Source organism: Zonotrichia leucophrys, chromosome 2 (genome assembly GCF_028769735.1).
Source record: "Zonotrichia leucophrys gambelii isolate GWCS_2022_RI chromosome 2, RI_Zleu_2.0, whole genome shotgun sequence".
Taxonomy (NCBI): Eukaryota; Metazoa; Chordata; class Aves; order Passeriformes; family Passerellidae; genus Zonotrichia; species Zonotrichia leucophrys.
The window spans coordinates 52,894,571-53,038,749 of NC_088171.1; the positions used below are offsets into that span (position 1 = coordinate 52,894,571).

General features: G+C 42.1%; 2 protein-coding genes across 3 annotated transcripts; both read right to left on the reverse strand.

Moving 5' to 3' along the window:
• Nucleotides 1-436: 436 nt before the first annotated feature.
• Nucleotides 437-62,801, reverse strand: VOPP1 (VOPP1 WW domain binding protein). Its single transcript, XM_064703387.1, has 5 exons — nucleotides 62,356-62,801; nucleotides 18,429-18,487; nucleotides 5,170-5,247; nucleotides 3,024-3,160; nucleotides 437-778 (listed from the first exon to the last, which is right to left on the reverse strand). Exons 1-5 carry the CDS (start codon nucleotides 62,404-62,406, stop codon nucleotides 597-599), a joined length of 507 nt encoding a protein of 168 aa, XP_064559457.1. The 5' UTR covers nucleotides 62,407-62,801; the 3' UTR covers nucleotides 437-596.
• Nucleotides 62,802-112,822: 50,021 nt separating this feature from the next.
• On the reverse strand, nucleotides 112,823-142,004 carry BLVRA (biliverdin reductase A). 2 transcript variants are annotated; one of them, XM_064705002.1, is made up of 7 exons: nucleotides 141,872-142,004; nucleotides 125,342-125,469; nucleotides 123,628-123,747; nucleotides 122,905-123,002; nucleotides 121,370-121,477; nucleotides 120,795-120,966; nucleotides 112,823-116,032 (listed from the first exon to the last, which is right to left on the reverse strand). In XM_064705002.1, the coding sequence occupies exons 2-7, from the start codon at nucleotides 125,458-125,460 to the stop codon at nucleotides 115,759-115,761; spliced, it is 891 nt and encodes a 296-aa protein (XP_064561072.1). In that variant the 5' UTR covers nucleotides 125,461-125,469; nucleotides 141,872-142,004; the 3' UTR covers nucleotides 112,823-115,758. The 2 variants fall into 2 exon arrangements, with proteins under 2 accessions (XP_064561072.1, XP_064561075.1); XM_064705005.1 differs by lacking the exon at nucleotides 141,872-142,004 and adding an exon at nucleotides 127,572-127,595 and having other exon boundaries at nucleotides 115,298-116,032.
• Nucleotides 142,005-144,179: the final 2,175 nt, after the last annotated feature.

The window sequence follows — 144,179 nt, forward strand, 5'->3', positions numbered from 1 at the left end:
CCTTGCCACAACTCAGCCAATATTCGTACTCTAGTCACAGTGATTTTTATCAGAGCATCTTTCTGTTATATATCAGAACTGAAATGTAAAAGAAAATAGTAAAAGGAAAAGATGGTAGTCACAATTTCTGGTAAAATCATTGCCCTGCTGCTTCTACCTATATCTTCTTTGTCTGTCATTTTCCTTAGCTGAGGACATTTCTGCTGTGGGGTCTTAGGAGGCTGCACATCACTATGGGGTCACAAGAATTGCTACCAGTAACCTGCCACGACGCAATTAAAACCTCAATTGAAACAAACAATAAATAAAGAGAAAGACATACAGGTTTTAAATATAGGTTTCCATTAAAAGCATTACAAAGACAACTTCTCTCATTTTGAAGAAAAAGAAAAAATCCACTTCTACTTAAAAAAAAAAAAAGAAAAAAATTTAAAAATCACCCTTTTGCAAGTAACTTTAATGAGGAAAGGTGCAGGGAAGGGAAGGAGAGAGGACTTGGAGAATTAGCAAGTGTTCAAAAGGGCAGGTGCCCTCCATCTTGGTCATTTTGCAATTGCACCTTCTTCTCACACAGTCAGGTCAGAGAGCCAGAGTCCTCATGTGGAGGATTTCACCACCTGCTCATATGGGGGAGGTGGTGTGTTGCAATAGGAAGGTGGGGGTGGGTAAACCGGGTTTCCTTGTGGGGAGTTGGGCTGCACGTGGAAAGCCATAGCCATGGGATTCATCCCAGCTCCGCCTGGGTCTGTGTAATACGGCACTCCAGGTTGTTGTGACCCTGAAAGAAAGGAAAGGAGAGAAAAGGTATCAGCAACAGCACAGGCATCAGCCTGTGCTCTGCATACTCGGACAAGGTTTTTCAAAGTGTTCATCAGAGCAAAGACAAGGAGTCTTTCTCCCTTCCAGGAAAAAAACCAGGCTGGCAGGACTGCATTCACCTCTTCAGATACTACCAAAAAGTTTCAGTTTTGATCCAATGGAAATCACGTAGTGAAGCAAAGGGCACCACTGCCCCAAGCAACTAGCATTTCAAAGGGAAAACAGTGAGCCCTGTTCAGCTGCTGTGACAGAAAAGCTTTTTGTCTGCAGAGAGGAGAGGTGTGGGATCCCAGATGGACAAAGGAGTCTCTACTGTGGCCCTGACTCAGGTGTCAAGTCTTACAAAAGGACTTCAGAGATTATTTTGTGGTGTCCTGGATCTGCTGATAAGCCAGAGTGAAGCTCAGAGGGATAATTCCCCTCCCACAGTTTAGAGGTGAACCTTTGTATAAAGCAAAGAGCCAAGCTGCAGTCAGTCACTGCTGGCTAACACAATGGGACAAGATTGCTTTGCATAGATTCAATTTAGGAAATGATGTTGGAGCCTGCAGGGACAAGGAAAGGAAATATATGGCCACACACAAAATTCCTTGGCTGTGACACATAAGGAGTAACAGAGATTGCTTCCATAATAACAAAGCTGGTGTGTAACCCTCCTCAGATATCACAGTGGGTGGTGGAAGATGACTTAATGCAACTGAAGTCACAGAATATCTCAAGATCTAAGTTAGTTTTTTCTTTTTTTTTTTCTTTCTCTCTGTCTGTTTAAATAAAGATAGACTGGGAAAAAAGTCATGGCTGAGCAACAGGTTTTCTTCTTTTGGTGCCAGTCTGTGTTTCCTATAATGACACAGCTTCTAAGAGATCTTCCCCTTCCATTCTCCCAGTCAGGCTCCCAGAAGAGCACTACTCCCAGCAGATGCTGCTGGAATGGCAGAAGATGCTGCTGCTATCTCTGCAGGGAAGGAAGGACACAGGCAATGAGCCACATTTTGTGGGCTCCACCTCAACAGTGAATTGGCTACTGGTACCAAACCCAGAAGAGTAATTACTGGAAAATGGGAACTTGCTTGACTACTAATTCTCATTGCTTTTGCTGTTAAATATTTCTAGAACAGTGGAAAAAACTAAAAATAAAAAAATAAAATAAACTGTGGGGTTAGCTCAGAGCCCAAAACTTTAAAGTAACAGTAGTAACAGTCTGGAAGCAGGTGCCATAATCACGTCATCAAAGAGCTTGTGCTGATTTTATATTTGCCCACAATTAATGTTCCATGAAGTGCCATGAAAGAGTAAAACTGTGCTCTAAATTTAAATCTGGTGTTTATCAGTTCAGCCAAAGACATTCCCTGTTCACATAAACTTCAGGCTATTTTTCAGGCTTAAAAATATTAGTCTAGTTGGATTGGCTCCCCCCCAGCTGCAAAATACTCTCTGTTCAGTTAAGGAGAAAAACAGATGTGGAATGGGAGCCCTAAAAACCCTTAGAATTTAAACAAAGAAGTGTCAGTTTGTGTCTGTAACATCTTTTTAACCTTTTAGGCCTAGGAGTGTTCCCAATCAGAACTAGCTACCAGAAAGGAAGAAATTACAAACTTAGAAAGCAATTTTGGCAGAGGAGCCCTCACTAGGTAGGTCCTCCTGATGCTCACAGTATTTACTTACTCGAGAGACAGCAATCAGACTAACAAGGGGTAAAAGACCACTTTGGCACAGAAAGACTCCAGCACAGAACACTGAAGGAAAATTAAAAAAACCTGCTGGATGGCCAGATTGTGGAAGAAAATGCTAAGCTTCCTTCAGCTCTGCCAGATATTGTCAATTGTATTTAAAACTCTTTCTTCCTGCGACTGTTGAATTTGGACACCTATCATTTTGTCTGTGCTACAAAGGGAGAGCTTGCTAGCCTCTGTCCATGCATGGACACACACCTGTAAAGGTATTAGGAACTGAAAGAGAGCTGAAAGTTCTCTCATCCCGTGTGTTTCAAAACCCCTTCTGTACACTGCAGCTGAATTATGCTGTTGGAAATGCTGAGCACATCACTCACTCAGGAGGTGGATGCGTGTCTGAGTGCAGTGCAATCCCTTGTACAAATCACACACTGTCCAAAAACCAGTGAAACAACAGCCCAAAACCCACCCTTTTTTAGTGCCTTGGCCAAAGTAAGAAACCAGTGAAACTCGTTATGAGCACTCTCTGACCTGATGCAGTGTTGACTGGTTGTCTGGTATAAGACACATTAAAAGTAGGTTCTTCTACTAATGGAGGAGGGTACATCCGCCTTCGGATAAAGAAACCAGCTCCACAACAGAACAAAACTCCCATCATCAAAAGGAACCTAGGCAAAAAGAAGAAGGAAGTCAAAACTTGTATATTTAGGCAGCATTTAAATCCAGATTTTTCACTGAGAATACATCAGCCTACAACTTTTAACAGGATTTCTTAAGCAGGTTGTCTCTTAAGAGCAGGTCTGTCATTTGGGATAGCACTCATGGCTGTATTCTGGACATCTTCAGTGATTAGTACTGCTGTCAGTGCTCTCTGGCATGTAACCCAAAAGTAAAACACACTTGAACTTTTCAAAAGTTCAGGTTCACACATGACCTTGGCCACTGGGATGCTAAACTAAAATTCCAGGTTTGTAGTACAGTTTCAAACTGTGCCTCTTGGATGCAGGCCCCAGGATCACAGCATCTAGGCTGCTCAGGATGTTCGTGGAGTACAGAGAGGAATACTGTTCTGCATTTGCCATTTAAAGAAGAATCTTAGATATTCTTAAATTAACTCAACATTTTAATTTCAACTCCCATGGGAAATACAGTAGCTGGCACTTAAGCTCAACCCAGAAGACTGAAGCATTCAGTACTGAAGGCGACAGATTTTGCTTTGTGCTTCCTACATGGGATATTACATTCTCCATGAAAAAAGACATTATTTAGCCACAATTCTCCTTCTCTCAGCATCCTTTCCAACCTAATTAAACTGTCCTCATCATTTCCTTGCCCTGGTGTGGCAGAAACAAGAACATGCAGCAAGGGCACACAGATTTTGGTCTTTAGACAGCAGCTTTCACTGTGTTTTCCTTGATCAGTTACCAGACACTCCAGTGACTCATAAAAGCTCTTGTAAATTGGAATGGTTCCTCTGCCTGTAATTGCCATCTTGTTTCATGGCCTTTTACTGGAAGACAATGACAACTGTGCTTTTTTGGAAGGCAAGGAAGTTGGCCAGAGGCAAGCCTACACACCACGCTTATCTCTGGAAAATTCCCAGGTGGCTGAGAGGAAGATTGTGGCACAGAATGGCAGCAAGAGCTACTTCATGCAAAGGCTCAAACTCTGTTGTTGTTTCTACATTAGAAATGAGAGCAGAAGGAGGTTCTTTTTCCCTGAGCCAATATTTATACATTCCCCTTTGGCAGTGTTCCTGCGAAGGATTTTTTTCTGAGCAGAAAAACAGAGATTTACGACGTCACCCCAGGGATTGAGATAGAGAGCTCTTCACTTATATCAGTAAGGATTGTACACTGAAATCCCATAGTCAGCTTTGGGAAATCTCTGTATTATAGTATACATCAGGCTTCTGTTTCTCACTGTTTATTTGTTTCAGTTTTGAAGGCTTTTTAAAAAATCAATCTTCAAATTCCACATTAAATGCCTGAAAAAAGGTTTTCTAGGGAGCCTTTCCTTTCTCTCAACTGTAATGAGAAGGTTTTATTCAGGTGCTTTCTTAAATTCCACTCCAAAAGGAATTTACCTTATTTTTTCATTATGCATATAACAGTGATTAGTTTAAGCTTTATCCAGATTACTGCTGCTGGTTTCACAAGCTCAGTCTTTCTGCCTTCTTTTCCTTTGCTGTCATCTCCAGTGAAATCCTCATAGCCATAAATGTACCTCTCTTCCTTTTTAATTGAAGCCTCAATTCAGCTGGCAGGAATATATTAAATCCTGCCTAAAAGCACAATCCTGCTTATAGGATCCACTTTTAAAACCGAGTGCCCAAAAAAAAACCCAGGAAGAATGTTGCTGTTTGGCAGTAGCTGGGACAGGCATAAAGAATTCAGCAATTCTGGATAAAAGTGGAACTGCTGCTTGTACAAAGCAGCAGGATGCAGAAGCAGGAAAGGTCAGCCTGACATGACTAACCTCCTTTTTCAGTGTTTTCTTATTACATCAGGAGAATTTAATAAGAAAGAAATCAAATCCGTGCATTTCTATGTACACACATACCTTCCTACATACTTGCACCTACTGTATTTTAAAATACCAGGGCTGGCAATATCCTGATTTAAGTCTGACCAACAAGACGAGGACAAACACAAAATTCCAAGTGCCCTGCACCTACCAAAAATACCATAGTCGCTGGATAGAGAGAGCTCTTACACAGCATCGTGAGCCACAGCAATCCTCATAGGAGCGACATCTGGGGAGAAACAAAGACACAGGGATGTTGAGCGGCTGTCAGATTGAAATGGCATCCCCAACCTGACACCACTCACACCCCCAACCAAAGCATCATTTTAAGAAAAGACTACCCTTGGCCGGATAAAACTGTCATTCACATGCACAGCACAGCTCTATCCCTACTCAGGGACTTCTCCCATGTTAGTGAAACTAACTTCCTATATACTTAACCTCAAACCACCTCTAAAAGACCAAACATGGTGTTCAATTCTATATAAAAAAAGGAAAAGTTATAAAGAAATGCAGTATCGCTGCGTTTGCTTTAACATTAAACAAATACTGCAGACTCTCAACAGATGTTTGGAGTTTTACTGACAGGAACAGACAAGAACTGCCAGAATGAAACTGCCAGATCACCCTTTCTTTGAAATCAGCACCTTCCAAGCAGAGAAACCACTGAGTGCAAAGAAAATTCCAATTGTACCATTACTTGCAAATTTTATGCCCTTTTTTCTGCTCAGAAGTTGCATTGGACTGCAACTGCCAGCAAGTCCCATTATTAAAGCAGTCTTCTCTCTAAAAAACCTGCACACTTCAAATTAATATTTTGTATGCACAGAACATTTTCAAAGGTATTCCATCCTCAGTCATTGTGGGCACGAGGTACCACTGCACGAAAAGCAGGCACATACATTAAGGGCAACCTCTGAACAATTCCAATGGTAACTCCTATTCCCACACCAGTGAAACTTAGTAGGGAAAAGGACCAAGTTAACACAAAATCTGTGGTATGTTACAGACTTGAATGAAAATAAGCATATAGCAATAAGATTACCATATCAACCCACAAAAAGAAAAGAGTAGGTGACCACAACTGGATTGATCTTTTTAAGGGTGTTCACATCTGTGTGCAGAATGCACATATTTATTTAAGCATCTGATCTTGGACAGTTTGCTCAACTGCATGACTGTGCTCCCATATTTGTATGCAAACTAAAACCATGTCAACTGAATAATTGTACAGACAATTACACATTTACATGCTCAATTAACAAGGCTTCACTCAGAAAATACATTGTCACATAGGCTTCAGCCTCTAACTGGGGCCAGAGGAGATTGCTCTATGGATACATAATCAGTTGTTTTGCAAGTGAAAACAGTTACATGCTCTTCTGATGACAAATAAGTAGGATTTATTGAGGCAAGCCGGAGAATCTGACATGATCATCATAAAGTTCACTAAGACACTCGGGCACCCAGTTTGAGACTCAGGCCATGGAAGTTGCTCATGCCAAAAGAGAAAACACCCACTTTGCTGCCATTGAACATCAAAGTGACCCATCTGCAATTTTCCTTCTTTAAAGCTTCCCAAGACCCTGACAACTGCTCATACTCGAAACTACCAAACCTCACATAACTACTAACAAGACTTAGCAAGTCAGCATTAACTTCAGTCCCCTTGGGACCAAGAAATTAAGTATTCCTCCATGTTTCCACAGTGGTTCAAACCAACAGGAGCTTTCAAGACATATGTTGAAGTTAAGGAGAGTCAGGTTCCTTACAAAATGGGCTGGGAGCTTCTGCTACCACCAGAAGTGCTCATGGCACCCCTTTGTTCTTCAACATGCTTTGGTTGGAGCACTTAATCCATGGTGCACTTGCCCCCTTGGCTGATTGGATTTTGTTGGGCCAGAGAAGAAGCAGAGCCCATAAACCTAGAAACCCTTCTTGACTCCATTAGGGCAAAAATAAAAAGAAGGATTTTAGGAATGCGAGCAGTCCTTATCTCTACCTCTGCACACTGGCTCTGTCAGCCCAGACACCTACATCTGACCACACACAGGATGGGGAGTGGAGGCACCACTTCCCAGAGCCCCAAGAGCTTCACCTGTAATAAAACTTAAACAGAGAGGTCACAGAGACTGCACACACACTTCCCCCATGGTCACCCTTTCCTTGCTTATTTTGCACCTGTTTCCTTCAGAGCCAGAAAATATGGGAAATAGCTATTAATAATTATTAATATTAATAATTATGGGCATTCAAACCACCAAAACGAAACGAGCATCTGTAGAGGAATGCAGTACCTCAATCTGTTTTTTATCTTTAAGTTATCCAGGTTACAAGTCAGCACCATTTTTAAAGTCTCAAAGGCTTAGCTTTTATTCCTCCAAAGGAAGGCTAAAGCACCAGCTGGAAGGCAGAAAGGCTACACTGCTGAATATTTATGAAGCTCCTGAGACCACTGACCGACAAACAAACAGGCCATCAAGAGAAGTTTCAGGTGACTGAACTTTCAAATGGTTGAAAACAGTGATGCAAAGGATGGAAGAGTCTCTCATGGTGGCTCCAATTCTTGGCAGTCAGTAAGCTCTCTTACTGTAAAAGCCAGTGAGCTCAGCCAGCTCATCCCAGGCTGACCACTGCATTTGCTGGGTGGATCTGCAAAAGGATACCAGTGCCACAACCCTCACAACCCTCTGAGATCTGACACTGGTAACCTTGTCACTTTTTACCCATAAAACCAAGCAGGTGCTTTATTCTGTGTGCCTGTGAGAGTGGACACATGTACCCATATGTAGGAGCATGGAATCAAGGCTGGAATCAAGGATGATCCCAACCTGCTGTCTGTACTCCCCACCACCTGACAGCAGCACCAAAAAGGACTGGAAGAGTGAATATTCCATTTGGTGATACTGCCATCAGGCTACAGCACAAGCTCTGCTGATCTCTTGTTCTTGATTCTATGCACTGTGGAAAAACAACACAACTCCTGACAATATTCATCCCAATTACAAGACAATTAACTTACTTACAAAAGCCATATTTATTAGCCTGCAAAAGTCAACAACAAAATCAGCTTATTAATGGAGTAACATGCAAGCTTATGTATAATCAGTCTTTGATGTACTATCTCTCACTGCCTGACGGCAAATCACAGCAGAACTAAGACCCTGGTTCATTAAAAAAAAACATAATTAAGCACATGCACATATATTTATTGAATGGCATGCATTTTCTTTAAATTGAACCCATACTCTGGCTTTGCTTTACAAGGAAGGACCAGTGTGCCTAATGCCAGTTGAAGCAGAATGACCCTTACTAACAATCAGAACAGGACTGAACCCATCTCCAGAAGGCTTTTCTAAAGTCAATTTCCCTCTTTCACAGATCAGTAATGATCCCAAGAACTGCATTTCCCTGGGGCAATGTTCATTTCATTGATCTAAAGTTAACCTATGACACAGGAGAAGACACAATTAGTTGCTTTGCTAATCTGCAACTTCACCAAGAATACAATCTCTCTTTCAAAAACTGTGTGCAATGGGATTTATTATTTAGAAGGTGCATCTTTTCATTCATAATTCAGTGGAATAAAAGGACTGTATGTGCATGTCCAATGTCCTGAACTGCTGGCACACCAAGGAAGTGCTGTGTCACAGATCAAAGTTACACACTGTGTCAGGTCACAGGGACATGGTTTTTCTCTGGGTTCACACTTAAATCATGGCACTGAACTTCCTTCCTTTATGGACAAGCAAAGCATCATTCCTCATAAAGGAATATGGTATGACCCAAACCTTACAAACTCTTTACTTGCATGTGTTCTGTGGATAATAGCTGCTCAATGATATGGTCCAATAGCTCTTCTCCAATTACACCTGCATCTACACAGCTGAACAATTCCCTTCCCAGTAGAGCTGCTGCAGCAAAGAGCTGCATTCCCTACCACCACCACATCTTTGAAATGGAAGCTGTAATATTCTTAGGTTTTTTCTCTAGATGTTTTGCATCATATGGGCCAAAACCTGATTTAGCATTTAAGATGTTTGATTAGTAATGTATTTTGGAAGACTGAAGAAACCATAAATTGTCAATCCACATGTAGTGGCAGAAACCCTACTGCAGACACAGAGACAGAGGATGAGTGGGTGAAATAAAACCACAGCTCCACATCAACAACCAAATACAGTGAACTGCATCATCTCTAACCTCATCTTGTTCTGAAGACAGGCCTGACATGAATTCCAAAGAAAGGTTGCATACCAGTCAAAGGTTAAATGATTGCTGCACATATCTGTAAATTCTATGATACAAATTGGGACTCACTGAAACACAAGAAGCACTGGCAGTTTTGGAGCGGGGGGCAAGAAAACTGAAGGGAGTCAGGGAATGGTGCAAATGAAAATACAGCAGTAGAGCAAAGCTAAGAACACAAAGGAAACAGTTTGGGGGTTGGTAGAGGCATTAGATGAAGCTAAGGAAGTGCCAGATGTGGCCCTAATATTGGCACAGGCAAAAGACCAGAAGGATTCTTCAAAAGGGCTGCAAGGGATGAACTGCTGAGGCTGGGTCATCTCCAGGCAGATTCAATGCTGAGCCCTCAAGTCAGAAAGTTCAGGTCTGCTCCCATGGAACAGATGACAGCAGACATCTGAAGTGAGCACACACATTTACTTGTTCTAGGACAAAGGAAGTTTCAAAAATAAAATAATCTAATCTGCTTGCAACTCAGGAACAGAGAAAAAACAAATAGGGCTTGAGACAAAAAGTAAAAGCAGGCTTTTTTTATCAGACTTTCTGATAGTCACCACAAAGTGACTATCAGAAACAATTCTGATGAAGCTCTGAGTCATGGCTCTGCTGTCTATGAGGAGTGATGCCACTGAGGTACACTGCCACAAGACTTAGACCGGACAGATAGAAAATGGGGAAGATAACTGAAGGTGCACCATGTAATTGAGAAAGAGTTCTTTTTCTACCAAGTTTACTGAAACTTTTATTCATTTCAGACATTTCGTAAGTGCATTGCCATCTTCCCATAAGCAGCAGCCTTCAAAGCAAACCCATTGCCTGTACTGCTGTCTAAGGAAGGACGCAGGCTATTGGCTGCAGACATGGGGAAAACCACCACACAATGGAGGGGTTATCCAAGGAATCTGTTTTGCTACAGGAGCCCACAGAACGTGGAAACAGAAACAGAGAATCTAACTCTGCACTCAGGAGTCATACCTAAGCAACTATTTATGAGTCCCAAAGTGTTTTAGTCTCTCTCCAGAAAGATGCTGAAACACAAAAGCCACATCCTTCCATAGCATTGACTCAAGTGCTTGAGGAGCACTAAGACAGGCAAGGTCTTTGCTCATAGGGAACATCTGCATTCCAGCCTTGGTCTTAGGGTCATTTATGTCTCCTTGGCCTAATTTTCAGCAGACACCTGCAGGTACAGGTTCTCAGCACCCAAAAGCATTTATCTTCTTAAAAATAGCAAAGGCAGTCTCTCAGCATATGCAATAACAGTGCCTTGTCAAACAGAGGTCTGATATGTATGAATAGATAAGTTTATTATAAAAAATACAGCTGCTTCATAGATCAGTAGAGCTGTAACCTCAGTGCATATCTGTACTTAAGAGCAAAATCACTGCTACTGGTACTAAAGAGAGCACTAGAGATAGTTATCCAGGTACTTGGTATATCACACAGCCCTTATGTAAGAAAATGTAAGCCAAAAACAAAGGAAAAGGGCTGTCAGGTAAATTTTTTCTGCAGAGTAGAAACAAATGAGACAGAACAGTATTTCCTCAGATTAGAGTCCTGTCTGCTTTGACACAACTAAAATCTCCTAAAAGACAAGATACTTGGCTCCTGTCCTTCACACAGATGTGAAAAACAAGAGTAGGCAACAGCTGAAAAAGAGCTCATTTCTCAATTACTCTTTAGGTGAAGAGCCTATAAATATCATCCCTGTGCAAAAACTCAGCAGAATACAGTAAATCCTCCCCCACTTCTGATGGCATGAGAAGTATTTGCTCAGGTGCTCCTATCAAACCAATCCTTCTCACAATCTTCTGCTACCCAAAGGTTTACCATAACCCCAGCCTCTCTTTCCAGATCCCATGAAGAAAGCCACCCTGCAGAGGAACTCTCTTTGTTGTCTGTAAAGTACCACTACCTGGCTTTCTGGCCAGCACATATCCATCTAGAAATTTTCTCTGCTTCCTTTGTGGCACAACCTAGCAAGAATTGCAATGGCTTGGGCTTTGGCAATATATGGAGCCTTAAAGAGCCATTTTTCCACACAGGCTGCAGGCTTTTCTTTCACAGAACAAAGCAGAGAAACAGGATTGCTTAAGGCTCTGACAAAAGTAAGCCACAGATAATGTGTATGACAAGTTTGAATTTTCTGGAGGTGGAATTGTAAATTTCTTGGATCAACAGGAATGAGGAATCCTAGTTAACCATCGGGCCCCTTATAAAACAGATTAGTTCTACGTATTTCAAGCTGCTCCCAGTGGGCAGGCAGTCCTACTGCATCTCATCCCTGCTTTGGGAAAGCATAAGTCTGCTGGCAGGGGGCGATGGGTATCCACGAATTTGCTGTCTGCCTCAATTTAAAATACTCAAGCATAGTAAACCTTTTTTTCCTGCACCAAGCCACTGCATGATCAAATGCAGAGAAGGACTGGGTGGTAATGGCCAGCTGTTAAGTGCCATCAAGTTTTTCAAAACTTTAATTTGGGGTCTCCCTACTTAGAAAGTGTTAGAATTTCAAGATCACTTAGGCATCAGATGCACTCTGACACTGTCCACTGAAGCTCAAACCAGGTACAACCTTTCCCACTGACAGGAAGCCAGAAGAAACTGATTCTCAGTCTCTCATTAGGGTTCTTGCCTGGGACATGGAAGAATTAAGACCTGATGAGTATATCAAGTATTTCAAACATCTTCCATAGGAAAAAGTGAGGCTCACTCACAGTAAGTCACAGCTGTGGTTATCACATCCTCTGGAAGTGAGAAGGGGATGGGACTGAGTTCTCTGCTCCACCTCAGCCAGGGAAGGGTCTGGTCTCAGAAGAGTACCCCACTAGAAGAGAGAGGATGCCCTCTTTTCTTCTTTCCTCACCTTCTCAGAATTAGCAGCCTATACCTGGTCAGCCTCCAACTCCAAAATAATCCCTTAAATCTGAAATTAGGTCCATCACCTGTTTGATAGGTTGTGAAGGCTGATATACTAAATCCCCCTCCAGGACCTGCTCCTAGCAAGTTGAGCTGGGTGTTAATTTGGCAGCCTAATTCACCCCAGATTGGTTTAGATAACTGATCCACTGAAGGAAATTCCAGTTGGCAAGGCACCTACCTGCTGGGTAACTCTTATTTGGAGCAAGGAGTAAGCCCCTTCAAGGGCACTGACTTTTGAAGCCTTGACTTTTTGCACCACTATTGTTTAAGGCTGCAGAGGACTGAGCACTGGTGGTGGGATTCTGTTGCCTTTTCTACAGGTGGTCTGGTGATTACTGCTGTCTTTGTTGTCAACACAAACCATGTCCTTACATTCTTGCAATGAACCACATCTGCAATCAGGCCCTTCCTGGGGCTGCTCACTGCAAAAGTGAGCCCTGGAGGGAATCCAGGTCCCTGTTCACTGCAAAAGTGAGCCCTGGAGGGAATCCAGGTCCCTGTGTCTGTACAGTGCCAGCTATTCAAGGCGCCTGCAAGCATGCAAAACTATTACATTGCCTCCCCTCTCCCTCCTCCCTGGTGGCTTCAAACCAATGGAAGGATAAATCAGCAGCTATATTAGCTCCCTAAGCACACACCTGCTGACACTTCATGCAGCTGTAATTGCAGTGGAAAGCTAAGTGTACCATCAGAAAGCCAACTTAATTAACAGCAGTAAACACAACAGGATGTGGAGCACAGACAACAGCCACAATCGTGCAACACTCCCAGTGTCTGGATTGGGGTGGTTTCCCAGCCTCTTGGACATACATTGATGGAAGAAGTGCCCTCAGAGCTATCTGAGCAACAGCGAGAGAAAAACACTTTTTAATGTTTTCTACCTGGGACAGGTGACATTTTGCAGGTTCTTGATAATGCACAGAACTATTATGGACTGATCACAAAGAATAAAAGGACTCACATTCAAAACCAGCCAGATGAGTATGGCTGTGTGACAACAAAACTTAACATCAGCAAAGTAAGAGAAGCATGTGAAAATGCACAACAAAATTACTTCAAAATCCCTGAAAAACGACAAATTTAATATATTCCTCATTCTTCTGTACAATAAGAAAAATAAATTACTCTTCCCATGCAGGGTAGGAACATGTCTTAAACATGAAGAATAATACCTAACATTCATGTAGGTGTCTGTTAGTGTTCTTATACTAATTCTAAATGAAAAACTAAACAGATTTCATCAACACAAATGTGTACATGTGCAGTTGTCTGCTGTATGCAGTAAACTGGTTTTTATGGCCAAAATAAAACTTTGGCCAAAATACACTACCCTAAAATTATAGCACTTCCACCTGCTTTCAGCATTAATTCACGTCCTGCTTTGGATAAGAAATAGAAGGTAATAAGAGATACCCATCCTTTCTGTTCTGTGCTTCACATAATTACCAACAGCAATGGTTAACACTTTCTTCCAGAGAAAAAGTTCATGTTTTTTTCTGGAGGTCTTTCACCTAGTAGCATACCTTTGAGAAGTCAAGACCTACCTAAGACATGGAACCCAGGGCAGAACTTAAATGCAAAAACTCAGTATTTAGACCTAGAAGATTATACAGGCTACCAAGGAGGCATTTAGAAATCTTCACATACACAAGTAGGTGTGATGTTAGAAAAGCCAAATCTCACCTACACCTATTAGTTGGAAGGGACACCTAGTGCAGCAAGAAGAGCTTCCACCACTACAATGGCAGTGGAAGCCATCTGTGGACACACCAGGGAGTGGGAGATGTCATTTACCCCAGCTTCAGCATGGCTTCCACACTGTCTCCCTCAACATTCTCATAACCAAGTGCACACCTTACAGCCTGGACAGGCAGGCAGCTAGATGTGTTAAAAAAAACCCAAAAAACAAACAAACAGAAACACCATGGTGAGGCTCAGAGGGCAGGGGATAATGAGTGCCCCTCCCTGTGGGTGAGTCCTTCACTGACCCAGTGGCACCAGCCGTGGCATATCTATTGCTGTGGACACAAGCCTACTGCTCACACTCAAAAACATTCCTGCTGTTTTATAAATATGCCATGCAGCCTGGCAAGGAGAGGATTAGAAACATGCATCTGGAATTTATCACCTCATTAAAAGCCCCAGTATGATGGTAGCTAACAACTGAAGGAAAAATAAACAGAAAAGACCTACGGGACTGATCAGTCATACTAGGAAATACACTTGATTCTGCAGTGAAGGAGACATCCACAATCATTCCAATCAAACTACTACTCATCAGCAAAGCATAAGGCAGCCTTCCCTCTCCTATTCATGCCCAACTTAGAAATGGAAAAACAACTGGAGTATCTTAAGTGCTGCTGGCATCTGCCTACAGGGAAGGTGGTTTTGCAATCCAATGCATTCTCTATGTTACTATTCACATCATTGCCATGGAAGAAAAGTACTTTGACTGTTTCTTCTGCCAACCATCAGCACATCTGAGATAAGGCTGAGCTGGCTTACTTAAGTGAGAGTGGGATGAGGATGCTTGTAGAGCATCAGTCGAGTCTCTTGAGACAGCTTTAAACTCTGAATCACTTTCTGTGCATCCACACAAGGAGAGGTATGATCTAATTCCTTAAGCAAACTCAGGAACAACTTGGCTCCCTGCTTTTCCAAAGGATAAGAATTAGACTCCGATGACTAAATCCTTTCTCTGCTTTATATTTGCTCACTTATTTTTCTAAGTCACATTTAAAAAACATTTTTGCTGAAGTAGTAGAAAAGTATCTAACTGACAAGAGTCTCTGGTGACTCAGGCAACAAGGACATGGAGAAATGGTTGGATGGGTTAGGGAAATAAGTTAAGAGCAGTCTTTGAAATTGTCTGTATTAAGGACAGAAGACCAGCATATGTCTCTCAAATTCTTGGTAAACTTTCCATGTTCACTTCTGGTCTGAAATACGCTGTATCCTCCTCCCCCAGGAGAGGGAAAAGATTTTGGAAAATTATTGATTTCTCAGTCTAGCCTTAAGAAAGGGAATTATATTTGGAAGAAACATGCTTGAATTAAATTAAAGCTTATTGATGATATATGAAGGATGGAATAACTATTTTTATAGGAAAAATATTATTTTTAAAAAATACTAATACCATTAAATAATTGGACAGAAAGATGTATCATTAGTTCTGGAACTGTGATCTTCAACCTTTGCCCTAGTTGTTAAGATGGAAATCATAAAAGACAAGTTTTAAGAAAGTTTTGAACAGTATCTCTAAAAGATTTTTCTTTTTAAAATTATTATGCTGGAAGGCAGATTGAATAAAAAAAAAAAAAAAAAACCTGAAAAAAACTAAGCTCCAAAAGAGGAACTGTCATATAATTGCAAGTTTTACCCACCCAAATCTAGCTGAATTTCCAGAACACTTCTTTTGGCACACTGTTCCTCTGGCTTAGCAGACACATTCTTATCTGTCTTTGGATGGCTGAAGTAGAGCCTTTACAGGAAAGATTAGCTCAGCTATCTTGCCTTTAAACTTCTGAGAAAAGCAAACCACCACTTTATATGACAGTCCACCAGACCTCTATTGCTCTGGGTAATTTAAAGCGAGGCAGGCACCTTCCAGGAGGACGTGCCTACCCAGAAGTGATAAGGCTGTAGATGGGCCAGTTCAGGGATACCTCTGTCCCAGCATGCCACACTGTATTTGTGAATAGACACAGCACTTGGCATTTCTGAGCTGACATGCCAACCTTTTCATTATAATACCAACTGTCTCCGTTGGAGATGTGACATAGTGCCAGCATGGGACTGAAATCACAGGAAAATCATTAAAAAGGATTGCATTGCTGGCTTTCGTAAGTCTCCAAAGATAGTCTCGAGATGAAAGGAGAGACTACATATATTAGCTGGGGAGAAAAAAGTCTGTTCACAAAATCAGTGATAGAAACAAGGGGAATCTACTGCAAACTCCTTTAAATATAAATCTAAATATATCTGCTTGGTATGGACTGTTGCTACAGAAATGGTAAGATAAAATAAAACCCGTTTCACTAGAGCACATCCCAGATCCAGATTCGCACAGAGGAGGCACTCTCAGGACAAAGTTATGCATGATGCCTTTAGATAATTTAACATGTAACCATATGCTGATGGAGACTATGCTATTCATGCCTCCTCCCCCACAATATGCAGAATACTCCCTTCCTCCCATTTCACCAGTGTTTGCCAAAAACTATACCAAGCTGATTCAACACCAGCTCAAATGTGCTAAAATGAACAACTTTCTGTGGGATTAGCAAATTGAATTAATTCAGTGAAGGGTCAAACAAGTGCTGAAGCAATGGGACTTCGCCCTAAAATACTGAGATTGGAGTTGTGCCTCTGCTCCACCACAGAGGTGTGAAAAGACAGCACAGGTAGGAAGCAGCTGGGGACCCTGAACAACAGAAACTGACATTGCAGAAGTAACAAAGTAGAACAGCCCAGGCACTGCAGACATGCATGACCTTCCTACTGCTTTGATTCATCCCCCCTTTAACCCTGTTGGGCTGTGCACTCAAATACCCTCTCCCTGTTCCTTCACTTGTCACACATAGTATCTGTGCTCTGAGCTTTACCATCCCCAAATCCTTATCGCCTTTCCCTAGTGTTTCTTCTTGCCCACTTAAACTCATAATCACAACAAAAACATTAGCATTAACAGGACACTCATCATCCCTGGACAACTGCTAAGCACACACATCCTGCCCCTTCCCCCTTCCTTTTTCCATTGACTTCCATTATTCAGGAGAGTGGCAACCATGACACTTCCATGCAATGACCTGGCTAACACGGTGCTGCAGTAACTACCACAAAACACAGGATGACGAGTGACAGTCTTCTGATTGACTTGACAGTGTCAATAAAGAACATGATTTTTTTTTAGCCCCCTTTTTTTTGGAGGAATCTGTATGTACACAAAGGATCTGAACCCAATCTCTGGATACCCAAGCTCCAAGTAGCCACCCCTTTGTGTTGCCAAGGGAGACAAACACTATCTGTAAAATCACGTGGGCAGAAACCTAAGCAAAACACCAAGGTGATGATGAATAACACACTCCTGAATGTCAAGGTGCAGCGGGATTTTTGTAATTTTGTGACATCCCAGCTTCTTTCCCACACTGCAGAAAAGCAAAATAAAATGTAGGTGGAACCAAAGTCCCATTGTTATTAGCATGCAAAGAAAATGAACTTATTTAAATTCCCCCATCTGTTTTGGCCAACCACTTATGAGTAACTCTCCACATTTCAGTCACCTGAAAAAAGGACAGTTCTAGGCACAAACACTTCCTAAGCAGTTAATATCCAGGATCACAGATGATCAAATCATGGTGTTTCATTCTTTCTGTGGGCTTTGTTTTGCAACTGGCTTCCTAGCTGCTTTTTGTCTCTAGCATTTCTCTCCTCCTTCTGGCAGATGAAGCGGAGGTGGAAAAGAAAAGGGAGGGAAGCTCTTGGGTAGCATAAGGATTACAATAATTTCCAATCCTTCAGCAAGAAAGAGCTTGCTCAGGGAACAGATAACCTAATGCTTTTCCACCCTGCTTTTTTTTTTCTAACTTATGTTTACAGTTGTTTGCAATTATAAAGTTACACAACCAGGTAGAAAGTTTACTACGTTTATCTCCTTTCTGCCCCCAAACCCACAATGAATGTACCTCCCATCCACATATTTCCTCCACTTTTTTTGCCATTGCTGTGGGCAATATGAAACAGAAAACCGCAATTAGAGAGATCCTCAGTCACATACCTACAGGTCACTGACATTTGGTTCATACCCAAGCTTGATGTGAATGCAGATGCCACTCATCAAAAGGACAGTTATGCCATGGATAACAAATGATCTCAACTCCCTAAATTAAACAACAGTAGTAGCACAGGGACAAAGTTACCTCCAAAGCATTCAAGGTATTCTGTCTGATTACCTGTCCTTGTTCAAAACAAAGGGAGAACTGTCTTCACATTGGTCTACTTATGTTTCCTTTCAGTGTTCTGAAATAAGAGCTGTTCAAGTACTTGAGTTTTGTTTTCAGTTGGAAAGGTCATCTGGGGTGTGCAGCAAAATGAATCTGTACACTTTTACTGCATCTTCATTTCTGATTTTGCAAAAGTCTCAGATGAGTTATAGAAAAAGTATAACTAGTAAAAGAGTAACAGTCTAAGAGCCTACAGAATCTAATTCTCTTTTGAAAAAGAAAAGCAATGACTACTTACATATAATATGTAGGATATAATCCTTCGAAGTACCAGCAATGCTTTTTGGCCTCTGTACACTACAAAGAAAGAAAAATATGGTATTAATATTTACATAGGATGATTTACAGCCATAAACACAAGTTTAGAGTATTTATAAATACTGTGACTCCGAGCAGCTAGGAGAGGTTTATATTCCCAAAGATTTCCCAATCCAGATACGCACAGCAAGCGGGAAGTCGGTTCACGTAAATGGCAGCATGTCCTGCCAGAATTCAGATGCCTCACACAGGGCTTTGTCTGCGGGGCCCCACCAGCTTCCCACAGCTCCCAAACAAGTCAGTACATTTGGCACAGACCCAGGATCCAGCTGCATGTGTTCCCTGGCAGAGCTGCTGCCTTAAAACCACGGACAACTTTAGAGCCCATGGTGGTCATAGCCCCTTACGTGACATCCAAGGCACAAGCAATGTGATGATACCACACGTATGACTGCACAGTAAATTCAAGTTACAGGGAATTATTCATCTTGCTGGATGTGTGTGGCATGCAGAGCCAGGCTCAGGAAGGAGCAGAATGGAGAACCATCTCTCCCATCTCCTCTTCCTACAGCTTGGAAATGCCTCAAGTGTTCATTAAAGCAGTGGGGAAAGGAAACTGCTTTCTGCAGCTCAGAGGTATTGTTCTCTTTTGCAGATTGCCCTGCGAAAGGCCTGGACAGGCATTTCCTCAGCTGTGTGTGCCAGCGACGTGAGAAGTGCTCATCCTTACGGACACTGCCCGAGCACAGGCGGCAGCTTGGAACAATAGCGGCCCCAGTAAAGAAAACCAGATGTCAAGCTCAAACTCTACACAATGCACCAAATATTTCTGTGTATCCCACTGACATCACTAGCACAAAATGCCATCTTCACTGCAGACACGGCTCCAGCAGCTCCCCTGCAAGCTGGATCATCCCATCAGTCTGGGCAGGGCACTGTGGGACACCCACTGCAGAGCTGTGAGGAATATCTGGGGTTTTAGCCACAATTCCCCCTGCTGCTCACACCTGACACCTGACCACAGAGAGCCACTGGCACACTGCCAGCGTTTGGATCATTCTTCATGTTCACTTGGCAGCTCACCTTTAAATAATAGCTCGTTTAAGTTTATTAGCCATCCCAAATCCCAGAATACTAAATGAATCCAGTTAAGACAAAGACAAAGTGGTTTTAGATCCTTGAGTCTCACTCTTCATGAATAAAAAAAGGCTGCAAACTCCTTAATGAGTGTCTGATGAGCTAAATCACAGACAGATCAATTACAGCCTGTGAAGACAAACTGCTATGGATTAAATTGTTAAGAGTGGTACAGGAGGTTGGGGGAGGAGGAGGAGGAGATGCTTTTGAAGCATGTGTTGAGGCCTTTTTCCAGTAACACAACAGGCTCACACCAGTCTTCGAGATGCACAAGCTTTAGCTTATGCTGGAAAGACCAGGCCTCTTTCCCTGGGATAAACACAGCAGAAACTTTGTTTCCCTCTCAAACTGATGCCACGGCCCAGGCAGTATATTCAGGAGGACTCTTTAGCTTCTACTGAAGCAAGTGGTGTTCAAAGATCCCTCTCTGCATTCACTCTATTCCCTCTTTGTCCTCCTTCAATGTTTCCAACTTTTTAACCCTTCCTTACAAATATTTTCACCACCTAGCTGTTTCCTCTGACTCTAAAATTAGAAATATGTCAAGTTTCTCTCCATAACACCATGCAAACCCGCATGCATCGAAAAACCCAGTAGCATGCTGCCAAATTCACTGAAAAATACTTTGGCTCTTCACCTTTGATGGCTGTAGATCAGCAGAAATTGGCTCAAATCCAGTGTCTGCAGGTCATCCCCCTGGGAAGCCTCATTTCAGAGTACAGCTTGGGGTGGCGCTGCCATTAAATGTTTTTCCTTCCTGCTTCTCGGCCAGTATGAGTCACCATTTACCTCAACAGCCTGGAAGCCTTTTGTCAATCTCAAACATTTTAATTGATGCTTTCCCAGAAATGTTTCTGAGTACGTGGAGCCTGCACACCCTTTGTAAGTGTAAAGCAGACATTTATTTATATTCAGCACTCTCCCCCCATATTTTAATCTGCTTCACAAGTTCTAAAATTAATTGGGAAGATTCCACCTTCCAACATCTCCCTAATGTAGGATTTCTGTTTCTGCCTCTAAATAATTCTCTTTTTAGACAGCCAATATGCTTACTGCTGTCACAAGAAAGGCTCCAGCCTGGGAAAGTTCCTTCCATCTTACAGGGCTTAGATACCTGCTCTAAACATCCTTTGGTGTCCAGATTTAGCTTTAAATTGGCCCTGGAAGAGCAGGCACCAATCCCAGTTCTGCCTTTTTTTAATATCACAGAGCTACGAATGCTGCATGGCAGTTATTCAGCTCTCCTACATGGGAATCGGGCAAGAAAATCCAGTGGCCTTCAAATGTGAGCAGCAGAGCCAAATGTGATGCACATGACATGTCAGACAGATTTACACGCACAAGGGCAAAGCGCCGAGCTCCCTGCTCCGCTAAACTCCCACCCATCTCCATGGCAACTCTACTCCAGGAAAGCCTGACACAAAGCAGGCGGCTACTAACCACCCTCTCCACTGCTGGTTAGCAGACTTTGCAGAATTGCTGCTGAGAGCAAGTGGAGAATGTCACTGCTGCTAAGGATCTCAGTGCCTTTAGCACTCAGGCCCCAGAGAGATGAACGGGGTCAGGGTACAGATTAGCTTTTCCCACCCCACATCCATCCTCTGAAGAAGGCTATGATAATCCGCCGCTTGCCAAGACCCAAATTACTCTTCTGAGTGGTATTGGCCTCAAGAGCTAAGCTGGTGGAGAGCCACACAAGAGTAAGAGGAGACATGTGCCATCAGCATCAGGCTCTCATGTCCTTGTGGCTGTTGGAGACTATTAAATCCTCAAGGATGCACAGCTGGCAGGAACTCGCTGCAGCCCACAAACCAGAGGCAAAGGGAAGATTAGTCATATTGCTGCCATACAATAGGACCTCACACATCAGGAAGGCTGCCCACTCTGCCAGCTCCCATTTGAAGACAGGCTGTATCTCAGGCTTTCTAACAAGCATTCATTCATGTATTTAAAAAGCCATTTACCCATTCACTAGTAGCCAAAACAGTGTGTCTACGGTTTTGTAACTAAGATTAGGTACAGCCCTACTGATACTTCCAGCTTTTCTAGGGAAAGGACTACTGTACATTTCTCTTATAAAATTTTCCCTTCTATGCCCTTTAAGGATTTGGCACAGCTATAAAATATAAATATGAGAGTACATTCATTTTTAAAACAAATTATGCAGGTCTAATTAGGTGTGCATATGTAATCTTTAGAGAATTAATGGTATGTGAATTAGCCAGATGCTTGAATACATTCCTTAAGTTTGCAAAGAAAAGGAGAGAAAGAAAAAACACAAGACTTGTTTTTTTGTTTGTCTGATTTTAAATAAATCAGCATCTGTCTTGTAGCCTGTTTTCTCTGCAGGACTGTTGCAATGTGAATTGCAAGCTGTCCTTTTCTGTGGCCTCTAAATTAGTTCAGATTTCCTTTTAAAAAGGACACCTGCTTCCTGCCACAGACTGATATTGCAAATGTTACGGCTGCTAGTAAGAACAATGAGATATAGGAGTTACTAAAACATTATCCAAAGACTGGTTTTGATCACACCATAAAATCAGAACACAAAATACATGCACATGGCATGGGGAATGCTAGAGCAGGCAGCCTGCTCACTGAATGTCAGGTGGTACTCCACAGATAGGATTTGCAGGATTTGCAGAAATACTATCTCTAGCAGAAATATCCCTCACATGGCACATCATTATCTCTCAGCCCACAGGACAACAAAAAGAAAATAGATCTGATCAATTAATTACTCTTTGTAATCAAGGGATTCACAGCCTGGGCCTTCAGTGGAGGTTTGGAAATTAATAACAAAAAAGTAAAAGCAAATAAAGCCCCATGTGCATATTCCAGCATGAATACAGTACAGTCCAGCACGAGTACAGTCCATTTCTGTTATGGGTACCAATGGAAAAAGCAGCCTGCTGTGGACAGCCATGCCATGGAGGGCAGATGGAGGGTGATTGCTATCTGTATGCTGAAGGGACATGCAGAGAGAACTGGTGACATCTGCTCAAAGCCAGATTCTGTAGAAGGCTGTTATCTGTCACAAGGCCAATGAAAACCTATCAGTTACCAGCAACTGAGGGTGAGCCTTTCTCTTCCATTATGTATTACACTTACAAGGATCCAAGGTAGATTCAGAAGAACAAAACCAGGTATTTAACAGTGACCTGGTATTCTGGGGTGACCTGCTTAGTGGCTGTAACCTGCCACTTAGCTGGGTACATGTTATACCTTATTAGGGTTCAAGATGATCCATCCCCATGCCAGTCCTGTGGCTGCAGCCTCTGAGGCTGTGCTTGGATTAATACACAGAAAAACAGGAAGAAAGAGCTAGAAGTATCTTTGACAAGTATAATGCTACAAGTATCTTAATGTTTCTGAGCATCACACAATCGTATTGCAACAGCCAGAACTCTGTCTTCCATACTGTTGGATCAAACTAAAATCTGAGAAAATGGGAAGGAAAACACCTTTCTCACCATAGGGCCCCACAGCATCTGAGAAACAACTATCTATACCTGTTGCCTCTCTCACAGAAGGCCACTTGCAAAATTCAGCTCTTCCCTGGTTTTATTGGTGACTGCATGCAGCAAATACTTGATGAAGCTCAGACAAAATGAAGATAAAGTCCACGGTGCAACTCCAGACTAAATAAGCAGTTCCAGAAGGCACATTATTGGCTACGAATCACAATGTTTTATGGGATCTGACCTTTAAAACTGCATCAGTTTTCAGAACAGTATCCCTTTCAGTGCCTAGACAAGAGCTGGAAGCATTATGAGATACAAGCTGGGCTGCATCAGAAGAAACTTGTGTGCTGAAAGTTTGAAAGACTGTTTGTGCAGACACAAGAATACGAGGCATCCTGTTCTTCTATTGCCAAGAAAAGGGCAAACTATCCATTAAAGTAAGAGACAGCATATCCTGAATCTGGAAAGTGCAGCCTAAGGGTGAAAATAGTTTGCTAGAGAAAACACATTTTGTTTTAGCCTTGCCTGAATCCATCAAAATTCATCCCTACTTCTTCCCTCATGATGCTAACAGCTGAGGTTGAAAGTTGCTCATCTGCAAAACTATTCCAAGACACTGAGCTAGCAGGCCATGCTACCAGTGATTTCAACATATACCCTTGTTGTGAAAGACAGGAGCAAATTTAGTAAAACTCAGGATTATGTTAAGGTATTTTTATTTAATGAAGTAATGAGAACACGTCAGGAAGCTCTTGTATAAAAAGATGCCAATCCTTTATCAAGCTTTTCCTCCCATTTAACAGTAAACAGAACAAATACTATTTCAGCTATACATCTCTTTCACCAACGCCAAAATTACGAAGTCATATAACTCACAGTATAAATAATGATTTTCATATATTTCATAAGGAAATTAAATGGTTTTGGTTAAAACAACTGCTTTTAGTTAGACTTTTTGTCTGTTCTCTAAGGAAGAAGATAATATTGCTGATAATAGGATTCATAAAAGAAACAACTTTTCCACCTTGAATTAATCAGAATGTTTTGCAACAGCAAAAATTTCAGCACAAGCATCTAATTCTTACTACTTCTTCTGCTGTTCAGAGCACATGTATTAATTATCATATTTTTTATTTAGAATTAATGTGAGTTTAGCATTAGATAGCTTCCCATCACAAAGCATTATTTTACATTTAGATCTATTCACCTTTCCCAGAGAGGAAATACAAATATCCCTTGTGTTCCATTCTACCATTTCATTTCAGGAACCTGACTCATTTATTTGTTTAATTTTCTTTTCCTTTCTTTTTTTTTTTTTTTTTTTTTGGCCATTATGCAGCAAATTGCAAATGCGCTTCAGTGCCAGAACAATACAATTTCAGTTGAATATAATTCCTCCATCCATATACAAGGGAAAAAGGAAGAAATAACAGGCAAAGCCCATATTTTTGTATTTCAGAGCGCACGCAGGGAGGGCGCTCAGCACCGCGGACAGCGCCCTCCCTCCCGCAGGGCCCCGGGGCTGCTGTGCCCTCCCGCAGCCCGGCCGGGCAGTGATCCCTGCACCGACCTCACCCACACCGCCGCCTCTCTCAGCTCCCTCTCCCTTCTCACCTACACCTGCTACCAGCAGCCACACCTACCAATTATCTCTTGGCATGTGGGAGCGCTTCTATGAGGAATTAATAAGCACAACTACCACAGAATCACGGAACATCGCAACTTGGAAGGGCCCCATGAAAATCATTCAGTCCAGGTCCCTTTTCCTCACAGGACGATCGGACATTACACCATATGGCTGAGAGCATCATGCAGATGCTCCTTGAACTCATACAGGCTTGGTGCCACAACCACTTCCCTGGATAGGCTGTTCCAGCAATCTTCTCAGCAAGGAACCTTTTCCTACAATGCAACTTAATTCTATCCCCTCACATCTTACTGCTGGTCACCAGAGAGAGATTAGCACCTCCCATCCACTACCCCTCTTGAGGAAGTTATAGACTTCCATGAGATCACCCCTCAGCCTTCTTTTCTCCACACTCCACCAAACCAGTGATCCCAGCTTCTTATTGCTTCTTATTACTTGCCCTCAAGGTCTTTCACCACCTCAGGCACCTCCTCTTGATGCTCTCTAATAATTTTATGTTCTCTAATATTGTGGCACCCAGAACTGCACACGGGACTCCGTGTGGAGCCACACCTTTCAGTGCAGTGCAGAGCAGGATATTGGACCAGCCAGCAATGCTGTGCCTGATGCATCCAGGACACAGCTGGCTCTTTTGGCTTCCAGGGCATACTGCTGCTGACTCATATCCAACTTCACATCACAGCCCAAACCACCATCAGACCGCCTTGGATGGAACAGCTGTACTCAGTCTTTTTCAGACTGTTTGGAAAGCATAGTTATGATAGTTGTCATAGTTGTGTGAAATAGCCAGCTCAGTTCTACACCAGAATATCAAACCCGATGCTTACAAAAGTGCAAAGAGAGCCTCAATATCAGAGAAGTTTAGGACTTGCTTTACCTTCTTCCTTTCATTTCTACACTCATGAATGCAGCAATAATTGCACAAACATAAAAGGTGGGAAGTGGAAGCATTTAAACCTTCCTGGTGGAATTGACCTTGCACTGAAAGTTCTAATGCTAGATCTTCAAGAAAGCATGAGCCATGCCACATACTGAAACATTTTCACCCAAGGAAAGCAAAACAGACAGCATTCCACTGGAGTCTCTGCAGCTTCCAGGGGGTAGTGGCAGACTTTTTTATTCCAACTGCAAGTAAACAGATGTAACATTTTCCCAAGTCCACTTGCAGAGGTTGATCCATTCCAAATGGTACTGGACAGGTTCCACAGCTCCAAAATTGAATTTAGCTTCTGCAATTATTCTTTTTCCTTTTATACATGCATGAGAAATAAAACCAAGGGTACTATTATTTGCATTCTTTAACTACAGAACAAGTCACATCATAAAACAACCCACAAAGTAGGGCGCATGGGAGGAAGGGATCACTTGTCAGGAACTGAAAGGAAGACCATGCCAAGAGTGAGGACATCACTATTTCCACCCTTAGTCTCTTTAAAAATTATACCATTTTTATTATTATAAATTAAATTTTTCATATAAAATGATTTGGTGATACAATGTTTTTACTTTTTGCCTCTAATGAGCACCATGAACACAGAAACCAAGCCAGCTTTCCTTGCCTAAGAACTGGAAGCTTGGTTCATCTCCAGCCTCAACACTGAATGGGCACTTCCTGCTGGAGGGAACTGATGCTATTTAGGGCACTACTAAGAGAAAAGTCTAGTTTTAGGTTTCCCCAGTTTTTATCTAAAATCATGCCAGACCATGCTGAACTGGCAAATTTGCCTGTTTTCTACATGCATTTCGTTCTCACACTTTACCACCCCAAGAATGAAAACAGCTCTTAAATTACCTAGTACTTAAATCCTCAGGCATTGTCTTTCATCTACCAAACTAAAACAATAAAAGCAAAGAAAGACTGAGCAAAAGAAGATTAATTCAGACAATTTTCTTAGTCATCTGCAGTGCAGACAAGACCGAGGCACTTAAAAGCACTGCACTACAGATGCTGGTGAGCTAAGTTATGACAGCCCTTCAAAGGATGCAGGAAAATGGATTTCTTGGATGGTCCCTAGGACATAGGACAGCTGCTTTGGGAGTTCCCAGGCTCTGTTCTGTTGATGTTATGCAGCTCCCACGTGCTCATTTGTCCCACAGAGAGAGACAGCATGAGCTGAGAGGACAGAGTGCAGCTGCAAAATCACAGCAACTCTTGCTCCCCACCCTAATACCCTTATTTTTCATTCTTGACATTTAATCCGGGGATGCACACCTTCCTCAGATCCTTCTTATGAGGAGTTATTGGAAAACAAAACTTTTTTTTTTATTCAACTAAGACTCTTATCTTTTCCATTTTCTGAGGTATTTATTCCAAAACTGCAAATACTGGATCAAGAAATGCTTTGTGCTTAGAAGTCCTGAAAACATCTGTAACACCAAAGACATGAAATCCCCAGCCTCAAAAAAAAAAGAAAAAAAAGATGCAGAGTCCATGAGCAATCACACACCCAGTGGTGCAGAGAACAAAAGAAATCAATAATAATGAAATATTATCTAAGTACTGTTCCTATAACCTGGAAGATAAGAAATGCCAAGGCAAGTTCTCACCTTGAAGAGGTTATTCTAGAACCTCATCACGTTTAGTGTTGGATTGTTTTTAGGAGCATCTGTTAATTTTAAATCAGATTACACACGTCACGTGTATATTAAATTAGTAAGCATTTGAACACAGTGGAGATTAAAGAGGTTACCTTGGAAACATTCTGATATTTGAAAAGCAGTTTCTAAAAAACCCTGGCAAGTAAGAATCCAGGTACTTCTTTGAGAAGAGGCATCTACTTGAATGCTTTGTTGGGGGAAGCTTCTTACTGGGGCAACTCCCACTTGCTTAGCAGTGAAGTCAATTATTACCTACACACTTACAATAACAGCCATCATTACCGTGTCCTTCACGTCCCCGCAAGGCCACTCAGTCTCTCAAGGGGAAAGCAACGATGTATAATTGATTGTACAGGTCCAATGTGGTTTAATCACCATACTGGGACTGGAGAAACAGTTCTAAAGGAAACTTTAGTTCATTTGTTCCAGCTACATTAGACTAACCACCTTGCAGTAATTGCTGATACTCAGATAGCAACACAGCAAAGGCAGGCATGGTCTGGTCTGCAAGGCTGGCTCACCAAACAGGGCTGTCATACAATCATCTCCCTGTCACAGTCCAGAAACACATTTGCTCTGGGACTCAGTTACTGGAACACTGGGAGGAGTTTATGGGCTTGGGTTCACCCAGGCTAATAATCACATTTTTCTATTCTTGCACACAGTCTCTTAAAGTTCCTACTGATCAGCAGCAAACACATCTCTGTCTCAAGCCAAAACCCTCTTCACAGGAAGAAACACCTGAAGAGTTAACTCAATGTAATCTGTACTTGTTGAACAAGTCAATTCAAGGTTTTTGGGAGATGCTGACTTGTGGCTTTTAGGCAGACACTCACCAGGTAGACTGAAACATCAATGCCTTTTAATTTAAAATAAGAACCTAAATGGACTCCTATTCAGACTGTCCAATATACACTACCATAGCAATAGCATATGATTATTGAACTCCAGTGAGACAAATCCAACAGCTGTACCCCAGAACTACTTATTTGAGCAGGAAGAAATACTAAGCATTTGTCCTTGAACTATTTCCTGTTAAAGGACTAAAATAGCAAATAAAGTGATAATCCTTTCAGGCGAGTAACAATGACTACTGATGGTAAAGCATTCTTTCAAATGAAGTGACTTCCTACATAAGACCTTAATATTTGCTTTTCTTTTATTAGGAGCCTGAATGTACCTAAACAAAAATCTACAATGTCCCAGACTGTCCAACTTCAACATAAACCACTAAGAATGTGACAAAGCTCTTCATTTAAACCAAAAGTACACAAGCTTCGGCATTCTTCTAAATGGATCATTTCCTTGCTTTGAGTTTTCGCCCGAGTTTTATCAGACTCAAAATAAGCTTCCTGGAAGAAGAAGAAAAAGATATATTCTTAAGATGACTGTTTAGAAAGAGATACTGGACACACATAATCAGACAAATTTGCACAACCTCTTTGGTTATGTATAGAAGCCACAACTTGGCTCTTACTTCCTTTCACCCCTCAAGCCACTCCCTTCAGAACCTGATGAAGGACATGCAGGATGTGGGTAGCTTGTTACACGCCTCCTCTCACTGGTAATCAGCGCATGCCCCTCGTTCAAACATCTGTCCATATACACGGATTTTTCTGGGACACCATCAGGCTTTCAGCTTCCATTAATAACAGTTAAAATTCAAATGCCCTAGTTAGCACTGCTGGACCTCTTGCTACCATCCTTGTGGTCTGTGGTTCGTGTGATGCTTTACTTTTTTCCAGCTTGCAGATGATAGATCATATTTGTGTGTTGGGAAGTTGCTTGAAAATACATAAAAAAAATTTGGGATGCTGCAGTGAACTCTGCTCTTTCCTTTGACACAGACAACACAGACATCAAAAATCTTCTTACTAAGGTTATTTCCTCCCAAGAAATATCTGAGGTTACCTCAGGGATGTTCTGCAACTGAGAAGTGCAAGAGTAAGATGAGACATAAATGAAACATTCGCTCTTCTTTAACACATGGCCTGCACTCCAAAAAAGCTCAAGATCCTTGCCTGGAGGTATTGCTATGGATGGTTAATAGCATGAAATATGGCCATAAATGTTTAATTTATAAACCTAGCAGCTAGAAAATTATTCAACTAGACTGAAAGTGCTGAGGATTTTAATAGTGCCTGCCCACACTAAGAGATGGAAATAGCACCAAGAGCTCAGAGATGAGCACAGACACACTTGCATATTTTGGTCAGTGTTGATAATGTTGCATAAACTGAACTTTCGGAGAAAATTTAATCCCTGTGCATGTAGTGGGCAATTCCAGAGATTTCAAGGGCATTGCTTCTGCTTTCACAGGATATGGCTTGGCTTGCTGCCTCTCTCTTCACAGGCCTGCCAGCTGCTTTTCCAAGTGCTGGGTTCATCTCAGTGGGGAAACAGCACTGCAGTACAAAGGCATTAATGCTCCCACATTTCTCCAGGGCAATTCTGCTCAGGCAAAGGAGCCTTTATACTGTAACTACAAATGCAAACTCATGGACGAGAGAGAGAAAGAAAGGATGGAGCAGCAGGGCAGAGAAGCAAGGAAGACAATGATGTGCCCATGAAAACCAGAAAAATATGAAGTGGGATAAAACCTAGGGCTAACTGGAATAAATGGCACTGACTGAGCCACAGCCAAGCCTTCTTCCCAGCATGTTTCCCAATAGGCTTCAGAGGACAGAAACCAACAGGGTGGCAGCCAAAGAAATCACAGAGGTAGCCCCTGAATTACTGGCTGCTATATAGGAATGACAGCATCTTGCAAAGGTACTGATGAAGGGACAACTCCTCTGGCTTTGTCATTTTTATACTACAGACAGATACCTGGTACACCTCTCCTCCATGCAAGGCAGCAGGTCCAATTTTTCACCTACAACCAGGTTTTGTGCCTTGAGCCCTTTCCAACACAAAAGCATGACACCATGAATTAGCTACAGCTCCTCGTGCAAGCCCAGGGCAGAAATCTTTTTATGATCTTCCCACAGTAAAAGGCAAAAAAAAAAAAAATATCTGTTTTTGTGTAGTGCGCTTAGTCTCTAATTTGGGAAAGGAAAATCCTAGAACCTCACCATTGACAGGTTGCTTGCCTTTGGCTCATGCTTGCCATTGCTCTTTTTCAATGAGAAGATGAAAACTTCTAATAGCTTAGATGCAAGGGTGCTAACCCATGTCAATAAAGCCACTTTCATCTAAAATAGCAGAAATTTTCACCAGTTTAGAGACTCCCAAATCAGACACCAGATACCGAATAAAGGCTGAGGCTAAATATATCAACAGGGCTCCATAAACAAAGAAGACTCTTCTTACTATTCACAGTGGACCCATGCAGCAGAAACAGGTTTAGCTCTCCCCTAAAATTTTAAGTTACTGAATATGAGCAGCAAATCATCGCCTTTTTTAATTTCCACTCAAATCCAGAAATATACCAACCCATAATCAACACTTTCAAAGGAATGCCTAGGATCCCCATAGTGGTATGCAGTTTTCTAAAATGATGTCCAGCCCAATGAAAAGATCTCTGGCCGTGAGTTAGGTCACATAACCAGAGCAAAGAACTGGACCACCTCTCTCTTCAGTTAAAGGGAAAAAATACATTCTTGCCAAATTGCTTTTCAAATAAAGAAACAATGCACTTATGCCTGGTTCTTACAGTTGCTCTAAGGAGCATTTTCTTGAACTTTCAGAAAGGCTAAGGCTCTGCCTTGTCATTCCTGACACATGATCATGAGACTTATGGGAAGAAATTCAAGCCACTGGACTCTTGAAGGATACTTAAGAAATCCTGTTTAACAATCATCCTCTAAAGCTTTCCTAGCTTGACTTCAGGGCCTCATCCAAGACCACCAAATGGAGTGGCTTTTGGAGATTGAGGCTTATATCTCTGACTAGGAGCACAAAACATAAATAAAATGGAAAATTGCTGGCAGCAATCTTTTCTAAAGCCTAAGACAGATGCTATTAGTAGCAGGACTTTTAAAGCAGAGGGCTGACTGTGGAAAGTGCCAATTACCTCACCAGGCACTAAGGTGCCACTAAAGTCCTCAGAAATTCATACCAGCAACCCCACTAAGGGGCCCACAGAACACTGAGAAAACTGCTAGGCAACCCTTGGTACTATTTGTTTTATGGATGCTTTTGTTAGGCACTGCCCTTTTTTAAATTAAAAACAAAAAATCAGCCTCTTGGGGGATCTATTTTCCTTTCCTCTTCTGACTTCAGCACAAACACACTAGAAAAATTAGAGCCACAGTACAAATAAAAATAGCTGAAGAACTTGCAGCTGTTGTTAATTTCCAAAGTATTCAACGTTGCCTGTTTAATGATGGAACAATATGCTCCAGTTTCAGTCCTGGCACAAGGCTATCTGAGCAGCAGGCAGATATTTTAGCTGATGTGAATGCCAAAGGCAAGTCAACGACTACAGCAAGTAGAGAAATGGAAGGAGGACACAATGTAAACCACTGGATGTCCACACCAAACATTTTCTCCAGCTTTTTGTTTCTCATTTAATGCTATTAGTTGACTCCCCAGATGGATAGACCAGGCTTGCAGACTTACTAGCATGCTTAGCAGGAAAAAAATGTGCCTAATAAAAATTCATGAAGTGGAGAACATTTTTACAGCTGAAGAGCTGATTTTTCTATTTTAAGTATAGGGTGTTTCTGGTGTGAAATGATTTACACAGGGAAGCTTTGCTCACTTATCTCCCTGAATAAACCAACTTGCGTATGGTCTGGATGAGTGGATTTCCCGAATCTCATACAGAACAAAGCAATAAAGCATTTGGTATTTGTAGAAGAAATTAAACAAAACATGCCTCTTAAGCTTGGCAAGGAGAATCTAAATACTAAAAGCACTTTTGAAACACTGAAGTCAGATGCAGCAGAAATGCTTTCTTAGTTACACCTCTTGAAGCTCTGCCTTCAGTTGCTAAGCATCTTCTCATGCATACCCACTCACAAAGCAGGCTGAGCACAATTAGCAAAGAGACAATGCCTATAAATTCACACACAACAGCAATGAAGTACAAAAGAAAAATTAAGACTTTATGTACAGGATTAACATTCAAAGGCTCAGAAGTGACTAGGAAATTGGGAAACAGCTGATTATTCCTGGAAATACAGAGCTTCCATCTTGTTGGGTTTCATTTGCCTCATTCCCATGCAAAAAGGCAACAGTTAGAGGTCATAAAGTCAGAGCATTTAGGAGTTAATATCTAGTGGAAAAAAAGAAATTATTCTCCTCTTGTTAAGGGCTCACTGACAGAGAAAAATTTAAAACGTGGTAAGTTACAGTTTTAAAAGAGGGGGAAAATAGAAATTTTAAGTAAGTCAAAGCTTGTAACATTGCCAAGAGCCCTCTATTATGCTCAGATATGGTTTTAATTTACTCAAGAGAGGGAATAAAAAGGCCCCAACAATCCACCCTTGGCCCAACAATCGCAAAAGCAAAGGCTCAGTTCAACACTCAACAGAGCAGAGACTTGGTTTCAGGTAGTTCTATATAAATAAACTGCCCAGCGAATGTGAAGGAATGGGGAAGAAAATGGCCTGGTTGGGTTGAAAAGCAGACATAAATAATAGTTTCACACATAGCCCCAAGCCTTCCTGCAGGTAAAGAATGGGAGTAGCTTAAATCCTGTTTAAAAAGGCAATGGACAGCACAGATGTGGCAACGCCATCACTGCTGAGCACTGTGGTGGTTTGCAGGGGTCTCAGAATGAGGGAGAGATGAGGATCTGACTCCATGTTTTAGAAGGCTGATTTATTATTTTATGATATATATTATATTAAAACTATACTAAAAGAATAGAAGAAAGGATTTCATCAGAAGGCTAGCAAGGAAAGAAGTGGAATCATAACAAAAGCTTGTGACTCAGAGAGTCTGAGACAGCTAGACTGTGATTGGCCATTAATTAGAAACAACCAACATGGACCAATCACAGATCCACCTGTTGCATTCCACAGCAGCAGACAATCACTGTTTACATTTTGTTCCTGAGGCTTCTCAGGAGAAAAAACCCAACAAAAGGACTTTTCATAAAACATGCCTGTGACAGAGCAGCTGAAGGCAGGCGGAGCAGGCACCCAGGGCCAGCAGCACTGTGCTCCTGCCCTCAGCCCAGCGTGCAGAGGAGCAAGCAGCTGGACTTGGTGCAGTCTGCTGCAAAGGGACAAAGCAATGGTGAGAGCTATGGAGAACCTGTTGGAGAGAGTTTGGTGTCCAGCTGCTCCCCAGGCTTTTGAGCTCTCCCTGACTTCATCCTGCACATAGGAAGTGTCCTTCCTGCTCCCCTCCCCCTGCTGTTTAACAGAGCAAAGCCACATCCTTCTGGTGCCCACAGAGACAGCAGTGACACGGCTGAACTCGTTATTCATGTTTGATACTTGCTCTGGCTGTCCACAGCTCAGTCCCTGCACGTATGGCTGCTCCCGTGACAGATGATATTTGCACATAATAGGTCACATCACAGGACAGTAAATGCATCAAGGCATACAGGCACCTATCCAGCCAGGTACAGAGCTGCCAGGATATAGTCCCCAGCCATAAAAAACAGAGCCTTCATTGTTTGAAGCAGGAGTGGCTGCTACTCAGAGGTCCCTGATAGGGATCATTCACTGTATATTCTCTGAGAAGGTATCAGCTTCCTGACATATTTCATTTTCTCTATAAAGAAAGAAACTAGATCACAGAAGTGATTTTATTCAGCTTTTAAATCTAGTCTTAAAGCTACCAGCAGAGTGAGCAACTATCTGGCCACAGAGAAATTGCAAAACTAGATAAAATTAGGGAAACTGAGGAAACCTCCAGAAACAGAGAATCACACACCTGGCACCACAGCAATGCTCATGCACACACTGCAACACAAAGGTGATGTGTGGAATGGGTGAAACAAGACCCTGTTCATCACTGACAAACCACTTAAAACAGAGGGTTTGGAAGTAGAACTTAGCTGGCATTACATCAATATGAACATGCACAAGTAGTGCTTGTATGGCAGCTTGGAAACCTAGGGATCAGAGGATGTGCTTCACACTTCAAGCCTCGTCCAGCCAGAAGCTTCCAGTGAGATTTCAGGGCTTGCAATTACATCACCAGGTAACTACTAAAGGGCTAACTGTGTTTTCTTTTGATTAGCAGGAGAAGTGGTAGGGATAAAAAAACAGGAAAGAAAACACGCCTCACTGCAGGGGAAAAGCCAAAATGAAACCCTACATCCAGAATGACTAGATCTGAGAGATGATTCGATGACTTATTCCAGGCACATCCATATGGACTGCTCTTAGAACAGTACAACGTCCATTTAAACAAGAAGAAAAGAAAGAAAACATCATCAGTTGAAATCTTTCCCTTTGAAACTGAAATCAGCAGGGCTTTGCAGTGATATACTGAAATCCTTTACATGTTTTTGTGTTGACTTTCCATAACTCTCTTCAAAGAGAATGAAATATCAAACTTTTTTTCTGTAACCATGAGACTACAAAGCTCCCTGCTCATTTGTTAGAGCAATCATAACCCCTTGACTCTAGCAGCTGATCTTGGCAGTGGAAAGGAATATCACCAATGTGAGACTGACAAATAAATGGCAAAGATTACTAAAAATAACAAACCCACAATGCACCAAGACACTAAAAATGATCATTTGGAAATTCTTTGTTCTATTTCAGATTAGCTCTTCAAATTTAAGTCCAGCTATCACAGTAAAGGCATTCTTAATGGGTTAGAAACGTCTGCTTTAAAACAGACATCGGGAGACTGGAAACAACAAGACAAACATTCTTCAGAGTATAATAGAAGAAATACAAAGATCCATCAAAGGAAGCAAGAAGAGAAGCACACGAAGCCAGGACACCAGACTGTGAACTCTCAGATTGCAGCCAATGACACTGATGAACACAAATGAATCAAAGAATAATTAAATTTTAAAAATATATACATGCAACCACATGCATGTAGATGACTGGGAGATGTGCTACAGGGATAATGAAACAAATCCTAAGAGAGAAACAATATCTGGACAAGCAAGAAAGGTGATGATGCTGTGCTGTTCACCCACTTCTGCAAAAGCAGAGAGATGGAAAGGAAAAGTCCATATGAACTTAATAAGTGCTCCTCTGGCTTACAGGGCAGAGAAAGAAGCCTCAGTTCCTTTATAAGACTTAATGCACAACTACCAGAACACAGCACATAACAGAGAGAGATTAATCTTTTCTGAGCTCTGTTTCAGGAAAATTTAATCCTCTCTCCTGTCCTTTTACTGTCCCTGAGGTCATCCACATCCCTCTTCCAGCATCTGTCTTGCTCTAGCTGGTACTACATTTTAACACTGTTTCAGTAGACCAGAGGTTGTGGGGAGCACCCATACTCAGTGTACATCTTAGAAAAGTTTGAAGTGCAGAGAGTTCTTCCTGGAAAAGAACGATCATGACATCTTTAGATTCAGCAAGTAAAATTAAAAAGGCAGAGTTTTTGTTTTCAGCTTTAAAGAAGGAAAACAAAGGAAGAGACCGCAAAGAAGAGACAAAAGCTCTCAGAATTTCGTATGGCTTTTGCAGAGATCTCAGGCAAAGCCCAAACATAAAGCACCCAGAAAAAGGGTGTCAGCAGAGCAGAGGTCTTCTGACCTGCCCATCTGTGAGGTTTACCACTCAATGGAAAGTGCCAGGGTGCAGCCACCCTCACAGGCAGCTGTGTCTGAAACCAGACCACAGTCTGCCCATGCAGGTACCCAAACGTGAGCAGTGCTTTTGTTTATCTGGCACAGCAAAACACCAGAGGATAATGTATAAGCAGATGGTACTAGTTTATGTCTGTTGAGGGCTGATAGGTACTTTTACAGATTCTGCATACCTTGAAATACACAGTATAACAACTGCATAGGCATCCTTCAAGGCACACTTTACAAACCTTAGGTGAATAGAAGGCTCACAGGATTTTTGCTGTTGATGCTGTAGCTCAGTACCAAAAGCTCCACGTGTTGGGTCCCATGAGATGCTCCTTTTCCCAACCCCCACAGCCAGTGAGATAATCAGAGAGGCATTCCAGCAGAGACATCCTGAGGCTCCTTTGGGCCTGGGGGGAAGACTCCTGCTTTTCAAAGCCAACATACCGTACCTGGCACATGAGGCATAGTGCTGCAAACACATAGTCTGCTAACATTGCAGGGAGAGAGCTTAGGAGGCGGCCAGATGAGCCAGTCTCATGCATGAAATGCAAAACTCATCACAACTCTGTGCTTGCAAGCTAACTGGGAAAGCTCCTCTGGTGCCTAGGCAGCTGCCAGCATTGCTGGAAACACTGCAAAGGATATTTACAGAAGACAAAGCCAGAATGTAAAACAAATTATGAGAAAGTGCCGACTCCTCAACCTCAAACAAAGAGCTCACAGCAGCCAGTGTGCATATGAGTGGCTCTCTGGATCCACTGGCACTTGGTTGACTTCTTTTCAGAGCAAATTCTTGGATTTGTCACTGCCGTTTTCTTTTGTCAAGAGCCAGTAATACTGTTTTGCTAATGGTTTATGCAGGAGTACTGGAGCCAGCAGCTTGCACACTGGTTGCTTTTATTGGTCTATTAAAATGAAATGAAGCTGATACTAAAGCGTTTATAATCATTTAGGTTACTTCATTATGAGTTCAGGGCAGAAAAGCAACCAATGGCGTGTTTCACAACTGAGCAGGCAAAGTACATCTGCCCCTCACTCTGAAGGAGAAATCCATATGGACTGAAGGAAAAATCAACAGTGGGAAAGTTGGTTCTCCAGAGTTTCTGCTGGTAGACAGCTGCTTGCTGTACTTAGCACCACAGGAAAAAAAAAAAAAAGAAGGGAAATAAATTCACCAGAAGTAGAGTTTGACAGAAAGTCTGCCAGGATGATTGCTAGTGCACATTTACATTGGCTGCATCCAGAAGCCCACATCAGGAACCAGGACATGGCTGCACAATCACTATACAAAAAAGGAATAGGGACTATCAAAGTGTAAAACAAAAGACACAACAGAAAGCAAGATGCAAAGAAAGGGTAAAAACAAACAATGAAGCAATATTTCTTGTCCTGACAGCAACTGGTCTCCATACAGCCCCTCAACTGCTGCCATGTTTTGCATTCGTGGCAGGGAGTCCATGGCAGGAGCTGCAGATAAACAAGGGAGGAAACTGCAGGTGTTTACTGAAAGCCTCCCCCAGTGCTTGGGAAAAAGGCAGGATGAAGGAGGCTTATCAAGAATTTCACAGATTTATTTGAAGGCTAGGTTGGATTTAGGAAGAAAACACTAGGAACAGGATGATAGTACAGGAATGCAAAAAGTCTTATTCTGACCACTTATTTATGTTTTCATCCAAGCAGGAGCAAAGCAAGACCATCTTACAACATCATGAACATCAAGGAAACCATCAGATGTATCAAGGAATCTCACACCAGTTTCTTTTGCCAACAACCAAACTAAACACTACTATTCATGTCCCTGTGTTTCTGCAAGTCTTCCTTGGACTGTAGAGTCAAGAAATACTATGTACCCACAGTAATCGCACTAGCCTTGCAAGCCTTCAAATATTTTTATTTGGGATTTCATTCTCAACAAGTCACTGCTCATATTCCGACAAGAATAGCAAATTTTATTTTTTAATTTTTTAATTTTATTTTTTCTACATTTCATCTACACTGACAGGTTTGCAACTTGATTTTCTGGCCCCACACAAACAGAACAATATTTTAGCATCAGGCTGTCACATAATAATTTCTCCTCATCTTTTTTTTAAGCTCTATTAAGTGACATTCCTGAATTTGTAGAACAATTTTGAAGAAACCTAGGAACTAAGAAGAGAGTTGGTGGTATAATACTATTTTCCATTCATAGCAAAACAAAAAGAGTACGTGTACCAATGGTTCAAATTCTCAGAAGAAACTGAACCAAGATTACTGTGCTTGAATTTCATATGCCATTCATTCAACTAGCTCAGGTCTAAGAACAGCATTAGGCCACTCTTCATTGATATGACATAAAGTACAGATCACCAACTCCAAGTATCAGATGTGCTTAAAACTGCCCTTCTCAAAAAAAATTACTAGTCATACATCAGCAAAATACAGTAACACTAAAATGTACAAAGACCTATGTGAACCAGGCTGCATGCAGTTAAATTAAAAAAGAAAGGGCAAATCAGAGAAGCAACATGTCTCTGAGAAAGTAGCACCCAAAATCCTTGTGGTTTTCCATAAGGAACATTAAAATCATATGCATATGATTTATCAAAAAACCTCTGTGCTGATGAACAAACTTAGAGTTACTACAGGCTCCTACCTGGAGTCAAAAAAAAAGGCAACCAAACCCACCAGGTAAGATCCATGGCAGCTGAACTTTGACTTGCAGTATTTAATGTAAAACACACTCAAGCATCAGCTGTTAACAGCCCAGCTACATAATCTCACTGCTACAACATAGAACAAAGCATACAACCCAGTTCCTTCACCAGCAGTTTGAGTCCAGACAACCAAATTAATGTTCGAAAGGATCAATCAATTTTCTCTATTTACAGTCATATTGGAATGGATGAAAATGACAAGGACATGAATGTTAAAAACCTGCAGAATTTTCAGTTCCCCCTGCATCTCACCACTTTCACCACAGTGGCACTACTGGGATGGCAGGGTTAGATAAGGAAGGCAAAATGCAGAGTAGAATGTGTTTTGAGGATTTTCCATTAATCTCTGACTCTCAATATACATCCCCAAGTGGTCAAATTTTCCTACCATCTCAAGGGCAGAGCACAATTAAGAGACACCAACAGCCTGGAGGTCTCAACTTCACCTCGTGGCCTGTCTTGGCATGGGTGCCTTTGCCATCTCTCAGTCCAGCTGTGGCACTAACACATATACCATATTGTGATATACCATAAAGGCATCAGTGGCTCCGAAAATCCCACAGGCACCAAGCATCAAACTGTACTCCTTCAAGAACACAGGCTAAAAGCTAGAAAAGATGACCAACACCTCATCCTGACTCCCCCCAAACTCCCACACTCACTCTCCACCTCAAACATAACAAAACAAGTACAACTTTCTCTCCTTTGTCTACAAAAAAGTTTCATAGGATACAAAACAGCCTCTTTTATGAAAATCTACTCAGCTCACTGGAAGAGGACCCAGAGCAGATATTGGCCATGCTGTTTGTTACACAAGAAGACACCACCACAGCAGTGGCAGGACAGCTACATGGAATAAAATTTAATTCTAAATAATAGCTACAAACCACATAATAAAACTTCCATTATGTAACACAGCTCTGAAGAGCCAGCTGTGATGATGAGCATCCTTTATGCCCATGCTGCAGAAGGGAGCTGAGCGTTGGCTGCAGAAGCAGGACGTGTATTCCAACTGGCTTCTGACAGCTGCACTTACCCACACTCCTTCAGGCTAAAATCTGTCCATCTCCTCCTACAGGTACACTCCAGCATGCCTCTGAGCACTGACTTTTGAAAATTCAACTAGACTATTTCTCTCAGAGGAGGTGAGCACATGATAATTTCCCCCTCAGCCAGCCCCATCAAAAGCAGTGAGGCTCCAGGAGGCACGAGTCAATTCGTGCTTTTCTGGTGGGTTTCATGCTCTTTAGCTCTCTCTGTTGAAAAGTCCTTTACTCCACCAAGACTCCTTGCAGAATAAGGGCACCCAAAAGTCAGCAACGCTACTGAAATCCAATTCAAACCAATGAGCAACTTTATTACAGTTTTTTAAAAGCGTAGAAATTAAAATCAGCTGTATTTTAAAGATCAGTTTGATCTCTTTTTCCATACAGGAGATGAATCCCAAATTTTCAGCAGATCCTAGTCACCAATTTCTCCCCTATTTTAAAGTGCATCACTTAGTTCTTATTTTTGCTTTCCAAGAAGTGCTTGTAGCTAGCAATCAGATGAACAGGGAGGGAAAACTACAATGAATAATCAAATGGAGCAGCTGCCTTTCAAGAAGGGTTTAAAAGGTTTGGGAGCCTTCAACTTGGAACACAGATGCCTGGGTGATGAGGAAAAGCAAGGTTGAATGCACAGCTAAATAAGGCCAAGTACAGAACTATTATTTGCCAAGCCCTGTAACAATAGTTTCAATGAGTGTCCCTTTTCCTAGCAGGAAATTCATTTAAGAAGTACTTTTTTACACAGCACACAGACAAAATCTGAAATCTGTTGCTGCAGCAAACCGCAGAAGACGACGGATTCAAAAGGAACTAGACAAATCCACAGAAGGCAGATCCAAACCAGTAATTAAATCCAATAAAAAGGGAGCTACACCCTAATATCTCTGATCCAAGTGGTCCATATGTTGGGGAGGCATGAGAGGAATGGACCTCAGACAGTGGGCAGTCTTGTGGCCCTTCCTGGCACAGCACCTGCCACCATCCAAGACAGAGTACAGACACAGACAGACACCTGTCTCACCCATCTGATTACTTTCAGTCTTGCAGACACTTGTATTTCTCACTATACAATTACCAAGAGCTCAATTAATAAATGGTGTGAACAGAACAATATTTTGGTCTGTAACTGAAGGTGAAGAAGGCAAAATCTTTTATAAAGGTGCAAGAAGAAACATCCTTACAAAGGAGGACAACAGAATCCATTTTCTAGTCCTCAAATAAATTCAGAACACCAAGGGGATTTTCAATCTTGCTGATCTTGACAAAGGTTTTTGAAATAAAACCAGCATGGCAGCAATATAACTTTTTTCCTATTTCATATTAAATAAATGAAATATTCATCATTCTGTATAATCACCACTTAATTGAGTTTTAACCACTACCACATATCTGGGGGCAAGCATGAAATATTAATTACCTAAAACCTACGCAAGATCTATAAAACATTTCAGACACATGATCTCTGACCCTACAGAGTTTAAGAAGCAAACCAATCAATCCATCAAAACACCTTCTGCAAGTTCATACATGGAAAAGTTATGCAGTATTCAATACTCCATTAAATATTCAGACTTCCTCTGTATAGCTGCAGCCAAAGAATGCAAACCCCATGATTCTGCAGATTTATAAAACCATAAACAACCACTAAGATCATCATATGCCTGCAAGACACAGACCATGCAATCAAACACAAAACCACGACAAGTAGGAAGAGCATCTCCTCTCACCCCTGCAAATGTCCCACTGAACTTTATGGCCTTAGAGCTGGCTGGATGAGGATTCAGAAAGGTGCTCCATTTTGACCAACACCTCCCAAAGAGCAACATAACACATGGATGGGTCTGGATGGTAGTTTACTGAGGGTGCTTTTCCTGAAAGCATCATCAAAAAATGTGCTGAGTTTGGATGCGGTAGAGTTAATTTTCTTCACAGTAGCTAGTTTGGATTTGTGTTGGAAACAGTGTTGATACCATAGGGATGTTTTAGTTATTGCTGAACTGTGCTTACACTGCCTCAAAAGGCCTTTTCTGCTTCTTGTACCAGTGAAGAAGGCTGGGAGTGCACAAAAAGTTGGGAAGATACAGTCAGGACTGTCTAAAGGGATATTCCATGTCATACGGAGTCATGATGAGCATACAAAGCTGGGGGAAGAAGGAGAGGGGGGTGTTCAGAGTGATGACTGTTATCTCCCCACGTAAACATTCTGTGTGATGGAGCCCTGACTTCCTGGGGATGGCTGAACACCTGCCAGCCCACAGGAAGCTGTGCATGTACTCCTCATTTTGTTCTGTGTGCACAACCTTTGGTTCAACAGCTCAACCCATGCTTTTTTCTGACTCCTACCACTGATTCCCTTCCCCATTCTGCTGGGTGAGAGCGAGGAAGAGACTGTGTGGTGCCTTGCTGCTGGCTGGAGTTAAACCACAGCCAGTTTTGGTTGGCAGCCTGGGGTTTGAACATTTGGAGATAGCAACAGGTTAGACTGAAAGGGGCTAGATGGAATTCTAGATAAAATTATTGCTGTTTGGCCATTTATCAGCAGGCCCCTGTGCCTGCATGGCTTGCTTGCCTTACTGTATGCCAGGGTCTGGTGCTCATTACTGGCTGCCCCTTGCTCTCACTGCTTCCTGTACTGCTGTGCTCTTATCATCTCACCCTGCTGTGCCTGGAACATCCTGATAACAGCTGTGGCCATGCCCTGGGCTGGCAGATGACCAGAGCATCGCTGCTGTGCTGGACAGGCTGGAATTCCAGTGTGACCCCAGTCAAAGGGATTGTCACCTGCGGATGAGTCCACACCAGAGCAGAACTCCCCAGAGCACCTGTGGTTACAGATAAGCCCATGCCAGAGTAGGTACTGAGCTGTGCTTATGTCTGGGCTGCAGCAGGTGTACCTCCACAGGGATTGTGGCCAATGGATAAAAGGCCATGCTGGAACAGGCACAGCTCAAAGCAACTCTGCCCATGTGCATGCCACAGCAGGCACACCCTGGCACATAGATTAGGCTCCACCTGGAGCAAGTACAACCCTAAGGAATTGCAGTTTGTGGATAAATCCAAGCTGTAGCAGGGTCAAGTTCACTGCACTATTAAACCCAAGATCTGGCCCAAAGGGACCAGAATTATGTTATGGGAATTACAACAGCAGAAACCCCCAGAACCAATAGAGGGCAAACCTTACAAGGAACAGTGCAAATGCAGCAGTGACCTGAGCTGGTTGTGGTGCCCAGTAATTCCATGCAAGTAACTCCACACCATCTCTCCTGTCCTGAGTGCTCCCTATAAGAGATGGAACCCCTTAGCCATGGACTAAATGAACCCAAAGTTCACTGACTAAGGGAATGATACCTACATATTATACCAAATGATGTGAAGGAAGGGTGGTGGGGGTTAATGAGGATGTATTGGATAGTGTGGGACCTAAGCATGATGTAAATGGGATGGAATCAGCAGTACAGAATGTGCTGGTTTTGGCTGGGGTACTGTTATTTGAGTCACAGTAGCTACTATGGAGCTATGTTTGGGATTTGGGCTGAAAACACTGTTGATAACACAGGAATATTTCAGTTACTGCCGAGCAGTGCTTGCATGGAGCCAAGGCCTTTTCTGTGCCTCACTATGCCTCAGCAGGGAGCACACTGGGGATGCACAGGAAGCTGGGAGAGGACAGAGCCAGAACAAGTGTCTTCAAGTGACCAAAGGCACATTCCATACTATATTGTGTCATGCTCAGAATATCAGGTGTGGGAAGAAGGATGAAGGGAAGAAATTCAGAGTGACGGCATTTGTCTTCCCAAGTAACTGTTATGTGTGATGGAGCCTGGGAATGGCTAAACACCTGCCTGTCCAGGGGAAGCAGTGAATAAATTCCTCACTTTGCTTTCCCCACAAAGCTGTCTTTATTCCAACCAGGAGTTTACCAGCTTTGACCTTTCTGATTCTCTTCCCCATCCCACCAGGAGAGGGTGAGCAAGTAGCGGGTGGTGTTTAGCTGCCAGCTAGGGCTGAACCACGGCATGAAACACAAAACACTTTTTGTGCTTTTAGACAAATAAAAACTGCTGGAAGATATTTCTCCTTTATAACATTTTCTGACAAACTTAGGCAAACATCTGGAGAACCATGGTGAATCCATAATTTCTAGATAACATTGTGATAACATTTCTAGGTAACTTTGCTTGGAGTTACAATTCATTTGAAGACAAATCTCAGATCAAAACTGCACGGATTTAAATAGAACTTACTTACTCATTGCAAAATTGTGTACCCAGGTTCCAGAATCAAGGTGCAGGAGGAACAGGATAGCCCAGCTCTGGCAAATAATGGATGAAAGTTTAACCCTACACAACGGCAATGTCTGTGGCTCCCTAAGATACAATGCCAACTGTATCACAAGTCAAGCACTGCCCAAGGCTTTTCAGGCCATGAGGAATGTAGATACGATCAAGGCCATTAAACAAAGCAGAAAAAAGAATCCCAGAAGTTAATCTTTCTCAATAGAGAGTGAAACTGATACCCAGACCTTTTTCACTTTTTTAAAAACAAGGTTTTAATAAAGGCCTTAAGTTCACTAGCTAAAAAAACCCTCCTGACTGTGAAACACGACAGAGTGAAAGAGGGCCCCCAGCCCACAGTCAGAGAGAGCATTGCTTGATGTGAGAAACAACATATTACATGGCAAGAGATAATTTTGTGGTACTTGGTCATGACCCTTAGTACTCAGTAAAAGGATACCAGGGATCTCTCTTCCTCATCTCTGTGAACAGTAGGATCTGCTCAATTCAATCTACTGAAACCTATCTCTTTCCTATGGCTTTTAATCCATGGCTTTACTCCACAGCTTCCAAGACTAGCTATGAATAGAAGTTATAATTCCCTAAACTAAAAGAAGAATATGGGACAAAAAACACAAAGAAACATGCCCATGCCTGTCAGCAGATCCAACAGCAGAACCCCACTTTCCTAAGTGACACTGCCTTTAGCCACCAGGCCATATTTTTAAACTGCATCCTACAGAGTAAAGCAGATCACAAAAACACACTGGATGGAAAAATATCTTCAAATACACAAAGTCACGAATGAGGAAACTGAGTATTTTTAACATAAGACAAGCTCTAAAGAAGTAAGGGTTTTTTTTCTAACAACAGTTAAAACTGGGTTCTTCTGCATCAAACAGAAAGTCATCCTCATCACCAGGATTCATAATCAACTTTGCCAACAGCCTTATCTGTGGGGCAGAGCTCTGAGGAGGTGGGGAGCTTGGGCTGTGCATCCACCCACAGATGTATTCCCTCCAGGTCAGGTTTGAGGCTTATTTGCAAGGCACACATGTAGGCAGCTTGTTTTGAGACTGCCTGGTAGCAGAACAGAGAATTCTTGTGGGACACTGTAAAATCCAGCACTATTTATGCACATAAAATTGTGATCAGAGGCTCAAGATGCAGGGTTTCCTCCAAGCTTAAATCTACAGTGTGCAACAAGAAACCCGGAGTGCCAATTCCACACATTGGTAGAAGGAACTGCAGGACTGATGCTGCTGATATGCATGCTTTTATTTGAAAACTCTTCACCTTTTTTCTTTTGGTTTCACTGCACAGATCACTTGGATGGTCTCTCTTGCCAAAAGAGGAGGCAGGTGTTAAATCAATCCTGATTTATCAGCCCTGTCACCAGCCACAGAAATACAAAATTGGAAAACTGGACTATGCAGAAAAAATTATAAATCATTGGATTATTTAAAAATATTCAGGGGAAAAAAACCAAGCAAATAAAACCAATTAGAGCAGAAGACCCAAGACAGACTTAGGAATGTATAAACTCACCACTTAATGTAGCACACATCCAGTTCCATGGACATTTCATCAGTTCACATAAATAAAATTTGAAATAAGTATCTAAGACTGCTTTAAGATGTTCACTAAAGGAAAAGGACAGCAGCAAAACCAGCCCCAGCATGAATTCCCTGACCTAGTCCCTATCAGACAGGAAGCAGCTGTACTGCTACTGAGAACCAAAACTCTTAGCCTAAATATTGTGTGGCTCTGTTTTAGAACAGTCTGTAAGGCTGGAAAAGCTTTACCAGGCATTGCCCTCTCTGTATTCTCCATTGTACCACCTGCCCATCTCCCTAGCTACTGGAGAGGAATGGTGAATATTTGTAATATATCTCTCCAGTACTGCCACAGTCCTTGCCTGGGTGTGCAACATTCAGGACATTGCCATGAGATGCTCTCAATACAAAAAGGAGAGAAGACAGATTTTTATGAGCTGTTTATTAAACAAATATTTTATGTCATCATATGAATTACGTATGTAGCAGCAGGTAAACTCCAGATAGTGCCAGCTTGATATGAAACTTCTAGAGAAATCTTTGGAGAACTCTCTCATATTTGGGGGCTGGCCATATAATTGTATTTTTCAGGTCCTGACACTGTGCTTCTTGCATTCCTAAAGCAAAAACAAACAAAAAAAAATGTTCCTTTGGGTTTTTTTGCATCAGTTAGGTGTCCAAAAGGACAGGTGTGCAGAACAGAGAGGTAGAAGGGGAAGGGTGCAGTAGCAATTGCAGTCCAGATCCACCCAGCCCAGCTAATGTGTTCTGCCAGCATATACAAGTCTGTTTTCTAATCTCCCACCTATAAGGACTCAAGCCTCTCTTGCTCTCCTGGAAGTGAACAAAATTGAACTTCAGGCAATTGGAGGAGACAGAACCTCAAACTTTTGTGCTGGCAGCGTTTCTTTTCAACACTGAAACAGAGCGCATATATTTATGCACTCTATGCATTTGCATGAAATGCATAAATATAGGTACAAAGACCTATTTTCACCAGCATCCTATCTCTATCAAGAGACAGCAGCAAAATTTTTGGGATACTGTGTAAAAAGCAGCAAGGACAGAATTATCTCTTTCTCCAACACACACAAGCAGATGCCTCAAATTCCCCATGTAAACACTCCCCAAGACAACACCACTCTGTGTTACTGCAACCAACAGACCTAATGTCTCACCCTTTTCTGTCTTCCAGTTTCTATGTTCAGTCCCTGAAGGGGTGTAATCAGAATAAATGCTGCAAACACAGCCCTCTCTCTTCAAAGAGTGTCTAAACCACTGAGCAATTGTGAAGCTTCCCACCTAGCTTAGCACATATTTCCTTTTTAAGTGGAAAATAGAGATAATGTCAACAACTGACATATAGCAATTCTAGTACACCCCATCTAGACTAGGAACTCTTTCAAGGACTCATCCAGAGGACACAAAGGAGACAAAACTGGCCTCCCACACCCTGGGTGAATGCCAAGCTTCTCTGAGAAGTTCCACTCTCATCACACATTGTAAACCCGGACTTTCAATCCCCTAGGTTTTGGAAGCGCTTAAACAAAAACAGCCTTTGGAAGTTTGATACTGTTTTGATGTGCTTTGACTTCTATTTTAACCTAATCTACTCAGTGGCATTGACCCAAGTTTGTAAAATATTAGAGTGTTTTAGGACTGCATTGTCAATGAACAGATTAAAAGAAAAAAAAAAGTGAAAACAAAGAACCCCACACAAGCTTTAGTTTCTGAGGTATTTCAGCGTGCAGCACTATGAAGACAACAATAAGTTAAACAGATTTAGTCAGCTATCCGAAGAGGTGAGATGCAGGTGGACACTTTCATTAATTCATTTTCTACACAAATAAATACTGGCATCACTAACAGGCTGAGGTTAATTAGATCATCAGAAAGTCATTAAGTCTGCAAGACAATTCCAATACAAGTACAGCTGAGTGGTAAATGTGCAAATGCATAAAACAAAAGACTTAGGGTAAGAATCTGGAGCTATCTATTGATCTCAGATTCACTACTAACAGGACACACTGAATAAACAAAATGGTTGCAATTTGTTAATTCCTCATGGAGAAGAGTCCAATCCAGGAAATTTTCCTCCAGACCACTCACATGCCTGTAGAGATTCATGCCATTGACAAGATGCCTTGCTTGGAACTTCCAAAAAAATTCCCATGTTTATAACTTCATGAAAAAGAAGGGCTTGTTGCAAAGTCTTTATTATAAAGTCAAACCAATTGTCTTATACTGAACTGGGCTAGGAAACCAGGAATGAGAAATCCTAAGTTTCTAATTCTGCTACAAACACCCTGCACAACATTTTCAATACTTTCTGCCCACTTACTCATCTGTACAAGGCTACACATCTGGACTGGATGTTACTGGAACATGCCATGACAAATTTAATATTGCTTAAGTACTATGAAATCCTTCTGTGAGAGATGGCAAACAAGCATACTTTTTGCCATTACAATCAACTGCAAAATTCTGTCTTCCCATAAAAATCTAAGTATTGGCAAGGACTTCTGAAGCATAACAGCATGAATTGTTCTTTATTTGATTACTTGTGTTTGAATAAAGCATGAAGAAATACCATAAATGAGCAAATAGATTTAATCTAATTTGGAAGATGGATAGTTGGAGAAGCTGTTACCATGAATACAGAACATATATGAGTATAGGACATCATTAAGAAAGAATTTCTCCTCCAGAACAACACAAAGCACTGACAGAGCAAAGAACAGTGATTTTTTTCAGCAGCTGAAGAGCCAGGTATTAAAGTCAGGCACATGATGCAGTTTTGCCACCTCCAGCCCATGTTCTAGGAACACGGATCCAAATGTGAACACCTCTGTCCCTGCAGGAGCAGGCAGAGCAGGCAGGAGCTCTGGCAGAAGGATGCCAGCCCTGCCAGCTGTCACCAGCACACCAGTGCCACAGGCACAAAGGTGGTACATCCCTGCCATCAAATGTGCAAAAACACCTGTCAGGCTGAGGGAGAGTCAGATCTGGACACATCTGGCATAGACATGAGATCAATTCCCTTGGAATAGCCATTTGCTCCTGCAGATGGCTTCAGAGTCAGACCTCAGTCCTTCCTCAAGATCTGGGTATTTATAACCCTCACACACGAGGAGGCAGTCACCTTCAGAGAGATGTCCAGGGAGTCACCAGCAAGCCAAGATAACACTTGCAAATACGGACACTGAGATTCCAAGTGTATTCCCAAGTGTATCCCTACCACAGGAAAAAGGCTGCCAAGCTTTCTCTAGGCAGTATCAGGAAACCCAGTACTAATTGTCCCTTCATAACCTTGCTTCATGTCATGTCAAAATGTTCTTGCTTGAAGGAAAGACCTTTTACAAAGAGTTCCTGCTTCCAAGCCTCTCTAGATCTTTTTAAAAGCTTGCTGCAGGAACATTTCAAGGGGGAACTTCTTAGAAGTTATTAATTTGTCTCCATCAGGCACTTCCTGACAGCGGGATATTTGCAGACACTGCTCATTTTTTTTCCTCCATTGGACTTGCTTTTGGAAATATCTTTAACTGAAGCTATTTAACTGAACTCAAGCGTCCATAAGAAATTTACTATCTTCACAACCAATTTTCTTCAAAGGGAAGAGATGATCAATTAGAATTGGAGTTCAAACTCCAACACATGGAGCCCGTTCTGCTGCTTCCTACCAGTGAGAGTTCTGCCTTCACACCCAGTACAACTGGGATGCTCCAGAGGAACCCCAGGGTGTCTGTCACACACCAACAACCCACATGGTGAAAACCTGCACCTGGGGGTTCCAGAACAAGGAGGGTAACATTACACTAAAGTCAATCAGAGTACACATGCTGCATGTGACACTGCTAAAGCGGACAAAAGTAAAGCAAAATCTTGTATGGTGTCTCTGCACCAAATGTAAAAACTGCCTTCATACCTTTTTATACAATACTTACACACCTTGAACTGTCTTATCCTCATGAAACTAAGAATTAATGGTTTTCTTTGATCCTAGGCAGGAGTTTACACACATACCTCTCATCAAAATTGATGCAAATGTGATACCATTTCAGTTTCACCGGTTTTAAAAAGTTAAGGAAACCAAAATTCATGTACTGTGTTATCTTTTCACTACTTCACACTTGCCTATCAGTCCAGATAGCATTATTCTTAATGTATCTGTACAGTTACAAATTAAACACTTCTCACTTTACAAAAGCTCCTGTAACAGCTCTAACACATCCTTACATGCTTTTGCACAAAACCTCTCAACTCTAGTCACATCTTTTTCCAGATGTGTGACTTGAGACTGAAAAATTAAGTCCATTAAGCATCTGAGAATGTACATGGCATCAAAATAATTTCATATTATCCACGGTCTGTGCCTGCCCTTGTCCTCTACAGTTCACAGGGTGCTGCACATGCAGTCTCCTCTGCCTGCTTTCCATCTACACTAAGCAACACCCATATGTTTATTAAGAATATTCCCCTAACACACTTTTGTCCTGACAACAGCAGCAGCAGCATATTCCAGAGCTGATACTCTACTAAAAGGAGAAGGCATAAACACCAAGGAGAAGGGTTCTGTACAAGACAGCCAACTGCAACAAGGAATCACCCACTCTGGGAAGGGAATTCTGGGGTGAAGCTGCAAACTAAACTCTCAAATCTCCAGCCTAACATACAAATATGAGAAAAAACATGCTAGGAAACAGATATTCAGGCAAAAGGGACAGAATGGAAATCTGTATTTCTTTCAAGGGAAAAGAATTTTAATTTTTTTAATCTGCATCCAACACCTAACTGCAGTATGTGGGAAATAGATTTATAAGGCACTTTTAAGGGCACATGGTACAGCCTTTCCTTCTGCAAGTAGGGAAAAGTAAAGAAATGACAGGAGAGGCAAAACCCACGTGGGAAGTGGTTGTGCCAGGGCTGAATCATAGATGGAACTAAAGAAAGCCTAGAAAAGAAATAAAAAACAAAAGCACAGAAAAAAAAAATTAAAAGAGGAATGCAGCAGCCAGGGAACTGGAAACTATTGCAAATCATGAAATCAATAACGCAGAAAAGAGAGAGGAAAGCCATCCTAAGCCAAGAAGGGTGGAACAGAAGTCCAGAGCAAGGATGGGAGGAGGAGGAGGAAGAAACCAGGTCAGAGCCGTAGGTGGAGAGAAGATTATGTGGCAGCTTGAAAGTAAGGTTAAAGAGCTTGAGCTTCAGGCAGCAAGAGATGAGGAGCTGAAAAAGCAATTCAAGGCAGAGAAGACATAGCTGTAGCAATGAGAGAAGGTGGCAAACTTTACCTTCAGGACAGTGAATGGGAAGGCAAATTGAAACCACACATAAGAAAACTTCAAAATAACCCCAAACCCACAACAAAAAGGCAGCAGCCACCCAGACTCCAGAAGCTGATCTGAAAACTACAGAACATTTTTGGAGCCAGGACTGATGTTCCCAAATGAACCACTGGTGCTCAGAGAGTTTCTTTTGCTCACTTCATCCCCTGCCACAGCCTTTCAGCCAGCTTCCTGCCTTCTCCCAAGCTATCCCAAGCTCACCCCTGCACAGCCTTCTCATGACTAAGAGACTACAAGGAACAGCACCCATCTCCTTCACAGTTTCTCCCTTGACTTCAATTAGCATCAGAGAGCTCTCGCTGGCTTTGGCACCATCTGGTAATTTTTTTTTTATGAGTCACCTTCCCTTCTGCAAGAAAGGAATAAACCCATGAACAGAGATGCAAGTAAGAGCGGGGCTGAAGCACACATGTTCTTCTCAGTTGTCTCAAAGCAGGCAGTGAGCCTTCTTGCTCCTCACCACGATCCTGGAAATTGTCCAGCACCTCCCAGACACTTCTCAGGGTTGGGTGGGGGAAAGAGGTACTGGCAACTTCAGCATGAAAACCAGACAGCTCTGGGAAGCAAGAGAAAGCAAAAATGGCCCCAATCCATGGAGAAGCAACATGTGTTCCTTTTTCCATCATCTGTTCTGCCTATGCACTGCACAGTCTCGTACAGATGCCACAGGCAGGTGGCACAGGCTTATCAAAAGCAGTTGGGCACCTTCACTGCACCTGTGGAGCAGGTCACACCACAGTGTGGAGCAGGGGGACCTGCAGCTGCTGTGTCTCACCACAGCCGCACAGGAGCAACAGAGCTGCAAAGTCTCTGCAAACACACACAGCAGGCACAAGTGTTTCCCCCTGTGCCACTGCCCAGCACCCACCTTTCCCAGCACTCCATCGCTGTGGATGGCTATCACAGAAATAAATGCATATTCACAAGCTATTCTTAGCGTTCACCAGAGAGGCGATTACCAAATTACCCAGTTACATAATCTCTTTTATATAATCACTACGATGCTTTTCTCCTTACGCAACGTGGCCAGTGGCCGTGGCTGGCTGAAGCAGCTGCTGCTCCCCCAAGGAGAGCTACAGCGGCAGCTCCGTGGGTGGGCACAGCGCTGCACACTGCAGGTGCTCAGAGGAGTGACACCGAGGGCAAGAAAACTTGCCAGTGTGTGCGCCTTTAGCCCAGGGCAGACACCACCATCCCTGCCCACAGGGCTCCACAAGCTGCACAGAGCAAAGGTCACCTGCACCTCAGGCTGCTTCAGACAGCAAATCCTCCGGGCAGCCTGTCCCAGCGCTCACTGGAAGCAAGTGGGATGTCTCCATTGACTTTTAATGGCCTTTGGACGGAGCCCAGGATTAGGGCTTTAATAAAAATAGGAAGTCAAGATTACTACAGAATTAAAACAAGCTTAATCCAAATCCCCCTGGCTTTGTGCCACATGGTGTGCCCACGGTTTTTGTCCACAAGGAAAACCAGGTGAAGCTGCAACCCAAACGTGTTCCCACAGGATGCCTTGGGACAGGCATACATGCACACACAGTTGGCAGTGTGGGTCAGCACAGCCACGCCAGGAAGTTTCACCAGCCAGGTTTTGGGCATATTCAAATGTGTCTCCTACAAGATTTTCAGGATCCCATGCAATGCCTTTTAGGAACACTGAGATGCCTGTTCAAATGATTGCCACGTACACGGTATAGTGAGACCCAACTTGCTAATATTAACCCTGGGCTTTAAGGAGTCAGAGTCAGAAGTATTACCCACAGCACATGAAAAAACAAATCTAAGACCTGGATTTCAGAAAACAGAAGCTCCAATATCTACAGATCACCTGCAGATTCTGAAACACTTCTCTATCACCATGCTGCAAGTTCAGCACTAAGTTCAGCTGGTTGCATGGTGCTGGCATTACGCGAAAGCCCCAAACTGCCTGAGGTTTTCCTCAACATTATGCAACTGGTAGTAGCTCGCTATTATTAGGCACTTAAGCCTCTCCTGCTCCCTAGCTTCCCTAGAAATACAGGTCATCCTAAGAAATATGCAGGGAAACACATGCAGCCTTAGAGTAGCACTGTAACATACTTTATGCAGGGACACATGCACACAAGTTCAGGAACAGAGACCGCTATCATTTCAGCTACAGAAAAAAAAAATAAAAATGAAGCAGCCTAACATCTACCGTTATCTTATGCTATCTCAAACTGCAGGATGACCCAGTTCTGGAGAGTTTAAACCTAATCCCATATGCTATTAGTATTTCTGTATCAGAGCCAAGAGATGTGAATTGCTTTAGTCAAGAAGCAGATCAGAGCAGAACTGGGGCCCCTGATGCAAAACCCCACAGCCCATCATGGCAGTAGGCTTAATTTGGGATCAGCCAGCATCCTCTGTACCACTGCTGCTCAAAACACTGAAAATCATGCTTATCTTTACTGATAAATGTTTGGATAGGCAAGACAGCACTCAAGATAGTACCATCTTATGTCAGCCTGAAAAAGAAAAGCAGACCTCAAAAAAGTAGATTTAAAACTTCCCACACACCCATCCTCCTCCACTTTTTTTTTTAGGTTAGACAATTGTCTGACCATCTGAAAGCAGCATGTTCAGAGATCATGTGTCCTCTCTTTTGGACTGAGATTCTGCCAAACTCAATGGCATTTGAACAACTGAAGGTGGACTTTTACACCCATTACCCTTCCTGCAATAGGTTAAACCCCTGGCTCCAATTGCAGCAGGGAAATAAGGCCCTGAACTGGGAACTCACACTGTAACAGGGCCAGCAAATTCCTGGATCTCACTTACACCAGTATTGAGAGAATTATCTGTAGCAATGAGCAATGTATTTTTCCCCCCAAGGAGCAGAAATGAAAGAAAACACTTTCTTGACTCATCCTTGCCTGGTTTTTGCATCAAAAGCTGAAGCACTTACAGTCACCCACCAACCAGACTGAGAAACACCACATTTACAAATATAATTTACATTTACAGATATAATGAAGAAATCAGAAAAGAATTCACTAAGTTAACAGGTTTTCTATCCACTTTAGTGAAGAGATTTAACAAAATTGGGAGAAACAAAACACTGAGCAACACCTGAGCAATTCCCCAGGCACAGACCCTTACACTGTCTGTTGCTGTATCACCACGTCTAAACAGTGCTGCACAGTTGGATATCAACCTCTTGTGTTGATGCTGAAGGGACTGGGCCAAAACCAGCAAGGTATAAACACCTGGTTATAAACACCTAGTTAGACAAGGATCTCCTGTCTAGAAAGGGAGAAAAACTGACTCTGACCAGGACACACTGAAGAATTTTGCTGGTGTACCTACAACTATCAGACATGCATGCAGCAAGACACAACTGTGCCAGCCAAAACACCCCAAGTTTGCAGCAATTCAAAAGAAGCCTATCTTAGCTGCTACACTCATTGATTTTATTTTTCTTTGCTAGTATATATTCCCTGACAGAGCTCCTAATTTATTGCCAACCAAACCCTCTGGATCACAGGCACACTACCTGCTCTTAACCCCACAGCAGCACAAGCCTGTCACTCTAAGCACACTGCTGGCAACACCAAGCTAAGCAGAGTAGGCCTACAAGAGCATCATGCTCCCTTGGGTGCCAGTGCCCCTGACTGAGGCCCAAAAAGGTGAACATGCACAACAAAATGCTCCTCTCACATCAAGAATAACACGTGCTACCCATCACCTTCAGCCTGCTATTTGTGGGATCCCTGCCACCTTCCCGACATGCTCACATTCCTCTCATACTAATTTCATTTCAGGGTTCTCCACTTCTTCATACTCCCAGGGAAGATCCAGACTGGAGTGCATGTAACTAGAAAGGCATCAGAAAACATAAAATGTAATTACCTTAGAAGGACAAATCTTTAGAGGTATTGGCTTCATTCCTGGAGTCCGTAGCCCTCACATCTTATTCCAGCAGCAAGACCTTGGAAGGAAGGATCCATCCCCAAAACTATTGCCAGCTCTTTAGTTGCCTGATGCCTATCAATGTCAGAGGTGGGAGACCAGGCCAGCTGGCACAGCATCTTTCCTACTTCAGCTGGAAACAGTGAGCTGCTTCCAGAGGGCTCATGTGCAGCCAGGACTGGAGTCTAGGTACGCTCCCATCACTCTGCTTCATCACCCTTCACAAATGGCCACCTTCCACTCCTCTGGAAACTTCCTCTGAACTTGGAAACTAAGGCCCAGATCACTTCACAGTCACTTTCAATGAAAGGCCAAGGGTTTGGGGTGTTTTTTAGACCTCCAAATGAGAGAGGAATGCTGTGTTTGTAGTTACCCTTGGCTGGACTTGAGGACAACAGTCCTTCCCATGTTCCAACTGATGCTGGACCTTCCCCAGAAGTACAGTGTCCATCCATGACCCTCTCCTGGCTCACAGAGGGAAAAGATTGGGGAGGCCATCAGCTCCTGGTTGTGCACTTCTGCTCTAAGAGACATGTGGCAGGTGATTTGGGAAAATGATAAGACTAATTTTTCCAGAATAGTATCTAATGGCATCTTTCAGACAAAGATAAAAAAAAAAAAAATCACACTCTGCTAGTTTTCCCTTCTAGCAGAGCACAGAAAAGGTTTCCATGATTGCCTTCCACTCCAGTACCAACGCAGCATCATCTAGGGACAGTTTATCAGTGGATGTGGCTGTGTTAAGTTTACCATTGGACTCAATGACCTTAAAGGTCTTTTCCAACCAAAAGGATTTTATGGTTCCCATTAGGAGATGCCTAATGTACGGAAACAAGAAGTGTGCTACCGAAATGAGCAGTCCTGCTCCAAGCCATACATTCTGTCTCCTCCCTTGCAGCAAGTCCCATGATGCTGTACCAAGGCACAAACCTCTGCTGAGCCAATGGAAAACGATTCCCTCTCACTTTTCTCCTCCAGACCCTTTTTTGTGGCTTAGTCATTCACAGCATCAGTGGGCTGATATGATCCTTTAGTGGTCCCAGGGTCACTAGAGCTGCAGGAGCTGCCAAAGGCAGGGATTAGAGACCACCAGCAAAAACCCACACCTCCACTGCATGAGATACAGATGAGAAACCACTTCTTGCTAGTTCCTGTCCTTTAAAAAATTTACCAGACTGAAAGCTGAGTCATTGAGAAAGAAGGAAGAGATTTTTAGTCGAGCTATTTAAAACACAGGTGTAGCTAACACCCATTTAGCATGAAGCTGAAGACACACTTCTGAAGAAAGACATTTTTAACTCAGCAGTGATAACTCTTCCATTTAATATGTGAGAAACCTGTCAAGATATATTGTTCTCAAAAAGGAAAAAAACATTCAAAAAACCCAGATTGTCCTCTTGTGACCTTCTGAAATATCAGGCACAGCATTTCATCTCATATCTTACTGTTCTGGTATCAGGAAAGTGATAATATCCACCATTTAAGACCTTAGCTTTCTTATCTTTACACACTATTTAATGCCCAAGATCGCAGGCTGTGTCCCCAGACTTCAGACAGACCTAAGATTCATTTCCCAAAAAACACCATTCAAGCAAATTTTAAAAAAAGCTTTTAGAAAGGCTTTGCCTCTTGCTAGTCCAAAGAGAGTTTATATTTGCCATAACAAACTCTAACAGGATTTCAACAAAACCTTCAGCAAAACAAACTCAGCTGCATTGCTGAGCATACAAAGCAACACAGTGCTGTCAAAAATTAGACAAAAAAAGTAAAATATGCTAGCTTTATGTAGTGGTTTTTCATATGGATTTTACTTTTCATATCACAACAAATTTGAAGTAAATTTGTAGCCACCTTGCCCCCGTAAGATACATTTATAAATACTTTTTAAATTATTTCTTTTAAATTCTGCAGCATAAGCTTAAGCATTAATCTCTTTCTGCCTGTAATTCAGCGTACACTGATGACCAGAGCAAGCCTCTATATGGGCATACTCACTGCAGTTTTTCTAAGCCTCTTCTTACTGGAGAAAACCAAAATGAATTTATATTAAACCAAAGAGTTTCAACTGACCCCTATTTTTACTGATTTTAGTTAAATCCATTTTCAAAGAGCACCTGAAGTCTAAGGGCTTGCTTTGGCCAAGTTTAACCTTCCAGCTACCTGCATTAGCTGAGTGGAAAATAGCAAGAGGAAAAAGAGTCAGACAACTTCCCTTTTATGAAGAAAGCACAACGGAAAGTGCTAAGTATTTTCGACTGCCGTAAGAAAATATAAACAGATTTTACAGACACTTCTTCTAATTTAAACAAAAAAACCCCACACCAACCAAGCCCAAAAAAACCCATTTGCAGCTACTCTTAGAGGATGCAAATGGCAGTCAGCCACCCATTCCCTACCCACCACCAACACGAATCTGTCTCCTCCTGAGCAGGAGCAAAGTGAGAAAAGTGTGTGAGCTCAGTCCTGCCGCCTGGAAATCACAGCCCATCTCGCTGCTGTCAAGAGGCAGCAGAGGCTTGCCAGCACCACTTGGATCTCCCAGCTATAAATCCTAAGAAAGCTCTTTCCTGCCTTCACTCTGCAATGCACTAGCTGCTTTGCAACCAGCTGCAGGAGGGTAAGTAAAAAAAACCCACAAGAAATTGTTTAAGCTGTTAAATCCGTTATGTAACCAAAACCAAAAAGGAGGAGAGGGTTAGTGGCCACATCTACACTAACAACTGTAGCAGAATTTTTGGGATAGATTTTTCCCCTTATTCCCCCCAGCCCCCACGGTGTGGTATCTGCTGGGGTCCCTAGGACAAAGGAGGAATTGATGAATCTGACTCCACGTTCTTAGAAGGCTAATTTATTATTTTATGATACTATAATTATATTAAAGAAATGGTATACTAAAACTATACTAAAGAATACAGATAGGATCTCACAGAAGGGTTAACAAGAATAATAATGAAAACTCATGACTGCTTCCAGAGTGCCAACACAGCTGGACATGATTGGTCATTAAGTTAAAACAATTCACATGAAACCAATCAACAATGACCAGGTGGTAAACATCTTCCAGACCACATTCCAAAGCAGCAAACACAGGAGAAGCAACCAGATAATTATTGTTTTCATTTCTCTCTGAGGCTTCCCAGCTTCCCAGGAGAAGAAATCCTGGTGAAGGGATTTTTCAGAAAACATGACAGTGACATCACTGAAAGAACATGAGTTAAAATATCAACAGGGCAGTATCCACAGTACTCCACAGAGAGGGACAGCTCAGAGACAGCAACACTGGTGTGCATGCACATTTGTACTTTCAAGGGTACATACACTCTTACAGTCCTTTTTATAAAGGAAAACCTAACCACTAATGGATAGAAAAAAATAACTGAAACAGGGAGGAAGGGAGGATGTAGTGATCCCCATAATCCTCACAAATTCTTGAACTCCACCTGTGCCTACCATGATTAAAATGTGTAGGCTTTTTCTTTAAGACTGGTGGCTTTCCTCATCTTAACGTTCTTGTTCCTACAAAGATTAAAAAAACAAAACCCAAACAAAAACAAAAAAAAAAACCAAACACAAACAATCAAACTAAAACTAGAAACAAACCTCTTCAAGAAGGACAGAAATTTTTGGTTTCTCTAAATTGATAAAATCTCTCCTGTTGAAGCCCACTTACAAAAATAATACTAAAAAGCTCAACCCAGCAGTGAACCAACTGAGGAGCACCAGCCAACTTTGCTTTTACTTAAACAAATCTTGTATGACAGACTGTCGGGAGTATTTGAATTTTCTTTCAAGATAACAAATTTGCAGATCCTATGACATGTCCATTTTCTTGTTCTTTTTTAAAAAGGCACTTGACTCTTGCCTAGTATCTTCCATCTGACAAATTAACAAGAGGACTCTACTGATCATTAGATTCTCCCAGATACAATATAGTGGCCAATCAGAGGTTTAGGCATCTAAAATTACTTGACAGTTTTGAAAGTTGAGGCTGCCCCAAGCTTCTCTGCAGCAGCAACAATGAAGCACCATTATTACCACTGCAGCACAGGCAGGGTCCTCTGTCAGCCTGCAACAGCTCTGTTCAGCTTCCCCATCCTTGGGCTGAGCTTCAGCTACTGAGCTCTCCTCCATCCAGCACTTCTGCAGCTTCTGAGAGGGAAAGCAAGCACTCAGTCTGAGAAGTAAGCCCCACAGAGACACTGGTGCCTACATTCAGGCTGAAAATAAGCTTGCTTCATCAGGGGGTGGGGGGACTGCCTGTTTAGTTTTATTTTTTCCCCTTTCCAAAGATATCACTATTCATTAAAGTCACATTTAAGCTCAGACAACCAAAGCCCTTGGGATCACTGATAAAAGAGAAGCAGAAAATCTTGATATACATGCTCCAAACTGTCATCACTTCAAGGATCTCTTCAAATCTTTTTACAAAACTGAGAGCCAACTGAGACAAAAGACAGTCCTGTTGTCAGAACCACAAGCCAAGCTAGCAAGCAAGACTAGTGGTTATTTGTGAGTGCAGAAATCACACAGCCCAGCACTGTGGGTATCCCAGTCATCCAGGCTCCTGGTGAAAAAGGGGCATTTCAAGCAACTGCAGTTAATGACACACTGCTAGCTCCAAGTAGCCAAATTTGAAAAAGACAGATAACGATTCAACAGTCTTCATTTCTTCCTAGGAGAACCAAAATTACCTGTCAAATTGTCCACCTCATTTTAGCTTACTTGCTGAACTGTTCAACTGCAATTAAGTCATGAGCAAAACACATGACATCTTTAGCTTTTCTCCCCTAATAATGTCTTCCCAGAGAAGAGCTTTCTGGGTCCTGGGGTTGGAGATTTTTCTTCCACCAAGGTCTTGGTGTTTGCAGTGAAAAAACCCTCGTCACAAAAGGAAACTCAAAATTAACTCCCCTCTCCCACCATCACAGTGCTCTGGGTGCGTTTCTGTAATTAGCACATCTCAAGCTTGTCTAGAACAAGGAGAGGCATTTCAGCACCAAGAGACAGCAATTTCTTATGTGTAAATCCTGCTTTGGTGGTGATGCCTTTAGTCACCTTCATGAAACCAGCCACCAGCACATGGAAGCTCCTTCCCCTGGTCCCTCAAGCCTCTCTTCTGCATCTTCTGCCTCTACATGAGGAACAGCAAACCCTCACCTGCTCGTGGGAGACTGCCACAGCAGCTACTGACGAGGCTCCAGCCTGAAAGCCACCAACACACACACTGCCCACATTCAAACTCACACCCACCATGAACCTGGTGTATACTTAACTGTGAAGGAGTTCATTCCTTTCACCAACATAACCAGAAATAGTGGTTTTGCAATACACAAACATTTTACAACAAGTATTTTGGGTAATCTACCCAAGGAAAACCCAGCTAGAACCAGTAAACTACTGCACAGTGCTCTGACAGACTAAATGAGTTCCTCCCCACAGCACCTGGGTAATAGTCAGAGCCTTTTGCAAAATGATGAATGAAAACCACACTTCTCAGCTCATGCTCTGTCCAATAATAACTAAGACCATGTTGAAGCTGCAAACAGATTTAAAACAATTACAACACTGTTATTTCAGATAATAACCAGCACAGAACTTTGTGCAGAAGACAGCGAAAGTTTCATGCACCAAAAACCTTCAAAACAACCAGATGTCTCCAATTAAGTTATTTAAACACCCAGCATTCTGTTTCTGGGCATGTAGAATACAGCCTTATTTACAAAGCCATCTCATTTTAATAGGCAACCTAAGAGCTTCCAAGACAGAAAAAAAAAATCCACAAAACCAGATGGCAAAACAAGCATTCAAGATTAAAGGAAAAGGGGGTGGGGGGGAACCCCACAATTAAAACCAGTAGAAAAGCTTAAATAACAGCACCACTGGCTAGATCCAATGAGGATTTATGTAAATTACTTTTTTCAGGCACGAATGATCTTTTTCAGCAGAATACACGTTAGGAGAGCAGACACATCTAATCAAAGAGATCCTGGAGGGGCGAAACCTTTCAGCGTCTCAGATGAACAATCCCTCAGGGAAATGGTGGTGTTTGTTTCATTTAATCGACATTCTGCTATTCCTGCTTTCTGAAGAGCTGCTGTGGAGTCAAGAGCAGTTGAGGGCTAGAACCAAGGCCAGGTTTAGAGCCGGGGAAAAGAGATGCAAATCAATTAACCTGTAAAGAGTTACACTTATTTACATTAAGCGATGATTTTGGCCTGAGTGTTTTAATGGCATGATGCTGGATGGCACACTGGGCAACACACCAGAAACCATTCATCTACGTAGGTGGCATAAACATGTAGTAAACATCATTTGCATGAATTACATCCATTACCAAAAGCAGTAACTACACAGACAGCGCTCCGGTTTCCATGTATGGGTTTGGTGGTATGCCGTTTTAAAAAAAAATAAATAAATTCATTTCCTGACTAAACTGCTCTATCACAGAGGCAGCACAGCTCTTTCACCTCTCTGACACTTTCAGCTACGTTGCCTGTGGGCTTTAAGAGCGTGGAGATGCGCCTAAGAGAAGCCCATGGGCGTTCCCGAAGCCAGCCCGGCGCGGTGCCGGCGGTGACCCCGCACGGAGCGGCACAGGGCACACGGCAGCACGGCTCTGTCCCGGGGGACACTGCTGTCCCCTGCCCGCCCCCAGCCCCGAGGGCAAACCACACACCAACACACAGCTCGCCCCACAAAACATCTGCCCATCCGCCCGCTGGAATAAAGAGCTGCTTTCCCAACCCCGATCCAGTGTCACCCCAGCCCCCCGAAGGGAGGTTTAAACTAGGCGATCTTTAAGGCGTCTTCCTACCCAAACATGATTCTAGAACTGCGTGGCACAAATCCCCCCTCCAATTAATGAAAGCTCCTAATTCACTGTTTGTTTGGTTGTTTTAAGTACGAAAGCTACGCTATCCAGGTTTTCCCAGAAGTTTAACCACGCTGCACGGTGCCGCCACGGCTCCCCGTGAGCTGATGCCGCCGCACCGACCTCGCAATGGACACTTTGCCCAGGAAATGAAAATAAGAGGATAACGAAAATAAGAGATGAGCCTTCCGTCTAACCCTTCCTGACAGGCTTTGTGTCCCCTGGACAGTCTGCTAGTGTGCTGGGAATGGGCAGCTCCCAGAAGCTCGTGCCCCTGCGTACGGGTCCCGTGTTACTCTGCTCCATCACACCGTGGATAATCCTGCTGTGCTCCAGCAGCGAGACCCCGGACCCCCGGCGAGCCCGGCCGCCGCGACCGCCCGTGAGCACCGCGCCCGCAGCCGCGCCGGGTCTCGTCTCGCCCAGTCCAGCCCGGCCCGGTCGGCAGCTCCCCGCACCCCTGACCGCGCACCGCCTGTGGAGCCGAGCCCATAGGCAAAGACATTAACCCCGAAATAAATCACCCCGGCCGGTGCGGGCTGCAGCTCCCCTCGCCAGCCGCGCAGCTCCAGGTCGCGACCGAGGGCGGAACCCCGCGGGTGAACCCGGGGCTGCCGTAGGCGCCGCTGGGCAGGGCAGGGCAGCGCTCCCCTCTCGGCCCACCTCACCTCCCACAGCAGCGAGAGCAGCAGCGCGACCCCAGGGTGGAAGCGCTTCATCTCTCCTCCTCCTCCTCCTCCTGTTCCTCCTCCTCCCGCGGCGGCGGCGGGCTCGCCCCTCCGCCTCAGGCGCGCACGGGCGCTGCCAGCCGCGCCATCCCCGACGGCGGGGAGGGAGCTCCGGGCGGCAGCGCGCACGGCGGGCTCGCAGCGGCCGGGGGAGGCGGCCGCGAGTAGCCCGCACCGGGGGCAGAGGGACGAGGCGGGGTAGAGCGGCGGCGGGGCGGGGAGGGAGGCGGGGAAGCCCCGCAGCAGGGCGAGGGCGGGCTGACCCGCCGATCCCCTCAGCGACAGCGGCGGCGGCCGGAGCCCAGCGAAGCAGGTCGGGGAGAGGCGAGGCGGAGAGCAGGGGTGCTGGGGCAGGCGGCACAAAGAGGCCGAACGCCGCCGCCGCCGCCACTGAGGGCGGGCAGAGGAGCGGCCCGCCCCGGCCCCGGCCCCGCCCCGCGGCCCTGCCCGGCCGGGAGGGGGCAGTGGTGGCGGATCCGTGACCCCGCGTTTGCCCCCGCATCTGCCCCTGCCCCGGGCCCCGCATCTTCCCCTGCCCCGCATCTCATCTCCCCCTGCCCCTGTCACCGCCCCCGCACCTGCCCCTGGCCGCAGGGGACAGTACCGGGTTCCTCCTTGGTACCGCGCGGGTCGCCCGTGACCACGACACCTCTACCCCGGAAGAGCGATCTTCTGGATTGAATCCAGAGGAGGCAACAAAGATGCCCAGAGGGCTGGAGAATCTCTCCTACCAACATCAAAAGAGTTGGAGCTGTTCAGCCCGGAGAAGAGAAGGTTCTGGGGACACTTTAATAAAAGCAGCCATTTATAAACCTACCTAAAGAGGGGTTATAAGAAAGATAGGGAAGGATTTTTTACCTGTAGCCATAGACCAATGGCAATGATTTGAAACTGAAGGAGAGTCGATTTACGTTGGACATGGAAGAAATTTTCTGCTATGAGTTTGGTGAGACACTGGAACCAGGTTGCCCAGGAAGTTGTGGATGCCCTGTCTCTGGAAGTGTTCAAAGCTGGGTTGGATGAGGCTTTGAGTAACCTCATCTTGTGGAAGGTGTCCCTCCCCATGGAATAATCTTTGAGAGTCCTTTCTAACTCACACAATTCTGTGGTTCTGTGATTCTATAAGGTGCTCCCTCTGCCAGCCTGGTGAGTGGGAACATGAGCTGTGTGCCCATGCGGTAACCTTTGGCATTTCAGAGAAGAGGTCTGGCCCTTCATTTCCTCAGCACACTTGGTAACAGCCCTGGGATATCATGACAAATCTTAAACAGGAGTGGAGGTACTCTCCAACTCCAGTGCTGATCTCTCCAGCTGCAGGTGGCTGGTGTAGTCATGCCTTGGGTGTTTCCTTCACCATGACTATCTTGTCCTGGTGCTTTGAGCCTCCTTTTCCAAGCCCTTTGCACCCTTACCACAGCTGGACACTGTCTGCAGTTGGAGGAAGGCACAGCTCTTCTCTGAGTTTAGGAGGATTTGAGGTCTCTTGCTCTTTCTTTGTAGGCAAACTAGCAACTTACTCCTCAGGGGAAAATCAAAATAGATAAGGGGGAGAACTGCCCCATTTCCCTTTGAATGGCAGACCTTTCCCAGCAGCATTTCTGAAGGAGATACACCTCCCACTGTCCTTTTGTGGGTTACCGGTTAAAAAACTACTATCACATCCTCACAACTCACAACTTTATTCACCACTTCCCTGTCATCGTAGTATTCAAGCAGGAAACTTGCCATCTCCATTGCAGCTAAACATCATCAGCTGGTTATTTTTTCCATACAGTGAACTTTGGGTGAGTTTACAAGCGTCTTCCAGCTGGCACCATTAATTATACGTGCTCTCAGGCCTGGGTCATGTGCTGTAAGTAAGGAGTAACTGTGTACAGGTTCCTGCACACTGCATGACATTGTGTACTCACAGGCAGCCTGCACAAGTGGCCACTCATTTTCATGCTTATTTTTGTCTCTGTTGGATGCCAACCAATCAGAAGCTGTGAGATGACTTTGACTTTTTCAGATGAATGCTTACATCTCTAGTTCAATTTGCTGGAAGGTCCCTAAGGAAATGTCAGGACCATCGCTTTGTCCAACAGTGAAGTCTGAATAAGGCAATTATACACACAGGTGTCCATATAATCTGAGTTGCAAAGTTACACTTTCTTACATCTGGCATATTGAGAAAGACACATTCTACACTGGGTATTGCCTCAGAGGGATCAGCTTATATTGTCTCAACATAACCATTCAAAGTCAGGCATCACTTCAAAAAGGCTGCAATGTATAGAAGTTTGAAAAAGATGGTTTTCAGAGCTCTGTGCTGATGTGTGGCTAACCCTAAACTCCCTTCCCATTCCTAATTTCTGTGTTGCATGACCTAGGAGACAGTGTTTTGAAGACACTCAATGACTCTTCATAGAGAAGATGAAGAAGAGCATAAAGATTTAGGGACATCAAATGAATCTGAGTGTCAGTGCTGAGCGTGAGTGCTCTGTGTTTCCAAGGGTGCTCTGGCAGCCTGCAGACAGGCAGAAATCCTGACAGCACAAATTCTGGGAGAACTGAGAAAGTACAAAGGCATAAATAAAACTTTGGAAAGAAGTCTGGAGTCTTGCAGCCTAAGGCACTACTACCCTTGAAGGCTGACCCTGCCAAAATTTTCAGCTGATGGCCCACTATCAAATGTGCCCAGGGAAGAGCAAGCTCTAAAATGCATTTCAGTTAATCATTAATACACAGATAACTACTGACTTTAGTTTGAGAACTAATAAAGGGCTAGAATTTTTTTCCTCAAAAAAAGATTTCAACTAAGGCAAGAAAGGCTGAAATAATTAACAGCTTTTAATCAATAGACAGATTAGCAAGAGTGAGATTGAAGAAGCAGTAGGCTGGAGGAAGAGGAAGCTGCCCAGTGTGGAAGCATGTGCCTCCCAGTGCATAATTCATTATCCAGCCTAGATAATGGTATGGATGCTCCATGCTATAAAAGTCTTTCCAGGCCCACATTAGCTGAAAAAGGAAAAACGTCTCCTGACCTCAAAATAAACAGTTTCATGTTCTGTTTCAGCTCCCCTTAGTGATGTCTTCTTTCATTTATACCTAGCTTCAAGAAGCCATCTTCATCCCCAGGGAAAGCCCATTAGCTTCAGTGGAGTTCAAATACAAATGAGCTTGGCTCAGCATGTGGCATTTTCTCAGCAGAAGTGTGAGCTGCAGCAGAGCCCCTTGGAGCTTGTCTAGGCGAGAAATGAACACTTTCCCTCCACCCTGCTGCAGCTTGATGGCGAGGCAGCTTGACACAACAGAGAAACAGGATAAGGCTTTTGTGGGAGGCAAGGTGCCTAGCTAAAAAACAGCCCCTTTTTTCACATCCTGATTCTAGTGTCTCTTCTGTTAGTGTGTTCAAAAAGCTTAAAACTCTGGAGCTTCCAGAATCTCTGTATAGAAACAAATATATATACTTTAAAATGAAATAAAACCGTTTCAGCAGCAGTAACAGTAACAAAGCTTTATTTTACCTGATTGAAGCTTGTAGTGCAGCTGAAATATTCATAATATACTGCTTCTCTGTGGAATCTTAGGTGTTCCTCAATAATATTGCCATAATTCTCTCACCAGTGGTTGCCAATATTAACATATTTCTTTTACTCAGCTACCTCTCTTTCCTGAAACATAAGAGCATATGATATTTTTTGAGACTGCCACTCTTTTGTCAATTTTTTTTTTTCAAACTGAGTAACAGGTAAAAAAATTCCTAGGGGGCACTCATAGTGCATATGCATATGGATGCGTGCATTTTGTAGATCTTATTTATTTTGAATATTTGAATATTTTTAAATAAGTAAAAAATAAACTAGTTATATTGAACGCTTCCTTGTTTCTGTTGAAACAGTTGTGTTGCTTCTAATACTATTGAGAAATTCTCAATTCCACGAGGGCTGTGTGTGAAGCAGGTAACCACTTTATTATGAACAAACAAATACATCATTTTCTTTTGCTTCCCTGCATGAACTGTAAATAATTATGTACCACTACAATTTTGTATTTAAAATATTTCACTACTTTCTTCACAGGTGCTGTTAAAAATTAGCCAAATCCTTAATTGCTTTCCAAACTCTCTATTTTAAGTGTAAGATCACATTAAATATATTTTGAGAGTTTGGAGGTTTTTTTTATGATTATGTAAATGGCAATAGCCTTTATCAGTAAGTTAAAGAAACCCCTTTTAAAGTGCATAAAATATTCAGTAAATGTTTAAAGCCTTTGAAAATCATCACTGGTATCTTTTAAGAACCTACACTAGCATTATTCATTAAAAAAAAAGGTAGGAAAAATATTCATGAATGCAGCAATAGCCTGCCAAGACAAACACAGCATTATATTTCTGCAGTTTCCGTATGTTGTTCAAAGCAATTTGTTTATCCAGGGTGTGTTTAAAGAAAAAAAAACCAAAAACACCATTGTTTTCTAACTATCAAGCAGCTTACACAAAGGTGTAGTTTCTTGGCAGAATAATGGTTAAATTATAGTCCAATTTCCCAGAATAAAGGCTAGGGGTTTTTTTTCATCACTTGCACCAGTAATTAATCATTGTGATTGACTTTAAATGAAACTTTAAAGGGAATATGACTCAGGACTTGTTGAAGTTTCATCAACCTACTCCAAATGTAGAAGCATATTGATACCAGTGCCTCTATCTTCAATAATTATATTTCAGTAAGAGTCTGTGGAGATTTAGAGAGATGATCCAGATGTAGTAGCCCTCTTACCAGTGCTAATGTAAGAGTTTATACCTCCAACAGCTTATTTTTTGTGTGGAAGGCTATTACTGAGCGCGGCACTGATTTAAAAAAAATGTGCCTGATTCATATTTAGGATTCTATTACATCCATTGATCTTCATTAATATCTGAAAACTGCATGTAGAAGTCACTTTTCCATCACTAATGACATTAAGTACACCTCACTGAACTGAAACAGAATGGCTGCTTACTGGATTATGCTATGAGACCTCCAAATAAAAATCCACAATAGCCATAGTCACTACTACAGTGGAAGTCTATGTCCACTTGAAAGAAAATATAACACATTTAACAGATATGCTGAGAAATAAAGGTGGAGTGGTTCTCTATAAGCTGCTCTACCTGGGCTCCCAAAGAGCAGCCCCACTGTCGCACACTGTGACTTTCAGGCTTTCTTGATGGAGTCGGATATTTGTCCATCCTATTAAAAAAAAAATTCTATAGCAAACAGTATTTTGAGAAGCAGCAATTACAAGATAAGCATTAGTATTCTGAAGGGCAAAGTTTATTGATTAAACATACTACCAATTCAACCAGAATAGCTGTGTCAATCAGATCAAATGCGTTTTTGTTCAGTTTTCTCAATAAAGAATGGAATTTTATCCCCTCAGCAAAGATACTAATGCTTGTGTTAGAGAACTCAGGAGCTGAGAGGGATTATGTTTTTCCTGGAAGATGGATCATTTGTAAATGCAGACTCTTTGTTTGCAGTCCATGGTGAGATGACAAACGTGCTTGCTGGAAGGATTAAGGAAGGTTAAGTTCATTCAGAGTACCATTACAGCAGCAAAGCCCATTGCCAATGAAACATTTAGGCTTTGAATTACTGTTTGGGCTCCTGTTATTGAATTCAGTGGATAGTTGGAAGTCTGAACACATGCTGTTGAATCTAGGTGTAGTGTGCACTGCCTCAGACCTGAGCATGGTGAGTACCAAACACTGTTAAATTAGAGCAATAACTTTCCAACCTGCCTGCAGTTTGTAAGGAGACTGAAGAAAAATATCTGGGCAGGTGATCAGACCAGCCCGGAGAGGAGGACAGGGCTGAACTGCACATATAGGAGACAGGGAGATCAGATGAAGAAATCTGCCTTTGGCCAGGCAGAATCAGAGACAGAAAACAAGTAAAATTTTGTCAGGAGGATCTGAAAGCCGTGAGAGGATAAGACAGAGCAGGGTGGGACTGTGAAGAGGAGTAAGTGGCACAACAGAGCACAGTGAACATAAGCAGAGTGGTGGCGCACAAGGATGGAAAAGGACTGAGACAGAGATTCCAAGTGGTGAGATGTGTACCACTGATGGCCTCTAAGCCCCAGAGAAACGGTGGTGTGGAGCAGATAAATGCACTTTGTGTCTTCCCTTGGGAATGTGAGAGCCTGCTCTGGAGGCAGAGTAAGGGAAGAGCAGGCCTTGCTTTCCCATTATGGGCAAGGGCAGAGCCAAGAGCCACTGCCTGCCATCATTGAGGTGGAATAGCTAGCTGTAATTTATATGAAAATATGTAATATACCAAGCTGCTTTTTGTTCCAGAGTGTTTATCAGGCTGCACAGTAACTGCAAATGGAAAAAAGGATGGTCTGGCTGAATGTCTGTATGTCCCCATCATTGCTTGCTGGCTTCCTGCATTGCTCACCACTTATTTCTTGTGCAGAGAAGCCACTTGATTTAAAAACATGGTTATTCTCCCTGAATGTTAAAATAGGAGGGATGAGGAGAGGAAAAGGATGTTGGCAGAGACTAAGAGCAAGAAGTGATCACTGTCAGGAGTATGTTGTGCATCTGGACTCTGGCAGTGAGTTCTTTTAGCACTCTGGAGAAGATGCCTGGGAAATGCAGTTCCAAGAATGTGGTGGCTTAATGGAAATGTAAAGCCATTCCCTGTGGCCCATGAGGACAAGACCCCTTGAATGAGATAGTCTGAAGCACTTTATTTTTGCTTTGTCTTATCTTCCTGTCTATGCAACGAACAACCTCTCAACTCTTACAGCATCCCCCTAGCTAGAAAATTAAAAGCTCTACAAGGTCATTGGTTACAGTCTGGAATAGTGAAACCTCAGCAATCCAATTTTTCTCACACCAGTGTAAATTAGGATTAATTCCACTGAAGTCAATGAGACAAATATAAAACTAGTGCAAGTGAAGAATCAGGCTTTAGATTTCAGCTTTAAGTCAAACAAAGAGATGAAGTTGCCTAATAAGGATTTTCTTTCTTTATTTAAAATAATAACCATTTCTGGATGGATTTTTTCCCTTCAGTCTGAAATTTATCTGTAGCATTTCTTCACTGCTAGAGCCTGGATATTTCAATGTGAAAACAAGCATCCCATTAAATAAAAATGGAAAAATGCATCAGTGGTCTGGGAATTACAGGCAATGGGTTTATTAACTAATGTCCTCCAAGCAATCTCAATTTTCTCATATAGTAATGAGATAGCAAGAGGATTAAGCTGTTGCTGTACTGAAAAAAAAATTAACACTAAATATATTCTAGAAATCACAAGGGATAAAATGCAATTGATGTCAGAATGACAAGAAATCCTAATACTAATAGGGTATCTGACCTGTAAAACAAACAATTTTCGGTGATGGAAAATACAAGGGTTGTTAAAAGAACTGTGCAATGATGTTGTTCACTTAGTCTGGTGTAGTAACTGTAGAGAGCCTCATGAGGGCCATTATTAAAAGAAAGATTGTTTAACCTTTCATCAGCCTTCTTGGAGATGTGCTGTCTCCATGTACAGTCCCCCCCACACACACACTTACCATGGCAAGGCAGGAAATACTTGTCTTACTGGTACCCCCGTGCCATCTCCGTGCCCATATGCTCCCATGTTTTACTGCTTCTAATTCTATCGGCTCCACTACACTACCACAGTTGCATAGAAATCCAAAAGAGGGCATCAAGCATATCTCCTGTCCTCCTGAAAATTCCTCAGGGACTAAAATAGAAGACAGAAAGTTGCTGGTGGTAGGTGAGTAACCTTTCCTTCTCACTTGAGTAATGGTCTGCAAGTGTGCCCTTGGGGTGACCATGAGCCCTTCAATAACACGAAATCTAACTACCAACCAAAGTTGTAAAGCAGTCTTGATGGCATAGCTTAAATAAAAATTTAGGGCAGACAGATCTGCAAAGCTGGCTGACATAGACAGCATGAGGTACAGCAGAGTCATGACTCATGTTCTTTAAACTCTGTACAGGGTTATCCACCATATGCTTGTGTGAGGTAATAAACTGACAGGCAAGGAAATTTTCAGGAGAGATGATGAGTCAAGGAAGGCAAATGTGGAATGCAGGAGGTTGAATGTAGGCTTTGTCCCTTGGGCAGAGTTTTCAAGTGCTTGTCTCAAAGTGAAGTTTCATAGTGCTAAACCATTCAAGCACAAAATGCAGTACTGATATGAGTGCTGGCATTAGTCTCACTGTCTAAATGGATCCTGAGAGGCTGTGGACAAGAAGGTTTTGGGTTTTCTGGAATATGAACAGTGAGGTGATTTCTGTGTCAAGAGGGAAGAAAGAAGCCCTAAGGATTATAGATTCAGTAAGTGTAAGATCTCTTCAGTGGAAATACTAGATTGTATGATTTTTTCACCCTTAAAAGGAATAAATAACTCCAACCCATCTGTTATAACTTCTTCAAGAAACTTGAGGACCAGAGCCAAGAATTCCTCCCTGGCAAAAGTGCAAAAGGGAGCATATGTGCAGGCACTGAACCTTGTAAGGCCCTGCATGAGGAAACTACCTTGTCTTTCTTTAGGAGTGCATACTGCTTATCACATAAATCAAGATAATTCCTTCAGCTGAGGAGCACCAGCTCACTAACTCAAGATGCACTCTGGCAGTCTGGTTCACTGTGTAAATCTAAATGTAAGGACTTAGTAAGCAGTAAAGTCTGTTGAAGTCAGTGATTTATTTTTTGCTTGGCCTTAACAAGCTGCTAATGCTATTCAGCACGGACAAACATCTCACACCTACCTAAACTCCACTACAGCATTTATTATCTCAGACACTCCTTCCTGGCTGTTCTGAACCGCTGCAGTGTGTTCTGCATTGTTAAATAACTTTCAAGCTGTTCTATTTTCACCTATGTTAGATTTTTCAACTGCACAACTTGCCTTGTGCTAGCACACATTTGCCTGACCCTCAGTCAATTTCAAGTCCTCTCATTGAAATCTGTATTTGTGCTCCCATACCCATCTCTTGTAATGCTTCCTTTCCCAGCTAGCCCAGCTTGAGAAACCCCTCTGTGAGCATGCTTCAGAGTGTCTTTATGTTTTAGGGAAGAAAACTAGGCTTGCTGTATTGAAGAAGAGGAAATTTGTGTTCATCTCTAGAAACCAAGCTCTGGAGCATAGCGGGCAGACCATGGTGGGGATAAATAGCACTGCTAGGATAGGGGCATGAAAACAAATGGTCCTTCCAAAAGGCCAGGGAAGCTGATAATCTTACCAGGCACTTGGTAGCAACCGCTCTTCCACAATGCCAGATGCTGAGGGATGAGTAGCTCATTAGTGCTTTTCTCTGAAAGTAAGAACTACATGGCATTCACATAGAGATACCCCAGGAGCATAAATTCATGGAACACTGAGGCAGAAACCCAATATGATACGTACATAATGCACAGAGAAGCAGGAACTTTCTTCTGCAGCCATATAGAAATGGTACAAACACAAGATTGGTTGCTTCAAAACTTCAAAAGAAAAAGCAAGAAAAACTAAGTCCCTGTTCATTGTCACAAGCCTTTCCATCCTCACTTATCCCATCCCTTTCTCCCTACTCTCTTTGCAAAACAGCAGCTGACCATACGCCAGGAAGGAACAAAATAATAGATCTGAAGTGTCCCAATACACCTCTAAGATGCAGCCGTAGCCCCCAAAATAACAAAACCATTCCACAATCAATGCAAAAACCATTCTGAGGTGCATTATCAGCAATAGATTGAATTCTTAGTAACAAACAGCAAATCATGCAAAAGAGCAGAAATTAGGTTTAAAACAATAGCAGTTTACACATTGAAAGATGGATCCAAAGAGTCTCTTCGGGCTGCAGCTGTGTAAGAAATTGGCTTGATAAGAAAGAGTTATGGTCTGATACAGAGTTGTGGGGAATTGCTCCCACACATCAGAGAAGTGTTGGCATTCTGCAGCTCAGCACAACAATCACTACACACCCATCCATTGGATATTGGAGTGACAGACTGCTGGATATCAACAGGCCTAAGAGCAATGCAGCTTTTACCAGAGGAGCCAACCACTCAGCTGCCATACACACAGCAGAGCCATACACAGCATCAAATGGCAATGTCAACATCAATTATTTACTAATTATCATCTATGCATTATTGTTAATAGTACGGGCTTTGACATTTGCAGGGATTCTGCCTGCAGAGTGATGCAGCTCCCAGGGTGAAGTGCTTCTGGACTCCATTCAGGGTGAATATCCATTATCCTCTTGTCCTTTTTTTAGTAGTGAGGAGAGGTATTTACAGGAACAATAGGACTGACAGGAGACAATATCCTTCTTAGGGAGACATTAGTCTGCTTTTCACTGTACAAAAAATCCCCACAGGTTTAAGGGCAAGCATAAGAAGTCTGAGCCAGATGGTATTCCAGAAGTAGCTCAGCATCAAAGTGTTTGCACTGTGCCTAGAAAGAGTCAGACTTAAGATGTTTTTGGGAGATGAGGCTGGTAACATTAATCACTCTTTGATGTCTGCTATATTCAGAGATCATTGACAGAGACCTTGGGCCTGTGCTAAGATATGGTGAGCAAGTTATCCACTGCTTGCAATCTCCAAAGCCTGGGATAAGATTTTTTTATCTCAGGCTTGAGAGTTTCCAGTATAAAAAGTCATAAGAAGGTAGAAATATTCTTGCTGCCAGTAAGCAATATTACTTTATAACTAACTAGATTCATACACATTTCAAATGAAGTGTGAAATCTGATAGCTAAAAATAAAACCAAATTATTATATTTCTTATAATTATATTTATATTTTTATTATATTTCTTATATTTAATATTTAATATATTTCTTATAATATAATTATTTCAAATAATTATATTATATTATATTAAAACCAAATTATTATATATTAAATAGCTGATAATTTGGTCTTGTTGCATCCTAGTAGGATATCATCAGACTTGCAATTTTAACAGTGTAAACAAACTACCTCTAATAACTCTTTTCACCCAGCTATTCTTACTGAAGGAAACGAAGACAAGCACAACATGTTACAGCACTTTTTCAGACCACTAGACCATCCTAATCTAATTTATGCTGGCAACCTTTAATTTTAACTAGGTCAGTTCACTCTCTGAAACCACAGAGAAAAGTATCCTGACAATATGAAACTATTAAGTATTGGAAATAATACAAATCTGAACTTGTAAGTAAGAGAAGAGCAGTGTTTGAATAAAGCTAGCCACAATGGAAATATTGTGTGAAGCTGCCAAAGGAAAAAGAAACTCACTTTAGAAAGAAAAAGGGAATTACTTGCATTGGGTGAGATCCAGCAAGCTATTGAACTCAGCGGGGGATCTTTGTCTTGGTTTCAGCAGGCTTGGTTTGGAGCGGCTGTTTCTCGCAGTTCAGAGAATCAATTTTGTTCTTTAACTCCTGAGACTGAATTGAACGAGTAAAACTTACTCTGATAATCTGGAAAGCCTGCTTGACTGACTCAAGGATGTTTAGAAAAACTGTGTGCAGCCCACCTCTAATGGTGGCTTCACTGATCTCTACTGAGTTGGCTCCCCAAGAACTCCTGGCTCCTTCTTCTACTCCCTGCTCTCTCAGATGCTCGTGGAAGGCACCTGATGCTGCTTCTTCCAGAGACTCTCTGGAGCTAATACTTATTGCAATATTCCTAACTTTCAGATTTTAATTAAATCAAATGTCAGTGGAATCATATTATTTTCGGATGGTTAGATTTTAATGATGTTTTAAGCTGATCCTTCACTCTAATGAAATAATTATATAATGTAGAGATGTGTGGTGCTATTCATCTGAATTAATAACATGATCACTTTTTGTACTGTCATTTGTTGCTGAGGAGGGAGAATATCAAGCAGCTTTCTCAGTCTGCAGATAGATGAGGCAAATTTCTTCCTGTTTGTGTTTACTGAAATGCCCTCTCCCTTACAGACGATGTCTTACTGTGACTATCCTTCACACTTCTTACACCCAAAACTCATGAAGTCTGTTTTGTTTCTGACTGAAGGTGCCAATTTAGCATTGTCAGGGCAGGTGACCATTGCCTGACTGCTTGAAGCAATACAAGCAGAGTACAGAAAGCTTACTTAGTTATAAGGAATGAAACATTAAAGCTTTCTGCTGCAGGCAGTCAACAAAAATGAATTTCAAGAAGCTTTGTGAATTATGAGAGAAAAAAGCTGTTTAAAGGAAGTGGGCATTTAATGCTGAGGTGAAAGGACAGGTCAACAGGAAAAGGAGATGGCAGCAGTGTTTTACCCGGTGGCATTTTTTCAAGGGCCTCTGTACTTCATTTAGGCTTTCATTCTTCTTTTTGATAATTATTGTGTATGCAGTGAAGTAATTAGAAAGATGTTTGGCGCTCTGCTGGGGCTTCATAAGGTATTCAGCTCCTGCAATCTGTCTCTGTGAGAGACACACTCTCCCAAGAAATTATCTGGAAACCACACAAGGGGCACCACAGGGAAAATTTCTCCGTGTCCTGGCAGTCACACACAGTATGAGTCTCACTTTTTAAATATTCATCTCTAACAAAGAAACAGAGTCATCAAAAAATATAGTTTTGTAGTCTGGGTACACGTGGAAAGCACTTTTGCCTCATTTCACCTGAACGTGGTTAACCCCTCCAAGTGGGTGTCACAGGGATGGACCTGAAGGAGCAGATTTCTACCTGACACCAGGCAGAACTATTCTCAGCCTAGTCTTATTGCAACCCTGCGTGCAGAGATGGCTTCCCAGAGCAAAGCAAAGTTGCCTCCTCTATTGTGCTTGCTCTCACAATTTATTATCACTCCATCAGTGCTGAGACCAAGAAACTCTCCCTGCTCCCTCTCGAGGCCACACCTTCCTTGCCCTTTGTTCTCCATCACACTCACCTGCACAGAGCCATCCTCAGCCCCAGGCAGCTTTGGTCAGGTCAGCTCTTAGCTGGTATTCTCCCAGCCCCTGCTGTTTTTACTGTGCAAAGGGACTTGTTTGGCCTGAAAGAGCAACAATTTGGCCTCTGGATCTAAGGTCTCCATTGCCACCTCTACATACAGCACCCCACATCAGCCCCAGATGAGGCAAAGAAGCTGCAGCTCTTACACTTTAAACATCAGCAGACCCACTTCAGGTCTTCAGGATGCATCATCCACCCAAACAAAGGAGCTCTCAAGACAACTCACTGTCAGGTTTAGCACGGCTCCATACTGAAGTCATTTATCTATTTAATTGCCATGGTTTACCAATATGTATGGGCTACAACCATTAATCTAAAAGGGATCTGCTGAGTCACCAAACCTAATTTCTTGCTTTTTCAAGACTCTCACTCAGTTCAACCATAAATTTAGCAAAATACATCTTTCCTCTAATCAAATTATGTTGAAAAACAGGGAAGAAATTTAATTTAAAAACCTTCTACAAACTCATCACTTGATGTTTGTCTGTTAGGAAAGCCACCTCAAATCTTAATTATCTTTCAAAACTAATATCCTGCAACTTTTTGCGATTTTACCAACCTGTGTTTCAGCCAAGTTGGGGATCAGTGTGCTGTAGTCCACAGCCCAGAACATACCTGTGTTTGCAGTACCCAGTAGGTTACAGCAGTTATATGTAACCTTGCTTCAGATAACTGAGAGGAGATGCCTTTCTGGGTTCTTCATCCACATCCACTATTTTCAGGGTTTCTTTCAAGATTTCTTTCAGGATTCACTGAAAGAGTTCCTTATTATCATACACTTTCAATCTGATCTGCCATCATTGCATTATCAGTTTTCATTTTCAGGAAATCGAAATATTTTCTATTTTCTGGAAATGTTTGAGGTCTTGCATTGATTTCCTACGGTCTGTTAAGTTTTTTTTTCTAGAATCTTCACCCAGTAGTCTTCACTGTGGGTAAGCTAAAATAAAAACTTTCTCAAGAGGCTTTTTTTCACAGTGGTAAATTCGGGGTTCCCCTTTTTTTGTAACCCATTACTATGTTCTCTACAATACTGGCAAAGGTTTTGTGATAGGATGTGAGCCCTGTGTGTATATGCTGTGAGTGTCTGGGGAGTTGGTGCAATTCATGCATTTTTGCATTTTTTTCTAATGGTGGAAAGTCTCTCTTTACTGATCATGGATGATATGCAATATTTACTGTCTCAGCTCTCACATGTCTTATCTCATTTTCAGAAGAACTCTATTACTTTTTTCATCACCATTTGTAAATATATCTATTCCTACTCCCAGCTGTAGCATGAGCTAGGATATAGGTAGAAAGAAAGCACTTTGATTCTGCTGTGGAGCTGTTGGCAATGTCCCCTTAAGGATCATTTTTGTATTTTTAGCAGCATATCCACGTGTTGAGTTTGTAAGGAAGGACCAAAAGCTTTTCAGGATGCTGGAAAGAAGCAGAGACCCAAGTGCAGTGTTGAAGCATGGGTGAGTCAGGATATGGCAAAGGGAAGTGGAGGAACTTGCAAAAGTTTCCTAGGAGGATGGAGAAAAGTGGATGAGCAATGAAGCAGGAGGAGGCCATGGTCCAGAGAGCCAAGAGTGGCCCTTTTAAGTGTATTTTCAATGTACTTATTTTGTGGTTCCAGGTGCCTATAACCATCAAACTCTTGGAGTAGAGGATAGTAATTATCAAGAATTCTCATTATCTTTATTTCAACTTACTTGACATTGAGAATCATTTACTGTCTCCTTCTCAGTTGTTCTCTCTCCCACATTTTTCCAGCAATGGTGTGAAAGGAAGAGCACAATCAGCCTAAGCCATTTTTATGAACTGACTTGTTCCGTCATTTTCCTTTGGCTAACCAACAAGAAATACTTGCAAATCCATCTGCTAAGAATCTGCAACTGAATTGCATGACACCTGGGTGGGAAGCTTAGAGGCTTAATAAAGTACTTTGCAGTTGCATAAATGTCGAGAAGTTCTAACATCAGTCAAAGTCTCTAAAATTAAATCCTATTCTTCCTCTTTCAGTTCCTGATGGCCAAAACTGGTGAGTAGCTACACAGATAATCCAGACATCTTTCTGACACACTTTTGACTGAGCAGCATTTTTGTTAGTTTAGCAAGTTTGTGCCCTTAGATTTGGGAAAAGGAAAAAGAGAGGAAAAAAGCATGACTTTAATGATTCACTAAGAACCAATGATAGAACTAGTATGATACATTTCTGTCCTTAGCTGAGCATTATGAAGTTCCACTCACTTCAATTTATATTCTGCAGTTAGACTAAAATGGCCTCTTGATGGGGGCTTTCCCCCTTTTAAATGCTGCAGCATTCTCCTTCCTCCTAATGCCCTGCCTCTGGTTGCATGAAGAGAGAAATTCATCATGTGGACAACTGGATACTATATCCCGTGTGGTATTAAGAATTAATGGTTTGAGGGTGCTAGAGGGCTTGGCCCTGCTTGATTAATTTTTTGAGTTACCCCACAAGTTAGTTCTTAAGCAATTAAACGCCATTGTCCATCACCCCTGGGAAATAAATCATAGCTGATCTGGACAGAGGAGCAAAGGAGAAAGATTGAGATTCGCCTGTCCGTATGACAATCATATCTTAACAACTTTCTTGTGTTTGAATTCATAGCAAATTTCAGCTATAATTCTTCTGAGACACCTGCAACATACTTTGGTCTTCTATTGCTGTTGGAGAAGATGATTAATGAATCTCCGCTTGTTATGTAAAAGTGAATAAAGCATTTGTTTCCTGATTTGTTTAAGGATCAAGGGAGCTATCATAACTTGCCACAAACCATATGGTTCTCAAGTGCATTTCTATCTTGTACATTTTTCACTTTTAATGAAGTCCAGATCAACTGTTTGTCTGTCAAATGTTCTTTCTGACTTGACACAGCCCTACAGTCCTAGCTCAATTTCCTTTTTCTAAGCAGACTCGAAATCCCCACTCACTCTTTCCCCTTGCAGATAAATAGATTGTTTGTTTCTAGTTCTCCTAGTATTGTCACAATAATCTATGTGTATAAAACTCCAGAACTCCTGTGCGTTTTATGGCTCCAAGTTTTAGCTGGGTTGCTAGCAAGTTTGTTAGCTGCTTCTGCTTAAGCAAGACCTTACTTTCTGTCTCTGTCCCATTTTCCACATTATTTTGAAGGACTTTTCCCTAACTGCTTGCGATGCTTATTCCAGGATTACTTTATATTTCAAGCAATCCTCCTGACTGTGGCTAATTTTGTCACAGTAGAAGCAATTATCTCAATTTCTTATTACTGCTTTTTCTGAGTGCCAGCTTCCTAGTTTTAACCAAATTTAACACTTCTTTCTAGCCTCCTCAGGCACTATAAAACAAACGAGAATCCCTCTTTTCCACCCAGCTTGGCACAGCCCTGTGCTTACAGCGTTGACTGTAATGGGGTCCCAAACTCCTTACTTTTACAGGAGTTTCCTCTCCTCTTGCCAGTGAAAATACTGTGATGAATATCCCAGGCTTCCAAAACCAAACTTGTCATGACTCCTACACTGAGCTTCACAGCCTGTCCCCAGCTACATTTGCCTGTTAAACTGCATGCAATCCCTCTGTCACTGCCTAGGCTGGTCTGAGCCTGCCCCACTCATCCCTGCACAGTAAGAACCAGCCATGTCCCACTGTGAGGTGGACTTCTAAAGGCACAGCCAAAGACTCAAACAGGTCTCCTCAGAGGCCAAGTCCCCAGGGAATCCCTCCCTGACCATGTACTTGGTGCTGTTGGGCACATGCACTGCTGTTCAATGAAGCCTTGCAAGCAGTGCCAAATACCGAACCTGAGGTGGCTCCTCATGGATCAGAAAAACATGCTGCTGATGCTCAAATCCATCTGAGCATTTCTCAGCTGGTCCAATCTGAGATGCCCAGTATGGACAATGCGTATATGGGGGGACATGAAGGGTGCAGGGCTGCTCACACATGCTGCTGTTACCAGGGGGTCACTTCTCTCTGCTCTAGCACACTGAAGTTGCTCAGCATTGCAGGGACATAACCAGCCTATCCCACCTTTGATGTTCAGCCTGAACAGATGCAAATAAGCAAACCTTTTCAAAGAATGAAAAGGAAGTGGCTTTGATTTTCTAATCAAGCATCGATTGCCTAATGTCACTAACATTGAATATAAGGGTGCTTTTTCAGCCTTAGAGTGTTCTTTCATTTTTCAAGCAGGCAGCTCTAGTCAAAGGATGAACAAACAAGCAATGACAAGTTTTTGCCAGGAACAAAATAAAAGACCATATCATGCATAGTCTGCTAAAAACTACTTTAATTTTTCCTCCATGAGTGGGAATTCTACTTGAAAAATATTTCAGAATTTATGCCTGTATGAATTAGAATTGACTTATTTACCCACAGAGCCCTTTCCACACAGGGTCAAATAACTAGCAACATAATTTGTCTTTTCTTTGATCAAAGTTTAATCAAACAGTAACCATGGGGATGTGCGGATGTAAAGGCAGAAAAATCAAACACCGTGAATAATACCTCTTAATAGAGGTTCAGCAACCATAAAGAAATAAATAGACTGTCGCTGTTTCTAGGTTCCTTGATCCAAACAGAAGAAAACACAAGGTTTTACTTGCATTGCTAATGCCACAGGATTGCAACTAGAGGAATACCTGGACATGTGATGTTCTATAGCAATTATTATTTTTGTCTAATTGCTGTGTTTTTCTGGAAGAGTAAAAGGTGATTTCCATTTTTTTATTTCCTGCCCAAGGTCTGTCAAAAATAAATACAATCCTGTATTAGAGATGGAGAGGTTTGAGTTACACACTCAAAGGCCAAACCCTGCAGTTCTTATTCAAAGGAAAATATTTCCTTATTGCAGTGGGAGCAGAATCTAATAAGCTGGTCTCACTTTTGCCACACACACACGTGTAGAAACAGAGAAATCCTCAAGCTTTGTCCTGAAAACTGAACTGCAGACTCAGCAAACAAACAGCACATAATTATTTGCTCAATTACTCTCGGAGCACAACATCCCATTACCCTTGAGCTGGCAGGGGAAGGACAGCACTCAGTTCTGATTTTTTAAAATGCTTTTTTCCATAGTTTTTTTTAAATATTTTTTCCATATTGCCAGATTTGGCAGATCACCATGAGACAGGAAATATTACCTTCCCACTTCAACACATTTTAAAATTTTAAATTTTAGCATGGACAAAAGAATGCATGTTCCCCAGGTAATGCCTCAAACAAAAAAAAAAAAAAAAGAAAAGGACAAAAACCCCATAAACCACAATGTCTTGGAAATATTCCAAACCTACTCAGTCTGAGCCAAGTATCTGGTGTGGAAAATTACAATCCAAATGGTTAAGAATTGCTAGAAGCAATTGCAAACAGATTTTCCCAAAGGAAAATGTTGGGCAACCTTACTGATAAGCGACCTTAAAAGTTCTGCATGAAATAATAATAAAAAAAGGAATACCAAGTAAATAATGCTTCTGTTTACATTGGTCCTGTCTCCTCCTGAAATGATGAGTGTTAACTGTTTAATGCCTTGCTACAGCCAGTCAAATAATAAATGAGAACTGATGGCTTTCCCTTAGAGTCAGTTGTGAGATTTTGTTGTCCACGTGGATGCACCCCCCTCTCTCACTTCACCCTCCTCCAGCACAGCAGAGGGGACACTGTGCAGCTCTGTCTCATTAGCAGCCACATCCTGGCAGCAATTTGTACCCTGGCTTTTTGAGGCAGGGGGGAGGATGAGAGAGCCAGGCAATTTAGTTTAATTGCAGCAGGCAGGCAGAGGAGCTGCACCCTCCTGCCCCTCTGCAGAAAGCGACCACTCTGCCCTGCGCCACCCCTGCCAGCTCTTTGCCTGTACTTCTGCTTAAATCAGTTAATAAGTCTGTTTATTAACTGATGCCTGCAGATAATTCCAATCTACTCTGGCCTCATTATGAGAAGGCAGACTCTCAGTTCAGTAATCTCACAGGGATAAGAGAAAACAAGGAAAGGAGAAAGTAATTTATGCACTTTAGGAGCTGCGGAAAGGCTTGAGAAACAGGGACTGCTTTCTCTGCTCCTACAAAAGACATCCATGAGCAGGAGGATGACTGGCCTTGGTCAGGATGTGCCTCAGCCTGCCTTGGTTAGTGCCTTTATGGTAGCAAATCCATCGTTTTCATTGTTTCCTTCCAAGCTGGGCGCTTGGTCATCCCACTGCTACAAGGAGATGGTGCAGCACAATGGTGATACCCTAACTTATAAAGAAACGTAAAATAAAAATTATTGATTTTAAAGCCAGGATTTTACTTTTGCATGATCTTTCTGCTGTTCATCCTATAAGCCTTGAGCCCAGCCTACCCCAGGCAGCTGTGAGAGGGTCAGAATGCAGAAAGCCATTACCTTCTGCTCCGGGAAAGGAAGGGAAGGGAAGGGAAGGGAAGGGAAGGGAAGGGAAGGGAAGGGAAGGGAAGGGAAGGGAAGGGAAGGGAAGGGAAGGGAAGGGAAGGGAAGGGAAGGGAAGGGAAGGGAAGGGAAGGGAAGGGAAGGAAGGGAAGGGAAGGGAAGGAAGGGAAGGGAAGGGAAGGGAAGGGAAGGGAAGGGAAGGGAAGGGAAGGGAAGGGAAGGGAAGGGAAGGGAAGGGAAGGATTTTTCTTAAAAAAAAAAAAAAGAGGCAGTACTTTTCCTGGGAAAGCAGCAGCTTTAAACAGTTGCCTTTTCCAGTTCAAATCCAGAACAATGAGTTGTAAAACCAAAAGCCCTGGAGCAGAGTGAAGCCTGCCACGTTTGCAGAGGCTGAGCTCCCAGCAGAGGCTGAACCCCAGAGCCCCACCTGGAGCAGCTGAGGCCATGCCCTGCTCTGCAGCTTGCTTCCTGCCTGCATGTGCCTTCCTGACTTGGTAAAGCCCTCCTGTTAAGCATGAATAATGAACCGATTTGGGTTAAAAATAACTTTCTTTTCCCCCTCAGCTATTTTTTTTTCAAACCAGATCATCCTCACAAATCCAGTCCACAAAGCTGCTCTGCAAATCATTCATCTAGCAGAAAGGCTGCTGCCAAAATGCAAGGGCAGAGCAAGCACTCTGGGGCTTAACACAGCATTTGCTGGTGATCATGTCTCAAGAAAACATTACTGCCTGCAAAACCCCACAGGTTAGCTGTACAGAACTACTGTGGGGCATTTGGTCAGAGGAGAAACTGCTCTTTCAGCTGCTTATCATTGCTTTTTTATTGAAGCCATTACTTTCAAGTATCCCTCTCTTCATCTAGTTCTGCATCTAAAATGAAAAATATACTCACAAGGTCTGCCTTCAAGTCCTCCTTGCATCCATATGATGTGAAAAGACCTGCAGCTTTTGGGGAATGCCAGGTCCCACAGCCACCCTTGAGAAGGACCCAAGCTCATTCCTTTCTGCATGGCACTGCCTGGCAGAGGGGCTGGCCATATTTCCCCTTTCAAGACACACATACACATCCGCCTGCACTTCCATACACTGTAGGGCCTTCTCTAGGAAGGCAGAGGGGATGCATTCCCAGCCAGAGCCCTGCCTGCCCAGTGTGCCTGTGCTAAGCACAGAAATCTGTGGAGGTGTGCTGGGGGATGTGATAAGCATGAGGCTGCTTTCCCTGGCTCCCACGATGATTGCAAACATGCCTTCTCATCTCTTCATGCTTATTACTTCCCAGGGCCACATCCTTGTTCCCTCTTGCAGCTTATGAAAGCTGTGACCATTTTTCAATAACGTCAGTGTGCATATTCCGTAACTATCCTCTGGTTTTATCTGCAGGCAGTTATTAAACTGCCTCTTTCTTATCTCTCCTTTCCTACACTTCTAAATATGTCACCCCTCCCAGTATCTGCTCTGCCATACTGGCTTACTACCTCTCTCTCCCTTCTTTCAGTCATGTATCAGCACTATCTCCTTTATGCAGCAAAACGAGGTCCACACTATGAGTGAGACTTTTTTTTTCTTCTTTTCCATTTGCTATTTTCACCTTGAGTTCTTTGCTAAGTCTACTTGAAGGAAATAAAATCCTTTCCCACTGTATAAGCGTCTCTTTGCTGGAATAGTCTCTGGGACTGATGGATTCCTATTGCCTTTGTATAATGCCCTTCTCAGAGCATGTACGAAGTACTTTGTTATCCAACGTGAGGCCAATTTCAATATCCCATGCTGTATAAATATCTGTCACACTTCAAAGGTGTTTTGTAAACCTTCAAGCAAAAGCAACTGTGCTGGCAACTCATAACTGATACTGCTTCAGCTAATTTTACAGGAAAACTTCCATTAGAATATGTGCCATTTCTGGCTAGAAAGAATATCCAACATCCAGCACCTGGTACAATTGCTTATTCTTCCCTGCAACAGCATTTCTTCTTCAAGAATTGTATTTCCCTTTTCTATCCACACACACTTCATATTTTCCTGAGGTGAGGCAAAATGCAGGACTTCCATCACTATTTTATAAAAGTCAGACTCCTTTACTCCTGTGCCATAAAACCAGGCATGTTATACTGGAAGTCATGAATCCATTACTCTTAGATATGAGGAAATGCACTGACTGTGCTATAGGGTAATTGCTCACACTGAAATAGTCTCTCATGTACATTCACTCTTAGAAATGTATTCAGTCCTAGTTCCAGCTCTCACTCTGAAGGCACACAAAGTGAGCACAGTTTAGTAAGCTCAGCCCAGCCACCAGGTTCTGCAAATGAATGGATTTAGGAAGAAGATATTGATTCATTTCAGCTGGGATTTACAGTGGTTTTATTGCACCCACAGCACCTGAAGCTGCCATCACTCTTTGGAGTGCCTGAAATCAGTGCAGCCCTTTTCATGAATGCCACAGATGCAATTATGCTCTCCTTTTACAATTTATCCAAATACTTTTTGCCAGACATTTGCAGCACATATACCTCAAACTCAGATTTGAGGAATTCAAAAATTAGTTTATCTGGATGTGGCTGCACTAAATACAGCTCAACATTTTCCTTTTCAGCATTTCTCATGCCTAGCATATTTGTTTGAATCCAATTTCTATCTCATTACCTTTACCTGTAAATACCCATGGATAAGATACCCTAACAGAAAGGCTGCTTAAGCTTTGCTTTTTGCTCTGGTGCTGTAAAATTATGCTCATTTACTTTAAGCTTGACCTAGGGCTTTTATCCACTGCCTTCTGGATCCTTGAAAGTCAAGAGCTTTGCTGCTCCTGCATCTGCCTCCATTTTGAGCCCCATACTGTGAAATCCTCATGTTTATGACACACAGGCATATAGTAATGCTGCATCTCCTTAGCCAACAAACATTCTTCTGTCCAGCATCTCTGCTTTCATGCCTTGGCTGAGCAGTAAACAGGGTTAATCCCAAACCTGAGCCAGCTGCTCTGCACTGCAGTTTTTCCTAAAAGTGCTATCAAATCTCTTCAGTGCAAAGCTCCAACTCCTAAACAGCATGGTCTCTTCCATTCTTCTGGAGCCATTAGAATATCTTGACCCATATCCTAACCAACTTCTTTTGTATTTGAAATCCTCTTGCAGAGCCCTTCATGAAGCCTGTGACATTCCAGTGTTGAAGCCTTCTGTGTGCAGCCTCAGCCAGAGCTCTCTCCCCACCTTCTGCCAGTGACAGCTTCCTTTTCTATACAGGACACTTAATGGTCTCGCAATTCCAAGTATTTTTTGTCCAAACTCCAAATGTCATCATCCTGAAAAAAACACCAATAAAATAATTTTAAAAACCCCCACCTGGCTGCTGGCAGGCAGTTTGGTAAGCTTGTCAGGGCTAATTCCAGTTTCATGTAGTTTGAGATATTAATCTTGGGCTGCTATGCTAAAACCTGTAGCAGGCACATCAAATATTATACTTCATTATTATACTTTGTTCCACTCCAAACTCACTGTTGTTGACAAAAACGTGTCTGTAGCTTGAGAAACCTACATTTTCAAGTCCAAATAACAGCTCTTTCTTTGTCTGCATCTTCTGTGAGAGGGTTTTCCTCCATCTGCATGCCAGATTCCAACTCACAGCTTTTAATCAATCAGTTATAATCACACCACATTCAATCAATAGATATCTGCCTCTCTCTAACCCCAAATACAAAATATTCCCACCTCACCTCCTATTCTTCCAGCTTCTCCCACTGTGAAACAAGCCCTACCCATATTACATATATATTTTATCCTCTTCATTCTCCTTGTCTTCTTATTGAAAATTTCATGAGTGTTTGTATAAGATGCGAAAAGAATTTGACAGCTTTTTTGCTTGCATTAAAAGAGAAAGTATTTCTGGTAACCAATCCTATTATTACATTATGCCTAGTGGGATAATCATATAAGCATTCCAACCTTTTAAGCAATGTTTTTTACATTTTTTTTCTGTTAATCATCTTTTTTACTCAATAAAAGCAGGTGGAGTAAAACCCTCTCTTTCTATAGTAACAATATGTGATGTCAGATGGACTTTTCAAAACTCTGCTCCCTCCCCATCCTGCCAGATTTTACTTCAAAAGGATCAATGCCAATCAATCCAAATGCTTGGAAGATCTCTTCTGTAGGACTTCTACCTACAGTGTTTAATACAAAATGTTGTGCTTTCTTTTAGGAACCATAAGGAACAAACAACTTTAGATAAATAATTTCATAAATGGTGACACTAAGTTCCATATTTATTATGTTAGCAGTTTCTCAGGTAAGATCTCCATTTACAACTAACATCATTCCTTTGGCTGCAAGCATAACAAATGCACTCTGCAATCTGAGAGGAGCCTGACTCTTGGCAATTCTTTTGTCAATAAGATAAAAATGTAGCAGATCAGACTCTGCTTCCAAATGAACTTGTGCATGAGGGAGCTTACTTTCATCCTGCAATTGGCTGTTAATTAGGTATGTTATACTAAGGAGACCATAAGGCTGAAAGAAAATCTTACAGAATTTTTGTAATTAATTAAAAAGTATATTTAAGTCCACAGCTTGAATTAAAATATACACAGGAGAAGGAAAACCTTTCTTTGATAAATTTCACACTACTAAGGTAAGTATTTGAATGATTAAGATCTGGGTTTACATTTGGGAGCATAGATCCACCATTATTGTAACCTTTGGTAGTTTCTAGTTGAAAAACATTTTTGCCACTATTACACAGTGCAATGAGAAGAACCTGAAATTATTTCAAAATAGCATGCTGCTGCCAAGTAAGAGTACCATAGAAAATGAAATATCTTCAGAGAACATGGCAAGTATCTCCAGCACAGTAACACAACTTGGTCATGGGCTCTAAATAGTACCTTCCCTGTGGGTTGAGTAGCTTCTCATTGCTGCTTTCTACAGCAGGTCTCAAATGGAAGCACTTTGTGAAATATGATTTAGTTTTTTATCCTCTAAAATAAAGAAAGGGGAACGATACTGGTGAAGTCCGTTCTGGAAGTTGTGATTGAAAGCACACTAGAAAGAAGGTGCCTGCAAAGTATGGAGAAGCAAAAATAAAGCAAGAATTAAAGAAAATGGGTAAGAGAGAAAAGGAAGCAGCATGGGGAATCAAGATCCTTAAAATAAAAAGCATTATTATATTTTTAGCATGTAAATATGTTCAACTCACAGCCACAATTCAGTTGTAGTTCCACTGTAAAACAGTGGAGCATTGTGGTTTCTGTCAAGGTCTTCATAGTGCAGGCAGGGAGTCCTGTTTGTTTGCATGGGCCAGCTGAGCAGATGCAAGCACAATGTCCTGTATCCCTCCCATGTGAGGTTCCCCACCAGTGAGGTTCCCAATGCCATTGCTGAGATGCACTCACTGGCCTGAGCGTGCTTGCACAGAGGCACACGTGACGCCACAGCAACAGCAGACCCCACCCCTCCAGCACAAACTTACCCCTGGTCTGAACCACTATTTTCAAGGTTGGAATAAAATCTTTAAAGATGGTTATTTTTGAGGAAAAATTCTGATCGGTGTAGCATCTTGGTAGCATATATAGAAGAAAGTAATTTCAATAATCCAAAGGTTTCTATTTGTAAACGTGATAGCCCCTCACCAACACAACAAAATACTGTATAGAGTTCAATCTTCAGGATATTGATCACTGCACACATTGCTGCTTACTTCAGGGTGATCTTCAGAGCACTATTTTCTAGGGTGGCACTGAAGATTTAGCTGGCATGCTTACACAATCTATAACCCCATGGTTTACCTGTCATATGTGTGCCTCAGAGTTAACTATCCAAGGGAGAGGTTTGCCAAAGGTTTTTTTCCTCACACAGGGCTCTGATGCTCGGCAGAAGTCAGGCCTGACATGGTGATTTTCTGTTTGTGAACATTTTACATTGCTCACCCTTCCAGCACCAGCAAAGCTTGGTTTCCATGCTTTTATGTCTGCCTCTGCAGCCTCCTCACCCCTGGCAGCTGCTCTCTCCTGACTGCTGGGAAGATCTGGGATTTATTCCCAGACAGGAAAGCCAAGCTAGTGACTGCAGAATTAAGTATTTCCTTTTATTCTAACTTTAGGAGAAATGTTTGGATTTCTGCATCCTGTAAACCGATCATTTCTATATGCCTAATATCTCTGCCTGTCTTGTGTTTATCACCTGGTCACTGCTCCTCAAACTTCTTCTCAGGTGGCCTCCAACAGAACAAATTGTAGACATTGACCCTCCAAGTCCCAGGGGCCTTACAGGCACTCTTGTTCATAAAAGGCACTGTCAATCATTTTTTATAAAAATATTTTCTGCTTCAGTCAAATCAGATGAAGGCCACCGTTTTCGGTCTCAGGCTCTTTAGGCAGAATTTCTCCTCTGGCTTTGAATGAGTTCACTGCATATCAGCAGCATATAAGAGATGTGGCCAAATTCCCTTCTCCTTTACTGCAGCTGCTAGGGAAGCCAGGACTGCATCAGGCTGCTGTTTAAAACCTCAGCCCCTGTTCACAGCTGGATCCTGAAGCTCATCCTGAAGCAGCTGAGCACCACTGCGCTAACCCTCTGTGAGACAGGGCCTTTGCTGTGCTGTCAGAGCAATGCAGTCCCTTTCTCCTGCTCCAAAATCTGCAGGTGTTCCTATGCCTGAGGCCACAGAAGGACCCAGCAGCTCTGTCACTGGCCATGGCACTGGCAGCTACACAGTTTCTCCAAGTAACCCTTCAATATTCACGAATAGAAGAAATGAAAGGGCAACTGCTTGTGCTTTCTCAAATGAAGAGCTCCTGGCAAGTCTTCCTAAAAGCATCAAAACCCAGAAAAAGAAATTCAAAACATGTTAACTCTCTCTAGCTCAAAAAATCCTAGGCCCTAAATTACCCAAGAGATTCATTTTTTCTTCCTATTTTTCTTATTTGCAGTCAGCTGGTATTTTTCCCAAATTAACACATTGTTCATGTTTTTAGACAAATATAAAACTTGGATTTTCTTAATACTGAGACTCACCTCTGCTGAAATCATGAGAGCAGCTTTAACACTGCATATAGCTTTAATTCTGTATTAGGAAGCAAAAAAAAAGTGAATCTGAGTTAACAAGTATGTCATCCTTGCAGATGTGAAAGAAAATTCACATAGTTATGCAGGACAAAAATAATTGGCCATCAGGCCAATATCAGGGCACACCCAGCTCTCTGGCTAAGCAGAATGCATCTCAGGTGGTGCCAGGAGAGCACTTTGCACCAACAGTGGTGCTAATTTGATAAGGAACGTGCTAGTCTGGGGATGATGTCTGGGGATGAGCCTCTGCCTAGTGTTTCCTGGCAACCCCAATGTTTCAGACATCTTTTCATTAAAATCCTTTCATTAGGATTTTTTCCTGCTGAAGCTGAGAAGTTTCAGCAACAAAATATAAACAATGGTTATCTGCTGCTGTGGAATGCAACAGGTGGATCTGTGATTGGTCTCCTGTGGATGTTTGGATTTACTGACCACTCATGGCAGAGCTGGGTTTCTCTCTCTGCTGAGAGACAGATCTTTGTTATTCATTCTTTTCTATTCTTAGCTTAGCTAGCCTTCTGAGAACTTTTCCTTCTATTCCTTTTAGTATAGTTATAATGTAATATATATGTCATAAAATACTAAATCAAGCCTTCTGATCACGACGTCAACATTCTTGTCTGTCTCCTCCTGAAAACCCCTGTGAACACTGTCACACCCCAATGCCTTTGTAGGCCATTGAGCCATTTCAGCCACATTTGACTTCATACCCATCTGGAGTCAAGTTTTGGAGAAAAGCAGTGGGCTCAAGAAACTGAAGGGCACAGCACACTTGGCCTCTCCTGTGGGAAGCATTTCACAATGAACTTTGCATGCATAAGAGGGAATTAAGGAACAAAAGGCACAAAGATTGGGGTAAAGCAGGCTTTATTAGCTCTGCTGCTCATAGAACAGCTTGTATTTGACACTGGGCAATTATCCAGCCAATAATGACACCTTCAACAAAAAGTGTAAGATGAAGACAGGGAAGGCTGTTCAGTTACACATTATCTGACACTTAAAGCCATGCTCCACAACAATTTTTAATATTGGGTTATTTTTATCTTGCTGTTAATAAAAGAATCCAAAAGATAACTTAGGTAAGGAAATCAACTGTGAAAGTGAACAAAATAATTGCCTTTGCAAGGGGCTGAAAGAGAAAAATAGGGCAGTTTAAACAGTTTGTATTGATCAGGTGAGTTGGTACCTTATTTTCTGTCTTTTTTTTCCCTGTAAAGAATACTTGCAGAATATGCAATACAGTAACAGCTATTTCTCACAACTTTCCTCATTTTAGGCCTCAACACTATTTTGTTTGCTGGCTTGTTTTTCAAACTGATGGAAATAATTAGGGAGGCCCTTAAAAGACTTCTGTTTCTTTTGGCTGATTTCATCCTTAGGTTTGTGTCGATAGAAAACAAAACCAATTCTTGTTAAAACCTAATAAAGGCATTAGGGTTTTTTTCCAAAAATATGATGAAAGAACACCTAGTGAACCAACTTTTGTGATGGTTCTTGGAGGCAGTGGAAATCTTGCATGAGTGCTGCTACATGAATTGCCAGGCTGCTTTGCAGCATGGTCCTCATCTTGCTAAGGGCACACACACTTCTCTGTCGACCCTCTTAACATAAAACAGTGAAAAGCCAGGTGCAAGCAAGAGGAACTTCCACACATGAGCTCTGGCAGACAAACTGTTTACAGTGGATTTGTGTGTTGAATCAATGTGGAGCTGTCCCAATGCCCTGAAGCAAGAAATGCCGTTTATATTCATATCCCAGAAAAGTGGAGAAAATTATTCTAAAGGAATTAAGGGCTGCTGAGCATGGAAGAATGCCAGGCTTTCAGAAAAAATCTACGCTGCTGAGCATAGGCACAGGACAGGTATTGTTCCTCTTCTCAAAGCCACTTGTTTCCATGTGGATTCTGTTTGTCATCAACACCATCAGGGTTCTGGAAGCTGCACATCCACAATATTATAACATTTTCCTGTAGGATAAGCAGTTACAATGAGGTGCTGCAGTACATGAGAGGAGGTAAAACAATTGGTATGCTACAGGCTTTTCCTCACTACATCCCTTAGCAGTGGCCATTGGATTGTCCTGGACCATCAGGTGTATCTCTTGGATGGTGCAAGCACCAGCTCTCCCCAGCTGCCTGCAGCTGTGGCAGAGTGTCCTGGAGAGATCTGAAGCAGAGCTAGGTCAGGCCTTAGCAAGCCTGCTGCCCTTTCAACCCTCCTGTGGTCTCAATAGAAATCTTCTTATGTGTTCTTCAAAGATTACCACACCAGATTTGTTCTTTTGGCCTAAATCATGTATTATTTGCATTATGCATGTCACTCCCTCATCTGACTTATGTTCTTTTCCTGCAGAACCCTGAATAACTGAGAGTATATCCTGCTGATGAGGTCAAGAATATTTTGTTTAAAACCTGCAGAAATACATCTCACCTCTCTAAGGGGGTACAGAATCACCTTAACTAACCCCAGGAAAGGGCACAGTTTGAGACAGACAGAAGAAAATCTCCAGCTGCACAGACTAATGGAGGCTTCACATGCTGACCTGAGATTGTCCAAATGGCACTTTACTCAGCTGAGAGTTCAAGACTGAGATCAGCCCCACCCTGCTTGGCATCTTTGGAGGTGCAAAGCAAGCCATGGACCCTTACACAACTCCCTGGCATTCAGGAGGTTGTTCTGATCCTCTCATCAGCCCAGTATCAGCCTCACAGATTTTCTAGACCACTGCTGATGTCAAAACACTTTGCCACACTTTGAAATACATTACATAGGTGAAAGCAGGGAAATACCTCAGCATTTCTTTGCATACAGTTGGCTTTTCAAAAATGTTTTCTTGTTTCTGATTCTGATTTCTGTACTTTGTACACTCAGCTATGGAACACATTCAGAGGAGAAAAAATGCAAATGTGAAATGTTGCATGTGATAGGAAAGAGAAACAGCTGCTGGTTTTCCTGCATTGTGCAGTTCCCCTGATTCTCCTTCCCTTCTCCACAGGAAAAAAATGAAAAGGAAAAGAACAATCAAACTGGGACAAGAGGGTCATTTAAGTAGCATCTGAAGTCAGCACCAATCCAAGGAGCAGTCTGCTCTGTGTGTACACACAATTTCTGACTGGAACAACTAACAGAGAAGAACTGGTCACCAGTTTTTAGTAGCAATGAAAGCATTTCCATTAATCTCAGTTATAAATTGCAGTGAGATGGAGCCAGCTGGGCTTCCACAAGGCAGCACCTTTGTTTTCTACATGCCAATTCAATAACTGTCATCTGCCAACCCTAAAATTGTGTTTTTTTTAATGGGTTTTTATGCATGAGGATCTGAACTCCTGCAGGCTTAAGAGGAGATTCAGGGCCATGCTGGCCCACAGTCTGAAATGAGGATGCAAACATAAGGCAGTGAGGGCTGATCTGTGGCTGAAGCCTGTTAGTACACCTGGCCTTGAGTGCCAAAATTCTACTGTTCTACAGGCCAAAAGTTTTGGGGGCTGGTAAAATGGTTGTTGGTGCTCTTTGCAAAGTTACTGATTTAGTCATTGGCCCAGGATTTGTGCTCCATGGGATCTGTTAGGTACCATGTTCCTGATTAATCATTTTCTTTCTACAGTGGTACCAAGCTGGTAAATTGGGCCCCAAGGGGAGCAAAATATCAAAAATTTCCAGGTTTGCCTTTCATCTGATTTTTACCCATAAATGCAGCCTCTGTGTTGTCCTTCTTTCCCTTTTCCCTATCCTTTCAGTGTCCCCTGACTCTGGGCCTTTACCCCTCTGGCTTATTTTAAACCTCACTGATGCAGAACACCAGTCAGAAGGGGGAGGGTTGGTTGCCTGGGGAAAAAAGAGCCAAAGAGGACGTTTCCATCTTTTTCACAGGGTCTGATGAGTGGAAGGGTGAGTTCACAGTGGCTCTTGCAGCAATGTTCCTTTATCTACATTTCCTAAAACAGACATTAAGAAATAAATGTCATAATTTAAATCACTTGCCTATCTAAATCTTTTTCCAACTACTTCAAGCCCCTTTCTCACAGACAACAAAGTCAAATTTGCACCTATTGAGCAAAAACTGCCCCGATAAATTTTTTACTCTTCTGCGTTTTTCTATTTTTTTTGGATAGATGCACAAGAGCAGTAGTTTCTTGAGATCAAAAAAGAAACAGGGCACTGACATAGAATAAAAGTGCTGTTTTATTCAAAAGGATTTCTGTGGGAAAAAGAAATTGGCTACTGGAGCTACTTCTAAGCAACCAGATCATCATGAGATTCAGAAATACATATCTGGGGAAAATATGTATCCCAAGCACAGCTGAATAGGAGAGGTCCAGATGTCATTCTGTTTCCATTCCAGGAAAAGGGGAAAAGGTTTCCTACAAAAACATATTTTTTCCCTGTCTCAGGAAAAGCTGTATTAATAAATAAGCATCACAGTATGAATCTCTGCCCTGGCTCCATCTGTTAAGCTAATACAAGACTCCAGAGAGAGTCTTCACACAAATAGCATTAAATAGAAATGAAGAGTGGCCTAAAATATATTTCTCAGAGCCATATACCCAGGAAAAGAAGCTAAGTCCATGCTGCCAGGGTGAAAAACATACTCTGAATTGTTACATTTGCCTTGGTTCCTTCACTGGTCACTGCTAGTGTACAAACAGAAATTACTGAGCTTTGGTCAGATTTTTGATTGACGAGATCAAGTTTTTTTCATGTTTTTTCCGTTAATGGGTGAACAACCAAGGAGTCCCAAAGCAGTTTCTGCCTCTCCCAGAGGAGCAAAGAGGTTATCCTGAGGCACCCTTTCCCCTTGGAACACATGAGACAGACAGCATGGAGGACACCCAAGGCTGATGAAGCCTCTCTACGTAAATTTCTCTCCAAACACTCTCCAGCAGTGTTTTCTGTAACTCTGCCCTGGTGCACTGAGGTGTGGCTGCTGCACTTACAGGTCAGGACGGTGCTGAGCCATAATGAGTGGACACTACCCAGCTGAGCTTCTTTGGAGGTGGAACAGCCAGCTGCAGCTGGAGGACAAGCTTGTGTGAACTTGGCCTGCAAAAAGAAGCTATGCTTTGGCAAGCCTGCAGGTTGCTATCTCAAGAGCAGGAGGGACAGTTTTTGGAATAAAGTTCACTGTGAAAATGAGTTATGGGTAACATTTTAATTGATTAGGTAAAGTAACCCAAAAGTACAAGCTGACAGTAGGAGCACAGTCCTCTGGGATCAGTCCCAAGGAGTCCGTCTGTAATTGATACCTCCTTAACATGACAGCCATTCTTTATGCCTCCTTTCTTTAAATCCCTTATTTCCCTACTTTTACTGATCTTTTTTGTTAATTAAAAATCCTTCCTAGTTTGCATCAGTCTTCAGCTAATTTTCTAAGTGTTCTTCCTGGGTCTTCCATCTTTTCCTCATCCCCACCTCTATGACCCACTTTCTCTCTGTACATCAGTCTTCTGAAACCTTGCTAATATTCATTTCTGTATCTCCATAACTGTCTAACAAGCTCTTGTAATAATGCTCAGTGTTTTGGAACTTCCAAATCCCTTCAGGGGATTCAAGATCTCTGCTTTCCATACATTCCTTCAAGTTTTCTTCTAAGCCTTCGGCTTTGTGCATGAGAATGACCAACAATATTATAACGTCATTTAATTAGAAAAAGCTCACTAAGTGACTGCACACAGTAGATATTCTGAGCATGTGTGGGGTAGCTCTAAACAAGCAGAATTTCCTAGCAAATCCACACACTGGACACACTCTGCACCCCAGTTTGCCTTGTTCTTGCCTTCTTCAGCCCTTTTAGCCCAGGAATCATCCTGCATCCAGCAGATGCCTTTGGGGCCTCTTCAGCAAGGTAAATCACTTGCCAGCAATGCACTCTCCAGCACCTTAGAGCTCCATGTCCAGGCACCACCCCTCTGTGAATACAAGGCATCCAGAGCTGCCCAAACTCCATTTCTGCTCTTATCTGTGGCGGAGGACATAACCTGTGCGGTGGTCACCAATTGTTGTGGTGTTGTGAGAGTACCCAGGATGAGGTGAGAGATGAGAATTGACTCCATGTTCTCAGAAGGCTGATTTATTATATTATATTAAAAGAAAATTATATACTAAAACTATACTAAAGAAAGAGAGAAAGGAGACATCAGAAGGCTAGAAAGGAATGATAATAAAAACTCGTGACAGACTCAGAGAGCCCAACACAGCTGGCTGTGACTGGTCATTAATTAAAAACAATTCACATGAAACCAATCAAAGATGCTCCTGTTGGTAAACAACCTCCAGACCACATTCCAAGCAATCAGATAATTATTGTTTACATTTCCTTTCTCAGGTGTCTCAGCTTCTCAGGAGAAAAATCCCAATGAAGGGATTTTTCATAAAATATGACAGTGACAGTGTACAATGCAGCCTGGACATACTTGCACAGTATCTGCAAACATGCAGAGCATCCAGCACTGCCATGGGCATGGTGATGGGTCCCTGATCCCATCTTCCTCCTGGGAAGTGTGGACCACCAAGCACTCCTTTTTCCTCCCTCAATTCATGTTAATTGTCTTGCTGGTCTCAGCCCCTTGTGGTTTATGGACCCGAATGCTTTCCTCCCTCCCTATCCCTATGCTGAGCTTCTCTATATCCTGCTTGTAACCATGGGACTGAGTTATGTGCTGCATAATGTGCAGGAACCTGTTCACATGAATTGGCCTGGCACACCATGCTCATAGAAGCTATTTAATGCTTCCTGACTGGATGCCTTGCTACTTGCATTCTGAACAGCTTTTAACATTCTTCTATGTCCTCCCACTGAGAACTATTAATGTCCACCCATGACCTCTGCTTCTGGGCCCTTGCTTGCTGCTTCTCCTCCCACCAGTCCCTCCAGCACAGAGGCTGCAGGCTGACACCCTCTCCAGCATCCCAAATCTCTCTCTTTCCCTCCATTTCGTAACATTTTCCCTTTTGGTTGCCAAAATGCCTCCCCGTCCCCGGTGCCATCTCATCTACTGATTACTTCAAACTCACACATCACTTCTGTCACCATTTCCATATGAAAGTGTACAGTTTCTATGACAAAGCTGTCATGGCAACTTGATATTTGTCAGATTTTCACATTATACACAACCTGCAAAACTGCATATTATTAAACATGCTCTGATGCTCCTAGTTACTTAAAAATTATTCCATTGCCAAATCCCCCTGCTCTAGTCAGTCAACATTTGTCATCTGGAAGAAAACTTGCACATCGAGTTGCTGTTGCTTCAGGGCATTGATGAAGGAGGGTGCTCTTCTGTCATGCTTGCAGCAGACTTGAACTAGATCAAAGCCTCTAATACTTTTCTGGCTCAGCTGGTGGATGAACTCAAGAGCTGCGGTAGGATGGGCTACAAAGGAACACAATCACTTCTGCACACATCTTAAAAAAATACCTTAAAAATGTCATACAGTAGCTGTTGTCAACATTTTTGAAGGACATTCCTTGTTAACATTCACATTTTGTTCAGCTACAGTAAATAAGTGCATGCTGATGATAGATCTAGAAACAAATCAGTCCATAACACCAACATGAAACTCAGGTGGGTACCAACAATCCTGCTTTCCCCTCCTTGGAGCACACAGAAGTGCTATGTAAGCCTGGCAGAGCCAGGCATTTTGTACACATCTGTGTTGCTTTAGTAACATTTCATTCACTTATTTTATCTCCCATTTCATTTGACTTACAAACACCTATTCTGAATCTGGCTCAACCTTCCATTGGTGGCAGATGGATTTTTCCCTTATTTTTTATTAGGCAACGAGGCTTAGGTGTGGGGAGAACATTTTATTTCCTTTCTGACTTTAACTTCAAGTGTAAGCACATGCAAGTGTTTTTCCATCTGTTACCTGATTTCCTTCTTCATAAGCTTCAGACATTACTGGAACTACTTCATCTTGAAAAAAAAATTCTTACTGTAAGAAAGAATACTGAGGCTGCTGAGGCTTTTCCCTATGGAAAGATAAAAGGTTTAATTAGGTATAATGCATTGACTGTCTTCCAATTTTTAAATTCCCCTATTTTTAACTGCCAAGAAACCTTTTTATTGTACAAAATTAATAAATTTTATTAATATATTAATAAATTAATAGTTCATTAATCAATTTTCAAGAATTAAAATTAAAAATTGCTTAATAAATAGTTTAATAAAGTGATGCATCAGCTTGTTTTTCCTCCTCCATATGTAGGGTGACTTCTGGTTTATTCCTTTTTTTGATGAAAAATCACATTTGCTCTGCATTTTCTGGACAACTTTAGCCATTGGATTTTGTATTTGAACCTACTGGGACATTCTGGGACAAAATGCCCATGAGAAGGAAAAAACATGTTTAAATTTTGTACCTATTTGTAGATTTGGGTTGGGCAGTACAACATGCATTGCTTTCCCTCAGCCATTCAATCTCCACCAAGCTCAGCAGCATCCTTAGGTTCTTCCTTGGCATTATCAAGGAGATATTATTACAGTTTTCTCCATCATTTCTCAGGAGCTGTCATTATTTTGGAGTATCTGCAGCATATCCACTGTGATGTGATAGAAATCCATTCCTGTATTAGTAGATTCTGAATGCAAGAGTGGCTGTGGATAGGTTATTTCCCAGACAGGATTATCTGACCTGAATCCTACCCCTCTAATGAAGTCAGAAAGTCAGTTTGTTCTCTGCACTGTGTTTAAACATCCTTCCACAACAAACTCCATGGCCTCATCCCAGTGACAGCACCCATGCCTTCCCTATATACTCGCATTTGTTCCTCTCTGATTTCACCAAGCGAGCAGGAAAATAGTGTTGGCAGCTCTGTCTGACTACTAAATGAATTATTGCTTGACAAACATCACTTTCCTGGGTGAATGCCTTTACTTTCTAGGACTTCTACCTTGTAACAACTTCTATGAACTTTCCACCTTCCTCATACTCTCCAGCAGCCCCAAATTACCACGTCCTTCCTTGATAAGTCCCAGTGTTTCTCAGCTTTTCCTGGCTGGATATCAGAAGCTGCATCATCTATCAGCTTTCATTTCTGTGATCTTTGGCTTGAGTTTCTGATTTTCACCTTTGTCTCTTTATGGTGAACATTTCTCATCTTTTTCAAGATGCTTTGGCTCTGCTATAGCATCTGTCAAACCCTGAACAACTGAAGCTGCAGTCTTTTCTTGTCAATGTTCTGTTTTTAAAAAAGAAAAACAACCAAAAAAGCCCCAAACAGCCAACCCACACTCAAACATACACACACAAGCACACGCTCATATGCAAAAGATGTAGGGATTTCCAAACCTCTTTCAAATCCTTCTGATTCATTTATATAATAATTTTTCAGAAAGATTCAATGCCTGGTGCTGCCAAATACTTACCCATGTATTTTTTCAGAAAACCTAGTATCCCACATCTCTTACCTCCTGCTCCAAACATCTCTAGTTCATATTTTTGAGATCAGTAAGAGGCCAGTCTGAACACTGGATGCAAATAGCACTGTGTGTGTCCCTCTGGGATCATCAGAGTCTTGACCTCCTTGTATGTTACTATCTTTACACACTCTTGCAAAATCCATTCCTACATCAACAATGGTCATGTCTAACCCTTTCCATGCCAGAGCAGGTCCCATTAACTTTGGTCAGTTATGATAACTTTGTATTGCAATAGCTTTTCTAGCAAAAGATGTAGCAGGGTTTTCCAGTGTAGGTGACATTCTCACTCAGTGGTTTTCTCCAGCCTTTCCCCCTTCTTACATGATACACAGTGTCCTCTCACTTACCCCAACTGCATTCAGATCTATTGATCATTGTACACAAGTGTTCTCTTTTTATTGAACCTGCTAGCGACTGATGAGGCTTCCTCCAGCACAGAAGGACTTCTGGCTCTTTGTAAATGTTGTAAAGAGATGCTGGGAAAAAAATTCAAGAATCCAGTGTTGTTTGGAAGAGAAGCACCTGTCTCAAATGAAGAGGCAAAGACATTTCCCAGGAAGTAAACAAAACACTATGGCCAATAGGAAAGCTATTTGTGTGCTAAAGTCCTCCATCTACAACTTATCAGAAGTCAAAATATCTGCTAAATTCTACCTGAGGGCAACATGACACAGGGAAGGCGCCTTCTGAATTTCTTCCTCATGAGTGAGAGGATGGAGACATGGAGGGATGGAGCAAAAGGCAAAAATAGAAACATGGATAGACAATGAAGATTACAAGAAAACAGGTATCAATAGGATGGTGGAAGAGAATAGCAGTTCTATTGAGAAGGAGTATATCCTGTTCTCTCCCCTAAAATCTCATCCTCCTCTAAACTCTGCTCTTCATTTTATGCTCTGCTCCCTGGATTATCCTATCCCTGCTGCAACATTTATATCTGGTCCTTGTATTCTGCAAGAACATTTTGCCTCTGAGATGAAAGACCCTTCCTTCTTTCCCTGTATTGTTTAATTCCCTAAAACTCCATCTCTCATCAATACTTCCAAGCCCATTATATTTGCTATTCTTTCTACAAGACACTCTCTTCCTTTCTCTGTAAAAGTTTCTTCTTTTGAGGATGGCAGATTTGCTTTTTCCCAATTCCCACCAAAACACATATTCTTTCCTGTTTTTACCTGATTGCTGTTTTTATGCAAATCATTCCAACTTCAGTTTATCCTTCTTAAAATTATTTGTTTCATCTATTTCCTGGGTAGAATCACAGAACAATTTGGATTGGAAGGGATCATAAAGATTATCTAGCTCTAATTCCCCACCACAGGCAGGGACGTCTTCCATTAGATGAGGTTACTCAAGGACCCATCCAGCCTGTCCTTGAACAATTCCAGGGACTGCATATCTACAACTTCTCTCTGCAACCTGTTCCAGTGTTTCACCACAGAACATAATCACAGAAAATAATTTCTTCCTTATGTCTCATCTAAAGCCATTCCCCCTTGTCCTGCCACTACGGGCCCATGTAAAAGTCTCTCTCCAGCTCTCTTTCAGCTCCCTTTAGGTATAGGAAGGCGGCTCCAAGGCCTCCTTGGAGCCTTCCCTTCTTCAGGCTGAACAACCCCAGCTCTCTCAGCCTGTGCTCAGAGGAGAGAGGTTCAAGCCCTCTGAGAATTTTGTGGCCCTACTGTGGATGTGCTCCATGTCCTTCTCATGTCGGGGGTCCTAGAGCTGGATGCAGCATTCAGGGTGGGGTTCTTCTCGCAAGAGTAGAGGAACAAAATCCCCTCCCTGGCCACACTGCTTTGGATGCAGCCCAGGACACAGCTGGGTTTCTGGGCTGCAAGTGCACACTGGGTCATGTCAAGTTTTTTGCCAACCAACTCCCCCAACTCCTTCTCCCCAGGGCTGCTTGCAATCCATTTTCTGCCCAGCCTATTTGTGCTTGAGATTGCCCAAGCCAGGTGTAGGACCTAGTACTTGGCCCTGTAGCCCATGAAGTTCATTCAGGTCCACCTCTCAGTCCAGGTCCCTCTAGATGGCATTATTCCCTCCCTCCCTCTATTGAAGATGGAGGGAGAAGACCCACCTTTCATTGATCAGCATCTGACTCCACTTTATTCATCAATCAGGCACCTTTTATAACAGTGTTAATTCACTTCATGCATATTGCAAAATCTGAGCTCACAATAGGTCAGAGATAACATACCAACTCCTCCTTATGTTTCCAATACCAAGATTTGGGTTCTCAAAATTATTTTTGCTTTCCCAAAACAGCCAAAGCCACCTGCTATGAGAAAGCTGCCTGAGAACTCTGATATGCAAGGTTCTCAAGGTCTTCATGTTTGTCACTTTTACTTGTAATTAAAAACAACCTGAGAACTTCTACTGTTTACAGAAACAGGCTGTGAGAATCTGTCCCCCACAGCTGCCTTCCAAGCCATTTCTGAAAAAATCTCCCAACATCCCTCCAGTGTGCTGACTGCACCACACAGCTCAGTGTCATCAGCAAACTTGCTGAGAGTGTGCTTGATCCCATTGTACACGTCACTGACAAAGGTGTTATACAGCCCCAGTATTTAGCCCCTAAGGAAGAGCACTCATCACTGCTCTCCAAAAAATATTTCACTCTCCTGCCCAACCATGTCACCCATACTTTCCCCTCTCTCAGGCTCCCTCTCCTCTTCCAAACCCAGCTCTAGATTCTCTGAAAGGAGAACACACCCCATTCTCCTTTCTTCTCTGAGATGCCCACTAAGGCTTGCTTTCACCAGCTTTCCCCACAGATGTTTTTCTCTCTGTAAAAATCCCTAAATCCACCTGCAACTTAGTTCACTGAGCCCTTTCCTCACTCATGCTCTTTTCAAGCCTTTTGGTGCTGCAAGGCCAGCCAGGACGTTCAGTACCTCATATTCAGAAGCATCCACTTCATCGGTCTCAAAAAAATATTGAGCATAGTTTATCAAAGGCTGAGTCACTGTCCCACTGACATTATTTTACCCCTGCCCACTCTTGGACAGCTCATTTAACAAACAAGTGACCATTTTGCTCTACTGACACCAACAGAGAGCTATAGGGCACAACCAACAGAAGAAGAAGGTATTCTGATGGCAATATCAGCTCAGTACAGCATTTTGCAGCTCTTTTCCTTTTGATTTAGAAACCCCACATGTTCTACTAGCACTGAATGTTTCATGTGCTTTGTTGGTCTTGTTTCATCTCTAAGTCCCTTCTGCAAACTTTAACTTTGTGCTTCAACAAACAGCACTAAGAGGGATATTAAAAGTCAGTCCAACTTGAACTTACATATTGCTACAGCAATTACAAAGGAACTTGCACAAACTGAGTAAACAGACTCTGAATTTATTGTAAGACAAAGATAACAAGCAAAATGATGCCAGCAAGAGCAGGAAGTATGCCAGTTTAAGATATGAATGATGTTTGGAGGATATGCCATCTATATTCAAAAGAATCTGGATTCACAAGTTCAAAATATCTGTAAAAATAAACCTGATACAGTGGATTAAACCAGACATTCCATTCTACTAGCATTCCTGGGTTGTTTCCATTCAACAAAGATGTTTAATCTAGTTGTGTTTGTTGAACGTGTTTCCATTCAACAAAGAGGTTTAATCCAGGTGTAAAATATACAGGTATTACCTGTTTGAAGTGTCAGAGCAGAATGTGGTGCTCACAGCACTTAACACTAGCATTTTCTATTCCAAACCCAGGATGGTTCCTGGAATTGCATGTAACTTAAAATAGGATCAATAATTTCAGACTTACACACTGCAGGGGAAGCATGCTGGACTGCAAGAAAAACTTTCTTTTCGTGTGACAAGTGCAAAAAATTGAGTTTGCCAACCCGTGATGTTCTTGTTTTGCATGGAGCTTTGAGATGTCACCTTTACAGCCAGTCAGGGCCAAGATGAACCATGACTGTGTCTCTGAGGATGGAAGTTCAGCCTGTGGGCTGCATTCCCAATAAGGCTGGTACAGTGAACTCAAATTAAGTTAGCAGGCAGGAAACATGGCTACCATTCCTAAATTCTGACATTGCCTAAGGCTGAAATAGCACAGCTCAGGAGGTGAGGAGGTTTAAGTAGCATTGGACACATCTCTTCTCCCAGGAAAAGTAACTTAGCACCATCCAGGTTTACCTAGCTTTGGAATGGCTCTTCTTGGTCATGATTTCTAGTGGCACGCTGGTAATATCAGTCACAAACCCCCATGCTTCAAGGGGAGATTAGTTCCCCTCTGCTCTTTGCTGCTGAAGATTGCATCGTCCCTAAGGCACCATCAAGTTGCTTCTTGCTCTTCTAATCTCTCCCCAGCCACATGCTCTTCCAGTTTCTCTGAAGCTCTGCTGGTTCAGAGTAGCAATGCAGAAGGAGGAATACCTCCCTGGGGAGAAGAGTCTGCTCCCAGCTTGGAAGCAGCTAATTTTCAGATGGCCTTTTTCCCACACAAAGAAGGAGCATCCATTCTGCCCCTTCCTCCCCCCTTGCCTCTGTATAACAAAATAAGAATTAACAAATAAAGATAATGGATATAATCCTTGTTCTGGCTGAACCTTCTTGTAAAACACAGTGAACTGTTGCACTCAGGGAGTGAAATCAATGGCAGATTTGTATTTCAAGCAATATTACAGATGTTGATTCTCCTATTTTTTCCCTTTGTTTTATGAATGTTACACATGCTTGTTACAGCTTTGACATTTAGGAAAATTTTAACTTTTTTTTGGACTTCCATTTTCAGAAACAAGTTAGCCACAGAAATCCATCTGAGTGCCACAGCTACATGGGAAGTTTATAGTATTTAGGTGATTCTTCAGGTTTCCTGTCCTTCTACTGCCATTCCTCAGGGAAACTGTGCCCATAAATGAACATCCCAAAGATCCTAATGTGAGCCCTCACACTGAGTCTGCAAAACTAGGGACTCCTCCCACACAAAATAACTATAGCTGAGGTTTCTTTACTTAACCCAACACAAAACCACAAGTATGAAGAGCTACAGGTAAGCCAACACCACTCCTACATCTAGCACATCTAATATTATGAGCCATTTGGAAGGTATTGCATAGCTCCAGCCAGCCCCAGTCTGCAGAGGAAATCTTTTTCTCACAGGTCCCAGAGGATTTGCTTTCTGTCCTTCCCTTCAGTGCAGCTTTGGCACAAGAAATGCTCCTTCACTAAACAAGCATTCAGAGGAGAGCTCCCAAACCTGTCCTGGGCTCGACCTGGCTGACTGAGGAGATGGAAAACCTTTCCTTCCTCTCCCAAGTTCTCTGCTGGCTGCTGGGTGTTAGGATGGAAAGGAGCCTCTGGCAGCTGGCCCATGTTAGCCAGAGGGGAGGGCACAGCTGGACACAACCCATGGGGAGATGCCAAGCAGTGACAGCCAGGAGGGAAGCGCTTGGCAGAGGGGGTTAAGAGAGGCAGACATCTGAATGAAAGAAGTCAGCTTGATCTCAGAGAAACAGAAGGGCAGGAAGGTTAGAAATCCTTGATGCCACCATCACTTAACAGAATATAAACATATGGTTAAGAGGATATTTACCTTTAGTCATGAATGAATACATAGGTTGCATATATATTTAAAAGCATGTACTGCCAGTTTCCAAAACAAGATAAATTGTCCCCCTGCTTTCCACTTTTGCTTGGCCTGGGTGACAAAGGCAGGAAATATTTTTACATCCCTTCACTCTGCCAAATTCTAGCCACCATTTCTCTTGATTACCATCAGAACCAGAAAGAGCCTGTGAAGGCTTTTAGGAGCCCATGCCTTCCTCACCTTCTGGCCACGCTCACTGCTTGGCTCCTCCTCTCCTCCATCAGGTGAGTAACAGGAAAGTTGTCATACATCAAGAACAGCAACTCCTTCAGAAAAAGAATACTAACTGCAGTTTCCCAGTCTACGAAATTAAACCCTTCACTTACTCTCTACATTTTCCCACTGCGTAAACCTGGACCATAACTGCAGTCAAAGCCAGACACATAAACACCTCACTGTCCAGCTCCACACTCAGCTCCTCACCTGTCACAGCAATGATCCCCAAAGAGGTAATAAGTTACCTAAACTCCATGATTCACAGAAGGCAAATCAATAATCTTTATTAAGAAACCCATTGCTCTTTCACATCCTAGTTTGCTACAGGTGGACCTAACTGGTCCTCCAATCCAAACACCATCACCATTAGCTAATTAAGAAACCATCCTTTGGTAAATAAATCTCCATAACACATTCCACATGTTCACAATGCAGCAAGTTAAGAATTGTTTCTCATTCTTTTCCCTGATCTTCTCACAGACTTTTCCAGCTTGATGCCTGGGAAAGCTGTCTGTTGCTCTCTGTGACCAGAGAGCTGCTGCCACACTCACCAGTGCCAGATTAATTGTCATGTCCCAGATCTGGTTTCCATCAAGATGACTTCCCTGTGTGGCTGAAGGAACCTTGAAGTAATTGCCAGTTGTGGTTAAGAGGGAATAGACCAAAGTTATGTTTCATCTGTGATAGTGTCTTTCTTTCATACCATGCAGGATGCATTCATTTTCTCCAGATAAGTATTTCCATGTGTTGGCTGTGTGGACATCTTGCACAGAACCTCTAAAAGCTCTACAACTTCTCTGGAAGCAGTGGAAATATCCCAAAAACACCAAGACTCCAGTATCTCACTTTGGGGTTAGGGACACAGAGGAAAATATGATGGGGCCAAAATTCAGAGTTTGGGCTATCACTGAGGTGACTCTTCTGAATTTTCCATCTCTTTGCATAGCTGGAAACCAACAAATTTCAGTTTGATACTAGACACATGACAGGCTACTCTCATATAATGGTTTGAGTTGTCAGGGAACTTAGAAGATTATCTAATTTATATATATATTGATCAAGCTACAAATTAATAATATATTGATATTTAAAAATTGATATCAATATTGATATCTGAAAGTATCAGATATTGATATCTGAAAATTTGGATTTAATTAAGTAAGACAAATCAATGTAAATAGCAGGTTTTAAATCTGTTGAATATGTAGTTGTACCTACTTTTGAGACCAGAATTGAACTGCATCAATGGAGAACTACTGACAAAAACACAAATAACTTTTGTGTAAAACTTACATTTCACTTTTACTTCTTGCCTGTTACTCTGCAAGATAGAATACAAGGAATGTTCATATACCTACAGTGTATGTGATAGCATTTTATTCTTTTAGAACAAATGACATTTTTTATTTACTGAGCTATCAATATTTCACTTGTGATTTGCTTTGGATGGCACGTGGACTATTCTAATTTATAAGAGCAGTAACATAAAACTGTGTTTGTAAGCCCAGACCTGAAGAACCAAGCAAGTATTTCTGCTTTTTAAACTTCCAGTCTGTTTGTTGGTTACTGCTTAGTCATTGTTTGGAGAAAGCTGTACTGAAATAAATACAGTAAAGTGAAAAAGGCATTCTGTGAGAAGTTAGGGCTATAGAAATCTATTTTACTAATTCAGAAAATTCTGGCCCTAGTCATTTTGTGAAGAGCTTTCCCCAGTTTCAGTCACTTGTTCTTAAACTTATGTGGAAAATATGCATTGCTTTATTGGTTGATTTTATTGCATTGTTTTATTTTATTTCCATAAACTACAGGCATTGCATTTTAATTTCAAATGCAATTTTAGTCAAATTTAAATTCTACATCTTTGTTATGTTTGGGTTTTTTTTCAATTTAAAATCTGACTTTAGTACTATTGCATTATAGTATTTTTGTCTGCCACCCCTGAAACTCTTACAATGAGCTGCCTTGAAAAATTGACATCTCACATGGTATTGCTCAATCCTGGAAATGCGCTTTTCAATTTCCAAATAGAGCTTTTTTTCTATTTTTTGTTTCATTTAATAGGAATATTTCCTGACAGTCATAAAGTCTACATTGAAAGGCAAAAACCTGTCCTGCAAGATGTTTGTTCTGCCTGACTCTGAGTCATCTGAGAAAAAGAAGGAAAAAAAAAATCTGTTGTAAATGAGGCAAAGTGTTACTCTGCAGTTGAGAGATCTCAATCACTATTCAAACTTACTTTCCAAGCCTGCAAAAATTGGTCAGAAATTCTGTTTTCTCCCAGTCTGGGAAAAAATCCATTCTGGCGCCACAAAATGGAATTACGCCCTTGCCAGCTCTGCCCCAGACGTGCTCAGGTTGGCCTTTATTCGCTGTGTGTTTATTCTGTGACAGCCAGACAAATGGCATGGCTCCACTGCTGCATCCACACGCCACCACTGAACACCTCCCTTGAATAAATCCCCCTCCTGGATGCTGGTGGGACCAATGTTGTTGCACCTCCAATCAACAGATGTCCCTCCAGCTTTGCTTTTCTTTTTTGCTGTGACAGGTTAATGGCACAGCTTCTCTGAGAGGGTCTTAGAAGGAGCTCAGATAGACAAGTATCAACTCAAGAGGGTCTCTGTTGTTTTGCATTTAGAAGAAAGTGGGTGAGATGTAGTACATTTTGATGTTGTTACCCTTTCTATTCTTTTTGCACAGTTAAGGATTCCTATGTGAGGCTTTTGCTATGTGAAAACTGTTTGCTTTAGTCTGAATAAACTGAACAGTCAAAAAGAAAATAGCTGCAAGACATCGTTTAAAACAAATCTGTTCCCTGACATGAATAGCCAAAATCAGACAGGCAGATTAAGCTGTGATTATTTAATGCATTGAGAATCAGTGGGATATGTTCACAGGACTGAGTCTGAGTTGCTGATATAAATTAGTTTGTGTCCTGAATTTCCAAGAGATCAGAGCTGCATTAATAGCAAGATATTACACCGGCAGTAATAGCTGCCTGACTATGATTTACTGCAGTTTTCTGCCTAATAAACAAGCCTGAACATACTCAGGGACCAGGGCATTGCGAGTGACATCTTCTTATAAGCTGTTGCAAACTGAATATGAATGCAGAAAAAAATCCTTTCAGCTACATATGCAGAGGATAGATGAACCCTGTGGAGTATCTTACTGAGGCAACTAAGAGTGGAGGTAAAAATTCCCCTACCTTTTTTTTATTGGAATTATTTAGTTTTCACTTTTTTATCCTTTTCCCACACATCTCTATTGTAGCAACTCATCACTCTGCAGAATCACTGGAACCACCTTTGTACTGGGGTTGGCAACTTGAATGTACAAATTACTCATAGAGAGAGACAGGTCTACATACAATGGAGTAGGAAAATAGTGAGGTTTGCATTGACTATTTTGTCATATTTGTGATGCCACAGATCAAATTCCAATGCTTCCCCAAGGGAGCTGGTAGATTGTTGGACTTTCCTGAGGCAGCAGAATGGCTGTCCAGACCCATGCAGCCAGTCAAGGCATCGCTGCTTCCTTCAGAAGGTGACTTTAGCAGAGCTATGAGAAAGAGAAGGTACAAATCCTGCTGTTCAAAGGGTGATAAGAAGAAGCCAAACTGACTGTGACCAACCCAATCCTATACTGTGTCCAGAGCTTCACCCCATGTGGAAATTCCAAAGTTCTCCACTCCAGGATTTCCAAAGCCATGGGACAAGCTTTTACTACTGCAGATCACACGATAGGAACTTAGCAGGCAGAAAAAGAGAGCACAGTGTCCAGGTGAAACCCTGTTCCTGGGTGGGTTTCCTCCATCACTCCTTGCTCCCACAGAGGGGCACAGCTCCCACACAGAGCACCAAAAGGCAGGCATGGTGCTGGACCTTACCTTGTGCTGCTCTCCCATCTCACCTCCTTTCCAAAACCCACATGGTGCTGTAGGCTGGCAAGAAGGAGCCTGTTGAAACAGATGCTAAAAGGAATGTGGCTCTTTGCTACAATTCAAAAGAAAACAAGGTATGTTTGAGTAAGGTGTGTACAAGGTAAGGGACAAAGGGAGTCTTCCTCTACCAGGTTTCCCTTTGTGACAGGTGTCAACCACCTTCAGGGACACTTGGCCCCTTTGAAACCACTTCTGTGGGACATCAAGGGGAAGATCAAGAGCTTGGAATGTGAGGCTGCATAGCTGAGTCCACCTTTCTACCTTGTTGTGGGGGTACTGTTGAAGGGATGACTGAGAGTGACTGCTCAGCCTTCTCCCTCCTCCCTCCACAACAGGCTCCATCCCTCCCACTGTTGGCCAGATTTTGGGTGGAGAATTACTGCAGCCTGTTCCTTTCTTCACAGCCCTCTGCTGATCCTCTTGCTAATCACCTCAGGGTCACACCTTCAAATACTGGAAAAAGGAAAATACTGGAAACAGCAATGGCAGCAGTACAGCACACCTAGAGGAACCACAAGAGGTAAAGCAGCAGAAGATGGAAGCACCACAGTTGCAGAGGCAGCCTGGCAGGGACAAGCAGTGGGTGCTTGGGGGTCCTGCCCAAATAAATGTGTGCCATGTTGCACCCTAAGATACCACAGCCACACTCTGCCATGCACAGGGCTGAATTTCTGAGAGCATTGAATTTCTGAGAGCATCCTGCAAAAGGACTTGGAAGCAACAAAATGAAGGCATAGAATGGAAAAAAAAAAAAAAGGTTGAGTCCACTTGGGCTATACAAAGCCCATTATTTTCACTCTGATAAGTGAAATCAAGGACATTCCAAAATGATTCATGAGCATGTAACCTGGCTACAACTGACAATGACTGTGCCTTGGCAGGCTGGGATGACAGACTGAAAGATGAGTTCCTAATAAAATCAAGCTCAAAAGAAAATGTAGAGAAAGCTGTAATGGCTGATAATTTAATACAGAGAAACAAGATATAAACAGCACACAGGAGTGCTCTGGTGTGCAGTTATGACCTACATGGCCATGTAATAAAACAGGTATCTGTAATAAAGCAGATATGAGCAACAGTCTCATGGGCCCAGAGAGGTGAGGGTACAACAGCAGGATGTGCTATTACAGGAGAAGCAAACCTTAGAACACAGCAGGTTTGCAGCAGAGGTGGATTGCACTGTGCAGAGCAAAAAGCATGCCTGGTGAGAGACAAGGTGTGCACAAAGACCCACAGATAAACCCACCCTGACTGAGTTCAATGCAGCTGGAATAGCAGGCAAGATAAGCCATACAAGGTAGAAACAGGAACACAGATAGTTTGGATTTTACCATGGTCAAAATAAGATAAAGATGATGATAAGTCATTTGTAACTCTCCATCTTAACAGTTCTTAAAGAAATTTTTATAACATTTGAAGTCTGGAGACAAATAGGTTTCAGCATAGTAAAAGAAAAGGTCTAAAGATGAACACTGTCTATGTGAACAAAATTAGTAATTAAAACAGTCCCCATATGCAAAAATTGCAATATTAAGGACAAAATAATGTCAGCATCCAGGAGTTTTCTATAATAAATGTGTATTTTGTTTCACTGCTAGAAAGAAAAGGCTTAAAACTGCTGAACTCAATAACAAATCCACCAGTGGTGGAATTCATAAAATGAAAACTCACATCAGAGGGAACTGAGAGAAGGGATACTGATTAATTTAAAAACTCGCCAAGTCTTTGCAAAGCCGTGTTATCTACAAGTACTGCTTATAATAAGGGCCAGAATAAAGGAGAGATGACAACTAACAAGGGAATTGCATAGTTTCTTAAAGGTGGAGGAGCCCTTGATGTAGGTGAGAGGAAGAGAGAGACAGGAGATATAAACAGCCCCTTGAAGCGTCACACAGGAGGAGGACACTGCTGCCTACTCAGACTGGGACACCAGCAATGAATCCTGGCATCAAATAAAAAACCCAAATGCTGCCAGAGCACTGCTTCCCAAATTGTTGGAAGACACTATTTTAATTAGAACTATATTTGAATTCCAGACAACATTTGAATTATGTAAGAAAAAAGAGCTAATGGTTCACTCACAGCTTTCTACTAATACAGAGATTTATCCTATCTGTTTCTGGGGTGTTTTAGAACTCCCAAAAGACAGAATATTCAGAAAGGGACATTATTTCAGACAATATTATTGGTATTGTTATTATTATCATTATTATTGTTGTTGTTACTGTTATTATTATTGTTAATCTGTCAAGTTTGTCTGGAATTTCTGCTAATGATTAATTTAGCATTTTAAAATTACTTTAACTTATTTGTTACTCAAATAACACCCATGCACAGAACATCAGAAAGCCATAATTTGTTAATTTCTTATTCACTGTCTTGAGGCAATCTAGCTATTTTAGAGACATGTTCCTGGATTCTTTGTAGGTTGGCTTTTATCAGGGAAAAGGGATGACTCACTGGAGGTCAGGCAGGATGGCACAGTGCACCAGGTGTGGTAAATGGGAACTCCAGAAGGCAGGTTGTAACAGCAGCAGCAGGTAAATCAGAAAGGCAGCTCACACACAACATGATCTAAGATTCCCTGAGTAAGAAGTTTTAGAAAAGCTTTTTGAAGTAGTAACCTAGATGAAGTGATTTTTATTAGATCAGGATACATTTATTTTTATAAGTTTTAGCATGCATTTCTGCAGGCTACTATTCAGATCTTCTGATGTTGGCAATTTTATTTAAATTATTAGTTTTAAATTTCTCTGCTTATTGACCTGCATGTAGATGGGCTCCAGTAAGGTGTGTTTATTGCCCAGATGTGGAAGCCAAGCACTAAACCTGGGGCTTTGTTACTGGTAACACCACAATGGTCCCTGCAGCTTTGTCGCCATCACAATGCAGCAGCCTTGTCACTTATGTCATGTTCAAGGGTGAGAGAAAAGCTGTCTGTTTTAATCAGGTTGGGTCAGCAAGAAAGAAGAAAGCACAGGCTGGGAGCTGTGTTTCAGTTCCCTTTGCAGCCCAAAAGTGTAAACTGGGGGAAGTTACTGCTGATGCTGCTAAGGCCAGGAGCCAAAGGAGTGCTTCAGGCTGAGCTGTGGATGTGTTTCCCTGGCCTGGTGAGTTAGCCCAGGGCTGCACTTGGGCCACTCAGCTCTGCTGAGAAGCTGTGCACATCTGGTCAGATGAAATTACATTGCAAGCCAGCCCTTGTGCTAACAGAGGTAGCTCAGCCAGAGTGGCTCCAGTGTTTTGTATTGAACCAAATTGTACTGCATGGACATCTTCTGTTTTCCCATCTCAGGGCTTGGTTCTTCTGGATTAGGGATGAAGTCTGCTACTGATAGTACCTCTGCTACATCCCTTCTTTAAACAAAAATTCTCATGGGTTTCCCAACAGAGTCCTGTAACTTTATTTAATTCACCCTCTACAAATAGCAGCTTACAGCACTTAAAGCTAACCAAATATCTCTCTATCTCTGTCAAAAACTGGGGTTATTATTTTACTGGAGATCCTTAGCTTCCTGGTGTTGTGTTTTATTACTGTTGCACAGAGCACACCACATGCCTCAGGGAGCAGTGAGTGCTGCTGCATGAATTACATCAGCACAGAGCGCTGCCAGTTTCCCTTTGGTGCATCACTCACCAGCAAACTGGGAGGATGTCCAAGGCCCTGGATCATTCTGCACACCTGAAGGAGTCCAACATCTTGAATGACAGCTGAAAATAGATGTACACTTCAGTCTTTACCACCTTGACCCCTCTGCAAACTGCTGGAGGAGCTGCAATCCCAACTCAGCCCTGCAGTTTCACTCAGATGCCATTCTGAACATGCTATTCCTTTTTAAAAGCTGGTTTTGACGCAGTAGGACCATTTGAAAAGCAGCCCCAGTCTGCACAGCTGCCAGACCTGGCCTTCGCCTTTCCTTGTCCCTCTGATCTGCTCAGAGGAAGGCTCCAATGGCATCCTCCTCATAAATAATCCCAGCTCAAGCAGCTCCTGTGGGGTCCCCTGGTATTCTTTGCCCTCCCCCTGATCCCACCTCCCATGTTCCTGTACTGTTCCTGATAACCCAAAGTAATCACAAAGGTAAATCAGACTCTGTTCCCAGGATCTACAGAACAAGCTCTCAGGTTGATCCCAGAATGATACTCATCTCTCCAATTCAGTCAGAACTTCTTGCACAGCTTTCCAGCTCCTCATACCAATATCTAGTTTCTTTGCTTTTTGGAAATTTTCCATTCCCATGACCTCTAGCCCTCTGAGAAGGGCTTTGGATCAAACCACTTTTTCCAGGTTTCAGCTGCCTTGCTGCAGTTAGTGATTCCACACCTCTCATCTGCCAGAGTCAGTCTCCAGCCTCTGTCAGGAAAGGAACATCTCTCCTCCATGTGGGAGCATTGTGCATCATAGCACTTTGCAGGAAAACTCACAGCACCAGGCAGTTAACAAGGTTCCTGCAAAGGAATCCTAGAGTGTTCCACAGGAGTAGGGCGATTTCCAGCAGAATGAGTAGAAAATCAGCTATATTTAAAGAATGGAATATAATAACTGCTCATGTCATATCTTACACTTGCCTTCCATACCTCTGTATCTCTAAAACTTCCTGGGTTCAGGAATTTTGTGGGAGATCTCATGAGGTGAAGTAAGGTCACAAATCCTACCACACCTGTATGCAGAACTTTGAAATAGGAGAAGGAGGCAACTGAGGTCTTTGGGATGTTATCACAGCCTGTAGACCCTGGCAGGATTTCAGGCCTTGAGGAGTAAAATGGGAAAAACACCATTTGCAACAGAGCCACTTTCAGCACAAGCAATGGGAACTGCTAATGAAGGACAAAGGGAACAAAAAAGAATGATTACCAGCTCCAGTATTTTATTGGTGAGTTTAACATCTGGTTAAACAATACATACATTTGGAACTAGACATCCAGTAGCTCCCATATACAAACAACCACGGTACCTTGGCAAATTCACAGGGCAGAAGGAAAAGCCATTTAAAGGATGCAGGCTCCCAGGAGCAGGACAGGCAGCAGTAGGTAAGCAGGTCAGCTGGAAGGAATGGGAGGGGAATGAAGGAGAGTGTGGGATATCCAAGCTCTAGGCATCTGCCTTCCCTAGCTCAAATTAACCAGCTGATTTCCCCAGGTGCTCTCTACAGAAGAAAGCTTCTCCAGAGGACAATTCACTGCACAGTATTATTCTGCTGCTCTGCACAGCTCACATGAATTTGTTTCCTAGGGAAATACTGCTCTCACCGGCAATTGCAGAGCCTGCTCAGGGAGATGTGCTGACTAATTCTGATGCCTAGAGATGTGTGAATCTCCTTTCCCTTTTCCCTCTCTCCCCAGCTACCCATTATGAGTTAGCATGTAAACAAGTGGCATTCACCCCATATTCACAGATCAGGAGTTTGTCAAGGAACAGGAACTTTCACTGGCTGTCATACCTAGCAGACACACAGAGAAGATTTTAATTCATTCCAATCCCAGGTGGACTGTTTGTGTTTTGCCAAAAATCCACTTTTCTCCCTCAGAGAGCATCAGATCTGCCCATGCCATATCCAACACAGCAGCACCCTGTGAATGCTCAGTAAGGTATCCATTTGGGTGGACAAGCACAGCATCTGCCTGCAGAAATCTGCTGCCAACTCTCATGGGTCTCAATCCACTGAAGGCAACACAACAATTTTCATTGATTTTAATAGATAGGGTAGATTTAAACAAATGTCACATGCAGAATTCATTCACACATCAAGCTCTAGTCACTGCTTAAATCTGACTGATTTGGGAGAAAATTGTACAGATATTTCTTTCTTGTTTCCAGCAGACTGAATTGTATCCAACTCCTGAATGAACATTTACCCAAACAAAGACTTAATTGTCAATATTGATTAGCTGCAATTATGTATACATTCACAACATATAAGCTCCCTTATTAAAAAATTGCCCAAATAATAAAATAGAAAAAAAAATACTATTTTGGTTTGAAAGAACAATTGCACAGACTGAAGTTGGCTTCTATATTAATACAGCACCAGCAGATGCTCTAATTAGAAAGTAGAAGGCAACCAGAGGAATTGTTAATAGCACTGTGCAGTGCTTAGGCTTCTAAAACTCAAATGCTTCTTTAGGGAAGTGATAATGTTTTCATATGTGATCCTGTGACTACACTAAAAATGCTAAAGACCCATTCCCACAGGTGTCATATGCAATAACCTGGGCTGGATTTGGCTGGGGTAGAGCTAATTTGATTCAGAGCAGCTAACATGGGGCTGTGCTTTGGATTTTGCTGGAAACAGTGTTGATAACACAGGGATGTTTTAGTTATTGCTAAGCTGTGTTTGCACAGTGTCAGGGCCTTTCCTGCTTCTCACCCCATCCTACCAGCAAGCAGGCTGGGGGCACAAGAATTTGGGAGTGGGCACAGCCAGGACAGCTGACCACAAAGCAATATTCCATACCTTTTGGCACATAAAGCTGGGGAAGGAGAATGAAGGGGAGACATTCAGAGTGAAGATGCTTGTTTTCCCAGGTAGCTGTGGTGTGTGATGTAGCTCTGATTTCCTGGGAGTGGCTGAACACCTGCCTGCACTGAATGAATTCCCTCTTTTGCTGTGCTTGCACGTGCAGCTTTTGCTTTATCTGTTAAACTGCCATTATCCCAATCCACATTTTTTCCCCCTCACTATTACCTTTCCGATTTTCTTCCCCATCCCACCGAGGTACAACAAGCAAGCAGCTGCCTGGTGCTTAGCTGCCAGCTGGGGTTAAACCACAATATGAACACATGGACATATTTGCAAATTGCTGTTTTCTACAATGCTATTCTAAATTCATCACTATTCCCAAATAATTTTTCTGTTTCCAGGACTGCATTAGTGATTTTCTTTTCTTAAATGCAAAATATTTATTATTTTTTGCTATGATCCACTCCCATGCTGAATTAGAACACAAATGAAGGAGAATAAAATGCTGCTTCCAGTACAAAACCAAAAATTAGGTTCAGTAGAGAGCAGGCAGGCAATGCATTACTTCAATGCATGTTTCTCATCTCTCCTGGGAAAAGATTTCTATGTTGGCACAGGGCACCAGAGAAACTGAATGAAATCAACATCTCTCTATCAAGAGACAAGATTCTTCTTCTCTTCTGGTTTGATACCAATACAGATTTAATTTGACCATAGCTGACTTCCAGTGTGAAAACCAGCCACCCCAAAAAAACCCAAAAAGCACACAAACCACCCCCTCCCAATACCTAACAGGCAAGACTACTAATTAGAGCAAACACACAGAACTATTCAGGGCAATTGGAAGAAAGGTCAAGACTGTGGTGGCACAAGTTCTGTATTTCAAGTAAAGAGGTGGAAAACTGAACTGGAACTTCATTCTCAAAAATAGTACATGAATACTATTGAGACATTTCATTTCCAGACATATCCGGAATGGGGGGACGGACCCTGGGAGAGAGAATTACATGTAGTATTTACAGTCCTGCAGGATCTACTGTCAGGGATATTCCCAGCTGAATCACAGGAAAGCTTGCTGTTGCTATGGTCCTAACTACCTGAAAGGACAGGGATGCATCAGAGCAGGGGAATTGCTTTGCTCTGGTGCAAACCAGAAGGCACAGGGCATAGCCCAGACTCTCCCAGAACACCTGGAGAGCCCAGGAATCACAAGTAGTCAAAAATAAGGTAATGAAACAGAAATAGCAACTGCTTGATGACAACAGTGAGTTCTAGCCCTACAGTTTTTCTGTCTGCCATGTTCTTCCTTCCCTAAGAGCAGCCTCAGGAATAGATTTTCTCTGGCTCCTCACAGTACTGTTGGATCACCTCGGCAAGGTCAAGACACCGCAAAATTCGCCATTTCTCAGCAGCCAGCTCCTCCTTGGAGACCTGGCCCAGCAGTTTCTTGGCAAAGAGGTTCTGATCCTGCATGAAAAGGCCCACGGAAGACCTTGGGGCTTCAGGGAAGTTCTCCAGGCAACCACTTGTGAAACAGAAGTTGATTTTCTTTTCACGTCTCATCCCTGGTCCTCTTTCTTCAATCCAAGTCAAGGGTCTAGCGGGAAGGAGCAGAGAAAAAGTATTAATTAAGAAATTGAATCAACAATTCTAAGTTGTTTGTGTTGTTTTCTTAGTGTTTACAGAAAATACTCTGATAAATGCAACATTTTTGAATATAAATTATTGCATATTTAGGCAATGTGTCCTGACCAACATGCCTTGTGGTTATAGAGCTCAACAGCAGGTAATAGTCTTAACTCTGCCACTGTTTCATGCCATGACTTTCAGCACTCCATCTAAGCTCTGTCCAGCTTTGCTCTCCCTATGCACAAAGTGAAGCAAGCAGCATCAAGCCACGTCGTAAGGAAGAGGGAAGTTTGTGGGCTGTTTGTTTGTGGACTTGGATGAAAAGTGCAGTTAAATGTCCAAATATTTTGTACATAATTCAGTCTCAGCTAAACTCAAAAGGCCCTCAAAGTCTAGTTATGCCTCCAGCAAGAACAGATTTAAGTCACACGGCTACATAATGATGACCCAGGTGGTACTATGCGAGCTGAACCCCAGTGAACAAATTCACTGACACAGACACATGTGTCCATGCTCTCTGAACTTTTAAAATCTTTCATTCTCATCACTGGGAGCATTGTGCTGATCCTAAAATTATACCTACACAGACTCTCAAGCAGGCCTTTCTTAATCAGAGCAGAGTCCTGTCTTACACCAACACGATAGCACAGTTTCCAAACCAGGCCTGGTGGTATTGGCTACTGACTTGCACAGCTCACACCTTCCTTCCCAACTTCCCCTCTTGGCTGAGGAAAAGGAGCCATGGGATATGCTGTGCCACTTCAGGGGTCTTAACAGACTCCTAGACCCAACACTGCAATGCCTTTGAGGAATGGCCCTCAACATCAGCCACAGTCACAATGCTCCCTGGTCTTTTGTCAGCTGCCTGAGTTGTACCATTGCCTTTCTGCAGCTCATTCATCAGCACTCACTACTGCCTGTGTTTAGAGGATGCACATTATTTTTCTTACTTGGTTATTGATGGCCCTTCCACAGTCCTTTATGGCCTACTTTAGTCTGCCACTCACAAATTATGAAGGCATCAACAGCCTGGAAGAATAAATTCTGTCTCCAAGTCCTGCCCATTAAATCTTCGGTATCATTAGACCTGGAAACAAAGCCCTTGTCAATCTGCTCTGAACACATTCTGCAGAATGCTCAGCTTAATGTTTCTGCACCTCTCATTTTTATGCTCTTGGATTCAGTTTCTATATTTAAATCATTATATCAATTATTCTTTGCTCACCTCTACTTCCACATCTCCACCACTTCCCCTACAAATTAAGCATGGTCAGATAAACCTGACTGAACAGAATGAAACAAGTGGAGGGGGAAAAAATACCCAAATCACAGCCTGCAAAAATGCCCCCAAAAAAATCTCAGAAGACTAATAAATGCAAAAGCACCATGTGTTTTAGGAAATCCCAGGTCTAGCCAGAAGGGTGTTTGGGGGGGCATATTGCTCAGTGTTTCCCGTGTTCCCATCCTACTTCCCTGAGCTACAGGAAGTAGGATCATTGATCTGGGTCAGAGACAGGCTGCTGAGCAAGCTGGGCTTTGCTCTGACTTGACAGAGCTGGTTTCATATTCCTATGATAGTAAAGAGTCACAGAGGGTTCAGGCCACTGTTACTCAAAGCTGCTTTATCTCAGGTGGGTAGACATGAAGAAACCACTGGGCAGGCACAGGCAAAGATTTCCATCATGTAATAGCAAAGAGCTCTTGATATGATCCAAAACAGGCCCTGTCAGTGCAGGATCACCTCCCTGGGGTGATCCAGAGCAGATGCACACCAGTGATCAGGCTCAAGTGTATGCCCTCTGCTCTAGCTTGGGAAGCCACTGAACCAGAAGCACAAACATGCAGAGTGGGCAGAATTTATTCAAAGTGATTAGAATGACTGATTTAGATCAGTGAGGAGGAAAATGTTGGATTTACTAATAGATTTATCTTCTTCTGCAATTGGATTTTTAGCCACATTCCCAAAGAGAGGTTAATTCTACTTGATTGGTAAGCAAAATGTATCCATTTTTAATTAGCAACAACTTCTACTCTGAAATAAACCTCTTGTTCTGCTATAAAGATAAGTATGTTGCAAGTGTACACATTAAGCAATTTTGTAGCTTAAGAAACAGATTTGTATTTTTTATCAAAATTGTAAAGGGCTGTAGCTTTTTTCATAGACAATTTATCCACTTTCATTAAAGATTTGTATCAAAGTATTATCTGGCTACAGATACATTTAGTTATTTAGAAGCATTAGTAGAGCTACTTACAGGCAACAAATTCAACGTTTTTGATATAAGAATAAAGCTGGGTTACTTATGTTGGGTAGTTGAAGAAAATTTAATCAAGCACTAACAAACCACCTTTATACTGACTGCAAAGCAAATGGTCTGCAGTGAAGAAAACACCCTGACTTTCTATGGCCATTTTGTCTTTCCAAATTCTAAACTGATAGCATTTTCTCAGCTACACTGAGAAAAACTTTTTGCTTTCCTAACTCCCTTTTCCTCAAATAATGAGTGAACCTCACTGGACTGCAACAGTTCAACAAACCAATATGAAGACAACACTCTTTGTACTGCCAGACGAATTAAGCTGGTTTCATGCTTGAAAGAATTCTGGGTCCACTCAGCTTAAAATTTTATGCAGTGACTTCTGCAGAAAGCATCTGTGACATCATTTTCTATGAATGTTCAATTTGAAGATATTTTATTAGACTCTGTAAGCTTAGCTCTCCATATAAACATAATTTCAAATGTTTCTTGCCAGTATATGTTTAGGAAATGTCTTTAACTTCTTTTAAACATCTTCCTTTTAACTCTTTGAAAATGCCAATATTTTCAATTTATTGTTAAATCAATGAGAGGCCCCCTCAGGTTGGATAAGAATTAGACAATTGGACCCTATCCCTAGTTAACATTAAAAGAAGTGCTGCCCAAATCATTATCTCTCCAGCTTGCACTAAAAATTGATTTCTGACATTTACTGAATCCAAGCTTTGTAATGCTGGGACAGGAGCTGCGGTCCCAGACCAGACGCGCTGTCAGTAGAGGCTTGGCTCTTCCTGGATTGCTCAATGCTGTATCACAGAGAGCTGTCAGCTCAGCTGTCTTGGACACACAACAGAGGCAGAGGTCATCTCTCAAATAGCTGGGTGCAGGCATTAACACACACCTCCAAAATCCACCCAGAGCCAGACAGGCAGCGAGGGTGGGCTGCGCACTGGAGACAGACTATACCCTTTACACAAATCCCTGCTTAACAAGCAGAACACAGGCTCCTGCATTCTGCACCTGCTGTATTTTCCAAGGCAGAAAATAGGATGAATTAACCTGATTTCTCAAGGTTACTGTATTATGTCTTTCAAAAAAGGATGGGGTAGCTCTCATGAAAGGTACAGACCTTTCCCATCCTTCAGCAAAATAAAGGTTGGGAAAATTAGATCCGTAACACCACCACCATTACTGCTGGGCCATAACTTCACTTGACAGAGAGTGGGCCAAATTCTCTACAGCAGTAACTCCCCTGACGTCAGTGGGGGAAGGTCAGCAGGAAATATGGCCCCAGCACTGAACACAATACAGGAACGCTATGTAATTTTCCACCCACCCTAAATTATCCCAGGGGCATAAAACTGACTGTCCCCAAAGTTATTAAAACACTCATGGTGAGAAAACATTGGTCTATACAAATAGTAGTGGCCAAGAGAAGCAAATATTGGTTAGTGTAGAGGAGCAGGAAAAAAAAAAAGCAATCCAGAACCTGTTCTGTATGCAGCAAATATCATACATAGCAGCTAAGGACTACCCAGGAGACAGGACAGCCAGGGAAATGTTTAAACCACCCGCTAGTTCCATCTGCTGGATTCAGTTCAAAATCTCACCCTATCTAGATCTTCACAGCTACTTATGTTACTAGCAAATTGCTAAGAGGGTAAACAGAGCTTGTATACAGAGTTCTGTCCTCTCACAAGTGCATTTCAAAAGGAATTGGAAATGCTGTTTTATTTAAAGAGAGAGGAAGATTGCTAAGACAAGATGATAATCCCATGATAAACTGCAATGGGTTTGTAGAGTGGCTGATGAAATGCTTAATGTGGTGAAGTTGAGAGTTTAAAGGAGTCCTGATTATTCACTCCTCAAATAGCTAGTCCTTCAGGTTATTACTTTAACTACATATTTATCTAAAATGCTGGGCTAGGTTTGGGTTTCTTAAGAGGTCTATCAGCATATCTGCAATCAAAAAAGAAAGAAAAAAAAAGAATAAGGAGCTCCATCACCACTGGATAATTTCTCTCTACCTTTTCATATCAGATAATTCTCAAATTGTATCTGGTTGCTTTAAACTGATGTTGTAAGTAACTTCAATTTATTTGAAAGGACATGAACTTTGCACAGATGGCCCAGAATGACCAAACCTGAGAGTTTTTACCACACTCTGGACCAAGCTGAGTAGTCATGCAACAGAATGAAATACTGGGGACTTACTTCATAGTTATAATATATCACTTTTTAGCAAGGCTATTAAAAATATCCTAATTGATAGGAAGGATATTGTCACTGCATAATAAAAGGGAGATCAAACTCAATATTATAAAATGCATCTTTAAAAGATATGCACACTTTCATGCCAGCCTCCACCCCTTCTGTTGCCACAAGAGGAGAAGAGAATGCAGAACTCCTGCAGGCAGAAGTCCTGCAGATGATGAGGAGCCTGGCTCATGTGGTGCCACAGACATTACTCACTTCTTGTTTGCTGTCTGAAAGTGAACAGTCATTCTGGAATAATTCTTATCCTTCTGCTTCTCTCTGGTGGCAGAGGTAACAGTGAGGTCTCCAAAGAGGTCAATGAGCCACGTCAGACGGGCAATTCCACTGAAAGCTGGGAATCCTGATTTGTTTTCATCAAGGACACTGCCTAGTGGAAGAGAAACTCTTGAGGAACAGGAAACAAAATAATGTCTTCTGCATAGGAAAGGATGAAGAAACTGCAGTGTTGCAGGCTTAAAGATCAGGGTGTAGAAAGGTCAGTGGATGGACTGAGTAGGAAAGTCAATAAACACATTTCATGTCGAAATGGATCAGTTGACAAGCTGTGGCAGAGAAGGCTGCACAAAGTACATATACAACAAACCCTTCAGGACGTGTTGAGGACAGAAGGGTGTATGTGGATTCAACAAGGGAATTATCCAAAACCAGCACCTGTGTCTCTACTCAGTTTATAGACAGTCCTGTGTGAAAGGACTGAATGAAGTCTGGCAGCACTGGTATCCCTGGGGATCAAATCCAGATGGACTTTTGATTTGTTCAGAGCTACTGACCTGTGAAATGCAATGTTCCCTTCACCAGGTCTTTCCCAATCACCTCTTTTTTTAGCTGCTTGTACTCTTCAGTAAGAAGTTCAATATGCTCCACATGGAGTACTTTACCTGCCATTCAAATAACAAAACAAGACAAAAACCACAAAAACAACAACAACAAAAAAAAAATCAGGACAGATTAAATAAAAGTTTTCTGCGTGAATCAAAGTCATGTCTAAACAGTAAAAGCTTCACTAGCCACCAGTGGGAACTCATGCAGAAATATTCATGCATGGCTCACACACTGATGTCAGGAAGAAAATCAAACATGGAAACATGGGCTCTGAGCTAAAGCATCAATTTGGGTTAAGGATTTTCAGGAGACAACCAATACAGAGACTGCAGGAACAGCAGCCACTATGTTTAACAGAAACTCTGTAATGAAAGCCAGCACCCAGCTGAGGCTGAAACTTGAGTCTTCACAGTCAAGGATGGATTAATTCTTGGCCTCTTTCCCCTCACATTTCCTTGTTCTGCATTTTTCCTCCCAGGCCAGTAGGAAAGAAAAAGAAAGGGGAAAAATAGCATAATGCTCAGACCCAGATTGGAACAATATGTTAAGGAATACCTCCCTAACTGCAATGAATTGGGCTACTTTGAAATAGAGGTTATCCAATACAAGTTAAATGTGTCCTTCATTCAGTATGTTCTGGAAGATTTCCAGGAGAATCATTGTAGATTGCCAACAGTAACTGCTGCTGCTTCAAAAAAAAAAAAAAAAGCCATAAATTCTGCTCACTGGGAAACCATTTGGTGAGCAACAAGGCAGTAACTGGTGTTGGTACAGGGAAACAGCAAAGCAGAAATCCTACACCTCCAGTGTTTCAGGACAAAAGTCACAAAGGAGATTTTTAAGAAGCAGTGGTATAAAAAGTGCAGTTTGTCCAAATGATTTGCACTCCACTTCTGCCCAGCACTGCTCTTCCCCTTACAGTCCCATTCATCCCCACTGGCCCCAGCTGATTGCCAGCTTCTGACCCTGTGCACCACTGGGATGGGACCACACACTTTCTGGAAATAAAGAGATTTTCCTTATAGACAAGCTGTCTTTCAGACAGGAATGCCTTGCTAGCCTACAGCAGCATGAGCAGCTGTGTGAGCCAGCACATCACAAATGCTGGAAGCTGGGAGAGCTGTCTGCAGTTTCATTTCCAGGGAGTGAGAGGACAGGGAATTGCACAAGTTCAATAGCTGCACTCGTCAAGTGCTTTACTATCACAGTGACAGAAGTTTTCCTCTTTAACTGCATTCTAAGTGTCCCAAATAGAGGCTAGAGTTTTTGTGAGGGCAAACATACCCTACTCCTAGCATTGAAATTTGTGTGTTTGTTCCTCTGTTGGCACAAGTCTTACATCCTAGAGTGGCACATCTCTGAGACAGTCATACTCCCTTGCATGTGATGACTAAAAGTAGGCTGGAGACTTGCCTTTGAGTTAGTGCCTTTGGTGCTACCCAACAGGTAAAACTGCTTACATGCTTGAGAACAAATGTGTTACCTTTCTGCTCAGCCATCTCCCAGAGCTCATGGGCTGCCTTAGCAGACAAAGCCATGGGGTACTCAACAAGGACATGTTTCCCAGCTTCTAAGAACATTCTGAAAGGGATAAAAGATCAGCCATTAAAAAGAATATTATCCTAATCCTCTCTCACCATGCAAGCTGCTTCTCATTCCCACAGCCAGCTTCACATGGAGACATGCACAACATGGAGTAACAGAAACAAATGGCAACTTTCCTAGGAATGATGGTGTTGTGGCTACATTATGCACTTAAACAGCAGGGGAGTGGGGTTTTAATTCTTCTTTTGGCACAGAATTCCCTCACTCACCTACATCAAGTTGCTAAAATGCTACAGCATTAAGCACTGCAATTTCTGACTTACCAACATGTAAGAATTTGGAGTGGGGCACTGGACTACCCTTCCACAATATAATCTGTGAGGAAAGGCTTTAAATCCTGTTTTAAGCTGCCTTCCATCAAACACAGGCCTAGAGGTGCAGAAATGGAATTACTTGGGAAATTAATGCATCTTAAATCCTACTCTCTTCCAGGGCTTATTGGTGCTCTAGGGAACTCACTATCATTCACTTCAGGCTTCTAGTCTGGCAGTCTTTCCTCAGTGTTCATATCTTCTCCTGCAACAGCTTTACACAGCTCCTGTGTGCTTCTAAAATAGAGGGAAAAGGGGAAAAAGAACAGGGAGAAAACCCCCCAAAATACCTGATGGTTTCTTCATGGCTTTTGTTCTCTGTGCTGATGAAGGCTGCATGGATGTCTTTGTTTTTCAGAGCATCTTCCAGGCTAATCTGCTTAGCGTCATTAATATTGCCAAAACTTCTCCTGTACATTTAGCATAAATACAACCAGAGCATAACTGTCACAGTCCATTCTTCCCAAGCACATGTTGCATAGCAGTACTTAAAAATTGTTCCCATGGACCACTGTCTCACTGAGTTCAACCAGGGTATAACAACCAATTTTTATCCAGGAAGAGCATGAGCACTTACAGACAAAAGTGGAATGGAGAAGAGAACCAAAAAAAATGGACCACCGTGCAGGTGGTGGTATCAGTCCAGAAACTGGCCTGCTATTGAACTGTCACATCCTTTTTGGTTCTGGTGTGTTGGTTTTGAATAAGCATTATAACCAAAGAGATGTAAAAGAGTGACTTGAAAGAGGACAGTGCTCCTAAGGGAGAACTTCTCCCCACCATCCTGGACAACGTGGACAAAAGCACTGGAGATGACAGGGATGCACACAACCGCAAGCACAGACAAGCAGGAGAGGGACAAAGCAGATGCTTGGCTGGGATGGCTTACCTTGCAACACACACAGCATGTCAGTGCTAAGGGGAAAGCTCTCTTGGGCAGTAAGCTGAGCACAGCTCCAGCTGAAAATGAAAAAGATACAATCCCTCCAAAAGCCCTTTGCATTACTACTGGCTGGAACAGTGTTAGGAGAGGTGACAGAGGGCAGGAAAGCAGGCTACAAGCAGGACTTGAAAGCAAAGACAGGTGGTGATTGTCTGTGATGGGGATGCAAGGAAGATTTCTGTGAATCATGCATTTTAACAGCATTGTTTCCCACAAAAAACCAGTGGTAGAAACCCTATCTTCAGTGCTCTTCAAGGTTACCTGTAGCACTGACAGAGGCATCAGAGAACCAAAAATGTATTTGGCAGGAAAAAAAAGTGGGTGACCTGATCAGTCCTTTCTGTCTCAAACAATGCAGCACAATTTAGATATAGCTGGAAAAATACATTCACAACCTGAGAGCCATTAAAGGTACTGCCTAACTGTTTCAAACTTTTATGCTCCACTGTAATGGGTCAGACAGTCCAGCAGGAACGCTCAGAGGAAGGTCCACACTAAATTTCCACCATTCCAAACTAGTGAGAAAAACTCTTGTTCTTAAGAAGCATAAGAGGGATAAAAAACAATCTTACTGCATGTAGCAAATAATGGCATTTTCTTCAAATAATTACAGGTTCAATACCTGGTTTAAAAAAAATACTAGATTTTTTTTTATGAAATTGGAGTATTGGGGGCATTAAAACATGTTTTTGCAAAAGAACTTTTTAAAACTCTGCAAAAATTACTTTTTTAGCATTTCTAGAAGTGCCAAGCAGACATGAGATCATTAGTGCACTTATTATCTGCACAACCTTAAATCTACAGGAAATTCCAGTCAGACAATTTCTTGTTATCACACACATTCTACAGAAAAACATCTCTCAGTTTTTATTTTAGTAATTTCTGAAAGATCTCTCACTAGGGTAACCTATTTGTTCCCTCTTGCAAATCTTTCTGCACTCTCTTCTGAGCTGCCACTCAGAATGACAGGCATATTTGCACAAATTTTCCCTTCTTGGCTTGAAAAAAAAGAAAAAACATTGCAATATAGATATTAGACATGGTAAGATGAAATTTCTAACCTGGATACAAATCCAATGAGTTTCAGGTGCTCAGAAGGGCTGGAAGGCATCGGATTCATCAAGTCTCGAATTCGTGCTAAGCCAGCAATTCCAACTCCAACCACCACTGTCCCAAACATTTTGCTAATCTGGCCAAAAGGAAAAAAAAGACAACTTTTTTTTTTTTCTTGTAAGAGGGACAAGTGCAACTGGGAAGGAAGGTGTGAGAATGGATACTCTTGAACTCTGCTGTCATAGCACCGAACCTTATTCAGGTGTCAGCAACCAACTAACAGATGTGATGCTATAGGCTACTGAGCTCATTCACATCCCATTGAAATGGGATCCAGCAGTTCAGCCTGTCACAGGACTGGTCTTGAGATTTGTATTTAACAGCTATTAAATCACAGCTCCAGCAAAGTTCTTCCTTTCCGTGAATAGAAGGCAGACTTCAAAAGTGAGACATTCTTCTATTTATAGCGCCACTTCCAAGCTGGAAAGGAGCCAAAAGGTTCTGCAACCCCAGCAGAGCTTTATATAAACCCTGCTGACTTCCTGAATGTCTGCAGCATGGTGCCACACACACAGTCCCACTGATTCTCAGCAGCATGGCTGGAATTCTTTGGGACAGGAAGCAGGGAGCATCTTTGCTCTCCCCACATAACCACCAGCACAGCCTACAATGCCAAGCTGTAATCAGCCACCAAAGCTGATCAACATGCTTGCTTGACATTTCCATGCCCAAAGAAAGCTCTGCCATCTCTTTAATGACAAGCAGGCATCTCTTTAAGATTTACATCTCCCAAATGCAATTGCTGACACAAGTGCATGGTATGGAGGGTGAGAGAGGTATTGCACTCACTGGCTGGGCCCTGGGCCTCTGGCAATGAATTCTTCTGTGGGTCTTATGATTTGCTGTTGATCTGCAGAAGCCCTTGACAACTGATGAAACCTTTCAAACCTACACTGTTCCAGTACCCTGAGGACTACAAACACTTTGTAAATTAATTGAAGATTTACAGGAAAATGGTCAAAAACGAGTCAGATCAGATCCTCTTCATTTTTTGTTCCCTCCATCTCATGAAAGCACCCCTTCAATCTCTGTTTCTTGTTTCAGTCTTCTTCCTGCCACTGCCAATCCCTTCACTTGAGTGAACTCTTCAGATTGTTTACACTACTTGGCTGCAGCCCTTCCCATCTTCCTGAGATTGAGATGGGCAAATGGACAACCCCTTAACTCCTCCTTGTTCCTCTTGTCTGACAGGATCACAGCGCAGCAACAAAGTGACTGTTTTGGCACTGCAAGAAGTTGACAGCTGCTGGCACAAAGGAAAAAAGATCCCCCCTCCAATCACATGCCATATCTGTATTTTGTTTCCTTTAAGCTCTTGCCTACAGTGCTGAATGCCACCCATTTTACATATGCCAAAAAGATACAAAGGTAAAACACAGAGCAGCATGTTTAGTGTAAGAAAATATATTAGTGATACATCAAAGAGTTCTCTAGGAGAATTACAGTGACATTTTATTACCAAGTATTTGAGGTACGGCAGAATGACACTATTCACCAGGGAAGAGAAGCGTGTAGGGCTGAGGTGCAGGGTGAGGGGGGGTGTGGTAAAAGAGGACAATATAAACTCAAAACTCATTTTCAGTACCACCCACAGGCAGAGTCCTGGTCTGGGCTCTCCATCACATTTGCTTTTCTCTGTGGCCAAAGAGAAAAAAAGAGACAGACTTGCAGAATGACCTCAGCTGGAAGGAGCCCCAGAAGGTCACTCGGATGCCCACAGCATGGCTCTCCATGCTGAGTTATGACTGCCCCCACGGCTGGCAACCCTTTAACCTCCCATGCCCCTGCCACAGCATTTGGCCTCTATCACAGCAAGAAGTTCTTTTAGTATTTTAAGGCTCCAAACAGCCATGATCATTGAGACTTTTAAAAGGGCTTATGGTCGTTCATGTACTCTGAGTTAGATGCACAGGAGAAATACCAAGATACTCTGAAGAGGTCAAAACAACAAAAAACATTTTACTGGCAACTTTAGAAAATCAGACAAATTTGGCAAGTTTAGCGCAACATGCAATCAACAGAAAACACTTTTTAAAGCATTAATGTGGCTCATTCAACTTTCAAACTCAAAGACAGTTCAATTTGAAGTTACTCCAAAGTCCAATAAGAGGGAATTAGAAGAGAGAGCGAGAAAGAAAGAAAACCAGAAAAGATATAGAAAAAACCAAACATAGCTACCAGCTCCTGGGTTCCAGCGGTGCACAGACACACATTCCAAGAGGCAGTACAGCCAAGATATCCGACTGCCTTGTGTTGGGCCTTAAATACCCCTTGGCCTTCCTGGGCCCTTCCCCCAGGTGGGACCTCTGGTCATTTGGCCACTCAGGAGCCGAGCTGGGGGCTCCAGAGGTGGGGTGGAGCCTTGCCTGTGCTGTGCCAGGGATTGGCAGCCACTGCCAGGCTGGGATACAGGCTCCAGGGTGGGGGTGTACAGGGCAGGGCACTGCCCCTTCCTCCACACACATGCAGCCCATGACATCTCAAGACATCAATCTTTCCAGTCTCTCACAAGTCCAGCTTGAAAAGAGCTGATCAGGAGTTTACTTTAAGTTCAGAAATTCTCAAGGTTAATGGAGTGTTAAGCTGTTAATATTTTCCCATTGCCTTACGCGGGATTGGGAGTTGGAGTTGTAGAGCAAACAAACTGAACCTCCTACAGTCATGTTGCTTCCAAAAACTACTTATTTTTTTTCTTTTTTTTTCTTTTTTTTTGCTGGTGAGCTGCTGACCTCTGCTTCAACAAAGTGGAGAAAGTGGGGAAAGACTACCTTCTACAGGGAACAAAGAATGTCTCTCTGCAGATGCTCAGGTAGCTGAACATTAATATTTTTGCCTCTCCTTTGTAAAAAGAATTTCCTAGTTTCTTCTGATCTCCTCAAAATGAGCATTTAAGAGAAGCAAGATGATTTCAACCCAAGAACAAAACCTGTTACTGTGCAGCCTGCTGCCATAGCAACCAGCCATTTGGTCCAGGTCAAGGGTTGCGGGGCTAATACACCAAAAGAAACAGCCATTAAATGCATGCTCTGGAACCTCTGCTTACACACGTAGTTAACAGAAAAATTGCTGTGTTTGCACCCCTGCTGCAGCTTTTTATTACCCTTATTTTGCTCACACACCAAAATCTGCAGCTGCCCAAGGAAAAAAGTAAATTAGGTGTTTTACAGAACTGTTACAAACCAGGTAAGAGCAGAATAGAGAATTCTCATCTGAGAGCCCAGATGAATATATAAAAGTTTACTTCTTCTCTCAAACCTTTACAGGAAGATAACAGCCATAATAATCTTTCAAGTACAAAAACGATGAAGTAGGAAGCCCAAACCACAAACTGCTCTGCATGCCTTTCACACCTTTTTCTTAAAAGCAGTGAGTTAAAGCTTTAATAAAAAAGACTTCAGAGGCATTTTCAAGGCTTTTCAGAAACTTTGGTTCCTGTCATACTGAAAAAGTGTCATATTGTAAGTGATGCAACAGTATCCAAAAGCATTTTCTCCACCCTTTCCTAATTGGCTGTGTGAAAGCAAAGAGAGCTGGTGTGAAGTTTAGGAGATGTCTTTCATGCTCACATGCTGTTTCTAAGGAATGCCTCTCACATCACAGCAGCATCCACCCTGGTCCCCTCTGAACTGGGGCAAGGGGAATGGTGGCTGCCACTGACTGCTAGAGGCTCTTTCCCACTGACAGCCAGCACAAGTGGCTCCTCTTACCAAGGGAGACCAGCCCTGCATGGCACACAAAAAGAGCTGAGAAAGGCAAATAGCTGAAGAGGATTATTTATTCTATACCAATATATCATCGTACCATCGCCCCTCTGCTCTTGAGCTTTCTGTGCTTCTGCTGCAGATTTCCTGCGTAAGCAATTAACAAAAAAAAAAAAAAAAACAAACCAAACCAAACAAAAAAGAATACCCAAATATTCTTGCAAAATTTAGCAGCAAAACAAACAATGGAGTAAGTCCAAAGAAATCCATCAACCAGCACCAGTGTTCCTCCCCAGTACAATGACAAGTGGGACCCAACATCTCAAAACTGCAAACACTCACTGAGATAAGCCTGAGGCAAGTGAGGCTTACCTCTGTTTTGTGCAACATCACTAAGGCCATGCAAAGTAGTGCAGATGCAAGCTAAAAGGCAGAACTTAGGAATTATCTCCCCTTCAAGACACTTTCTCATGACATGTCTAGACATTACAGAATGAGTGCAAGCACCTTCTCCTGTGATATACAAGAATTTCAGTAAGCCTCCTGCATTTTCCCTGAAACTTACATACTCTGGTTCCCACAAATATGAAGGAATCACATCAGAAATCAAAATATTTTATAGTTAATGCCACTGATGCAGGAGGCCTGCCTGAAGCAATCTCAGCCTGGTGTTTTAAAGTGTGCTGCTTCAAGTGCCACATGCATCTTAAGAGTAGCAGAAACCTCACAGACAAGTATTTAATCTGGAAATATGGTTGCCAAGGACCACCAAAGAGACCCCAGGACAAAAGAACACGTATCCAAAGGGAAGGGAAAATATATTAATGATTTCTGGGAAATTACTCTCACATGTATGTTTATTCTGGGAAAAATCAATGAACATATATGTAAAATATTATATATAAACAGGACCTCTTCTGTATTCAGCATGCCTGATTTCTGAAGGAGATATCCCCTCATGCATCTGGCCAAATACAGAATGCTGGCTTCATGATGCTACACTGGCATAAAAGGAGTTTTTATTTTTACTGATTTTTGGTAACAGCCTGAGGGAGCTTGCAAGAGCTCCCTTCAGATGAATTTATTGTTTCAACATCATACAACATATTTTCTCTCTTACTGCAGCAGGGCCCCAAGATGAGGATTGTGGAACCTTCCTCAACAGAAGGTTACCAGGAAATTGACCACAGTAGTCACTGTAAAATCATCAAGATGAAAATTTGAGGTTTCTCTCAGCCCTAAATTTCTGATTTCAAATACCCAGAGATCTGGTGGATGCTGTACTCAGGGTGTTGGTACATGCTACAAACGGTGCCACCACATCTTGCTCTCATTGTCTGCCCTTAGCATGAAATATTTGCCCAGAATATAGAAAGCAGAAGCTGAACAGAGTGGATTGTGTTAGTGTTATTAGTGTTTCCTTTTACCAAGGAAAAACTCACAAATACTCAAATTTAGCAGCCTATTCAAAAGCATAAATACCTTTTTTTTCTGCAGGAAACCAGTTACACACTTTAGCTTCTGTATATGCTGAAGTACCTCCTAGAAGGAGACCCTGCACAGGTTCCCAGTTGAAGATCTTAAAAAGCCAAAAAAATTCTTGTTTGAATTCAGTTAGCATGATGGATTATTTTTGCTCGGCTTTTACTGCAACCTAGAGAGAAAAGTAAGGTTTTCTGCAAGAAAAAGACAGCCAGAAAGGTAACCCCCAATGCTCTTCACCCCTTCTCGTCAAAACATAAAATGAGAATCAGAAATTTTCTCAAAAACCTGCCAGGACCATTTACATTCTCCACATTTCAGAGGAAAACTGCAGCTCCTTGAAATAACAGAGCAACCAGGTAGATTTTCCTTGAGAGCTGTTTGCTACGGACTTAGACATCTACCCTTGCCAGCACCTCTTCATCTCTCCCACCCACGGCTCTGGCTGTCACATCCCAGGCACAGCCTTCTGACTGTGCGCTCTGCTGAGTGAGTTACAACTTCAAGGCACCAATGCTGACAGAGGCTTGCCAGCAGAAAACAATCTCTCATCCTAACTGGCACCACTGTGCTTTGGGAACTGCCAGAGGAGACTTTCCTTCCTGGCTTTTAAATGTCACTTGAACAATATGCCTGCATTGTTCTACATTCATTTGCAGGTTCACCAATTAAATTATGGTTTTCCAGCTGACTGCCAAAGTTGAAGTTGATATAGTTACATTGATATATGGACAGATGCTGTGTTAAGCTGCCAAACAAGCACCTTTACTCTATTCAGCAGATGGCTGATAATAAAGAACTGCAGTTGCAACAGATATGCTGTCTCCAGCATTAATACCTGAGCAGGATGAAAACTTTTATTTAAACACAGTTCTGCCAACCCCAGAGTCCGCAGCGATACTGACACCCATCACATGGCTGCTTTCCAGAGCCTGCAACTCCATATTTGAATCAGAATCATCCCACATAAGTAATATAAAATCATGAGAAGTACTGAAAAAATCTGAAGATCTGGTTTTAATATGTGACATATTCCACACTGTGGAGGATTGAAACAGAAGTTCTGTGATGTACATGCATGCCTAAGAATGACCATTTTGTCCTGTTCCCTTGTCTGTAGTCACCATTTGTGATTCAGATTTGGTTGCTAGTCTGAAGAGGAAAAACACTTTTAAAATAGCTTCTCTACATATCCCTGGGACCTATCTTCAGTCAGACTCATTTTGTTTGAAACTCAAATTATATTTCAATATACCTGCACTGCTAAGTTTGAAACTATCCAAGAAAGTACTGAGCCTGCTTAGGGGCACCTGAAAAATTAATTAGAGACAGACATGAAGGACTCCAGGTTTTATTTTATAAAAATATCTCCTTAAAAAAAAATTAAACTGTTACTTATAATAAGTTTCCAGGAACTGCTCTGGACTGAATTGCAGAATGTCTTGTGAAACTTCTAGTGGGTAAATAAACAATTGCATACAACTGCAGCCTCATCACAGCTATTTTTTAAGCAAAAGACTACTTTTATGTGGCTAATTAGCATACGCCTAAAGCAAACAAAGCCACAAAATGTCCTCAAAACTTCTTTCAGGCTTTAATGTTCTATAACAGTTTTTGAAAGTGAATTTGACGAGGAGAGGAGAGGGAGAGGGGAAGAGAACTTTAACAAGCAACAAGCAATTATTTTGCAGTAAAGTCCACTCAGGAGAATGGAGTGTTTTGGACCTATCAGTGATTCACAGATCCTAATTTTCCAGGTGACCAAACAACAGTATTGCTACACTACCAATCTGTGCCTGAGAAAATAACCCCAAATGAAGCTAAAAATGGTACTAACTCAAAAAAAAGGAAAAAGAGCATGAAACATCCTTCACATTTTTGACTAACATCTGCAAAAACACTGAAACTGTCATGAAGCTGAACTCTGTCAGGTCCCTGGGGACGATGAACCATGTCCCCCAGCTTCCCCAGAGCAATGAAGCCCCAGAGTACTGCACAGCTAAGTGTCTGAACACTAATTACTGAGACAGCTTAAACACCTATTTCATACAAAGTTTTGTGCTTACTCTTACACTGTTTAAAATTGAGTGCTTTTCATGTTTTGGGATTTTTAAAATAAATTGAAGAACTACTTATCCATACCTTCACTTCTGCTCACAGCCGTGAGCTGCTCACCTACACAAGAGGTGTAGGTGACAGGACAGCCCATGAGACATGCCCAAGAATCTCAGCCCATTCCCTTCCCTCACTTACACTGCTCATCTTGGTTTTGCTGTGTCACCTACTGAGAGAAGAGGCTTCTACACCTCCCTTGATAGACTGACAAGTGCTTTGCAGATAAACTCTGATGTCAGAAGAGACTTCCAACCTTTTGCTGTAACACAACTGAAAGTGATGATGAACAAATACAGGAAAACGTTCTGAAATATTTTCTCACTTACTACATCCGCCCCTGCATTTTCCTGCCAATTACTGCAGTCCTTTCCACAAGCTCTTTCTCCTTCAGAGGGCCTGAAGAATGCAGAGCTGGGCTGGGCAGAAGCAGGAAAGCTGTATTTCCAGGCTGTATCCTTACTTTCTCACAGAAGTCCACTGGTTGAGCCAAGGCAAGCAAATCACACCCCCTTTCCCTATCAGTCCCCAGTTCCAGAACAGTGGGAACCTCTTTCTTCTGTAAAGCACTCTCAGATCTACTGACAATAAGTGCAAAGTGAGAAGTAGGTATTATTACAACCTCTCTTCTTCATGACAGGAAATCCCACACAGATCAGACATCTAGAAAATAAGACTATAAATGAAGTTTGCACTGAAATATCTACATAAAACAATGCCCTACAACAAACAACAAAACTATAGGTTTCTCCTTTTCCTTCTCTTGTTGTTGAATTAATCTGAAACCCAAATCCTAAAAGGAATTATATGCTTGCCTAGCTTTAATCACAAGTAATCCCATTGATCTCAATGAGAATACTCCTACAAGCCCATTAAGAAAGATCTCTTGCTGTTGACTGTAATATTAGGATGCACAAGAACAAAACACATATCCAGCTACAAGAATGTTCTTTTAATATCCTTATGGACTCAAGCCAATAGATGATACCTATCTTCCGGTCCACTAAAGGTCACTGCATCCCAGATCTCTAACAGCTGAGCTATTTTGAGAATTCCCCAAATAAAAAAAGGACTCCTACTACACACTGCAGTCACTACAAAGATACTGCTTACCATGGCTGATGAAACCCTCTGCCTGCATTGCTAGCATGATAGCAATTCATATCACTGAAGGCCTGCCTCATACTCTCTTCAAAAAAAACAATATACACACAGAATTTAGCTAGTCAGACAAGTGTACTTTTTTTAATGGACTTTCTCAACCCCTAACCCAGAGAAAAAAAAATTAATGTTAACCCTTCTAAAATAGAGGGTGATGTAAAATTTTTTTTCATTAATAACTAGATTGAAATAACTTACAAAAGAGATAAACTTTTGCATAATGTTGTCATCTTAATTATGCCCTATCACCTCTGTCATTTTATCAGTCTACCACTCAGTAGGGCCTGCAAAATGCAATGGTTGCTCTCCATTCCCCTTACCTTTTGGAAATCTATCAATGTCATAAATTTCTTGAGAGCAGAGAAAACCAGAAGGTTTGGAATGAAGAGTAATGATTGCAGTTACTCTCTCCTAACTTTAGAGCTCAGTATTTTTTATCTTAATGGGCAACACAACACTTAAGAATCACAAAGGCCAGCCTCTCTCTCTTGAAGAGTTAGTCTGCAATTCGATGTGCTTTAACAGTCAAGTAGTTGCAAAGGGCTACTCATCTGTTAAATTTGTCCTGAGAAAGCAAACACTTTTTCCGAGGTTATCAGCCACTAGAGGGGGTATTTCGTATCTTACCGAAAACCTAATAAAAAGGTAAAAAAAAAATACATTAAGAAGATTACAGAAAACCTCTAAAAGCATATTTCCCACAGTACTGCAACTGCACATTAGGATCCATGCAAAGTGTTTTAGGAAGAACAATGCTTTACTTGTGTATAACTATGCAAAAGCTAACCCCACATCTCCCAATTCCTAGGTCTACCCACACAATTTACTCTGTGATTCCTGCAAGAAGAGATGTAGTTTTATATGCCAAGAAGATGGGTAAAACACCACTAGTTTTGCTTTGTACAGTCGGTCAGCTCAGAGCATGCCAAAACCTGAATCTTCAAGCATGACAAGGTAGAACCTGACATGCTCAGGGTTAATGAACAAGCAAAAGAACGACTTACAAATTGGTTCCTATTTACAATTTTCTGCCTCTTTACAGATTCACCATCACCAGATTTATTGTTCCATAAAGTCTCCAAAAGGACGCCAAAAAATTGTCATCAAATTGGTCCAACCTCAAGCAAAGGAGAAGATTCTATTTGGCTAAAGCCACTCCAAAGCTAACTATATTTAAAACATGTCCAAAGAAAGATAAACATATATTTCAGTTACTGAATATGAATGCACAATGAATACAAAACTCATAAAAAATTATAAACTAACTTGATGATTGAGTTCACACAGTGCCACTAGCTGAAGAAGGGTACAGGATGGATTGTGCCAGGATATTAATGGCACCACAGCTTCTACGTACTTTGTTAAACCTCATCAGTTCGGGACCAGTGAAGCTGCTGGCAACTTCAAAGACCCTCTCCAAAAATCTGAGTAAAAATAACTATAATTGGGTGACAGACTTAAATACCACCCCTGCCTTCTTTATTTCCTTACAGTCTGCCTTCAAAGATGTGAGCTAGAAAGTTTAGCGAAGCTGTTTGTTCAGAGGAGTATTTTAAATGCACAACTTACTCAGAACCAGCATGGCCATGTAACTGGGAGAAGAGAACCCAGTATCGCTCTTCTTTCCTCTGCCAAATCAATGTGGACTATTACTTTATAACAACTGTGGTTGTTATAAAACGGATAATATCTTATCACAGGCAGGATCTGCGCAAGCACCTTATTTTGAAATAGCTGAAACAGCTCTTGCAAAGGTTCAGGAGCAGACAATACTCTGGGCACTGGAAGAGGGAAATATACCTTTTAAAAGAGGCAGAGAAATAACTGGATCATGGAAGTAAAAGATTTCCAGGAATGAATGCTTCCTTTTTGAAACATAATGCAAACATTTCCCTCTTTTCCCCTGATTTTACTAGACTGTACCTATCTTATTTTTTCTGCAATATTCTGGTGATTTCACAGATTTAACAGTTACTCTTACAAGAGAAGAGCTTTGTCCCCACCTCAAGTTCATGTCCTTAACTGCACCATTCCTTTAAACACCCAGAGGCCACTGAGTTCTGAAGAGAGTGGACATGAACTACCACCATCCTGTGCTGCCAACTAAAATGTCACAGCAACCCTGTTCATTACTTTATTCAGCCTTGCTCCTTTTTAAAATGTCTGTATAAATCCCTTCTTCCCTCCTCACCTTTTGCTAATTAAACTCAAGAAAGCATCTTGAGGTTCTGGGAAAGAAGACTGTGAGTTTAATATTTATTATTTAAGCCATCTCAGGCATGACTGTGGCCCTTCCACAAAACCAGTTTTAAACACAAAGTTTCTTTATTTACCATTAGAAATGGAAAACCAAAGAACCTTACATTAATATGATAAACACAAACAGTGCAGGTGGGCATCTGTAAGCTGTCACTCTTTTGTAGAGGCCCATCTTAGACATTGGATACTAAATCTCTGTTTTCTCCTCCCATAGTCTGGCTTGAGTACATAAAGGCAAAAGCAGAACCTCAGCAGCTCAGAAAATGTGAATGACAAGTGTCTGCAATAATCCATCCCACTGGTTTTGTTAAGGATCAAACTGAGTTGGACAAAGAACATAATAGTGTGGCCAAATAACAACTTGAGTCAAACTCAAGAGACCACAAGCCATTTGACTACACTTGCTATAAGGCTGGATGGCTTTTTCTCCTGATGGATTTGTTCTGCAGTCTGGAATAGGAAAATTTATTCCAGATAGGCATATAAGCAAAAATAAGATCATGTAGGAGCTGGATAATAAAAATAATAATCATGAGCACATAGCAAAGGAATGTACTTTGCACTTCTTTTTCTTAGAACAGCAGAACGGTTCGGGTTGAAAGGAACCTTTAAAGATCATCTAGTCCAACCCCCTGATACGAGTGTGATGTTTCCCTTCTTCCAGTCACTGGGGCCTTCACCTGATTGCCATGACTTTCCAAATATGATGGAGAGTGACTTGGCAACTTCATCAGTTCTTCCTGCTCATAATGATTCTCTTGATGAAAAAGGCCATCTGTCAGTATGGCTGTATGAGAGCTCATGGGCAAAAGATGAAGAGCTGCCATCTCATTTAGTAGTCATTTAACCAAAAGAAACTTGAACCCTGGAGTCATCCACACCTTCACGCTTCCTTAGGAGTTGGTAACTTAAGAGCACCTAGGATAGGAGGAGTTTCCCTCCTGTGTTTAAAGAGAGGAAAATTGTGTTCCTGATATTACAGGCCATCTGATGGTGGGAAGGTCTGGCTATCCCAAGCAACAGGGATGGGTAACATGCAGCAGACCAGCAGTTGTTTCTGAAAGTTGCTCTCTCTGCCTGAGTATATGAACACAAAAAAAAAAAAAAAAAAAAGGAAAAAAGGTGCCTCATACATCTCCCTGGTGCAAAATTCAGCCCTCTTCAAAAGATACCAGGGAATTAAGGCTGTGTCCTTGAAAGCAGTATCCTTTCTGATGAAGCCTTATCAGAAAAACTGGGCTCAGAGCAGCCAGAGAATTACATGGCCACATCCCCTGCTTGCAGAGCAAGAGGAGAAAGGAAGCTCTTATCAACACTAAAACAAAGGACCAGACACTTTAAGCCCCCTTTATACTATCATATAATACAGCTATTTTTATGGTTCTTTTGCTGTATCTTCATTATATCTCTATTGTGAATATTACTAGGTCAGGCTGTCACCAGGACCTACTCAAGAAGGACTGGGTTGGAAACACATCACAGAAGACCATTATTTTTGAACAGTAAGTAGAGTCAGGCAAATGACCTATTTCTTTTGAAAATATTTATTCAAGAGCCCTCAGCCTTAAGGTCTCATTTCAGATGCCAGGCATATAAGAACAGGCAGTACATCTTAATTTGCAAATATTGGGCTAAATGTATGGACAGTTATTTCACTTCTCTAAGCGAGTAAGCAAATGTAAAATAGACTTTAAAAAAATCCAAATGAAAAACACATTTCCTAGGGCAAGCATGACTCCTGGGATTGGTTATCCTGACTTCTGGATGACAAACCTGAGACATCTCAGATGCCTTGGGACTGTTTTTAACAGATACTGCACTCCAGGACTTCAAATCCAAGTATTCTACACTTACCAAAACCAGGCCTTCCTCTGTCTTATTGAACAAGAATGAAAGGAGACTAAGCACATGATGCCCTCCAATGCCAGAAGTGTACCATCCTCATCACTTAACAGTGAATTATCAACAGTACAGAATTCCTCCTTATTCATGTTCCAGTCTGGGTATCTGGAGTATTCACAGATTTTTGCCACTAAAGAATCAAAGCTTTGGAAGACAAAAACCAGGAATTAATCTGCCATCTCCATTCAAATGTTATGAATCTGATTTAATGGCAAAAACAAAACCAAAACAAATAAACAAACTACAACCCCCCCCCCCACCTCAACCCTTCATACATTTGTATCTTCTGTCACCAAGACCAAACACTAAGCACAGAGAGATCTCTATCAACATGCTGATCCCACCTCCAGCTGCACACAATTGTGCTGTCTGAGAAAAACCAGCTAATTACTCCAAAGACAAGTACGAGCAAGCTGCTCTGTGTTCATCACCAAATAACAGACTAACCAGTCTGCGGCTAATCCGTGTCAGAGCCTGCAAAAGAGTAAATACCAACTAAGGGCGGCTTTCTCTAGCAACAGAAAGGGCCACAAAGCTGTATCGCTTTCAGCACAGCAAAGAATCACCCATGACGTTGTCACTAGAATGACTGTGGTCTCAACTTACCCCTCACATCCTGTACTACTACTTCCTTTCTGTTATTTGGGGATTATTCAATAATCCATGCTCTTTCTGATGGCTTTTCTCTCTTCTCATTCCCAGAACAGAGGTAATGATTAGATGATAAAGATGACTTTGTACATACACATTTCACTGAGAGGGAAAGTTAATAAACACAGTAACATTACTTGAGCCGTGAGAACGTCTCATTTTATTAGCCAGTGTTGTGCAGCTTTTAATTTAGTATTTAGGATAGTTACTAAACAGGAGCATTAACTGCCACAAACAGGCTCCTTTTAACTGGTTAATAAAGCCATGATAAGGAAAAACAAAATTTAAAAAGTAGAAATCTATTTTATGCTAATTGTTCAACTCATGTTGTTAAAGTGGTGGGTTGTACTCATCTGGAGGAACAGGATTAGCAAATGCATTTCATTATCTTTCCCAGTCAGGTGGGTTTTCTGCAATGTTTTCTGATTAGCACAATAGATCTCTGTCTGAGTTGCAAACATTAGTCTAAGGAACACTTAAGTTCAGTTAGACAAGAAGCCAAAGCTCTTTTTGCTTAGACAGTAGAGAGGAAACAAGTCAAATGTAAATTTATCTTTTTATTATAGTTGCACTTATTTTATAAGGTTTTAAGATCTAAGTCCCACACTTTGGCTTTACAGGCATGAGAATATTTGCCAAGGTTCAAGGCCAGCTCCAGAATCGTGAGACAGCTCCTCAGCAACCTTTGTTCTGCTAAGTTACAACAGGGAACGGATTATCCAGAGTGGGGTTTTGTTGATTTTGGGTGGGTTTCGTTTTTGTTTTTTTTACTGTAGGCTTAAACTGCAAGAGTGTCTTGGCCTTCAGACTGTTTTTCTTTCCTAAGCCCCACTGCTTCCCTACTCAGTGAAGAAACCTTTTTAATGCCTCACTTAATAAGGTGCACTATGAGCACAATGTATGTTATCTTAACACACTGAGCTCTACCTGCAAGTTTCAGAAAAACCTATGGTTGCCTGAAAATTCGAGGTGAAAGTTACCCATAATCCTGCGTACATTGATGTTGCTGTACCACTGTGTAAAACACAGGAACTCCTTCCTCAGGGCATTATTGTCCCACTACCACATCCATCCAAACTCTGTTAGTTTCTCCACTTCCTCCTAACTTTATTTAGTTTTATCTCCTGTTGCCTGACTCTGCTTACCTAGCCAAGGATGGCAGTGCAGAGACAGCTTCAATGGACCACGGTAGTGGTAATGGCAAACACCCTCTGAAGCTTCCTACAACTAATCTGCATAACACAGAGTACAATATTCCCTCTAAAAGATGGGTCAAACTCAGGTGACTCAGAGTCATCGCTGAAAAGCAAAGATGCCAACGTGCGTTCTAGTCCTGCATCTTACTGAAGTCCTGACACCATGGTGTAAGATGGAAAATTATTCCCATTTTAATTTGAAAACTGGGCCATTAATTTATCCATTTATCTTCGTTGATTGTTGGTATTTGTTGATACTTGTTTTGACAATGCCAGTTAATTTTTAGTCCAGAGAGCAAAGCGGTCCTGTTCTTCTGCTGAGCTTGATTTTCAGAGTCTGTGGATACAGCAGATATTCTTCATGACAAAAGAAAAAAAACCAAGAAAACAAATCTGCCCTTTGACATTTAAAATTAAGTTGCTTAGACCTAAATGCAGCGGTCTTTTTGGGTCATTGGGTTTGGGGAGTGAGGAGTGGGTGTTGAAACATCCAGTTAGCACAACTGGGAAAATAATGAGGGCACTAAGAAGTTGAAAATTACAAAGGCTGAGTCTCTTTTTTAGCTCTACAAAATAAGCACTGCGAGTCCTTTAAGAATAACACAAACCATACTTCATTGAATTAAACTCCTGCTCTTTACAAACAGTAACTCAATTCACTCTTTGAAGAAACTGAGAGATTTCTATCAGTAAAAAAGTTTCTTGATCAGGAAGAGGAGTCCCAAAAAATCAGCGCTCCCAAATAAGGGAAGTTTCCTGATCCAATAGTAAGAAATTGTAAAGTATTTTACTATCAATTATTATCATATTAATAATATTTAGTTATAATTTAATTGTTAATAATTACTCTGTAAGTGGTATGCACTGCTTGTGACAGTTTTTAGCAATTCTACCTAAGGTTTTCTTATAAATTCTGAAAATAATTTAAAATATTAACCCATTGGTTTTTATAATATAAAGATTAAACTTCAAGTTGGATTTACATTATTTAAACATATTTGTCTTCAGTTTCTCATTTATCGACACAAATGTCAGAAAGATGTTCAAACACTATGCTATTGATTTTTGGCACAATGTCATTCTGTATTCATATCTGTAACCATAGATCCAACAGCTGAAAGACTATCTCTATTCCACAAAAATTAATTTGGCAAATCAGTGCAACGAATTGGAAAAAAACAGTTTCACACAAAATCAGTTCATTAAACTTTTGTCCTAATCAGCATTAGTTGTTTGGGGTTTTTTAACAAGCTCCAACACAAAAGTTCAGCAGGATGACAGGAGTTATATAAAGGCTGAGCTTGTCTTTTCACTGTGCACAGATTGAGCCCTTGATGCACCTTTTTTCTTCTTTTGACCTAGAGATAAGTGATAGCTGTGCCTAGAACATTAAGTAATGAAGTGTCAATGTGTTTTATACACGGATTCTGTACCATATCTGAGAACACAAGAATCACCTTTCTCCCACCAAAAGCTGTCTGAAATATGGCCCCACCACGCCCCTTTACGAAAGGAAAATATTCTCATTCTCACTTTACACATGGGTAACTGAGGTACAGCCTGCTTGACGGTCCGGTGTTTCAGAAGGGAGCATCAAATAGCTACAGTAAACATGGATTTTCACAGGATTGGAAGGAAGCTCAGCACTTCTAAAAAGAAGTCCAATTTATAGGAAAGGTTTTACATGACCTCTCACACACTCATCATGCAGTGCCCTGGCCACTCGAAGATGCTACCTGACTACTTCCACATAATTTACAGGCTTCATTACCACCTGGACATTATTCCAAAGCAAGGGCTTTTCCCTTTTTTCCTTTCTCGCTGCTTTCCCCTCGGTGCGGAGGGTGTCTTTGGAGCAGCCAGGACAACGTGACTCGCAGGACTTCCCCAATCCTCCACAATCGAGGGGGAAACGCCGCTGATGAGCAATCCCGAGGGGGCGAGGAACAGAAAACGAAAGGCCTGCTTCTAAATCCTAATTACAGCTAGCAGAGATTAAGAAATTGCCACTAACCTCTCCAGCTCACAGAGGAGAAACGTGGTCCCGTTTAATTCTCTTCCGCTCCCTGCAGCTCGTTCTTATACAACGCTCCGCAGCCGCGGCATATCAGCGGCCGCACGCCCCGTCCCCGTCGCGGCGGCAACACCCCCTCGGCCGGGAATCCAATAGGGATTGCAGGGGCGGGCTGAAGCCGGAGGCAGCCGGGGCAGGCGCTCCGGCTGGAAGCTTCCTCTCAGGAAACACCCGGAAAGCTGCAAGGGGTCAGCGCCTCCATGGGGACCTCGGCAAGACCCCCCCCCCCGGTTAAGCGCAGCGGTCCCTGTGATGTTGGGTTTCCATACTGATAAACTACATATCAATAAACCCTGTTTGTACACTTAGTATGCCTCAGTAGCTGCAGCCGTTGAGAAAGAATGAGGAAAAAGGAATTTAGGATTATATATGTATTGAAATCAGTCACAATGGAATACTGAAGTAAGAGACCACAAGGGTGCTTGGCAGAACGCCCAAGGTAGGGCCAGACGGAGGAATAAACAGGGGCAACTCATCAGTCTAAAGTGCCAACTGGGTGAAAAGTGATTTTGGTGGGGGGTGAATGAAAACACTGACTCACAGGCCATCAAGTCTAGAAACCCACTGACTCAAGGGGAGGAGGAGAATGAACATGTGGAGTAATTAACATAAGTGAGAGAATCACTTAACCACTAAAATTACAGAATATTCAGAACTGGAAGGGACTCACAAGGATCAAGAGGTCCAATTCTGAAGTGAATGACCCATATGGGGATTGAGCCTACAACCTACCTTGGTGTTATCAGCACCATGCTCTGACCAAACTGAGCTAAGAAGATACAATACTAATTAATGAGAGAACTATGCAACTTCTAGCCAATGAATACTGATACTTTTGTTTGCTAAAACATATAAATAATGCAAAGTTTTGGTGATGAGTGAGCTAGTGTTTTGTGGGTTACCACCTAGCTCCTTACTTTGCACAAACTAGAATAAAGAAATAGAGATTCCTCTCCTCTGTGTGTGAATTGGCATTGCACACCAGGTAAGGAGCCCATGGTAGGGGCAACAACCCCAGCCAGACACTCCCAGAGCCCACTCCTGTAGTGGTTTGCAGACACTGGTACATCAGCAGTGCTTGTGTCTGCCTAGCTGCAGCCATAGGGTTTATGTTGCAGGACAAATCTGTGCTCAGGAAATTGGGAATTTCAAGTGTGCCAAGTGGGAAAGAAATCACTCTGTGCTGGCTTTGCCCAAGCAGGAGGCATGCAGAGAGCAGCTGCTAGGACAGCCCAGGCCAGGTGTTCAACAAGTTCTTACTCAAGACTATTTGCCTACTTTTCTACTGGGATTGCTTCCTGGCAGACAACATACTATGCATAAGCACTAGCTTTTCCTAGGAAAGACACCTTTTATCAAGCTCTTACTCCCAGCCTCTTTACTTGCCATTTCTTATCTACATGCAACAGGACTTTCAGCTGCTCCTTTTGGGGCTTGGAAGATAAAAGCCAGTGAGGGTACAGATATTTCCCCCCAAGCCAGTAGTTCCTGCAATTAACAATGTATGAAATGAGGCTGGTCTGAATTCCACAGATCTTTCTACACCAAGATGATGGTCGGCATTCATATGGTAGAACCTAAAACTGTGTTACATTGGGACTACAGGTACAAAGGATAAAATTCTGTACCCTGTCATCTCAAACATACAGTAGAAATACCTCTGGACAACCTTTCTTTTTCTTTTTTTCTTTTCTTTTCTTTTTTTCCTCACAAGTGTGCTCAAGTCAACTCGTTTCTGGTAAATCTTACAGAAACAGGTTGTGCGCTGTGTAATGTAGTAATACTAAAAGAAGCCCATCTTCTTCCTATAGAAATTAAAAATCCAGTGCATCCCTGAATTCTTTAAAGTCATTATTCTAAAATTCTGCAGGTTGGGATGTTGAGTGACACGCGCTTCTTTCCATATTTTCTCATTTCTGACCTGTGAACTTCCTCATCAGAAACATTACAGCCTCCTCCCAGCTACATTTTGTTTGCCAGAGTGACATTTTCTGAGCCAGTTATGAAGTTTTAACTATTGCAAAACTTATGTGGTCTAACATAACTTCAACTCCACAGAGGGTTTGTGATGCCATTATTGCGCTGGTTGTTTCAAATAACTCTTTCCATCCCCTCTAGTAAGTGCTAAAGCACATATTATGCCTCAATAGCTTTAATTACAGTTGTTGCATAACTGAAATAAGGAAGAGCTCCAAAAAGTAACTGACAAATCATACACAAAACTAATGAGCAGGAAGTTTAAAGTCTG

What these genes read in the sequence shown, in the direction of transcription:
- VOPP1 (XM_064703387.1), bottom strand. Translation starts at nt 62,406, where the DNA reads ATGAAGCGCTTCCACCCTGGGGTCGCGCTGCTGCTCTCGCTGCTGTGG. An exon ending in TGCTCTCGCTGCTGTGGGAG is followed by an intron (nt 18,488 to 62,355) that starts GTGAGGTGGGCC and finishes CTTTCTTTGTAG; the next exon opens with TGTACAGAGGCCAAAAAGCA. An exon ending in TTATATCCTACATATTATAT is followed by an intron (nt 5,248 to 18,428) that starts GTAAGTAGTCAT and finishes GTTTCTCCCCAG; the next exon opens with ATGTCGCTCCTATGAGGATT.
- BLVRA (XM_064705002.1), bottom strand. Translation starts at nt 125,460, where the DNA reads ATGTTTGGGACAGTGGTGGTTGGAGTTGGAATTGCTGGCTTAGCACGA. An exon ending in AGCCATGAAGAAACCATCAG is followed by an intron (nt 123,003 to 123,627) that starts GTATTTTGGGGG and finishes TATCCCTTTCAG; the next exon opens with AATGTTCTTAGAAGCTGGGA. An exon ending in GGAGATGGCTGAGCAGAAAG is followed by an intron (nt 121,478 to 122,904) that starts GTAACACATTTG and finishes TTTGAATGGCAG; the next exon opens with GTAAAGTACTCCATGTGGAG.